General features: G+C 42.1%; 1 protein-coding gene across 1 annotated transcript; it reads right to left on the reverse strand.

Annotated features, from left to right (window-relative positions):
- Positions 1-12,241: 12,241 nt before the first annotated feature.
- ST8SIA4 (ST8 alpha-N-acetyl-neuraminide alpha-2,8-sialyltransferase 4) lies at positions 12,242-94,049 on the reverse strand. The gene is made up of 5 exons (XM_053408102.1): positions 93,641-94,049; positions 82,708-82,839; positions 71,592-71,849; positions 60,412-60,705; positions 12,242-13,551 (listed from the first exon to the last, which is right to left on the reverse strand). Exons 1-5 carry the CDS (start codon positions 93,751-93,753, stop codon positions 13,272-13,274), a joined length of 1,077 nt encoding a protein of 358 aa, XP_053264077.1. The 5' UTR covers positions 93,754-94,049; the 3' UTR covers positions 12,242-13,271.
- Between the last annotated feature and the right edge of the window lie 50,130 nt (positions 94,050-144,179).

Below are 144,179 nucleotides of genomic sequence, written 5' to 3' on the forward strand. Positions count from 1 at the left end.
GAAGCTCAAGTATGACTATGTTGGAAAGACAGAGTAACTTCCCTCACCTTCGTTTATGAACAACAGACAAGGAAAAAGAGACTGAGATTTGTGTGTGCTACTGATGGAATGTAATCTAAGATAAATTTTAATTGGGCCATCAATTTATTGCTGGAAAGAAAAAAAATGGGGGCTGTCATGAGAGTGCTGCAGAAATTCTGGGGGTTGGAAAGAAGTATTAAATCTTCAGTGCGTTCGAAAACTGCCCACCTTTTCCTAGGCTGAGGGGAAAATTGTAAAGATCTGCCATTCTGTCTACTAGCGAGACAGAATGGTTTCTAGCAGACTGTTGCCTGTTCTGAGACATTGAAGCAAGGGATGGAGAGATAAGACGATAAGACCTCTGAGAAACTTCGAGATTCAGCTCCATCCCAAACCACAATGGAAGAAAACAGCTAGGAAGTGAACACCATATATGGACAGAAGGAATCTCCATGGACATAACAGTTTTCACACACAGGGCAGAATAAAGATAATAGTTTGAGTTCCTCATTTAAAGCTTTAAAAATATATATACTGTAACATCATGAATAGAAATCATTAATTATGTAGCTGTTGACTAAGGGATTATTATTATAACTGAAATGTAACTGACATTAATTAAGATTATGGAACGCAGTAATATAAGATCGGAAATGCACCCAAATTACCATGTGGGGGGTGACTTTAACTAAAATGTGCTAATTGGAAGTTGACTGGCACTTTGATAATTGTATAATTTGTGAATTAATTGTTATTGTTATAATTTGGCTATTATTGGGGCTATATCGGAAAACTAATAATATACATATAAAATAAAAAAACCCACAAAACTTTCCACATGAATCCAGTTATTTTCATTCTTCTTCTCTTTCATTGTTGGCATTGCTCCTGATTCTCAGGCTACAAGATGATATGGAAATGTGGAGAACTTAGCTTAAAAGCTGGAAAAATGGAAAACTGAGAGAAACCAAGATTGACATATTTGATCATCCTTAGTTAGGACCAATAAAGCTAACAGGAATGTGCTTCTCTCAGCCAGTAGCAGTAAGGACATTTCTTGTATTTTTGCCCTGACTGAAAGGTTGGCTCAAGACATTTTGCTGCTGAAGAGATTTGCTGCAGCAAATGAATTCATTGTTTCCAAGTCAAGGTATATAGCGCCCAAGCCAATCAAGATATTATGACAGCTGAGGCAGGAGAAGAAAATGTTACACAAGGGCTTATTCCTCTCCCTGCAAGACAATACATGAAAGAACTAATTAGCTAGCCTTTCTCATCAACCTGTTTGCCAATGATGTAGCATTGATTATTACTAAATATGAAATCTCACTTTTGGCAGTGATGCAGGAACTAAAACTGTATGGCTCTGTTTTGGGCTTTATCGTAAATGTATCTAACTCTGATCTGCTAGGTATTCAAACCTGACAGGAATTAAGAGCTAAATTACACAACATTACTGGACTTAGCTCTGAGAAAACATATACAAAATATCTGGGTGCATTGATTCCAAGAAACTTACTTTTACTTGAAAAGTTTAAGCCTATTATTAAAGACTTTAAATTTAAAATGTGCTTGTAGGGGGGTGGGAATCACACCCCAGGCAACCTAGTCATTAACTCCCCTGGAAATATAATATATACCACAGCTCATTGGCCAATTTTTCTTCCAAACCTTTAAATGCTCTGAAACTCCACTGGGAGAGACATTTGAATGATACTATAAATGAGGCTTCCTGGAATAGAATCTGGGAGAAGTTTTCTCTTAGATCTTCTTCAGATAAAGTGAGGTAAAACACACTAAAACTCACTCATAGAGTGTTTATGCACCCTGTACTACTCAATAAAATCGATGACGCTCTCCCAAAAACTTGCTGGAGAAACTCTAAAAATGTAGCTTTGTTTGCCTACATGTGGTGAATTTGTCTTCTCATTTTGGAAAAAATGTTTTTTGTGAAATAAGTACCTTAAGTAAACAACATGTAGCTCTCAGTCCCAATATTCCTTTATTATTTATGTTTGAAGGAGATGCTGAATAATTTTCATCTAAAAAGCTTATATTACAATTCACAATAGCTGCTCACTTGGCCATTGCCAGGAACTGAAGAACTCTAAATGTTGACTTATATAAAATGTGGCTGAATCAAATCGGGGACATGGCACTAATGGATAAATTGACTGGAAACTAGGTGAAAAAAGAATAGAGAAAAGAGACACGTTCCAGAACACATGATTTGATTTTTTTTTAAAAAAAAATCATATGCTTATACAAAGAGCATGACTGTCAACCACCTGCAACTCACAGCAAATTATGGACAGATACTTTTATTTAACATCTCTTAGTAGGATGACTTTCAAATGATATCTTTTCTGTATCTCTTGTATGAATCTGTTTTTCCAAGTGGGGCAGAGAGGAGTTTATTGAATCTTATTGTTCTGTATAATATCTATAAAAGATAGAGTTTTTTAATATAAAAAAATAGCTAGCCTTTCACGACACCCCAAATTAGCTCCTCACTGTGTCTGATGGTGGGCCCAGTCTTGCCTGAGATTTACAAAGCAGCCACAAAAATATGATTTGCATTATTTGATGGTGGTTTGTTGTAACTTTGTGACGTTGCAGTATAGTTTCTTGGCTGCATATTTTCTCTTGGGCATTATTTTATTACTTTTTGGCAGTATTCCTTTTGTCAAGCTCTGCTGTCACCAATAATGTGAACTTAAGATGGCGGTTTAGCATGCTGTGCACTCTGCGTAATAGCGCAGACCTACAGGGGCTCCTGAGAGAGAATATCACGGGCCTATTTTAATGAGGAAAAAAGATTTGCTATTAGCTATGCATTAGGAGCAAATTTGTGAACTGATAACCCTTGAGAGCAAAGAAAAATACAGAATGGTAAGAATTAATGTTAAAATAATTGTAATTTTATACCTGAATGGAGATAAACAGGTTCCACATTAATACTCTTATCTCATTCATGGACAGTGATGGATGGCTTTGTAATTTCCCCCCTCCAAACTAGCCAGCTACAATGAGATAATTTCTTTGAAAAAGCATTATGCACCGGAGAAGCTGTAGGTGGTGGGGGCCTCTGATTGAATCATGTATTTTAGAGGGGAAAGGCTACATTAATTCTCTAATTTTGTCAAATTAAGAGGTAGCTGAGGCAAGCTGTCTTTTTATGGTGTTCATGCATTTATCAGCCTAATGGATAGTTAAACATTTCCCTCTATTGCTATATAAAGCTTTGGTGTAAACAGATGTTTTGGAGTTATGAAAGGGACCTTGCACAGGCCAAATCAACTGTTGATTCTGGATTAAGATTTGGAATATCAGAGAAACATATATTTTTCAGGGTGATTCTTTAATCCTTGTTTTTGGCAGAATGAACTCACCCCTAAGCAGTGTCCGTCCATACAATGATGAACGCAGATAACACGTCTCTTCCCCTGCTTTATGATATAAATCAGGCTTCCTCAACCTCGGCCCTCCAGATGTTTTTGGCCTACAACTCCCACAATCCCTAGCTAGCAGGACCAGTGGTCAGGGATGATGGGAATTGTAGTCTCAAAACATCTGGAGGGCCGAGGTTGAGGAAGCCTAGTATAAATTAATAATAATAATAATAATAAATTTTATTTATATCCCACCCTCCCCAGCCGAAGCCGGGCTCAGGGCGGCTAACAACAATAAAACAATACAAAAGTACAACACAAACAACACTCTAAAATCATTCATTATAAAATTAATTAAATTCAAGCCACTTGCCACCATTGGGCCAGAGCTCCGCGAAGATTGCCGAGGGAGGGAGTCAGGCTGTGCCCTGGCCAAAGGCCTGGCGGAACAGCTCTGTCTTGCAGGCCCTGCGGAAAGATGCCATTAACATAATGGTGTGGTGCATTAACCAAGGAGAGCAGAATTACTGTTTTCTCTGTGTTGTGGATCCCTTGGTAGTCCCATAAAAATAAGAGTAATCTTCTAAAACAAAAAAAAATCTTTCCGATATACCATTGCTAGTAATTTAAGTGGTCCATCTGCTGTTTTCTTTCTGGCAAGCATTGAAAGCAAGATGATATCCAGAATAAGGTCAGGTGGTAAAGTGTTCCACAAAAAAACTTGGTAATGGACTCAACCAACACTTTTGCATGTGATGATTTCAGATTCTCAAGGGCTCACCTTGGACCAACCAGGCAAAAGTCTTCAAGCATACCTACCAGCCATGTGTTCTGGTCTCCTAAGTGCTTAACAGCAAGAAAGTGAAGGAGGCAATCAATCAATCAATCAATAAAATGCTGAGAATAGAAGCAAAAGGGAAAATTGAAGGCCAGGAAGATGATTCAGTATTCCAGTTGTTTTTCTGATCCCTCACATAAACGGAGGTATCAAACCAGAAAGGACAAAGAGGGTTTGTTCTAAGCATGTGGAAGGGTGCTTTCTAAGAAGCAATATGAAGGAGTTGTTTAGAAGACACTTTTGGTTTTACAATCTGAAGCCAGTATAGATACCCTGCTTGTTTATATTGGAAAGCATGGACGGATCATGATGGTAAGTGTGTGTGTGTGTGTGTGTAGTTACAGAAAGGTAGCCGTGTTGGTCTGCCATAGTCAAAACTAGTGTATCTGAAGAAGTGTGCATGCACACGAAAGCTCATACCAAGAACTAACTTAGTTGGTCTTTAAGGTGCTACTGGAAGGAAAAAAATTTTTTGTTTTGTGTGTGTGTATTCACAGTGTCACTTGTCTCCTTGCAAGTAATGCTTCTCACACTTTTGCCTTCAGTGTGAAGACTAGCACAATGAATGTGAAGCCATGTGTACTATTTGATTGCAATGATGGCAATTATTTGGTAAAGACTTACACAGCTGTGCTCAGTGTAGAAAACCCAAACTATGCAACTGCTTGCCCATATTTTCCTAATAGCAAATCACCATTATGCAATGGTGGCTGGTGTCCACTGAGATCAGTAGGGTCAAAGGCAGAGAAGTCAATAGTAGGTGGCACCAAAGCCAATGAATACTGGATAAATATGTTAATTTCATTGTATATTAGGCCTTAGAATTCTACAGAAGTGTTACAAAATCTAACAGGATTATTATTATCTATTAAATTTGTATATTGCCCTATAGCCGTAAATCTCAGGCCAGTTCACAACATTAAATCACAATATGAAAAACACAATATACATAATGGAAATAAAAGCAAAAATGAATCCATAATGCCCCCTCCCATAAAGCGTGTTCTCATTAAAAGAGAGCGCGTTTTGCGGATGGGGCCAAGCAAGGCACCCTGTAGTTGCCAGGCAGGTTAGGATTGAGGGGCCTGCCTGGCAAGGATTGGTTGTTTGTGTTGCTGGGGTAAAATTGATGTTGCCAATTTGGGGGTGGGAACAGAGGTTATTTAAACAGTGCTCACAGTGATCTGCTTTCTCTTTCACTGTGGGCACCGGATCACCCGCCCGCCCTCCCTTGTTTTGGGCTTGCGCTTTGACCTTGCTATGCCTGTCATGGGGTCGTCTGCTTTGGGGCAGGGACCCAGTAGGAATTTTGCCATCTGGCTGATTAGTGAGTGCCTTTTGGTTTTTTGCCTACTGCGTAGCAAATCGTCACAACTTGTAAGGTTGGCGGTTAGGCATTGGTTTAAATTGGTTGGTGGAGGGGTACGGATTGGCTTGGCCTGCCCCTCCAATGCTGCTGCTGCAAGAGAATTCTGTTAAAGGAATTCAGGGGCTTACCATCCTTTCGTCCAAACCCCTGGAATCGGGTTTGAGCCGTGTAAGCCCCTGGGAGCATGCGGGGAGAAGCTGAGGGTCTGTGCCGCAGCTCCAGTTATCCCCGATCTTGTTTCCCCTCACTGGCTTTCGCTGGAATCCGGGAGTCAGTTCTGTCCCCAGGCGGGGGGGGGGGGCAGATAGTCATAACCAATGCCTAAGCAACCACTCACAATTTGTATGTTTAATAAAGTTGTGGCCAAAATTATGCCAAAAACCTTAAACAAAAATTATGTGTGATGTGTGAGTTATTGGATAGGGGTGTTTTGGGGGACCTTAGCACGCAACACATTTAAAAGGCATCAAGTGTCAATCAGCCCAAAAGGCCTTGTTAAAAATGAATGTCTTTGCCTGGTGCCTAAAGGTGTATAATGAAGGTGCCAGACAAAACTTCCTGGGGAGAGCATTCCACAAATGGGGAGCCACTGCAGAAAAGGCCAGTTCTTGTGTTTCCACCCTCCGGACCTCTCATGGAGGAGGCACATGAAAAAGGGTCTCAGAGGATGGGAAGGTTCATACGGAGAGAGGTGATCCTGATATAGCCATGTTCAAATATATAAAAGGATGTCACATAGAGGAGGGAGAAAGGTTGTTTTCTGCTGCTCCAGAAGCGGACACGGAGCAATGGATCCAAACTACAAGAAAGAAGATTCCACCTAAACATTAGGAATAACTTCCTGACAGTAAGAGCTGTTCGACAGTGGAATTTGCTGCCAAGGAGTGTGGTGGAGTCTCCTTCTTTGGAGGTCTTTAAGCAGAGGCTTGACAACCATATGTCAAGAGTGCTCTGATGGTGTTTCCTGCTTGGCAGGGGGTTGGACTCGATGGCCCTTGTGGTCTCTTCCAACTCTATGATTCTATGATTCTATGATATGTGTTAATTTTCTATTTATGGCTTTTGGTGAAACGAAATTATTGTGTACAAAAACCTCAACAAAAGAAGTACTGGAAAAAAGTTTTAATTTATTTTACAGGTTGTACAAGTAACAAAGAATTAACAACAACTCCTGTACACAAAATAATAATAATAAAAGCATCAGACAAGATGATCCTGACAGAATACATCTCAACAGTGCACACAAATGGGAGCTGGGTATGCTCAATAGCAGTAGTACTGTCCAGGAAGGCTGGTTTTGGCAAACTTGCTTCCTTTAGTATATACAGTTAAAACAATTGTGCTTTTGCCTATCCAGGGTAACAGTGCTCTTAAAAAGAAAAAAGAAAGGGGAAAGGGGGGGGGAGTGAAATTGCACTAAGATCCAGAGATATGTGTCCACCATCTCAATCTAATAGGAGAAACAGATAATGAGTGTCTGTTTCATAGACCTCAATTTCTAATCCAGATACTGGAACCTTTTAGCCCAGGAAACACACATACAAATACTTGTTTGTAACTGTCCCCTCCCATTGGATCGGAGCACATATTTTTAAATTATAATGAAACTTTCCAGTCTTTTAAAAAGTCAATTGCCCCATTCTTCACCCTGCAACACGTCATTTACAAAAAAAGAAAAAGGACCAGAGCTTTAGCAGTTGAGATACTAGAATATATACGGAAAGGCTAATTGTGAAATATATTAGGGGTGTGCCTCAGAACCAGAACCCCAAGTTGAAGAAGGGTGCCTTGGAGAGATTTTGAGCTTTTCAGAAGCAAAGCAGGCTCTGTTCAAGGTGTCATGAATAAAAATAGGCACCCCTGAAGCATTTCACGGCGCCTCAGCAATCCAAATGTCAAAAAATGCTGTAGACAAGCATCTGAGAAAAGCAAAAGTAATATCTCTAAGTGATGGGGAAATGGGCAGCAGACACCATGGTGGGAAGGGGGCAGAGGAAGAGCTCTGCTATGAATGTCAAATCAAGATTATAATCAGAGGGAATGATTTTATCCCAAAAGTGAAAACCGTTTTGTTCATCTGCCCCCCCAAATAAATGTCACAGGTGCTTAACACAAAAGCCCCAGACCTATTCACCTGGAATTTGGTTGGTTTTTTTACCCAAAGGCAGCTTTCATATCTACAAATTTCAGAACTATTGCCCTCAAGACACTAGCCTGGGAGATTAAGGGATTCCTTTTTTACCTATCCTAAAACTTTAAGAGACATTCTTCTGAAATTTGGCAGGAGTAATACATTGAGAAGGGGCAATAGCGTCTGTAAATTTCTTCCAATTCTGCCCTCCAAATGAAATAATATAGATATCTCCTTTACAAAAGGAATTGTGCCCAGCACAAAAGCTCGAAAACCAATGTGCTGGTAATTTTGAAGGGTCTATCCACTCTGGAGGGACTTTCATCCACTATCAAAATGAGTTATAGCTGTTTTTAAATTTCCCAATAGTGAATTCAGATGGTGGGGTGGAGATGGTGGACTGGAGCACCAGGTATTTGGGTGGTCCTTGACCTGATGGTCCCTGAACTGTTTTCTGAAGGGCAAAACTGGGGTCTGAATGGAAACTTGTCGTCAGTGCACACACCACTATTGCTTGTCTGAATAGGTGTTATCTCATTGGATAACAACCTATCTAAGCATTGTAGGATCTAAGAAGCTGCATAACTTCCACACTTGCTGAAGGCAGTGGGTAACCAGTATTGAAAGTTGCCACAAAGCAGACTAATTTCAATCCTCGCTTTTATGATCTTTCAAGGTATCAAATGTGCACATACAAACAGAATACTAGCTGGCAATTGCATTCATTTTCGTTTAGCTCCATTACATTGTATTTCTTTTTCATGGGACGTTATTCTGGCATCGTTGAAGAGAGAGACTCCAAACTCAATTGAAACGTTGAGTAGTCTTCACATTTTAGAAAGGGAGTAAGAAGGAGAATCTCCTCAAAGGATAAACATGAATATATTATACATTTATCTTCATTAATCTGAGGAGCTCCAGAGCTCCAAACAAAAGGAAAAACACAAATTATAAAACACCGCTTTATGAATTACAAGTCTTCACAAGTAAAATTATCCGAATGAAAACAAATTCCCTTTCTTACTGTGCATTTCTAAAGAGACTGTTCCTACAGTTTTGCATTAAGGGATCAGATTTTAACTACTGGGTATGTGTTGGAGATAGTGCTGGTCAATTATGATTCTCTATCACAGTAGCTATTTGTGGTAGGAAACAAGCAACAAATATATGTTATGAAAAAATTATGAAAACAAAGAAGCCATTTATTCCTTACCTGTATTTGAACACTTTTAATTTTTTGCAATGTGATGAGCAAATGTAAATCCCACTAACTGTAACCTTGCCCAAGTTTCTGTAGGCTACCTTTTTGACTCTTTAAGTTCTGGGACAGCCTTTCCCATCCTGGTGCTCTCCAGGTTTTTTGGACTACAATTCCCATCAGACCCAAGCAACAAGGTCATGCTGGTTGAGGCTGATGGGGGTTGTCGTCCAAAACATTGGGAGGGTGTTGGGTTGTGGATGGCCACTCTAGGGCTTGATCTCATCTCATCGGGGAATGTAGATCTTAAATGGTGATAGTTTTTACTACTCAAGAGAAGAGATATATAGTAAAAGCTCAAGGCAAAGACACAGGGCAGGATGTGAGAAGTTTTTGCCAACATCCCATTGGTGAAATGCAGGGTTCCTGCCATTCAGGGAAAATTCCAGAATCTGTGCTCATGTAACTAAGAGCAGAGTTCTGACAAAGAAAAAAGAAGCTCATGGTCTCTGCATAATATGCAAACAATGAAGGGGCTGGAGGACCCAAAATGGCATCGCGTATAAAAAAAGACAGTTGTGACATCCGGATTTAAAATTACTGTCATTTTAGATTTTCAATGAAACAACACCTAAATGAAATGCTGAGCCAAACACTGCAACATTGTATTTTAAGCAGACCATTCCATCATTTACATCTTTCCTAGCATCTTTTAAATCATCCTTATTCTTCATCTAAGTGGCTTTTTTTCACACTCCCAAGTCTATGCACTTCTACTGAGAAGTCAGTCCAATTGTGCTCAGGGGTGTTTACTCTCAACTCAACTTGCATAGGATTGCAGCCTCACGGTGCAAATCCCATACATGTCCCCTTGAATTCTTCCAAGGTGCATAGGACTGCAGCCTCATTCCATTACATGAAAACCTTGCTTCTTCTTTTTTATGTAATATGATAGGCTTTCATCCACTTTCAATTCTATCTTTTCCTGTTGTGTTTATATTGAAAAACTGATATTTCCCTGAGATGCAAAACATAAAAGTGGTTTTGTTAACCAGTTTATTAGCCCTTTATAGACATGTGGAAATAGTCTAGATAAGGGGAGGAAAACATGACACAAAAGAATTAAGTAACAGGATTGAAGTTATGCCTGAGGATGAAAAAGGCACCAGTCTCAACTTCTTTAAGGTGATTGTGTGAAATCTAACACCTTTTATGGAAAATCAGTCTAGCTAGACTGCTCTAACATTACTATATTTCAAAAGGAAACATGCCAACATTACTATTATGGTCATTAAACAGCCTAAGGAACTTTTATTTTGGACTATTTTGTGTGTCATCCTAAACACCATACGTTTTCCAGTAATATCTTCGGAGTTTACAAAACCAATCCTTAAGCCTACACTTTCCTCAAAAAATGTTCTTTCTCTCTGCTATGGGCTTCCTTTTGTAAGGAAAAGAATAGTAAAAATTAATGATAACAATGGCGAAGCTCACTGCCTATGCTGCAAAAATCAACAAGCAGTATTTTACTATTCATAGTTTCCTGGTGGGCAGGGGAAATCACATTCCTTTATGGGTTTATCCGTTTCATCCAATGTATGAATATCCTGATGAGAAAAGAGGCAGAATGCCACTGAATATGCACTCTAGGAAAAGGAAAAGAGAAGGCTTTTGCCTTCATGTCTTGCTTGTGGACATCTGGTTGGCCACTGCAGCAAAAAGGATGCTGGACTAGGTACAGACTTGTTGGCCTGGTAGGTTCCTGCAGATTATTCCATGCATTTGGGAATAGCATAATCAGCCCACCCTTCCTTCTACACAGCATTGTACCACTCTCTTCAGGCACTGGTCTGAACACATAAGGGTTAAAAGTGAGTAGTGAGCTGCAGGCACGCACATAGGCTACACTCCCTTTGTCTTGAGGTCCCTCACAGACTATTATGCACTGGGCACTAAAACCTGTGCAGGTCCTGTCTGTTCCTTTAAACACACTAAATGTGTGAAGGTCATACGAGTGTGTGTGAAAAGGCCTTGAATATCTGAAAAGGGCTAAAATGAAGATTTATTCTGAATTTGTTTTTCTTCTGTTTTTTTCTTCTTCTGCTTCTATATGGCAGAAATCTGCAGGTGAAACCACATGAGAGAACCACTGGTTGTTTCCCCAGCATGCATTTCTGAAGTCACTCCATCAATTGTGCTTTGATACTCTAGATTTACAGCCATTCTGTTTACAACCCTTTCTGTTCATACAAAACCATTAATAATTCTCATTGTTTGCTGTCTCAGAACAAAAAACACAGCCCCATATAGAAAGTGGAGCTTCAAAGAAGTGAAAAGGCAAGGGAACTTGTCAGTGGTATTTTCACATATTGCTCATCAGGATGCTATAGAACAGGAATAATGCACATATTGTCCAGCACTATGAAGAATCTGCATTTTAAAAGTGGTTTTGTAAACTAAAAACAAAATCCACTATGCCAACTAAACTATACAGACTTTGACATTTCAATGATATTTATAACTTACATTAATTCTGATTAAATATCTTGATTCAAGAATATTATGGTCATAGTCTGATTATTATTTTTTTAAGGGAAAGCATCTGTTTCAGATTTTCAAGGCATATATAAAAAGCAAAGTCAAGTTAAGGAATTTGTCCTTCAACCAAAATCTAGACACCAAGTTAGCAGTAAACAAATAAACAAAAAAATGACTGAAAACAGTTTCTAAAGCAGCACAGCAACAAGTACTAAATTTTACACGTTTTCATCATTTGAAGGAAAACAAATCTACATCGATTACAAAATCAGCATAATCTTTGGTACCAAATGTAAGGGCACCTGCTTGTTAACAATATCATCTTCATAACAAAAATCTTGCCTTAAAGACAGCTCAAAACATCAGATTGTTTAAAAGTGCTAACTTGCAATTTAGCTTCTGTTAAGTTTGTACTTTAGGCCAGACTAAATGTTACGATAAACACACTTTCAGGAAAAAAAGTATGTTTAAACTACTTCTGTTTTGAAGAAAAAGCAACTTTGGGATCTGGAACACACACCTAGATCAGGATAGTATCCTGTGGAAAATTCCTTGCCCTTGCTGCAATTTGTCTCCTAAAGATAACAATGTACACTCTATACAAGTTTGTACACACCGTGTATTTCGTATGGTGTTTTCCTAAATACATTCAGGAGCCATCAGCAGCTAGAGAGAAGAGGTTAGCAGAAAAATTACCGTATTTTTGGCTCTATAAGACTCACTTTTTCCCTCCTAAAAAGTAAGGGGAAATGTGTCACCAGTCCAGATTGTGACTACACAGCTGCTTTTTGTTCAGAAGTTTGAGCACACTTTTGTTGTGTGTTTATTGTAACATGCAGTTCACCCTAAAAGAAGCACCTAAAAGCAGTTGGGAGATCCTAAGCTTTTTTCAACAAGTTATACCATCCAGAACAACCTAGTGAGATGACCCTCCCTGCTCCCATTTCCCATACACATCCCGACATCGCCTTCCCCAGCAGAACATGTTCCTAGCAGTGGCTGGTGCTGAGATATAGGGCTGCGGGGGCAAAACCTGATGACTGGCTCTATGTGTTACTGCAGCAGCAAGTTGTCACGTGGAGGCAACTTCAGCTGCAATGAGTAAGCTGAGCAATAAGATGCAAGGAAGATTTTGTTTAAAAAATAAGATCTTCTAAGACCACTTCTTGAAGATTACTTAAAATGTTCATAGTATTATCTTGTCAAAATCCCTTAAGGGGCTCCAATACTCAAACACCATAGAAAATGAATGACAATTTTAAAAACAGGGAGGAAAAAGAGAAAGGTTATAATACAAAGCCAGGGATGGCCCCGGCTGAAGGTATTTTGCTTGATGTTTGTGATGTTATCCACTGCTCTGCCAATTCCGCCTTGATTGTTGCTGCCAAATGCAAAGTATTTCCTTCAGGGCAGACCCCACCTCTTGGGTGTTTCGTTACACAGCTGCCAGACTTTGTGTTGGCAAATGAGCAGCAAATGGACTATTTGCTTCTTTAACAGGTGATGAATGCATCGTTGGATCTTGTAAACACTACTGATTTTATACATTCAAGCTTTGCTCTTAGAGAAAGTGGCACTTACTCGAACCATTGCACTCAAGATTTAGCACTTCAACAGGTAAAAATGTTCGCTGGTACGGGAGTTGCGGTGCACTTCCTTGTTCTCCAATGGCTTGGTACAGCGCACAGGGATAAATCCACTGTTTTGATCCCACTGCTCTTCCATAAAATCTGCATGGCGAAGCCCATATCCGGCACTTCTCCTAGTCCTCGACTTGTGCTTTATTACTGCGCACACCGCCCCGTCGTCAATTTAAGTGCTCCTCTGTTATGTAACATACTTAAAGTTTTAAACTCTAATGGCATCCTATGTGGGCTGGCATTAGAAAAAAATCGATACTTTAAGTCATCATAATAGTGATATTTGACTGGCTTTCCATTTATATCCTTCGGGAAGGGCCAGAATCCATAGAGATGAATTTCATCGCAGAACCTCGTAGCAAGTGTGTACATGAGGAGTCCTGTGCTAGGTCGCTTGATGAAAACCTTGTTGGTCAGCCAATAACTGTAAGGGAAGTGAAAAACAAGAGATGCACATTTGATTATTCAGATATCTTGTTTGCACTTCAGCATGCACAACTCTCTCACTCTCTCTCTCTCTCTTTTCAAAATAAAATAAAATTATAACAACATTGAATGCATTTTGATAATTACAAATGTTATAATCACCATGGAGATGAAAGTCCCATCCTATTTCTGTGGCCCATCCCATCCCTGCATTAATCTGATTTTTTATTTTTTAAAATAATTAAACCTATTAATGATGTATTGTTAAACATAGTTCCTTTTAGGAAACACGCTTGCAAATGTGTTTTCTATTAGAGTAAACTTTGTGTTTGTTTGTTTTTTAAAAAGGAGCATTTTGATACAGTTTTTGAGTTGAGAACTGCATTGGAACATTTGAGAAGTGAGAAAGCTGGTAGATAACAAAAGTTCAATCCAAATAGTAGCTGAGGAGGTGCAGAACAGGTCAATTCATATTGAAATCTAGAAAGACTGAATTACTCACACATCACTAGTGGAGAAGTCCAGGAGGAGTATACGCTTTGCAGGTACACAGTTCAAGGATAAAGGCCACTTACCTCCCAAGTATATTACTATTTTAGCTTCTTCAATGATTGGCATTCTATTTCTTTTCCTGGGGGTGAGGCATAACACCTCCATATTTTTCTCCCACACGCACAACCCAACAAACCATCAGAATCAATTATGACTATGCAGTGGTACCTCGGGTTACAGACGCTTCAGGTTACAGACTCCGCTAACCCAGAAATAGTACCTCGGGTTAAGAACTTTGCTTCAGGATGAGAACAAAAATCGTGCTCCGGCGGCGCAGCGGCAGCAGGAGGCCCCATTAGCTAAAGTGGTACCTCAGGTTAAGAACGGACCTCCAGAACTAATTAAGTTCTTAACCTGTGGTACCACTTTAGCTAATGGGGCCTCCATCTTGCTAAGTATGGATATGAGATCAACGGATCAACTGGGCTAACTTACAAGATCAGCAACAGTTCATACCCAACGGTTGCATGAGCTGAAGATACCTTGTCGTTTTGTCCCTTGCAGTCCTGTGTGGCCCTGAAAACATTCTTCCCAGGGCTGCAGGACCTTCTTGAACAAGCTATGTGGCAGAGGGCTGCAGTGTGAAGGGGGAATTGCCCATAATCAGGTGCAGAAATGTTGCACCAGTAAAGCGGGCACTTGTGATACAATATATGCCTTGTGCATTATTGCTATCACCATCATTATTTGGGTGAATGGTATTTTCAAAGCAGTGAGTAAACACAGAGATTGAATTTGAACCTTCTGTTGCTCAGCGGAGGAAAAGTGGAGGGGCAGAAAGAATCTGGAGTGAGCCTCCTTCCAGCTCAAGTGACCAGCTGACAGTGGCAACTGTGAATCAGGTGCTGTGTATGTATGCGATGAACCAGTTGCGACTTTTGAGATATGTGACTGGCTCTAGCATCTCTTTATAGCAACCATGCCTCCAGCCTCAAATTGAATCAGAACCACCTTGTGGGAATTCCTTGCAGATGACCACAGTACAACAACAGTCAGGTTGTCTATCCACAGCAGTGACCAGAGGAGGAATGATGGCTAGAAACACCAGGGTGCATCTGCAGCAGCACAACTGGATGTCTTCATCTGCCTCAACTGCAACAAAACATGTCTCTTCCACAGGGCCAGATTTAGGTTTGATGAGGCCCTAAGCTACTGAAGGTAATGGAGTCCTTTATATGTCCAGCTGTCCTTTGTCAACAACAAATTGTCATTTTTGTGTGTGTTGAACGTATGCTATATGGTAATTTACGGACCTAATAGGTTCATACACAACACAAAACACTGTAACCTCCAACAGTTTGACTTCACCCCAAAGGTGTACCCCTCCATTGTCTCCCAAGACAGACCAAAGCCAACTGGGTGACGAAGGGTGTTAACCCTTCCCCCACTGTTTTTATGTGCAAATAATTTCTCCTCCTACTCATTTTGGAGAAATGTACAGTCATACCTCATGTTATGTTTGCTTCATGATACGTTTTTTCAGGTTGCGTCCCGTGGTGACCCGGAAGTACTGGAAAGGGTTACTTCTGGGTTTCACCACTCGGGCATGAGCAGATGCGCAAAATGATGTCACGCGCATGTGCAGAAGCGGCGAATCACAACCCACGTGTGCGCAGATGCGCTGCTGTGATTTGCCTTCTGCTCATGTTGCGAATGGGCCTCCGGACCGAATCCCGTTCGCAACCAGAGGTACCACTGTATGTGGATGCAATATGGGTTCTCCTATAAGGCAAATAGCAGCTTGGGGGAAGAGGGGCATAAAGGTGGCAAGGAGATTGGATTTACCCACCCATCCTGTTGTGCTGCAATGCAGTCCATCATTACCCTCCACCATGCTACTTAGAAAAACAACAACTCTTAAGGGAAGGGTGATCAGTTCACAAATCTGTAATTCCTTGCTTGGTTTAGAATGATCAGTCCAGAACTCAGAACCAGCCTTTTGCTCTTGCCGTTCCCACTCTATGAAGGCTTAAGCACATGGAAATGTATTTGTGCAAAATAGAAATGATCAAACAGGATTATCTCTTTTGTTAATGCTGTGCCTCAGCCCTTCTCTGGTTTTCAGCAAAATCTCCTTCTGAATATAGCTGAATTTAGCAACAATTTTTTTATTTTTATTTTTTAAAATCTGTTTTGCCAGGCTTAGCTTTGGCTGTCATCAGTCACATGTTGGGCACGTTTTCCCCCCTCTTCCAAAGCCTACATTAGTTGTGATTTGAAACCTCTAAAAAGCAAATGTTGAAGCAACAGTAGCAGACCTGGGGAGGGGATGGAATATGTGAAGCATTTGCTAATTTTAGAGTTATTTTCTTGTCTGTTAAGAGGGGGAGGGGGGAGGGAGAATCCTGACTCGCAGCAAATCCTTCAGTAGATAATTAAGGGCCACTTTTCTGGTATGCTATGAATAAACCTAAAAGTAATGTAGTCTGAAAACAGACACTGAGCCAAAACACTTGTCTTACTGAAGTTTGATTTTTATTCAAGCTTCTTACCATTTCACAAGTTCAACCAGGAGCTCTTTTGTTGTTGCTAGAAGCAGAATATGAGACACATAAAGCTATACATATTTTGGTTCCAGACTAGGCTCTGGACGCTTCCAGCCAGGAATTTATTCTGCAATCTCAGCAGCTCATGTATACAGGTTTTGTGGCATCATCGTCATCAAAATGCCAGGCACAACTCTTTTTTTAATCCGGATTTTCCCTTACTGTGAAAAATCCAATTTGTAAAAAAAAGAAAAATCTATTATGTTGCCATAGTCACTGCTGGTGTGGGAACTCATTACTGGGGGGGAAAGCCCCCACCTCATTTTGGGGACAGGATATGTGTGTGGCGATGTTTTGAGGGGTGTTCTCTAGAACTGTCCCCTACTCCCATTTGTTCACCATCAAATCACAGCCTGTCCATTTGGTTTACTTAGCCCCCAATACTAAATGATGTGAGTGTGACTCCGAATTGTGTATTTGACACCTACTTCCACCGATTGCTGCAATGTAATGGCACCTCCGAATTTCAACAACCCAGTTCAAAGGAGGATTCCCACACAGTAAATGTGGGTAACTGATGATTGCCTCAAGCTCTGTAATCACAGTACATACACTGGCCTTAAAAAAGTTATTATATGGGGGTTTTCTGGAAGACTAATTTTGCCCCCCCCCCATTTTTGTGGGGAAAATGTGTGATTGTCTGTCAACTGTTACGGGGTCCTTCAAGATATTCTTGGGGACTTTTATACTGTTTCTCTGCTCCCCCAAATTTAAACAGCAGATAAATATAGCCAGATATCAAGCTTGTACAAGACCTCCATAGAAATGGGTCTTGAAGGGCCAGAACTTCAAGCCTCCGCTTTGTCCATTGTGAAAAATGATACCTACGAGGTGGTAATAGTTGCCTGCTTCTGGTGATTTTTTTTTTTTAAGTACACATGCACAGGTACAGAAATAACATGTGCATTGGTACCTTGGTTCCCAAACGGCTTAGCTGACGAACAAATAGTCTCCCGAATGCCGCAAACCCAGAAGTAAGTGTTCCGGTTTGTGAAAGTTTTTTGGAGGCCGAACGGCTGTCGGCATTATTTCTGGGGGCCAATCAGCCAATCAGAAGCTACACCTTGGTTTTCGAAGGTTTTGGAAATCAAATGGACTTTCAGAATGGATTGAGTTCGAGAACTGTATACATGTCCAGAATGGGAGAAGGTGGAGGAGCAACAAAGTAGCAGAGTAAAGACAAACAATCAAGCTCCCCCTACTGGTGCGGATGGCAAACAGCACAATAGCAGTGAACGCCAAGGAATGAGAAGAATGGACTGTGTGGAAGCAAGCACACCAGTTGTACACACGGGGGGTGCGGGGAATAGATCTGAACAACCCATTTGCTATATAAAGCTCATGTCAGGAAGCACTCCTCCAACACTGGGAGGAAACTCTGTTGGCAATTGTTCCTTGGTCCTACTAAAAGGGTTGAATAAAAGCACAGCAGCAGAAATAATGAATAAGGCACAGCTGCATATATTTGAGACATTGTCACTTCGCCACTGTGTGCAGAAACACTACAAGTGTTAGAGAAATAGATTGCAGGCTTCTATAAATGTCCTGCTTGGACATAAGTTCTGATCATCATGTGCCTACGGTACAGAGCTCCTTCTTTGGCTGTTGTGGATGGAACAATGGTCCTTCTTTCAACAGGCATTGTGTGGGGCAGGAGAACCTCATGCCAGCACTGGCTGCCCACTCTACTGAACCTGCATTCAACCTTGAGCAAGGAAATAAAGAGGAAATAAAGAGCAGCAAGAAAATGGAACTCTGGATCCCAAGCCAGGCATTCAATTCTCAAGCAGAAGTTGCTTTGGGAAAGATCAGCTTTAGCCAGCAGAAACTAGAATCTTGTGATGGCTGTAGTTTTTTTTTGTAACATGAACAATCTCAGCTTTCCAGGAATGCAGTAGAATATGTTTCTATGGCTCAAATAACCCTGGCATTCATATCACAGGGAAAGAAGAAATAACCCAACCTCATTTGGCATCGTAGTCAAGCAATTTACAAAAGTGGAGTTGGTCCCATGGAGCTGAAGCAACTTTAAAATGAAAGGTGAAGATGGCACACTCACACACACTGTCCCAAATACAGAAGTTGGGATTCATCAGCTGGAAGTTGGTATCAGCTTCCTTCTACATGAATCTCATGGGATTTGCCAGATGCACTGCCCTGCCTTGGGCTAGCTTCCTTGGTTAGGCTGGTGCCAATGCCCAGTTTTCTTTGCTTGGACCCATGCCTAGAGTGAACATCTGCTGAGTTTTTTATTCTGGACTAGATTTCTAGTGCCTACTGCAAATTCAGATTTGCTATGCTGGCATATGCTTAGCACAACCAGTTCCAGCTTTTATTGGGTGCTTGCGAAAGAAAATCCTTGTCACTAGGCCCTCCTAGTCAACATTTTGCCCACAGAGCTTCTAAAAACAAGACAATGCCTTTGAGAATGTACAAAATGTTTCCTCGCTTGCTTAAAAAAGTTATAGGACTGCCAAGTGCCAACCAACACCAACCCAATAACCTAGCAATAAATCCTGGCTCATGGTGTCCACATGGGGAGACACAAAGACCTAACTGGAGAAAGTATAGAGTGGAAGAAAGTGAGGCAGAGAAAGTCTCTATTTTTGGCTACCATCAGCCTTATGGCTCAGCTTCAGGATTTTCCAAGAGGCAGCTGCTTCTAGAAAGACCAGTCACCTTGTTCTTGCCAGGGAGTGGTGGTTGCGGATCAGGGCGGCCTGCCCCTGGGCCGAAGCAGCCTTCTGGGCCCTGCACAGCTGGCAGATGATGTCATTTCCTCCTTGGCTGCGGGGGCTGTCAGAGCCCACCCATGGCTTGAGCCAATTGTTGGTGGGCCAAGGGGGCGTGGCCTGGGAAGCAGACGAGAGGGGAGACTTCCCCCCTCTGTTTCACTTTTTCTACAACTCCTGATTGTGGGTGATTTTTAATAACTATGAAGAAATATCGGTTTTATTATTTTTTAAATAAAATTATGAATTGTTATTTGGGACATCACTGAAATGTCCAGATCAGAAATGTGTTGCCATTGAAATGTGCATTGTTCATGTTTATTTACTGGTGTAACTGACCATTTATCTTGTACATTGTGAGCTGCCATGAACACAATTTCCTTATAAAAAGGGGGTGAGACTTTTAGGGCTTGCGCAAGGGGACTTTCCTTTCTTCTCCTACTCTTTGTAGTCCTTCATGCCTCCTCGAAGGTGCTCTGGAAGGTGCCCCAACCCTCCAGGGCAGATTTGTGGCTGCATGGGAAGGAGAGAATGGAAATGTGTTCCACAAATGGAATGGTATTCAACTAAAACAGACTTAGAACAGACCCACTGAAATTGATGGGTCTAATGTAATCACATTCACTCATTAAAATATATGAGTGGGTGGCACACATGATGAACGAAATTTGCATTTTCTTGAAATGAATGCAGATGCATGCTGGCTCATCGCATCTGCTGCCTGCTTGGTTCACGCTACCCTTTTCTCCACTTAGCTATGTACCTGTATGCACAACTGCATGAAGAAATTCAGTAGTTTTAGTTGACCCTTAGAAAATAAGAGGGGAAATGAACAAACAAAAGACACATTTCCCACATTCTGCACAAGTCTTGATGTGGTGATATTAAGCCAAAATGCAGAACCAAAAATAACGGCTGGGTACTTTATAAATGAGAAAGGAGTTCAGGCTCAATCTCAATTTCTATAAATCTAGGACACCTTGAAATCCACAGTGAAATTTTGCAGCTTCTAACCATCTCAGAGAGAATCCAAGTGCATCCAAGTAACAAAAATGACTTGAGGCATTTAACCTGCAGTTTAGAACTTAAATCCCTTTCCAGAGGCTGAATTTGTAATTAATCAGTCAATAACACATCTCATCCCAGCAAATCCCTGGCTTCCAGTTTCTGCTTAAATGATTTTAAAACTGACCTGTGGGTTTATTTGAGTTCTATGATTTGTTCCTAGATCATGCAACTGAACTGGTTAGTGAACAGCATTGCTGCCTAAGAAATCAGTCAAATCTGATTATTGGAAAATTGCTTAACCAGAAAAGTAATTGTTTGATTAATAGTCTGCTTGCACTGTTTCTGTCCTATGGGTGAGTAAATTCAGGTAATTCTTGGTCATTAAGAAATCCTGACATGGCAGTGTTTCTTTGAAGACACAGATTCTACTTATAGAATTCCTTTCCCCCACAATTACCAAGACAATGACCCAACAGGAATTGGGGGTTGGGAGGGGGAAAGAAGCAGTTTGAGGCCTCAGTGGACATAAATTTTAACAGGCATGGAGCAAGCACTTTAGAATTATCTGATAAAATGTCCCATTTAAAATCTCCTGTGCATGTGATCCAGCAATTGTTTTATCTGCACATTAGCTACTGACATGCACACACACAAGAGGCTGTCCACCATGCAGTTCCCAATCCTTGCTGACCATCTGTTAACAAGATGCATGAGAGTATATCTGGATGAGAACAATCTGGATTGTGTTGGGGAGGGAAGTAAAGGGCGCACATTATGCATGCCTTTAAATGGCCCCACAGCTGTTCATTACACATGTGTTATTTTCTCATAATGAAAGCAGTATTTTTGGAGCAGATCCTTTGAGAAAAATGATGGAAATGGTGTCATCTGTGAAAACTATGATTAGTAACAAAACTAAGTTTTCCAAGTCTTAAACATGGACACCACATTGAATCCATCTGTGTAAATGCAGTGGTGTGAAGGAGGAAGTGGGGCCACCTCACTTGCAAGAACTTGCAGGTTCACCTCAAGCAGATCTACTCTAGGCCCGCCATTTTTTGCCAGTTGTTATTGCCCATATGGCTGATATGATGAAGGATCAGGTTGGTGTGGCTGAAGCCATTGTGACCTGTCTTCTGTCTGTGAAACTTAGGGGAAACATAGCCACTTGTACACAAAGAGCTTTCCTTGTTGGTTGGCAACCACCATAAACCTAGCCCACTTCGTACATCCTTGGATTACTGTACAAACTGGGGAATGTCGGGGCATTATTGGAAGGCACTGGGTCTGGTCCCTGCCTTAAACATAAGACTATCAAGGAACAAAAGGAAGAATATAAACATAATAAATAAAAAAGAAAACTATCAGGAAAAGATAAAACAATCCAGCCTATTCATACAAAATAAGTAACAGCATTTGCTCAGCAATGATTTCACACTGATCTCACACCATTTCTATTTTTCTGGGTCTGGCAGTCTGAAGACCCTGATAACACATCAATTCATCAATCACCACAGAATGTACTTGTCATTTTGTCACAATTTGTTAATCTATTCAATGGACCTCAAGTACTGCATTAAGTAATATAATTGACATCTGTCACTGCACAAGCCTCATTTTGTCTTAGATCTCATTTTCCCCAGGGGGAAAGACGTTTTTGGAAGTTTTCTTTATGTTATCCAAAGCTTGCTTATTCAAGATTAAGAGTGATATCCAACAAAGTTTTACTCAGAGCAGACCCACTGAAATTAATGGACCTAACTTAGTCATGTTCATTTATTTCAGTGGGTCTATTCTAGGTAAGCTACTAACATGGGTTTGAAACTGCGGGAGGCAGTGGAAGACAGGAGTTCCTGGCGTGCTCTGGTCCATGGGGTCACAAAGAGTCGGACACGACTAAACGACTAAACAACAACAATTCTAGGTAAAGTTTAGTTCAGTGTTTCTCAAACTCGGGTCATCAGCTGTTGGACTAAAACTCCCATTATCCCTATCTAGCAGTACCAGTGGTCATGGTTGGTAGGAGTTGTAGTCCAACAACAACTGGAGAGCCAAGTTGAAGAAGCACTGGCTTTAGTTGAATAGAACCCCATGTCCCCTTAACTTCAAGTAAGTGTGCTCAGGATTGCACTGAAGGAATTTGTAGTGTTGCAGGCATGTCAAAGCAGGCATTCCTTCCACTTCAGGACTATTCTGCTGGCTAACAATGGAGGACTGCCAACCACAGCTTACTGCCGCTCAGGCCTAGTGGAGATTTGTATCACCTTATCCCTTCACCAACAATAAACACTGGGAAAGTTAGGGTTCCTGCTGCTGATCCAAAGACATGGCAGAATTATCTCACCTTTGAAGAAGATGCCTGTTGCAGCACTATTTGAGTCACTACTCTGAGCCAGCCTCCTTTTAATAACACTGCCCCAAAGTAACCTTTTGAGGCCTTAAGGCTTCCTTATGTGCCTCCAATTTTAAAGCCTGTTTGAGCAATCAGAAGTTTATGAAAATAACTGACACAAACCAACAATACACAATGAAAATACGTACTTCTCTTCCAGGAGGAATTCACATTCCCATTGTCAACTTCACTTACATTCTGACATGAGTCTAAGGTGATTCTTTGAAAGGTGAGATAGTTTGCCAAACTGCTACACACCACCGCAGGGCCAAGGGTGGGCGGCCGGAAAGATTCTCTGCCCTGTGTTTAAGCACTGGGAAGCAAATCGCTCAGCACCATGCAGGTGCATAGATGCTCACTTGGTAGGTGTCCTTGCTGATGTCAAGGAAAGTAAAGGACTTCTTCCAGGGATGCTAAGTACCTGTCTCTACTCTGTCCTCTGAGCACTTATGGTAAGTGCAGAAATTCTCATCTGGCTTTAATTGTCTCAAAGTGCTGGCTTGAGATCCCAATTAAGGAAACTTCTCAATGTTGCACAAGCCTTCACTGAATGCAACTTGTGTATTTTTGCATATAAATAACACGTGAACAATACAGAGGAAGAAACAGACTCCGCTGTGCCATACAGAATATCCGGAACCAGAAGAAGGGAATGAATAAGCTGTGATCCACCATTAATGTGCCCGACACTATATGCAAGAATAAGGTAAAAACCTAACTTATAATGACTCTGGAGCAGCCCCACCAAACGGAGTGGGATCTATTTCCCAGAATAGGACTGTAAGGAAGGCAAGGTTAAATATGCAGCCTGGACTATTTATCATCTGAAGTCTTATTCTTAGGAACTGATAGCACCGATTTATCCTGAGCATAGAAGATTGAAAATATCAGGCTCTAATGCCACAGGGTGGCTGAATGCGCCACATGTTGATGTTATTTCTGAGAAACACAAATGTCTCAGCGTGTCAAACAACTGCCATATGATATTTAAAAGAAGATGAAAAAGATACCAACAGCCCTCTACTAGTTTTCAAAACTATCTAGTTTCAGCATCTCAAAAGGATGCCAAATTCATGTAAATTGAACTGATGCTGTGCCGTCAATATATACAAATCTGTGTATATAACCATATGATCCGTATATGATCAAGTAATCATTATGTACAACTTAGCAAAGGTAAAGGTACCCCTGACCATTAGGTCCAGTCACGGACTACTCTAGGGTTATAGCGCTCATCTCGCTCTATAGGTCAAGGGAGCCGGCATTTGTCTGCAGACAGATTCCAGGTCATGTGGCCAGCATGACTAAGCCACTTCTGGCAAACCAGAGCAACACACGGAAACGCCATTTACCTTCCTGCTGGAGCGGTACCTATTTATCTACTTGCACTTTGGCACGCTTTCGAACTGCTAGGTGGGCAGGAGCTGGGACCGAGCAATGGGAGCTCACCCCATCGCGGGGATTCAAACTGCTGACCTTCTGATCGGCAAGCCCTAGGCTGTGTGGTTTAGACCACATGCCAACCACCAACCACAACTTAGAACTGATGTATAATAGATGCCCATTTTATATGCAAACAGTTTGTTTTATGAAAAAAATTAGGTACTCCACCTCAGACTTGACTATGGTTGACTCTAGAATTTTGTATCAGTCTTTATCAAATCTTCAGAAATATAAGCAAGCCGATCATTCATTATCTAACGGGAGAACTGAACCTGGTTGATGCGGTGGCACTGTGGTCTAAACCACTGAGCCTAGGGTTTGCCGATCAGAAGGTCAGCAGTTTGAATCCCCGCGACGGGGTGAGCTCCCGTTGCTCGGTCCTAACTCCTGCCCACCTAGCAGTTCGAAAGCGTGTCAAAGTGCAAGTAGATAAATAGGTACTGTTCCAGCGGGAAGGAAAACGGCGTTTCCGTGTGCTGCTCTGGTTTGCCAGAAGCAGCTTAGTCATGCTGGCCACATGACCCAGAAGCTGTCTGTGGACAAACGCCGGCTCCCTCGGCCAATAAAGCTAGATAAGTGCCGCAACCCCAGAATCGTCCACAACTTGACCTAACAGTCAGGAGTACCTTTACCTTTTACCTCTCTCTGTAATGCATGCTGTGACATCACCACTTGTTCTAGATCACTGCCTGCTTTTGCCTGGGGGTATGGAAAAGCATGTAAAATCACACCACAGAGTGCCTAAATATTTTGAAGAGGAAGGCAGATAACTCAGTTTGAGCACTCATGTTTCAAGCGTAATGCCTAGTTCCTCCCTAAAATGACAAATGAACCCATAATATTCGTCTGGACAGAAAAGATTAATGGGAAAGAATGCATTATCAATACAGCCTGCAGCAGTTAACAGGGAAGCAAGGAAAATGCAAACAAATACCAAGGAGAAAGTTTAGACACTTTTCTTCCCCTTAAAGAAAAAATATCCTGAGTCCAAGCTCTGTTGGTGAGATTTCATATGCGAAACACCGAATGACTGATGTGAATTTGAATTATGTTAGATGGGTGCTGGTGAAGTAAAATAGATATAGCTCACACTGCCATTATTGACTAGATTTGTTCTGACTAATCTAGAGCAATGCTTTGCAATATGATTCACCTTAAGGACTATTAAGATACTGCAAAATCTGGCATGGCACATGAGACAAGAGAAAATTTTGAGCTGTGCTGAGGTTTTGACCGATTTTTTCCTCCTAGCAATTTGCATGGGGAAGTCCTAAACATACATCACCCTAAAAAGAGGGGAATATAAATTTGTTAGAAATTCTCCAAATTGTGTTTACCTGTTTTAATGTTTTAAGGTGGGCGAGGTGGGTGAATTTTTGTGTGTGTGTGTTATATCTGGCTCTGCAGATGCACCAGAAGCTCATACTTTCTGGAACGCATTCCTCACAAGAGGATCTGTGGAAAAGTGGAAAAGCTTCCCTTGGTAGCAATGCAAAGATATTTGTTTAAGTTTAAAACAGGAGGTAAGGAATCCTAAAATTTAAGAGTAAGCACAGTGCTTTGTGTAGCCAAAATAGCACCATCTACACATAACAGGCAGCTATGAGCAGGTTTGGGGAAGCAGCCAATTTTAGAGAAATGCTGGTTAAATATTGAATGCCCAGAATGTACATTTATGCAACATAATCCAGAGTGACAATGCATCATGCCACACCATTTCTGATTCAAGAAGTAGACATTCCTGAAACATAACTTTCCACCTTATTACACTGAAGTCCCATGCTTGCACTGTTACTTCCTATTTAACAACTGACATGTAAGAGTCAGATTAGATGTTATTGGCAGTTGTAGATGAGGAACATGTAGATTGGTCAGCTGTGTATTGGAAGGGTAAATAAATTTAAGGAACTGTGGGGGAGATGCTTGTAAAAGCAAATATTCACAGTCATAAGAAATCAGCTCAGCACAACAGTATTTAAGGAGTGTCAAAACGTAGAAGGTCTACCATGGACTTTCTAGCAATCCCCAACCCATGTCAACCTGGTCCTTTTCAGAGGATTATGTTTGATGAGAAATGTTGAACAATCAATCAATCAATCAAAATGGGGTCCAAATAACCGTGATACTAGTCCTGTGTGATTAATGGCACTATGGGCTTGCATTTCTCTTAACAGCAGCACTTATGTCACATGGCGAACCACTTTTGAACCAAAGGTGACTTTCAAAAGTTATTTGTGACGTGCCATGCAGATCTCTTCAATAGGAAAAAAAATCAATGCCTAAAGCAGCTTTTGGATCCCAGCCTAAGTATATTTCAAATATTGCAGAAGGTTTTATAAACCAGTGCATTCCTTAAAAGCTGATTCATCCTTTCCTCAAATCCCTCCCCAAATCCCACTTTTGTTGTGAATCCGTTGGCACAGCCCCTCCCTCCCCAGTTCCCATGCCCTACTATAACTAAGCCTAAGCACATGCAGTTGAAATAAACACATCTGCTTTCTGCTGTTTATCCATGCCTCCCTTTCTTGTTTATTCCTGCTTCTTTTGTTTTCTCTTTGTTAAATTATAGCAGGGGCGGGAAACCTTTTTCAGCACATGAGCCACATTCCCCCCCTGGGCAACTTTCTTTTTTTAAAAAAATAATTTTTATTAACTGGCCAATCACATCAAATTAAATCACATCGTATAAATTCCAAATTACAAAGCCAAATTTTTAAATTTTGTTGGGGGAACCCATACTTCAAGATCCAAAGGGGGATTCAGATCATCTTCTTATTACTGCGTTAATGTCCAAATCAGTCCCAATCAGTCCAAACAAAGTTCATAATTCTATCCAGTCTTATCTTGGTGTTTCCACATCATATCTTGTTCATATAATTTCTCTTTTTCCTTTACGATCTCTTCTGTTAGTCTCCTTAAGCCGATAGCAAGTATAATAATCCTGTGTGGATTTCCCGTTCCTCCACTAAGTCCAGATGGTTTCCATATATCTCCTTCGTAGATAGCATCTCTCTTTCCATCATAAATTTGGCATTTGTCACTCTTAAGTCCCACCGAGGAGTTGATCCACGATATGTAAACAGCTCTATTTCTCTCTTTCTCCTCCCAGACCCAAGAGCTCCAACAATGCCTCCCAAAATGGCGACGGCATTTTTAACTGCGTCATTCCAAAACTCTTAGCTTTCCAGCTTCATCTTGAAACATTGCTTTGGATCGAAAGTTTATCTCCACACAGCCTTAAATCCACAGCTTAAGTCCTTAATTTCTGACTCATTAGGGGAGGGGATTCTTGTTAAATCACATGGAAAAAGGGAAGGCAGGTTTTCCCCCCCCTCCCCCCTCAGTCATGTCATACCGTATCTTGACGTATCTTCTCATATTTTATTCTTGTCTTGTTATCAGAGATCTCTTCTGTCAGCAGTCTTTACTCCCCTTTTTCCTTGAAGCATGTGCAATTAATCTCGTCCAAATTGTTTCTTTTGAAGATGCTTGCAACTAGCGGTGCGAATCAGGGACGGCGTCAAGGAGTGCCGGAATCCCACAGGAGGGCTTTGTGCCTAGTGCCCCCACCCCCACAAATTTGGGGGTGGTATAGGGCACAGCAGGCAAGGGCCGTCCCCCCCACAATCCTGGGGGGGTTAAGGAGGCTAATTACCCCCATCATAGCCTCCAAATTACCTCGTGTGGGTCGGAGAGATGTTATTGTCAGCCATCTTCCGGTGCGCCACCTAGTGGCCCCCTCCCCCCCGGGCAACTTTCTGGGCACTTGTCAGTGGTGCCAGAGGCAACAGTGTGCAGAGCCATGAATATAACTTTTACCTTTGTACAGTAGAGGGGTTTCTGCACACAATCACAGACCCCTCCCCACCCTCTAGCTAAGCAAGCAAGGATAATTGTCAAAGTTCAAGGAAACATTCCAGCCAGCCAATGATACTCAAGGAGGACGTGAAGCAAAGTGAAAGGTGTGGCCAGGAGAAAGACAGTGTGTTCAGGGAGGGAGTGTGGCCAGACAGAGATGCCTGAAGGGTTGGATCTGGCCATGGGCCTGAGGTTCCCCTGGTTTCTAGATTGTTAGGCTCTGACTGCAGGTTCCATTCTTGCAAAACAACAATGCACAGTCATGGTACAATATAAAACAGTATTTCCTAAACTTGGGTCTCCAGCTGTTTTTGGACTACAACTCCCATCATCCCTAGCTAGCAAGACCAGTGATCAGGGATGATGGGAAGTGTAGTCCAGGAACAGCTGGAAACCCAAGTTTGGGAAACACAGATAACAAGGAAGGAAAATAATCAATATACCCATACTTGCTGTTTTCAAAATGACCCCAAAGTGATTTTTGTTGAAAGTAGCAATTTGTGAGTAGCAGAAGCAGTTTAGCTAGATATACAAATAACTATCCACACAATGAAACTGTCTATACATCTGCAATTTGATTGCGTTTAGACATGCGGAAGAGCTCTGTGTGCCTGGAATTTGCTTCCTTTTTTTTTTAACCAGCTTCTCAGTGGTACCTCAGGTTACAGACACTTCAGGTTACAGACGCTTCAGGCTACAGACTCAGAAATAGTACTCGGGTTAAGAACTTTGCTTCAGGATGAGAACAGAAATTGTGCGGCGCGGCGGTTGGGGGGGCATTAGCTAAAGTGGTACCTCAGGTTAAGAACGGTTTCAGGTTAAGAATGAACCTCCAGAACGAATTAAGTTCTTAACCCGAGGTACCACTGTATCGTATCTGGAGTTACTGGCTTGGTGGACCCAGTTCCAAAAAGTCCACCACCACACACTCCATATATGCAGCTCACTATCATGGTCTTTGGTTCAGGTCCAGATAATGTGTCACCCAAGTGACAGTTTCAGCAGCCATTGTGTGCCAAACTGCACCATATAAATGTGTCAGTATAATGTCAACATATGAGCATTAGCTAAAGAGCATTCTCAAGTAGGTAACATAAAATAAGACAAACAGCTGTTTTATCCAAGGTAAAAACACACTGTAATAAAGGGAGATAAGAGTCAAACATTCAATCTTCCTTTAATGACAAGTTCCACTCAGTGAATCAATACTACCTCCTCCTCCTCCTCCTCCTTCCCACTTTGACCTCAGTCAATGCTAAGTGTTTCTGCTAAATATTGCAGGAACAACAAGATTCCTGTTTGTAAAGCAGATATTGAATGAAAAGGCCATTAGTATGGCCTTTAATTTTATGTCCCCTGTTCTCCTATAGAACAAGAAGCTTCAGCTACCGCAGCTTTACAGCCAATTAGAACATGTAGCACTATCCTATGTCTGCTTCGCAGGAAGTCAGTCTGTCCACTGTTTTCATGAGGCTTACTGCCTATTAAGCAATGCTTACTAGAAAGTAAACCCCTCTGCAATCAATGGGTTTATTTTTGAATAAACGTGCTCATCAGAACTGTGGCCTAAGCAGAGCTGGGCCAAGGTATTTTGCTGCAAGTCAATATGACATCCCTCTCTGTTCCACATGACTAAGGCAACTGGACTGGCAGCTGAATCTTAACTGAACACTGGTGGTTAGGTATGGGCCAATCAATTTCAGTTTCTCAGTTTCCCACCATTAAATTCAGATTTCCACATTTCCATGTCAGTTTGCAATATTTTTTAGAGGGAACCCCACCCCCCAAAAAAGTCCTAATGAAAACGTGGCAGCATGTCTCCTAATTTCTCCTAATATACTCATTTTTGTATGCAAATTTCTCCAAATTTCTCCTAATATACTCATTTTTGTATGCAGTTTTGGCTAATATGCACATTTCTCTCAATTTCTCCTAATTTCTATACTAATTTCTCCTAAGATACTCATTTTTGTATGCAGTTTTGGCTAGTATGCACATATGCGCAAAACAATTTCCCCTTATATAATGCATTTTATATGCTATTTTCTTTTTTTAAAAAAACCCACAAATTTTATATAGGTCATTTCCACTAATATATGCATTCATATGCACACTTTAATATATGCATTTTTGTACACATTACATAGCTGAAGAATACTGCATTGCAATATTCAGAGAAGAGCACATTTCAAAAGAAGGCTGTGCTTCAGAAAAATGTAAATTAGGCAGATTTATCTATAAATGCACACTGATTTGAATTTCACCCTTATTCCTCCTTGTGGTTGTGTAATGTAAGCAAATCACATAAAGTCAGCTAGATACTTTCTGCTCTGTATTTACTTATATTGCTGTGCTGCAGAAACACTGGATTTTAGTTTAGGTTTACTGGGTTCTTTGTGAGGAAGAGCATGTTAGCAATAATTCAAAATAAATAAATGCCAAAATAAATAATCTATGTTGTAAGACAACCATATGTATGGACAATTCTACAAACGTTTGATTATATATATATATATATATATATATATATATATATATATAGTCTAAGTTCTCCACTAACATGTGAATGCTCCTTTTTATTCTAGTGTCATAGCACAATACTAACTCCACTTAATTCACTGATAGGACAATATTTCAATTTTCATGGTTCCTTCTGAAATTATTTTTAGATACATGTACCTTAAGGTTGCCTTCTAGTATGCATGAACATGTCATTTCACAATGGTTAGATGTGCCTCTATTTCTCTGCCAAGCACCAAGAGTCATCAGTTATGCCTTTTAGACAGCAATCTAATAGCAATTAAGAGATGAGTTGTGAAACAGTTCAGCAATGATCTACACCAATCATTTTCACACTTTCTAGCGTAATGGACAGGAGACAAAAATAGACTTATTCCTATCCCAGAAATTTCTTCTCCAGCATATTGTTTCACTTAGTTTAAAACTACTTTTGTAAACTCTTGCTGACTTAGGAGCTTGCCTGGTAATCTTTGCTTCAACAAACAAAGCAATGCTGTATTGTTTTTAACACTCAATTGGGAGCCGCCCAGAGTGGCTGGGGAAACTCAGCCAGATGGGCGGGGTATAAATATATTATTATTATTATTATTATTATTATTATTATTATTATTATTAATGACTGGAGTGTTGTCAATGATCTTGCAGAGATATTAAGAGGGGAAAGTGATACTAGGAGTTGAAATAATTTTGATTTGAGCAGACTCATTCACTCTGGTCGACTCACGCTGCAACCTCTGACCTAGAAAACTACTGTACTTTTTACTGCTGAACTCTCAGCCCAACAGTTTAAAATATGATTAGACTTCTATTCATCTGAATTTTGTCTGCTCTAGTCTTATTTCCAGAAAGAGTCAAGAAAGGCTTCAGGCAGAAGGAGCTTGGTTAAGCTGGTAATGTTGATATTGCTGGTTAAATGTTCTGTTTGTGGAAGCTCTTTGTTTCCAAAAGGCTGAAATGTAAGCAGAAGCTTACCAGAAGAAGAAGAAGAAGAGTTTGGATTTTTTATCCCATTTTATCACTGCCCTAAGGAGTCTCAAAGTGGCTAACAATCTCCTTTCCCTTCCTCTCCCACAACAAACACTCTGTGAGGTTAGTGAGGCTGAGAGACTTCAGAGAAGTCTGACTAGCCCAAGGTCACCCAGCAGCTGCATGTGGAGGAGCAGGGAAGCGAATACGCTTCACCAGATTACAAGTCAACTGCTCTTAACCACTACACCACACTGGCTCTCAGGTGGAGTAGAGCTGCAGTGCTACCTTCCTGGCAGGTGGATTGTTGTGGATCATCAGGAGGGTTCACATTGCTTAATAACATAATCAGGAAATATTAGCTTATAGGACTATAGGTCATATCCTTTAACTTAAATAATCTAGTGTTAAAGACTGCTTACAGGAGACCCTTTTAGGTCAGACATAAATCTAGCAAAGCTCATATTCGAGCCAGTTAATATAATATATGTCAGGATGGTTTTGACACCTTGTCCCCTCATATCACCTTGGCTTCTTCTCTTCCCTTCCTTTGGGGCCATCTCAGAGAGGTAATCTGGGAAAGATTTTTTAAAGAAAGGCTTACTCTTTAAAAACGGGACGCGGGTGGCACTGTGATCTAAACCACAGAGCCTAGGACTTGCTGATCAGAAGGTTGGCGGTTCAAATCCTTGCGATGGGGTGAGTTCCCGTTGTTTGGTCCCAGCTCCTGCCCACCTAGCAGTTTGAAAGCACGTCAAAGTGCAAGTAGATAAATAGGTACCACTCTGGTGGGAAGGTCAACGGCTTTTCCGTGCGCTGCTCTGGTTCACCAGAAGCAGCTTAGTCATGCTGGCCACATGACCTGGAAAAACTGTCTGCGGACAAACATTGGCTCCCTCGGCCTATAGAGCGAGATAAGCGCCACAACCCCAGAGTCGTCCATGACTGGACCTAATGGTCAGGGGTACCTTTACCTTTACCTTACTCTTTAAGAATGCTTAAAAAGCTGTTGAAATGTGTTTCCGCTATTACACCTACCACTAATGCATTTTTTAAAATATATGTTTCATATTTTGTTACCCTGTAAATATTGTCCAATGTTTTAAAGCAAACTACGCTTTTATAAAGTCCCTTCTCTCAAGTGATTTGATTCGTATTAGTACAGCTGTACTTTCTTTATTGGTAATTCCGCACTAAATACTTGAGAGTGTGAGAATTTGCTTGTAAAAAGAACATTGCAACAGTATGTTCAGGGATCCAGTTCTACATAGACTTGTCTGCTTAGCAGCCCATGGAAATCTAGATTGTCAGGTTGCATGAGCACATTCTAAGGTATACAGCGAGCTCATGGAATGCACAGAGAAGAGCTTCTTCCCCAGCTTGCAAAGAACAAAAATGTTCTCAAGAACTCAGCCAATGCTTATTCCAAGGATCCTCAGGGTTCCCCCAAACACAAGACAAAGCATTTATGTACACTCTGTACACTTCAGGATGTGTGAGACCAAAAGCATCAATAGCAATGGAGACACTGCTACAAGTTGTTTCATAGCTGATGACAGGGAAGTACCAGAGGCATCTGTGTTACTTGGCTGTTGGATTACAACCTTTATGTTACAATGTACTATTTTTTTTAAAAAAAATAATCTTACATTGTGATCACCCGAAAGGAACTAAATATCTGGACACATAAAATGGCAATGAAACAAACCGAGAGACAATAAATATGTTTGCGATCATCATGACAAAGTTATTAACTGGTGGGTTCCACATGTGTGTGAGAAAGATGCACATATGTCTACGTAAATGTTTGTTTCAGCATGGTAGCAGGCCAAAATTAAATACATTTTAATAGGTAAAATTTTAAATTCATATGACCACTTTTCTTATCTATATGGGGGGGGGAGGCAGACAAATGTTTTCCCCCACTCTCGTAGGTATTTCCCTCTCCTTAGTTGTGTCAGCAGCACTACTGAAGCATCTGACTGAGTGAGCAACATCTGACAGACCTTAAGGGCACGATAAATCACTCTGACTTGCATCCCCAGGACAAAAATAAAGTGTTCTTATTTTTCAAGAAAGAAAGAGGTTGAAATGTGAAATAAATGGGATATGCACAAGAGCACAACTGCATTTGTGCACATCTCTCATTATTTTAGCTGCTTTGCAGTGGACTGTTCCCTAAATAAATCCCTGGTACAAGGATGGTTTCATTTATTCGGTCGTTTTAAAAACAGCAACACTGGGTTGCATCCAACACTGTCCTGTCATCCTCATAAGGACTTTTCCACATTTCATCTTTCTCCTGCAGTCCTCTATGCCACCTCTCATGACATTCTAGAGGGCACCCCAAATCTCTAGACCAGGGTTTTTATGGGTGTGTGTGTAAGGGAATCAGCAAAAATTGTATCCCTCCCCCTTCCAATTTTGGGTATCCTCAACTGGATCAATGAGCTGTCCACAAATGGATGGACAGCAAGGGATATAATTCCCTAAAAGTAAATGGATGACTTCATTACACTGTATCTCAGTCTCATCACTCAAAATACTGGTCCATGTAAGCACGTCTCAGAAGAAGGTGGTGGAGAGACAGACTCACAGAGGAAACATCTGTCCACCCTTTTCCCCTGAACCCCTTTGACAGAATGGGCAGGAGAGATACCATTTGGAAGCTGAGAGGTAGAGAAAGATGAGACCACTGGGGAAACCTAATGTCTTTCATTTGGCAGAGAGCTACTCTCTTCATGGAAATTTCCTTGCTTTCACTTGCTTTGGGGAGTTATCAGTGCCTTTGCAACATCCGTCATTGCAAAGACATGTGCCCTCTTTAAAAAGATAACCTTCTGTCAAGATGGGGGCATAGAATTTGGCAGCCTTAAAAAAGTAGTATTTTTCCCAATTTTTTTTAAAAAACCTGGTTGTTACTAATTCCCCCAACACCTTTGCTTTCAGTATTTACCTGAAACCTGCCTATTCTTATTAAAAACTAAGTATTTCAAGCATTGTAAAGACCTATGAAATTAATTGACACAAGCTGGAAAAAAATAGCAAGGAGCAGCTCTAAAATTATTTCTCCACACACACACAAAACATTTTTCTTTGGAGAATATGGCAATTAGGATTAAGGACTCAGGAATAGCATTGTAAATAATAAGAGTGTGGAAACACTCCCCCCCCCAAACAAAAGTGGAACTCCTTACATTGGCTATTCATCTGTAACTATGGTGCCTTAGCAACAGAATTTGTTTCCCTCCCCTTTCCCTACAGAATGCATTAATTACAATGCTGCGACAGAATTATTTTTCATCATATATTTCAGAAAGAAGCACATTATCAAGCATTTTTATAGGGCATTCTCAGCAACAACACCATCCTCATTATTACATTTATATCCCACCTTTCCTGCAGGGAACTCCAGGTAGCTTACATGGTCCTACCTCTCTGAGATAGGTCAGCCTAAGATATTATGACTGGCCCAAGGTCACTCAGTGACCTTCAGGGCTGGGTAAGGATTTTCACCCTGGTCTGACAATAATAATAATAATAATAATAATAATAATAATAATAATAATAATTTTTATTTATACCCCTCCCTCCCCAGCCAAATACACAATACTGAGGGCATGTGGCCCTCAGCCCAATTTCAATAAATATTTTTCAGATTTCCCCTACACTTTTTTGTTTCCTACATTTTTTGGTTTTAAATTGAGATGACTGGAAGTGAAACAGGCTTGCTTTGGGCAAGTATGGTAGCCAAGTTACCCCAAAGGGGGGAGCCAATGGTAGAGAATATTATTACACATATACATATTTGTTTCCATCTTAAGGGAGATGGATCGGGGTGTGGTTACAATGGCACTGCTTTGCTGTTGTTTTTTAAAATGCTTTTTATTGATTTTCCAAAGCAAGAATAAATAACATATATACTCTTACATTCAACATTATTGCGTCTTCTTATTTACCATGTGCATTATCATGCCCAGACTTCCCTCCTTCCCTACATCGGTTTTCATAATTAACATCCACTCTTACAGATTCTGGGACGCGGGTGGCGCTGTGGGTAAAACCTCAGCGCCTAGGACTTGCCGATCACATGGTCGGCGGTTCGAATCCCCGCGGCGGGGTGAGCTCCCGTTGTTCGGTCCCAGCGCCTGCCAACCTAGCAGTTCGAAAGCACCCTTAAGTGCAAGTAGATAAATAGGGACCGCTTACCAGCGGGAAGGTAAACGGCATTCCGTGTGCTGCGCTGGCTCGCCAGATGCAGCTTGTCATGCTGGCCACGTGACCCGGAAGTGTCTGCGGACAGCGCTGGCTCCCGGCCTATAGAGTGAGATGAGCGCACAACCCTAGAGTCTGGCAAGACTGGCCCGTACGGGCAGGGGTACCTTTACCTTTACCTTACAGATTCTTATTTACACTCTGTCCAAGTCACAAGATTTATATTAGCCCTGCTACAGTCTTTAAGCTTCTACAATTATTCCTTATATATTCAACGAATTTACTCAATTCCTCGTCAAACTTTGTTACAATGGCACTGCTTTGAATGTGATTACCCATAATATTTCATTACCCACAAGCTTCATCACGTGCACTGCACATTCTTCTTACTAGAACTAATAAAGCATTTTAAGAATAGTCATACTTTTGATTTCAGACATTATTGCCTCACACACCAACATTGCAGATGATCAAATCCAAGCACATACAATGTGAGTACAGAAGTGCCCTCAGTTTGAGGGCTCAAGCAGCAGTGTTGGTTTAAAACAACAACATGGGTACAGTCATTTGCAAAATTCACTTGGACTTGTGTGAAGTCTCATGTTCACATGTAAAGCAATGTGCAAACACTATTACATCATGCAGAGAGCAAGACTGCCTTTTCCAAGCCATAACCACATCACTCTCCCAACTCACTTGAGTGGGGCTAGGCCTGAATAGGGGAGTGTGTTCTCTGTGTGTAGGTTCCCAACATGGTTTGAAAGCCCCAAAATGTAGATTCCTCCCACAACATGTGGAATGTGGTGGGCATATTGGTGAGGACTTTTACGACAAGGGAGGGGGCAGCAAGCGAAGCCCTGCTCTCTCCTTCACACAACGGTAACTGTGTGAAGTGCTAGTACTCAAATAGGCCTTTGAATGCCTTGAGAATGATGGATTCCTTTGAAGCTGTTCTGCCTATCTTTACAAGTGCTTCAACAAGTAAATTCCCCTGTGAAAACGCTGTGAAACTCATCTGGTTTCAGTGGCTTCAGACATTAATGACCAAGCCACACTTTGTGTATTTTCAAATATTAACATTTAAAGGGAGGCAAGTGCTTATAACATGCCTTTAATAGATAATATCATTAATGTCCAAGGCCACTCCGAGTTCTTGTTGCTCCCTCAGAGCAGTTATGTTTGTACATCACAGCTTTTCAGAAATGCCTTTGGAGCTTCAAGCATGGCTCAGTGCCTCAAGCCATACCAGAATGCTCTCTGTGCCTGGAATTTTGTCACTCCTCATTATCTGCACACCCGCCCAAGCCTTCAGTAGTCACTGCTTTTCTGAAGTTCTCCTGCTTTGATAAATGTATTGTGACGGTCCCTCTGAGAATACTAGGATTATTGTTAAGTTAGGGAAGAGACTTTGATGACAGTAGGCACGGGAATAAATTTTGAGAGTAGGCTAGAAACTGGTTCATGCCAATATTATATTGGACAATATAACACACACACACAACTGTATGTGTGTGCACACACAAAAATTAAGCTACCCATCAATTTACTATAACTTCATGCATAGCAACTCAGTACCATTGTTGTTAGGCTAAATGTATTGCGACTTCTGGGTGGCATGAGTGCCAAACCCACTTATCTTTGCTTTGCAGTTCTCCGTACAAAAATAATAAAAAATGAGAGCACAGTTCTTACCAGTACACTGTATGCATTTCTTTATGCACAATGGACTCACTCTCTATACCAAAATATACTCTGCTCTTGCCAAGAACTGATGCTTGTGTAACAAAACAAAGAAGGTAAAACTTTACTTTCATAAAGAACTTCCATTAGTTTGTGGGAACATCACAGTGGGTTTTAAGGAGGCCCTTTGAAGTATTTCAGAACAAAGTTGCCTTCTAAGAATATTTTTTTTTGGGGGGGGAGAATTTCATATTTCTTTAAAGCATATCGGCTCCTTTAAGAACATCTGCAGGCAAGAGATAGTTCAATCAGCCTCCTGCCATATGATTTGCCAATGTGTACCAATGCCAAACAGCATATATAGTATGCTCTCTAGATTCTTGTAGTACAGCTGGCAGGAGTGTTCAAATGAAATTTAAATTACTTAAGTAAAGCTTAAAGAAAGTGGTGCCATTCTATCGTCAATGCATTAGGAAAGGAGGTGGGTTGATCAACTATTCAGAAAGTTGTTTCTGCAAAGGTCAATGTCATAAATTAACCTTTCATCCTATTTCCAGGCAATTTTATATAGATAAATAAATCGTCATCGCATACTTGAATACAGAAACATCCTTTTTGCAACATACACTGGCAGATTTCTTATGAAACAGATGATAATTGCTCTATCAACAGCCTGGTTTTTCAAAATAGGGGGGGGGGCTGCTTGCCATTCTTGGTGGCAGCGGCAATTGTGGAATGATGCGGTTCTGGGAAAGCGGGGTGGGTGGGTGTCAAAACCCTCTTGCGCCATCTTAAGTAGATGACCATCACTGCCTCTTGTGGGAGGAAATTCCATAGGGACAACCCCCACTTGCCCTCCATGGACTGTCCAGAGGAGCTGGGGGCACCTGCAGCCCCTAGTATGAGACAAACCTCTCTGGGCATCCTCCAGTGTTGCTCTCCCCCGGGATGGCCATCAATCTTCATCCCGGTGCACCCAGCAACACAGATCGGCTGATCCTGTGCAAGCTATTAATCAGTAGAGATAGTAGTAATGACTGGAAGTGTGAATGTGAGCATCCTAAGGATTTATTTGATGATATTTCCAGGACAAATCATAATGGCGTCTGCTCTCTTCTTCAGCAACAGAGAGAGCAAGAGAAAGAAAGAGTGCAACAGCACAACATGATGGAAGAGATAAGACGTAACTTTTGTCCTCAGAACTTTCCCAGCTCAGGGAACACAGACGTGTGACACACCAGCCACAATGTTAGCAACGGAGGAGTGATTTGCTAAAGACTCTCCTCCCTCGAAGGGAGGGGAGTGGTTGTGGGCGGGAGCCCGAGCCCCGCCTACCTCCCTCACCTGGCTGGCGCCCGCCCCCGCCGGTGGGCAACCAACCAGGTGACACCGGGGGGGGGGCGTTTCTGCAGCATACTATATGCTGCGGCGCCAGCCCCCTCCTCGGCCTCATTCACCTTTGTCCCGTCGGTTAGGCATTGGAAATATGTGTTGTGGTGTAGAAGAGCTAGGTGTGGCCATCGCCTATGCCTTCAATTTTGTTGGGTATTCCGTTAAAGGAATCCGGCGGTCGTGTGTTCTGTCCGATGCCTGCTTGGCGGGAGGCCATGGCACGACCCTCGGTGACATCAGGGGAGAGCCTATAGTTGGATGAGCATCAACAGGCTCCACCTACTGGTGAATAAACCCATCCGTTTAGACATCCAATGCCTAAGCCAATACCTTTTCACTGCTGAAATCAATAAAGTTGTGGCCTTTTCTTGCCCATTAACCTTACATCTCGTGTCCCTGTGTATTCATTTCACATCGCGGGGGTTGGGTCCTCGAACCACAAAGACTCTCCTCCCTCGAAGGGAGGGGAGTGGTTGTGGGCGGGAGCCCGAGCCCCGCCTACCTCCCTCACCTGGCTGGCGCCCGCCCCCGCCGGTGGGCAACCAACCAGGTGACACCGGGGGGGGGGCGTTTCTGCAGCATACTATATGCTGCGGCGCCAGCCCCCTCCTCGGCCTCATTCACCTTTGTCCCGTCGCGAGTCACCCACCCTCCACTCCCTTTAGCTTAGGGTCTCATACTCTCTTTGGCCTTGCTATGGACCTTAGGTTGGTCGCCCTGGTTGCCCGGGGGGCCTGGTAGGAATTTTTCCATTTGGCATTAGGCTTTTTGGTTTTTTCGCCTACCTCGTAGCAATCGTCACAACTTTCGTGGTATTGGTGGGTAGGTTAGGCATTGGAAATATGTGTTGTGGTGTAGAAGAGCTAGGTGTGGCCATCGCCTATGCCTTCAATTTTGTTGGGTATTCCGTTAAAGGAATCCGGCGGTCGTGTGTTCTGTCCGATGCCTGCTTGGCGGGAGGCCATGGCACGACCCTCGGTGACATCAGGGGAGAGCCTATAGTTGGATGAGCATCAACAGGCTCCACCTACTGGTGAATAAACCCATCCGTTTAGACATCCAATGCCTAAGCCAATACCTTTTCACTGCTGAAATCAATAAAGTTGTGGCCTTTTCTTGCCCATTAACCTTACATCTCGTGTCCCTGTGTATTCATTTCACATCGCGGGGGTTGGGTCCTCGAACCACAACATGGACACCCTCTGTTGCTAAGAATACAACAATTGGGTACAATTGCTGGGTACAATTACCCAAAGGATTAAATGAATGCTGTAACTGCTGTGGACAAATTTGCCTTTTGAGGAAAGGAAAAGCTGCAAAGTGGCACCACGCCATATGTACGGTGGGAGTTTAAGATTCTTGCATATATATGTACCCTGCTGACGGAACACATTATTGCAAAATATTACAGAACAGAACCACACACCTTTGCTCGACTGCAACACCTCAATCAATCCATACTGCAAGGTTGCAGATCTGAGGTCAGAGCCTGTAAACGGCACAGACTTGTGATTTTGAAGTAGATAAACACACATCAGGGACCTCCAGGTTTGTTTGAACTACCAATCTAAATCACAATTGCCAGATGTTAAAAGACTAGTGCTCTGTCTAGATTTCAGGGTGTCAGTGCTGTAATTCAGTTGAGTTAAGAGTTGTGGAACTAACAAGCATGCGGTCAATCTCCTTGGAAGCATAAACGCTAAATGAAAGGCAAGTATTACACAAATATCTTTCAAGCCTATTTCAACCGATTATTTGCTCTGAAAACATGAGGCACTCACAAGTACAATGTGGGTATCCAATGTTCCTAAGAAACACAAAGCTTGTCTCATTCAGCTCTCCATCAAGGAATGTTTTACACACACACAGGCATGCACAAACACATTTCAGGGAAGTTCACATTGTGCACTGGAACGCTAACACAAAAGAGGAAATGATAGCCCCGACATATGTGGTGCCGGACAAATACAAATGGCATTTGAAAAGTTGGTACTTGAAAGATGAAGAAGTAAAGTCGGTCATGATACACTGGGCCAAAGATTTTGGTTATAATATACAGTTAAAAGACTGGGAGAAATTGTGAAAAGAAGGAAGAAAATTTACAGCATGCAATGCTTTGAAAGAAAATGTGATGAAAATGATGTACAGATGGTGTATTACACCAGTGAAATTAGCTAAAATGTACAAGACAAGTAATAAATGTTGGAAACGTAAGGAAAAAGAAGGTACTTTCTATCATTTGTGGTGGGAATGTAAGAAGGTGAAAAGCTTCTGGGAAATGATATATAATGAGATGAAAAAGATGTTGAAATCGACATTTATAAAAAATAATAATCCAGAAGCATTTCTACTTGCAGGCAAGGATATTAAAAGACAAGATAACAAACTGTTTTTATATGCGACAACGGCAGCAAGAGTATTATTGGCACAGAAATGGAAGCAGGAAGAACTACCGATGAAAGAGGAGTGGCAGATGAAATTAAAGGACTATGCAGAACTGGATAAGATGACAGGGAGAATTTGAAACCGGCGGGACCAGAAATTCTTGAAAAATTGGAGCAAATATGTGAACTATTTGAAAAACAATTGTAATCAATTGACTATGCTTGTAGGATTACAATATGTTTTGTAAGGAGAACTATATGAAATCTTGCAGGGGAAAAATTAGGAGAATGGATTTTAAGTTATGGACTATTAAAAGTAATAGTGAAAATAATGAAATGTAAGACTAAGTGATGAAGGCTGAAAATCATTAGACGTGGTTGATGGAAGTCCTAGGCTTATAGCCAAACTGTTGTTTGGAGTGGTGTCCTGGACCCAAGATGTTAAGGGCCTTAAAAATAATAAAGGAACTTATCCAAATTAAAAAATAATAATAATAATGGGTCCCACACACAACTACCAGTATATTAAGTGCAAAAGAACTTTCTTGGGGTTGCATTATTTGAGGGGGATATGCATATACGGGAATCGCATTTCTGAATACTTCCCCTCATGAAAAGTTCCCTGAATTGACTTGTTCATTGAAGTATTGATAATCTGCACTTTCATACCAGTAAAAGAAGGCAGTACGCAACATACAAGTAATAAAACCAGTAAAAGCAAGAGCAAAAACATAAATACAAGCATTGATAAAACATCAGTAAATAATGGTCAATTAAAAAGAAAAAGAAATCATATTCCAAATACCTGTCTATCTACACAATAGAGTTTTCAAAAGAAGGCAGGGACAGTTCCCGAAGAACTTTTACAGGTAGGGAGTTCAGACCCTCCAAGGGTCCCTATTTTTCAGAAATAGTCCCAGATTTACAGAAGCTGTTCCAGTTTCTTATTTGATCCTGGAATGTCGCGCTTTTCCTTATAACATCCCTATTTTGATGGGATAAATTTTGGAGGGTATGGAGTTATGTGAACCCTGAATTAAGGAGATAAGTAACTATACAACCTTTAGAAGACATCTGAAAGCAGCCCTGTATAGGAAAGTGTGTGGGGTTTTTTTAATTTTTAATGATTTATTATGTTTTTATATATGTTGAAAGCTGCCCAGAGTGGGTAAGTCAGATGGGTGGGGTATTATCATTATCATTATCATTATCATTGAATAGGACTGCTTTATTTTCATCAGGGTTTGGGAGTTTCGTAGGGCAGAGCCAGCAACCCTAATGGTATGGTCCCTAAAAGAGGCCAACCAAACCTCAGGTGTATGGGGAACCACCAGAAGTGCCCCATCAGAGGATCTTGGTGATCAAGGCGGAACATAAGGGATCAGGTGTTCCTTGTTCCTTAATGTATTTTGGACCTGAGTTGTTTAGGGCTTTGTGAATTCACACACGTGCCTTGATCCTGGTCCAGTGCTGCTCTCTCAGCAGTGGAATAACATGGTGCTGGCAATCTGCTCCTGTGAGCAACTTGGTTGCTGCACTTTGTACCAGTTGCAGCTTCCGGATCAGATACAAGGGCTGCTCCGCAGAAAATGTGTTAAAGTAATCAAGGCTTGAGGTTACCAATGAATGAACCACTGTTTAGAAAACTCGCATTTCAGAGGAAAAGTTAAGCTAATGCTCTTCTTCCAAATGTGCCAACGATTCAGCCCGGAAGGTTTTGACACGAAAGAAACACTAGTGTGCAATTTCCCACCTGCCTCCTGAAGTGAACAGGCACAAAAGCACTAAATCAAGGTTTTTTTTCCCTGAGGTTGGTCCCCATTCTATTTTCCACCAGCTTCATCAGTTAAAGCAAACATAGAATACAGGCACACCCAGTGCTTTTTTCTGGGGGGACGCAGGGGTACGCATACCACTAAACATTTTGTGAATCTAAGTTTGGCCTCATTGAGGGGCAGTATTTCAATATGAGTAGAAAAATGAGAGTACCCCTAAACACACACACACACACACACATATATATGTTGTCTAGGTTTGTCATTAAAAAGCAGAGACATCACCTTGCCAACAAAGGTCCGTATAGTTAAAGCTATGGTTTTCCCAGTAGTGATGTATGGAAGCGAGAGCTGGACCATAAAGAAGGCTGATCACTGAATAACTGATGCTTTTGAATTATGGTGTTGGAGGAGACTCTTGAGAGTCCCATGGACTACAAGAAGATCAAACCTATCCATTCTTAAGGAAATCAGCCCTGAGTGCTCACTGGAAGGACAGATCCTGAAGCTGAGGCTCCAATACTTTGGCCACCTCATGAGAAGAGAAGACTCCCTGGAAAAGCCCCTCATGTTGGGAAAGATTGAGGACACAAGGAGAAGGGGGCGACAGAGGGCCAGATGGTTGGACAGTGTTCTCGAAGCTACCAGCATGAATTTGACCAGACTGCGGGAGGCAGTGGAAGACAGGAGTGGCTGGCATGCTCTGGTCCTTGGGGTCACGAAGAGTCAGACACAACTAAATGACTCAACAACAACAACAACTCTCCCTCCCTCCCTCCCTCTCTCTCTCTCTCTCTCTCTCTCTCTATATATATATATATAGTGGTACCTCATGAAAGGAATGCAACCCGCAGCGGCACGTCTGCACACACACAGGTTACAATTCACCACTTCTGCACATGCGTGTGACATCATTTTGTGCGTCTGCGCATGTGGGAGTGGCAAAACCCAGAAGTAACCCTTTCCGGTACTTCTGGGCCGCCGCAGGACGCAACCTGAAAAAATGTAACATGAAGCAAATGTAACATGAGGTATGACTGTATGAAAAAAAACACTGGGCACACCAATGACAGAAATTGCAACCCACCAATTTAGTCCTGCATCTACAAGTCAGACTTTTCATTGCAGGAAAGGGTAGTCATAATCTCTGTCAGCAATGGGAGGCCTGTAAACATTTAGGGTTCTGAATTATAGACAACATGAGACCTGAGAAATGCTCACTGCTTCAATATAATTGCAAAGCAATGATGGAACTCTGGGGCTTAAATTCTACCCAGGATTCTCTTCTTCAGGCACACTGCTATGAATCAACTGTGGTTTGTATTCCTGATAAAATCACATATTTAATATTAATTTATCATGCCGCTAAACTCTGACCTCTTTCCCCTTCAATCAATGTAATGCAAAACATCCTTTTCAAAGCCCTATCGTATCAGATATCCATTTACAGATGCTTAGGTTTTTAAAAGGTTAGATTAATCAGATATAAAAGCTATTGATTTTACCGTTGTGTATCCCACTGGTGCCTGGGCACAATTGCCAGCCAGAAGAACCACAGTGCATTAATATAAAAGATAACCCTTTAAGCAAACAAAGGAAGTATCAATTATCATGAAAGCGTAGAACTTAAACCTGGGAATCTGTCACAGGCAAAGCTGCCAGGATAGTATGTGTATAGTCCAGTATCAACAGCAATTTATTTCTGGCAATTTATTTCTACATTTATTTATTTTAAAGGCTTACATACTACACAATAAACAATGTATCCACGCAGTGATGAAAAATTCTTTGGGTGATTCCAACTTTTACACGGTCACAAAAGTTCTGTTCCAGCTGAGGATAAAGGTGGGCAATTGTGGAAGCAGTGCTTGATCTCCTATCCAGCTTGGGATACAGGTGTGTAAACCACTGAGCCTCTTGGGCTGGTCAATCGGAAGATCGGTGGTTCAAATCTGCACGACGGGGTGAGCTCCCGTTGCTCTGTCCCAGCTCCTGCCAAACTAGCAGTTCAAAAGCAGTGCAAGTAGATAAATAGGTACCGCTTCAGGGAGAAGGTAAATGGCATTTCCATGCATTTTGGTTTCTGTCACAGTGTCCCGTTGCCCCATTGCCCTGTTGCGCAAGAAGCAGTTTAGTCATGCTGGCCACATGACCTGGAAAGCTGTCTGTGGACAAACGGCCTGAAGCGAGATGAGCGCCGCACCCCATAGTCACCTTTGACTGGACTTAACCGTTCAGGGGTCCTTTACCTTACAGGTGTGTACATTTATGTCCCCTAACTGAATCTGGATGGCACTGTATATGGTATTGTTATCCATTTTTCCATTATGCTTTTCAGCGTACTAAGCCCTGTACCATTTTTATTCTGTTTGGCTCATCATCCTCCCTGCAAATATAATTAATTTCCGTTTTCTGATAAAATCTGACAACTAGATTGCAGGCAGGCAGAGTACACATGTGTTTCCTCCTCTAGTCTCAGACCTTAAAACCTTTTCTCTCTCTCTCTCTCCCCTGCCCACCCCCCATTCTGAGCTAAGGCCTTGGTTACCTGGTTACTATCTCAGTCAGGAAGTCAAGCATGCTTGCAGGGCCAGGAGGAACTGGTGTTTTTCTGCATCAGGCACCAAGGTATCACTCAGAACCCTACAGTTCACTTAGGAGCACCAAAATGGCTTTCGGCTTGCACACTTTGTTTCTCTCTTAAACGGCTAAATACAGGGTGGGCCGTCACCTGGGGAATGTCACATGCTCCTCTTAGCAACTGCCTGGAAGAAGAGAGCTTTGTCACTGAACTTCTCTCAAGTATTTAGAAAGCAAACTTTGAAGTCATTTTTTTTTAAAAAAGAAAACTAATAGTAAGGTGCCAAATTCACTACAGGATGTCAAGCACTACCGTTCTACTTAATCAGACTCACAGCCTGATCTTCAACAAAATCAATGGAGAAACACTCCACAACAGGAGACAGAGAGGAAATATTGAAGGATATTTATTTAGTAACCAACACTACACTTTCGGAGCCCGATATGAAATTTTCAAAGGTGAAAGGAAAACGTAAGAAGCTGGATTATCAGTTTTCTGCAGCTGTCATCAAAAAGTATGTCCTGCCTCTGTCCTCCCCCCCCACCCCCAATTCTTGTCCCTCATAGCCACCGCAATTGATGCTGTATTCCAACTATTGCCAAGTTGGTTTCCTCTAGATGTTATGGGCTCCTGCTCCTAATCAGCCCCAGTTTATAAGGCCTGAGGTGGTAGCAGTTATGGTCCAGCAACATCTCTACCTTACATTCCATGCCATCTTCAATTTACAGATGAGCACAACAACTCTGCACAAGCAGAACAAAAATTATTTCACGGCTCGCTGAAAATTCAAGGAAGAGGAATGAAAGTATCTTAACCCGAAACTCAAAGCAGAAGGCAGTACTTGGTTATCCATTTCTATTTTGGTAAGTGAGCACATAATAGCTTAAGGTAGCTATTAATACATTTACCAGTATACACTAATTTGTCTTTCCCTTTGTAAATCTTAACTTGTTTTAATTAATGTATCTTTGTTCTAATGCAGATAGAAAGCTACAATGGAAAGAAGTTGTTTTCTTCTACATAAGAACATAACAATAAGTTTTGCATCTGCAATATCATAGGTTATAGTAGAAGGAACTCCTGAAGTAGTCAAACCATTCTATTTGCTGATAGCCCTTTAAACAGTTAGTCAGGTGCAGATGTGTTGCCATAGAAACAACTAGCTAGAGAGACCTCCAGAAGGAGCAGATAGACCTCCCCACAGCACTGACCTGGCTGGATGCCACATCTGTCTAGCAGGAGAATGACAGGAGTTGGGAATACACAATGTCTAACTTGCTATAGCTTTCAGGGGGAGGGGCCTTCCTAGAGACCCAATGAGCAAGATATGTTAAAGTGATAATGCTGTGAGCTCTTCCATTTTATGCTCTGGTTGTATATCAGTGTAAATAAAAATCACATATCGAAACGACACCACACTCTCCAGTGGCCTTCATTCCATGGAAACCGAAATCCCTCAAATGTCTCACTGCTTGGAGATGGGGGTGGTTTGTCATTGATAGTTTTGCTTTTGAAACCTGGTTTTTTAATCAATATATTCAAATGAAATATTTCAGTTAGAGAACCGACCGTGTGTCTAATCTTGTGCCTGGACTGGGTGAAAAAATGATGTTCTATGGAGCTCAGTGTGAAAGAGATGGCAGCCATGTTTTAAGTTCTATAAGGAGGAAGGACAGGATGTTGTTTCCACTTGTGCATTCGTGTGCAGTCTTCCTACTGCTGATGTCTGCAAGAAGAATGCCAGAAAGGAGACCTTATGCACACAAGCTAGGCTCTCGTGTCTGACATTCCACTGAATGTGCTGGAGGCAAATTCAGAGCCAAAGAGTGTGGTCCCGCTCCTCCCTTCATATGTATTCTACATGTGCGTAGGACTAACAAAGAAACAGCTCTTAAGTCATCTTTCATCTGCTCACTGACCTCATATTTCAGGAAATAGCAGAGTTGTCTCAAGGTCTCACCCCTATTCTACCTTCATCTCCTGTGCATTTTTTCCCCAAGTGATAAACAGCTTAAAAGCTCAATATGTATCAGCAATTCTGTAGCAGTCTCTATTGGGTGTCCTTTCCTGATCTCATTTGCCTGCAGCAATTAAAACACCCTCTCCAGAGCACAACTTCAAAAACCAGCTGGCCCAAATTTACATGATGCTCAGTCATCAACCTTATACCTGACTTGTTTTGTGGGATACATGGCCACCAGAGATTGTCTTTCGGAAAAAGAGAGGGGTTCACCTCTGGGGATGGTGTGAAAACATCTCGAGAAGGAGGTCCTTCATCAATATGTGTCTGCTTCTTAACTTTAAATTTAATATTAGGACCAGTTTCTCAAGGAGCTATCAGACAGATAGGCATGTCTGCGTATATGTATGTATCCCACTTTTCCACCAAGGCAATTAGATAAAAGAAAAGGAATTGTACCTCTTCCTTTCTGTATTGTCTATTTTGCTTGATGCCTCCAAACATGTACATTACTGAAGGGGGGGGGAGGAGAAGAAGGGTGGTTTAACTGCTCTAAGTCTGGTGTTAAATGCAGCACAAGAATAATCCTGTGTTCCCAGATGTCTGCAAAGTGACAGATCTGGCTAAGAGTGGGTACCAGGAGGCTGGAAAGCCCAGCACACAAAAAATAAGAGGGTGGATTAGAGACCAGTCTTTCAATATCTCCCCACAGCCATATTCCTAAAGACACCCTCTGCCTTGGAAGAAAGAAACAATGGAATGGAATGGAATGGAATGGAATGGAATGGAATGGAATGGAATGGAATGGGAGCCAGTGTGGTACAGTGGTTAGAGTGTTAGGGCAGGACCTGGGAGGCCACGGTTCAAATCCCTAGTCAACCATGAAGCTCACTGGGCCACTTTGGACCAGTCACTGCCTCTCAGCCTAGCCAACCTCACAGCGTCACTGTGGATTAAATGAGGGATTAAATGAGGAGGGGGAAGAACCATCTATACCACCTTGAGCTCCTTCTGGAAAAGATGGGACATAAATGAACCAACCAAATAAACAAATAAAGCAAAACAGAGAGTTGATGGCAATGACGTACCTCTTATACGCAGTCAAAGAACGGGATTCTTTTTTAGTTAGACCTTACAAAGACCTATGTAAAAACGGGGCAGCTAAACTTCCTCAGATGGGTGATTTGTAGCACAGCTGTTAACTTAAGTGTTGCCAAAAAAAGAAAAAAGGAAATTCCCTGGAAAAGTAATCATAAATAGCCATCGTCTTCCTGAGCACATACTCAATTAAATTATTCCCAGCATTTGGTAAAAAGTACGGAGGCATAGAAGTGCGGAAAGACTATTGTCTTTCACAAACTAGAGTTGGAAATGTAGTGGGGGGGGGGGGAGAGAACAGGATACTCTTTGTGCAGTTCCTTGTATAAAGGAATGAGTAGGAAAGTCCCAAAGGGTCCTCCTAGATTGCTGAAGGCGAAATTATAAAAACAAACAAACATCATGGGTTCCTCTGTTTAAAATAAGGCATGCAAGGAAGTCCCTCACCCCTGGCAAAGTATAGGTGGCAGACAAAAGGACACAGAATATTCTCATGTAACAAAAGGATACATGTTTGCCCTTACAGAATTATCTCGTGTCTTGCCAAATAGCAGGACTATACAGTGCACATTAGTGGTACTGAGACTCTGAAGCCTCAGTGACCTGTGGCTGTGTGAACAGAGGTGTGGCATGGGGAAGCCAAGGCCCTGGGCACACATTTTTGAGGGGGCAAAACTGAGTGCTCCCACGACAGGCACAGAGCCTTGTCAGCTGAAGTGCAGTGGCAGACAGGTTGGTCTAGTGGGTGGGTGGGTGGAGGCAGCGGGCGAGGAGCCTGTTGGAGGTGGGATCCATTCACCCTCTGCGTGGGCTCCATGCATCACCACACCTACCACAGCTGCCCCGTCCACCAAGGGGAGCAACACTTGCCCTGTCCCGGGTGCCAGCAATCCATACTACACCACTGTGTCTGAGATCCCTGGCTCAAGGCAAGCTGTCTCATTATGGAAAGCTGTGGAGTTTTAAGGGATACTACTATACATATATGTTATGTTCTTTCCACTGAATTCGGCTAGGAGATCTACAGTCAGTGGCGTAGCGTGGGTTGTCAGAACCCGGGGCAAGGAAAGTAATTTGCACCCCTAACCCGTGGATTTGCGCCCCCTAACCCATGGATTTGCGCCCCTAACCTTAACCCCCAGATGTTGCGCCCGGTGCGGCCGGCCCCCCCTGCACCCCCCACGCTACGCCACTGTCTACATTCAAGGAAGTCTGGCTGCAATGCATTTCATGTCCCTACAAACATCCATCAAATTCCTCTTACGTTTCAATGTTACATTTCTATCCTGGAAACTGGAATGACTTTGCAATTAACCTGACACTGAAGTCTAGATGCAGAAAGTAATAATTTTAATGTCACCTTTCAGCAACTGCTTTCAACTGTTAATGAACACTGCAGTGCACTGATTATCCCAATTATGTTTTCAACAATGTACCCACAATTATGTAACAAAATTTTGCAAAAACTATTTAGAAACAATGCAGAAATACGTTGCGCAGTTATCCAGAGCACAGCTCTGATCTCTAAAAAAAGAAAAAGAAAGGGAATGAACACACAGCATTTATTGCAATACAATAGTTACAAGAAACTGTGTTTATTTGTCTGCAAAATAGTTTACTGGGCATAAACTATTGATCTTTCTAATCAAGAGAGGTACATAACTTAAAGTTAAACAAAGATTGTTTCAGATAAACATTTACTATTAAAATATATCATGGTGCAGCAACATAAAACAGGTTCTTTTCAATGGTGGCCCCTTGGTTGCAGAATTCCCTCCTCACTGCAGAAAGGCTGGAGTCAGCCCGACTTGCCTTTTGGTGACAGCTTTTATGGAGGGCACCTGATGTTTAAGCTGTAAATTGGTGTTTCATTATGTATTTTTAAATTTTAAATGTTATATATCTATACCAATTTCACATGTTTTATCTGATTTGTTATTTGTTTGAACAGATTTTTCTGGTTGTTTTAATGATACTGTATGCTCCAGCATGTGCTGGTATCAAGAATTGATGAAATCAAATCAAATCAAATAAATTATTTTCCCAATTTATTTGTATATCACTTTTCAGCCAGAAAAGGCCTCCGAACTTCAAGCTACAGTAAGTCAACTCAAGGTCACACCAAAGAGCTCTAGATATAGAAGCGAATGCAAAATAATCTGAATATAAAAGGTTGCTGACATTGAAATTTTCATGCTTTGACTGCATGCCACTAATATCCTGAGCTGTATTTTCTACAAAAAGTAGAACAATGGGGCCATATGCTCAGCTGGAAACTTTGACATTACTGTGATATAAATAATAAACAATTCAATTGTGTGTGTTCAGGCAGTTTTTAGAAATAGAACTCATAATAAAATGTTATATAAAGAGAGGGTGAAAAAAGAATTCTATTCTTTTCCAGAGTATCTACTGAGCAGTTGTGTTTTTCAGAAGGTAAAACAGAGCCTGTTAGACAGGCACAAAGGGACATGTTACTATCGGAGATAAATATTCCTTTACTCCAAAACAGTTTAATGGACTCACTTAGGCTATTAAATATAATACTGTCCTGTTTATGTGTTCCCTACTCAGATTATATCGATTTGAGTTCAGGTTGCTACTTGAGGAGATGTTCCTAATGATGTGCCTCTGGTAGAGCTTAAAAAGAAAGATTCCTGCATTTATTTATTCTAAAAAAAATATGACACTGGATTCATTTCTATGTATTAAAAAGTGCCATAACAGCCTCTGTGACTTTGCTGACTAACAGCCTCATCATTAAAATCTAATTAAAAAACAACAACACTCTTTGTAAATGGATGTTATATGCAAATGTTCCTATTTTAAATAAAACACAAGGCAGTGCCTGGCTGCTAATATGGATCAGAATGAAATAAACTGTTTGCAAATGTTAAAAAGGGAAGCTTTCCTTTACCTTCCAGATAAAATATATTAATTTATGAGGGTATGTCTTACATGTTAGCACAACATTGCTACTAAAGTGGCAATTGCTGTATCATCAGGACGTCATTAGAAATGATATGATTACCCACCTGCTATTTTGGTAGTATTGGAGACAGGTTCCTTCAACATCTGAGGACTTTCCTGATCTTTGGGCCATAGGTGATAGCACCAGGAGTGGATGTATATATGTATGTATGCATTCAAAAGCATTTATATACTGCTTATTTTTTTAAAAATCTAAGTACTGTACAGTCTACTATATATTGTTACACGCCACCCACAATCTCCACTGCAGTGTGAGATTCCAGAGAGTTCCAGGCATTTGCCCAAGGGTTCATATTTCCTTTGGAAATGGCACACAAATGTGGTATCTTTGTGATATATGGTTTATTTACACATATACAGTGGTACCTCGGGTTACAGACGCTTCAGGTTACAGACTCCACTAACCCAGAAATAGTACTTGGGTTAAGAACTTTACCTCAGGATGAGAACAGAAATCGCATGGCAGCGGCACAAGGCCCCATTAGCTAAAGTGGTACCTCAGGTTAAGAACAGTTTCAGGTTAAGAATGGACCTCCAGAACAAATTAAGTTCTTAACCCGAGGTACCACTGTATACAGCCTGAACATAGGATGGAAGGGCTCCCAGCTTTATACTCCAAGAAGGTCTCGCTTTTCCCATAGGCACAGTCCTGTCTGTTGCCTTCCTGCTCACAGGTTAACTTCTAACCTTTCCTCTAGAGCACACCAGGGAAAACTGCAATGCTTTTTTTAATGCTATAACTTTAATTTATTGATTGGTAAATACAGAAAGAAAAAACAAACAAAGAAATAAGCAAAAAAGGAGGGGGAAAATACAATTAATTGACTTCCCATCCATCCTTCCATGGTTTCCTTCGATTATGGCTACATATTCTAGTTTAACCAAATCAATCTTACATATCTGCTCCCCTTCCTTGGGGGGCAGTGTTGTGGGAGGGCATCCAGGACCACCTAGTGACCCGGCTGGACGGCGGAGGGATGCCACCCGCATCACTGGGACGTGGCCACTTGCCGTTTAAACTGCAGCAACCTGACATCTTTATTTCCCTCCATAAAATTATAAACTGCTGAGCTTACTCCAAACTGACTGGTGTCTTACAAATTTTCCAAGGACAAACTGCAGTCCTGGAACTCTGCCACAGGCCTTTGTTCTTTTACCCAACTCTGAGATCAACGAGGGGCTTCACCCATTTTCTGGGGGCACAGACTCTCTGCTTTGTTAATCGCCCATCTTTTTGCTCCCTTTGTTTGCTTTACTACTCAGTCATATCCAGAGTAGCCCTGTGTTCCTTTTCCACTGTGCCACAAACACAGAGATCCAGCAGGCACTGCTACCACTACTGCAACTATTATCTAGCTCAGGGTTTTCTTAAGCTTGAACAGGCAAGTGACATTGCCAGTCATTCACTCGGGAACCCTCTTCCACAAAGCCTGGGCTGAAAGAGGTAGTGGCAGCTGTTCCAGGTGCCTGTGTCCATGCCCAGGGAAGGCATGACTTGAGGAGATTTGTTTTCCCAAAGGCTAAACTTCATCCCTTCAGCGATCGATGAGGTAAGACTAGAGTGCTTTTGATTTGTAGGAAGAACAGGCCCAAGGTGTACCAGCATCACCAACAACCTCTCCCCAATGCTGTCTATAAATATGCAATACTGTCTATAAATATGCTAGTACCTTTGCTATGGGACAGCTCCCATGGTTTATGGACTGAGCACCTCCAACCAGTGTTGGTAACTGCCATTGTTCTAGGCGCATTTTGCGACAGGAAATTTCATTAGTGTGAGCAGTTTCTGAGCTCTGGGCGCAGTACTGCACCTAAGATTTCAGATTATAACTGCAGAGTGGAAGGAAAGGAGGACCTTTTCCTGCCTCCCCACTTCCAGCTACTCTCTGAAGACTGGAGAAGAGACCCTCTTAAGAATATTAGGGGGTGGGCAGGGGAAGGACTAGACCATGTGAAAAAATGAACATAATATTTTGGCTGCAGTTCATTCATTTTCAGCTTTGTATTATTGTTATTAAAAAAGCGTGCCTGGACATTCTGTTGTTGCACCCATAATTTAGGTTTAAGGTGCCATTAGCTCCTAGCTTTCATATCTGGCAGGTGTGAGGTATTGGCGGTGAGCGAGTGTCTCATGTGGCAGTTATGCATTGGATTAGTGGGGGGGGGAGGGGAGGTGCAGCCATCACCTGCCCCTCCATGATCAAGGGTATTCCGTTAAAGGAATCCGGGGGTCTGGATTTCATCTGAAGCCCGCAGAGGGGTGAGGTCCATGCCACATCCCACCGGGAGCCCCAGGGTAGAGCTCAAGTTGATTGCCATCGACCGAGCTCCCTCTTTGGGTGGTTACCCTTACCAGTCTCCCTGCAAGGCGGGCAGGAGTTAATTATAGTTTGGATGCCAATGCCGAAGCCAACACAGCTCACATTCTGTAATCAATAAAGTTGTGGCCAAATTTTGCCCATTAACATTTAAACTTAAATCATGTGTCAGTGTGTCTTTTACAGGGGGGTGGGCTGGATTGTGGCCTTTACATGCAACCTAGGTTTAAGGTCCCATTTAGCTCCTAGCCTTTCATATCTCAGTTCCTAACACTGCCTCCAATGGTGAAGTGATGGCTTTGGAAAAGCGACAGTAATTCCTACTACTGGCCATGCTGTCTGGGAATGTTGTGAGTTGGGATACAGCAATATTAGCCACTCCTGCTTTAATGGAAGAAGCTGGGGGCTTTCTGAATGCAAAGTGTGCACTCTACCATGGAGCTATGGCTCTTCTAGTCTTATCTGCACCTCCTTCCTCCCATAGTACGCAGAGCCATCTACTAACTGGGCATGGTGATGGGTGGTCTAAGAGTATATACATTAGACTAACTTCAATAGGTTCGTATTTCCCACAAATCAAATTCATCTGTGTTTCAACAGTAAAGGTACCCCTGCTCGTACGGGCCAGTCTTGCCAAACTCTAGGGTTGTGCGCCCATCTCACTTAAAAGGCCGGGGGCCAGTGCTGTCCGAAGACACTTCCGGGTCACGTGGCCAGCGTGACAAGCTGCATCTGGCGAGCCAGTGCAGCACACGGAACGCCGTTAGTTTCAACAGTAGCACCCACATTATCTCCTCTTGGTGTTGTCGCGCAGCCAGTGATAACTGGTATTATCTAATGGGAACATCATAAGAAGCTTTTTCACAGCTTCCTCCCTTCTTCAATTAAAAGGCAAGGCCTCAGTGAGTATGTTGCTATTTCCTGACTCTTACACACACACACACCGCCTAGCAGCAATCTTCAGTTCCCCATTGTACTTTTTCTTATGCCTCTGCTAAATTTGCATTCCTTAATTTGCCATAATTTGCTTATTAGATAGTAACTTAATGGCTCATGTTTTCAAGATCTTGCTGTGCTCAATAGCAGCTGAAGCCGACAACAATATCACTCCCTTTTGTCGGAAGAGCAAGATTGCTTTGACGTGCACAGATCATATTAAGTGCATACGAGGCTTGATTCGTAATAGAATACAACACAACACTGTGTCTGTTCAGGCATTGCATCCCAGAGGAAATTCTCAACCCAGCATGAAGCGCGCGCACACACACACCCTCTGCTTCTCTCTCTCTCACACACACACACCTACTTTCTTCCAATGGGGAGAGGAAAGGCTTAACAAATGAATAGGGATGTGCAACATTTTCTGAAACAGTTTCCCCTAGGCCATAAATTTTTAAGTTCCATTATTTTTGTGGTCAGGGCAATATGTATGTAGTACTTTCCAGTTTGTTCTTACTGTTCTGCCCACAGAAAGGAAGTGCGGTACCCAAGAATCCAAGACTCATATAATATCATTTGGTTTAAATATTCTTTAAAGTCAGCATAGCTTAATATGTTTTGCACTTCTAAGCTCTTACGGATGAGTGCAGATCAATTATGAAGGTTGTTGTTGTTGTTAAAGGTTTCCATAACAAGAGATGAGGATACACACACACACAAAATGTACAATTTCATTTAAAATATTACATTTTCCTAAATTTTAACAACCACATAATACTCATATATTTTCTTCTTGGCAACATTATTTCTGAAAAGTCCTGTTAGCATACTCTGCTAAATATGACACTAAAAATACTAAATATGTCCAATTAGGAACAGGAAACTGCCTCAACCAAAGCCATGTTGACCCAGCATCATTTATACCCAACTCTAGTATCAACTCCATGAATTGTTCCCAATCAGAGCCAGCAGGTTTCCCAGTTTTTCTAGTCACTGTGTTCTTTTCCTATAGCACCATCTCAGAAAAGGCCTACTTTTCAATAGCAGCAGGTGTGTTGGGGCAAAAATGTGGGACTGCACTCCTCACACAGGCATTGCTACAACTTACATAGACAGAACTGGGGCAGGGAGATGCCAAAGACAGGGTTTAACAGATGCCCAAGCAGGCCTGCCAGATGAGCTCTGCCTTGTGGTCTCTTCCAACTCTATGATTCTATGATTCTATCACTGCTTTTAAGCAAGGCGTTAAAGAGACACTTTCCCTCTGCTTAGCTAGGAAAATATAGGTCTTTGTGGGTTCATCTGGTGGCATAAACACTTAATTAGTGAACTCAGTACATCAGAGAAGGTTGGGAAAAAGACGGGCAGGGACACAAGTCCAAAAATGGGAGAGAAACACCAAACTACGCAGGTCCTTCATGAAGGTTTGGCTTCCCTACTCTCTCTCTAATGCCCCTGTACTTCTTGATTCTGGTAATATTTAATGGGATGGAGCAACCTTGTTCCATCACATTAAACAGTAATGAAGTAAGTGGCTGGTAGAGGTTCTGGCAGCCGAATATTCAGCATGCCAAAACTATTTTCAACTGGATCTTTTGCTGCCATGATGCCTGGCTGATAAAGCTTTGCTCAGCCAGGAGACAATTCTCTTCTGGCCATGGAAAACATTCATCAGCCAGGGAAGCTGGACCATCTTTTCTGCCATGGATTTTCATCCAAACAGAATAATGTCAGTAAAGCTTGCCTTGCCTTTGGAGCATGCTTTTTATAAGTTCCTAAAAGACTTCCCTAAACCTGGCTCACGAAAACTTTGCAAGCATCTCTGAATTAAGACCATCCTCAAATGGCCCCCTATGGTCCCTTCACAACTGAAATTGAAGCAAGTACAGGACCTGTTCCAATGGAACACCATGACCCTCCCAAGAATTATAGAATCATAGAACTGCAGATTTCCTTTCCTTTCAGAAGGAGGCAAAGATCCTTGCTTTTTAGTTTTTAATCCTGATTTTTAATTCTGAAAGCCTGTCTGCTTTGTTGTTTGATGTATTCCCCCCCCCCAATAAATGGCTCTGATGGTCTTAAATTCTCCCCTAACAATCCAACAGCAAACAAAATAACTGCATGACATACAGAATTTCATGTATAGGTTTCTTCCATCACTACATCTTTGAACCAGACTTTTAAAAACCCAAAAACCCTGCAACTGTTTCATTTCTGGTTTTTTGTCTCAATTTTTGTGCAGCTCCACAGGAGTCCTACCAGGTATAATGGTGGCAACTCTCTACCTCTGTAACTAACAGGAGATATGAGCTTATTTAACAGAGTAATCAACAAAGCTATGGGGAGCAAGGGCCCCAGAAAAGTGCTGCTGAAAAATGTTCAGATGCTAGAGTGAAAAGATCATTCATGTTGCTGCGTGGAATGTCACAATTTTTCTTCTTAGGAAGATCTGAAGATGGGGAAAGTTGGATTTAAAAGACTGGCTTAAACATTACAGCTGAGTAAAAACCCCAGCCTTTTAAAACAGGGCCTGCATTTGAATCCTTTCAACTACTTGTGAGAAAAGTCACACAGAGAACAATTGGAAAAGGCATTCAGATGTTTGGCTCTACTCTCTGCTTCTGAGTGCAGTCTTTCCTTGGATGTAAGTATAATGCAAATATTGCCAGCATGTGTTATCAAGAACAGGGATGAGAGAATCTGTCAATTGTGGTTTCTCTAAGTTGCTCATTTTTCTAATCTTTTGTTCAGTTCTCCACATTTCCATGTCAGCTGCCGTGAAAATTAATTAGTGCAAATTTCTACAAATACACACATTTTTGCAAAGCTACTTCTCCAGATAGAATGCATTCCTGTATGTCATTTTCATGAATATATGCTTTTTTTGCACACTTTACCCTCACATAGGCATTTTTGTAGACACTGTACAGCCATTTCAAAGGATGTCTGTATTTCAGTTCATGCAATGTTTTGGAAATTAAGCAGGTTTACCTTTAAATGAGAACCAAATCAAATCCTTCTCCCACGCTCAATCCCGATCCGAGCGGAAAGAAGTTGAACTTCTATCGATACTCTCACAGGAAAAATATGAAGGGTTTTGTTTGTTTGCTTGGGGGTAACTATAGACTGGGGATGATGACGGAAAAGCTGAAAGGAGCGTTCTCTATGGAAGTTAATGTATGCTTGATTTGTTTCTAGATTATTTCTTTTTTTTTTAAAAGAAGCCATTTACTGCATTAGAGCTATTTTTTAAAAAAATATTGTTCATTTGATTGATAGCTATGCTTGTGTAATATACTTAAATTTTTGAAATGACTTGTGAACGTATGCGGATATAAGAAAAAGCCTCATCATAACAATATCAGGTACACTTGCAAAATGGACAAAACCTTCTGGAACATATTTAAAATGTTTTTCATGGGGTACATAGAAGGGCCCGTCAATGAAGAGCCCGCCAATGGCCATTCTAGTCCAGCATCCTGTTCTTATAGTGGCCACCCAGATTCCTATGGGAAACCTGCAAGCAGGACTCCAGCCCAAGAACACTCTCCTGCCCTGCCATTTCCAGCAATGGGCATGTGGAAGCTTCTAACTATGGTGGCAGAGCCAAGTCAATCTTCAAATCGATGTAATGTTTTGAATGAGATTTAAAAGCTGATCTATACAAACGGCGATGGGATGCGGGTGGCGCTGTGGGTTAAACCACAGAGCCTAGGACTTGCCGATCAGAAGGTCGGTGGTTCGAATCCCCACAACGGGGTGAGCTCCCGTTGCTCGGTCCCTGCTCCTGCCAACCTAGCAGTTCAAAAGCACGTCAAAGTGCAAGTAGATAAATAGGTACCACTCCGGCAGGAAGGTAAACGGTGTTTCCGTGCACTGTTCTGATTCGCCAGAAGCGGCTTAGTCATGCTGGCCACATGACCCAGAAGCTGTACGCCGGCTCCCTTGGCCAATAAAGCGAGATGAGCGCTGCAACCCCAGAGTCGGTCACGACTGGACCTAATGGTCAGGGGTCCCTTTACCTTTCTATACAAGCGGCGAACATTTCAGGTGCATCAAATTGACATGTGATTGCTGACACATGAGTTATTTTGGACTTGGAAGAGGGCAGAACGGGGGTGGAATGGGGCAGGCTTATGAACACACCCGACATGCACCGAGACTGGAAATGGAACTCCCTGCACAATATGGTCACCGCCTGTATTAGATCAATATCCTTCAAACGCTCTATCAATGAAGAAAACATTCTGTTGGATCCAGAGAAATGTGTGCTTAATAGGACCTTCTCCACCAGAAGCTCTTGGAGAAGGCTTCCCAGGGGATTGGGGGACATTGCTGGATGGGATAAAGCAGTGGGCTGAGAGGAAAAAGAGGGGTTATGAAAAAAAATGGCTGAGTGGAACCTCTGTTTTCAGATATTCTCTGCTCTCTCGGACCCCTGTGCCACAACTCATGGGGGAGGTTTTCTGCCAGGGAGGAGGGGTATTAAAGTCTGCTTCTTCCAGTTCCTTATGCATGCATTTCTCTGCATCCGACCCACTACATACTTGACAGTTAAATTTGCATAGGGCACAAATACTGACAGCAAGTTCAGTATGAAAATCCTATCATTTCATAAAGCATCTTCAATCCACAGGGTATCTCCATTTAATAAGCAAGCAATGCTTAATGGACTGAAAAACTGCTAATTCTAGTCACAAATATGCTATGATACAATTTTTTAAAAAAGAAAAGAGGAAAAAGCAAAACAGGAAAACACACAGCACAGCAATGCAGCACAATGAAGAAATAAATCCTAGAAAGAAGTGTCTCTAAGGAAGACTTAATACATCACAACAGACAAGAATTCGACTTTTGTGACAAAATGACTAATGCAATTCTTAATGCATAAACAGAGGAACTAGGGCAATAGGAGCTAGACATGATTTTTACACAACCAGGTAAGCTGAAATTAGAATAGCAACTTTGTCTATATTTTCTAAATTGACACAGAAACTTTTGGGGAGGATTTAAAAAGAGGTACAAGAAGGATTGAGAGAAAAATAAATCACGAAGAGGTACTCCATGTCTGGCCTGTTAAGCTTATCCATTTTCTTGATTGTACAGGAGAATTATGGCTACTAAAGGCCTGTTTCAGAAGAAGAAATTTAACACATACAGCTGGAGGACAGAAACACAACTTTCAAATAAGAGTGTTTAATATTGGGATTAGCTGGTTCTATTGTAAATTAGAAGGTTTCAAATAATTCCTCATAAAGTGGCTCTGTCCCATAAAAAGAGAAAAGGGAGGTCACCAAATCAAATCATTGCCAATGTTTGCCTCTGCCTGGACTAAATGAGTGGGAAACGTTTTCAGGCAAACAAGCATGACTTTATCGAAAGCATACTCCATTGTGGTAAGAACAGAATTATCATAAACCTTTCCAGTGCTATTCTTTCACTCTAGTGAAAATTTTAGTTATGAGTTCTATTGTGCCAAGGACAGGCCAGTCTTTTCCAGACACTTACCCTCTGACAGCATGAATAAGTCTCAGTGATGGATAGGCAGTTCGCACTTTCAATTTATTCTTAAGGATTAATGCATTAACCCACTCCACATGCTTCTCTCCGCCTTTGACCATGAAAGCAGGGATCCAAAGGACACTGTCATTCAGCATGGATAGCCTATGCACAAATTTCTCTCTGTCACTCTCATTCCGAAAGCCTCCAAATGCTCTTTGTACAACTGATGGGTTCATGGTAATAAAATCTGATTTAGTCCCCACATCGGCAGCATACTCCACCACGGGAGCTAGATTGCACCTGAAGAGGAAGAGATTAATGGAAAAAAATAAAATAATAAATATGAAACATTAACTCAGATAAAAAGGTGTGCGTGAAATAAAGGCTGAAAATGAATGTGCAAGGCTGTGGCGTCCCACATGCTTTCACAAAGCACTGTGTGGCATCTAGCTATCTAAAAAATATTGGGTGAAATCCAGAAGCATCTTAAATCCCACTGAAATCAACAAGGACCTCTTACTTTATTATGCACTTAAGCAAGACGAAGAACAGCGTACCTGCTGAATGAATGGGCCACTGATTTAAAGTACGTTCCCTAGAAGATAAGCACCATTTCAATGAATGCAACGAACTTCTGAAGAATGTTTTATAGCTAGATTGTAAGGAACTAACCAGTGCTCTTGAAATTAACACAGTGTTCATTTACTCTAAATGTACCACAAAGGGTTCTAGAGGAATTTGATTTCTCTAAATTCCAATGCGGACTAACCTGATCAACACCTCCCAGACTAATGTGTAAATCATCACACAATTATCCTAGGGGTTTTGCACTTCTCCGAGTTTTGCAACACAGTTCTCGGCTTCAAAAAGTGTCAAAACGCGTTTTAAACCCACATTCCCCTGCAGATTTCATATATTAATTCAGAAATGGACAGAATGGGTTTATGGATGAGCACAGGCAGATCTGACACAGATTGGAATAGAAGGATTCATCCTTAACACTCTCTCACACACACACTCACACACTCGCACTTACACCCTTTCGACAGTTGCCATCAGGATGCACTGATAAGAATGCTGTCATATGAACCATCAAATTAATCATTCTGCGGCTGGTATTTCAAACTGTAATGCAGCCCTGCTCACATATTTATCTGTAAAAACATGTATATTTTTATAAAATGGTTGCCATGCTACTTAGTTGACATAAACTGACTGCTTATTATTTGAACATTTGTAAAATGCTGTCAAATGTTCCATAAAACCTCAAATGCCATTGTATAAGTGGCAGCTTTCTATTTTAAAATCCCAAATGTGTTGCCATTTGTAAGCAAAGGCAGGCATGAGGGCATAGCAAACTTATTATACTGGTCACCTAGTATAACTTTAGGCATCACTACATAGGAACAGGGGTCGCAGGCTGACATCAATAGCAAAGACTACTGAGGGACTGACCTTATTGCTTCCTATAGGAAGTAGGGACAATAGCCTCTCCATATGATTTGGCTGTCTGTCCTGCAAGTCTCCTGCTAAGGATTGGATTCAGGTTTAGAAAAATAATTGCCATTTTAAAAAGTCATAGGTAACTGGGGTACATCTAGTCTTCTCAAGGCAAAGTGCCCTGTCCATATTCCCCAGGTCAGGCAGGATGGAGTTTGAATAAGAACTATTGCCTCCACAATGAATCATCTCAGACTGGGAGCTTCTACAGGATCTGGAAGCTCTGCCCCTTCCCAGCTCTCAGCCAGCCCTGATCTGAGCAGGTGCTTCCTCGGTTTCTCAAATAGCCTTGCATCCAGCTAGTCCATCCATGCTTGATGCAGCTCTGAAGTTCCTACCTGGTTCACCGTATCCTCTGCTCCTCTTCTGAGGAGACCTCAGGTTTAAGGGCTGGGAAGGGCTGAACCCTGACAGTTCCACAATGATGGTGGGAGCCACTAAAAGGGCTCTATCCCATGCCATCATCCTAGATGGGACACAGATAAGGGCCTCTCCATCTCATATTAGGGAAGTGGGTAGGCTGGTACAAGAGGAGGCAATCCCCCTGGCATCCTGGACCCACCATTGTTACTTTAGTACAACTAAAGTACACCCGCAAATCTCCACATACGTTTTCAGTAATTATAATAAAAAATACATGTCCACAAGTCTTAAATGACTACCAGGCCGCAGTTACCTAAATGCCAAGTATAAACTGAAGAATACTGGAAGTATTAGATCATCACACCCAATCACCTACTGTAAATAAGATTACACCCTAATCTTTACTTTTCCCATCTAAATTAATGTCTCTTTTACTCAGAAGGTAGAAGGAAGAAAAGCTTTCCTTTGCAACTGCTCAAAATAATCTCTGGGCAGCTTTGTTATTTAAAAATCTCAGTTGTTGTGATAATCTAGCCACCTCTCCTTCTATTTCAAAAAGCACTTCATCTTACAAAACACTCCTGTAAATATTTCACCCATTTGCAGCATGGTCCATTCCACCATGAGCACATATCTGAAATAAGTGCCATTCTTCAGACTGCATATTGACTCAAGGAAGCAGGTGCATGACTATAAATATGAACAGCAAGAGTATCAGTGATTCATCACTTCCTGCGAAAGACTGCAATGCTACTGATACCTTTGTTGGAGAACCTTCCATTAATATGTTTATGGAAGGATTTAAAATGCAATCTGTGAGCAATCAGGAAACAATGGCAGCAAAAGAACTTTAGAAAGATTTCACTATTTTAGCTAACATCAGTGCTGCACAATGGGAAAATTAGTGATGCTTTTAAAAAAAATTGCATTGCAACTAAATGAAACAGAAACAAAAATTGGGAGCTCCTGTAGCTACTATCAAACATAGTTAGAAAAAAGGATAAGGGTTCTATGTTGCCGCTTCTCTTCAGAGCAGAAAATTTCAGTATATTTTAGATATTGGAGGGTTAGGGGCAGATACATATCTTAAGTGCACTTCTGTAAGAACTCAGGAGGCAAAATAAACAATGCAAAGGGATGGAGAAGAAAAGCTGGATGATGTAAAGTCATCTTGAAAGAGTGTTAAGGTGGAATATGAAGAAGGCGGCAGACATTCAAACTACATAAACTGTGGGTGCTATGGAGATTTCAGGTTGCACCACAACCTTTAGGGGGGTGAGATGAAATACACAATGGCTGATTCCTCATCTCTGTATACTTACATATCATTCTCTTGACCTGTCTCCAATGTTAACACACGGGTTACTTTGTAGGTATCAGGTAAGTGGGTATTTATAAGTTACCCACAGTCAGAGAAGAAGAATTTTCCATTATGATAGAGCCCTCTCCCCTAAAAAAAGTATAAGTACTTGTACAACATTGTAACTTGTGTGTATATCTGTATCAGAGAACATTATACAGGGATGCGCTTTTTGGAAGCATCTGTCTGGCCAATGTAACATACCGTATTTTTTGCTCTATAAGACTCACTTTTTCCCTCCTAAAAAGTAAGGGGAAATGTGTGTGCATCTTATGGAGCGAATGCAGGCTGCGCAGCTATCCCAGAAACCAGAACAGCAAGAGGGATTGCTGCTTTCGCTGCGCAGCGATCCCTCTTGCTGTTCTGGCTTCTGAGATTCAGAATATTTTTTTCCTTGTTTTCCTCCTCCAAAAACTAGGTGCGTCTTATGGTCTGGTGTGTCTTATAGAGCGAAAAATACCGTACTTAAGCCACAGCTCATAGAACCACTCTCCACCCTCCAACACTTTCCCTGCATATATATATATATATATATATATATATATATATATATATATTTGCACAAATTTGCCTCTATACCATTCTTCAGAAGCAGAGAGCTCTTTTCAAGGTTTTCCTTGTCCTTGTCATGAGTTACACTTTTCCAGCATACACCCCTGGGTTTTGTTCTTCCATACAAAGCCTGTGGTACATATGCGTGTATTGCTGTGTTAAAAGTGATGAGGTTAACTAAAAACAGACACTAAACCCATTTGCTATTTTACTGGTCTTAGCCTTACCAAGGAATACTTATGGGCCAGACCAATACAGAACTTAAACTTCAAAGTTTCAAGTGTCCAGGCACTGACACTTAGGATACAAACGGACATTTTATTTAACAGTTGGTGCATGCAGCAAATCATAAAACATGTCATCTCTTAAGTTTTGAAGCAGGCCATGAAAAAAACAACAGTTATCATGAGAGATCAAGAAATGGCTGCAAAAAATATGTGTATGGGAACACCCTATTCAGCTGTGTCCAGGGCAGCTGTTTATCAGCTCCATCTGATATGCAGGCTGAGACCCTACCTGCCCACAGACTGTCTCACCAGAGTGGTGCATGCTCTGGTTATCTCCCACTTGCACTACTGCAATGCGCTCTATGTGGGGCTACCTTTGAAGGTGACCTGGAAACTACAACTAATCTAGAATGCGGCAGCTAGACTGGTGACTGGGAGCGGCCGCTGAGACCATATAACACTGGTCTTGAAAGACCTACATTGGCTCCCAGTACGTTTCCGAGCACAATTCAAAGTGTTGGTGCTGACCTTTAAAGCCCTAAACGGCCTCGGTCCAGTATACCTGAAGGAGCGTCTCCACCGCCATCATTCTGCCCGGACACTGAGGTCCAGAGCCGAGGGCCTTCTGGCAGTTCCCTCACTACGAGAAGCCACGTTACAGGGAACTAGGCAGAGGGCCTTCTCGGTAGTGGCAATCGCTCTGTGGAACACCCTCCCACCAGGTGTCAAAGAGAAAAATAACTACCAAACTTTTAAAAGACATCTGAAGGCAGCCCTGTTTAGGGACGCTTTTAATGTTTAATAGGTTATTGTATTTTAGTGTTCTGTTGGAAGCTGCCCAGAATGGCTGGGGAAACCCAGCCAGATGGGTGAGGTATAAATAATAATTTATTATTATTATTATTATTATTATTATTATTATTATTATTATTATTATTACCCTACAGATAAGGAACCCAGGACTCTCCATTTATTGTTGGACTACAACGCCCATGACTGCTGACTATTAAGCTATGCTGTATGAGGCTGATGGGCTCCAACAACATCTGGAGGGCCACAGGTTCTATATCTCTGAGCTAACCTTACTAGGACTTTAAGTGCATGCTGCTTGCCTAATGTACAGATCAGGCTTCCTCAACCTTGGGCCTCCAGATGTTTTGAGACTACAGTTCCCATAACCCCTGACCACTGGTCCTGCTAGCTAGGAATCATGGGAGTTGTAGGCCAAAAACATCTGGAGGGCCGAGGTTGAGGAAGCCTGGTCTAGATCTTGTTGTTAATCTGGATTTTGAAAAAGAGGAAATATATTTCTTTTCCATTGACACTCAATAGCCAGTTTGTGTGACTCTGGGGCCCTGATACCATGAGCCAACTGCAGTAGGTTCTTCTGCAATATAAAAAGTAAGCTACTAAAATCCATCCAAATTTTATTTTGCATTTATATTTTGAGGTTTCATTGATGTCACTTGAGAGTCCCCACTTTCGCAAGCATGCAGTATGTAAATCTACAGGCATGAGGCCACTCATTCTGTGCAGAAACAAATTTAGGAAAGTGAATTTTATCTTTTTACAGTACCTATTTATGGACAGTGTGTTGCTTTGCTAAAAACAGTGGCAGTGGTTTCAGCATGCTGCAATTGATTAGTTTGAGGAAGAAAGAACAAAGTGGGGGAAAGAACTCACATTCTCAGTTCTGAGTTGCATGAAGGATGCTAAACATAGTTCTCAGATTGTTTCATCTGTTGAAGCCAGTAGTTTGTAAGGGCATGAAAAAAATAAGCAAAAGGGATATATTTAAATTTCAGGGGGAAAGAGAATATAAGGTAGCCAGTTTCACCCATGTTTCACCCAAGTCTCTTGAGAGTGAAAGCCTCTCCAGTCCTGCCATCTGGTCTTCAGGCAAGATTAAAAACCTCCCTGGTAAAGCAATAAATTTTCAGACTATATGAAGAACAGGCTGAACCACTGTTTTCTTTTTCTTTTTTTAATGAAAATGAACATTTTAAAAATAGTTGTCACTCATTTCAGTCTCTCATTGTTGATCTGCAAAATCTCATCTCTTTTAGAGGGCCAACAACACGTTCACTCATTCTTTTTTTTTACAGTGACTTTTTCAGTTTTGGATATAAAAGGGTCTTTGGGGACCTGCATGGCCTTTCGTGAGCTTTAAAGGCTAGTTTTTCCATGTGAATAACAGGTAGCAAAAATAACACGGCATAAAATAATGATTGTCATCCTTGATCTATACATCTACCTTCTGAAATTACTCTAATGCTTTCTGTAGGAGAGACTGGAGTTTTTGCTTCAACAAGCAGATGTAGCCTAGACACTTTATTCCTGGGTTGTTGTTTTTTAAATCTACAATCCAGTTCTTCAAATCTACATACACATTATCTTTCTATCTGCTTTGCTATGTAAAGATTATACAGATAATACTTATATGCCCATGCGACTACCAGCTGGAGAGCTAAAGATCTGCTGCATGGAAAACATACATCCACAAAATATAAATGTATGATGTTGGGGTATAATCTGCAACAGGTATTGTGGAAATTGCAGAGGTACTGGGAATCAGAATAGTGCATGATTTAGTACAGCAGAGGGGAACTTAAGGCCTGCAGGCCAAATTCTGCCTGCCATGCCCCCCCATTCTTCTCCAATAGTAGATTCTCCTCCATTGCACAGCCATGAAACTTCAGAACCATGGGCAGCAGCTGCTATGACATTTCTGACCAGCCGCTTACAATCAGTACAGGGGATTGTCGCTTTGTCTCATTGGTGTTACATTGAATTCTCGGTATGTTTACTGATAATAAAAATGTAAGCATACTTATTAAATATGACCTAGTTCAACAGTGGCGGGACACGGGTGGCGCTGTGGTCTAAACCACTGAGCCTAGGGCTTGCCAATCGGAAGGTCGCGGTTCGAATCCCCGTGACAGGGTGAGCTCCCGTTGCTAGGTCCCTGCTCCTGCCAACCTAGCAGTTTGAAAGCACGTCAAAGTGCAAGTAGATAAATAGGTACCGCTCCAGCAGGAAGGTAAACGGCGTTTCCGTGCACTGCTCTGGTTCACCAGAAGCGGCTTAGTCATGCTGGCCACAAGACCCGGAAGCTGTCTGCAGACAAACGCCGGCTCCCTTGGCCTATAGAGCAGAATGATCACCACAACCCCAGAGTCATCCGTGACTGGACCTAATGGTCAGGGGTACCTTTACCTTTTACTAGTTCAATAGTATTTTGTGAAGCAGGGATAAACTACTTGCTTGGAATTACAGAACCAACAAGTTACCATCTTTTTGCATGCATGCTTGTTCTTGAGTGATATTTAGACACAGACATAATGGGCTATATTCAACACTGCGTGAGCACACAACAGAACTTTCCTCCTTCTCCTCCTCTCCTTTCATCCCCCTTAATCTTCTCCCTAACAGATATTGAGGGTTTGAGGTGTGGTGGTGTCTGCAATCAAGAGGAAAGGGAAGTCCCACTGTACAAGTGAAAATCTGTTGCGCCAGCAGAGCACCAGTGTTGGTTGCAACCAAATATGCTGAAGACCAATTTCCTTTATTCAGGAGGGATCTGTTACTTCCTGAGTCTTGGCTAAGTATTGCTATTTTATGGGCCTTCCTCCTGAGTCAAGAAAGCTTAAGCCCATCTAGACATTATACTTGGCCATGTGGCAGACACTAAGACTATCTCAAATAATACTAGCAGGTTTCTCCCACCATGTAGAATGCAATGGCATCATTACCTAGCACAACTATGCTACTCCATAAAAAATTAAAAATACTGACCACACATCACCCTAGAGAATGAAAAATATGGCCTCTTCTGAGGTACACAGGCCACTTAAGGAATCAAGTTTATTAAACTCTGCCTGTATAATAGTGGGCAGGAAATTTGATGGAGTGGAGAAAGAGAGGGAGAAGAAAAGTATATCCAAACGGAATCTACATCTCTGACTTCATCTCTGTGTTATTTCACATCCTTATTCTACATTCCTGTCTACTTACATACAGGTTTATTTGTCCTCCCTTACGGCTTTTCACATATGCCTGATTCAGTTCTTACATTGGAGCCAGAAGAACAACAGAAAGTCAGTAGCTGATTTGTGCTCACACTAGCAAGGATGCTCTAATCAACTGAACAAATGTTTGATTGCCGTTTCTGGTGGGGGAGTGCAATATTCCTATCATTTTATTCATATAATTCATCAATAAAGTCAGTTGTGACCTATCTGATCAATTTAATGGTAGGTATTTCAGCTTAACTATCTAGTCAGTTCTTGACTGAATCTCTTGCAAGAGAGCATGCAGCGAAAGGATGAAGTAGAACCATGCCATTTACAGATGCACAGAGACTTAGCAATAAATTTTCTTATCTTTTGTAATACAGACTGCTTCCAGAGAATTGCCCTAGGAACAGTACAGGAGTATTTTTGTGCTATCTTACAGAAGTGCAAGATCTATCAAGTCTAGCCCCTTTAAAAATAGAAATCCAGATTCATTTAATAGAATATAAAAAATGCATACATTGCTGATTTCAAATACCGTACTTTGCATACGGCATCCTTGAATATCCTATACTATGCATTCATCTTGCTTTAGCAGATTCACTGCTGGATAAATTGGAATTACTCTGCAGATATTAAAAGTTTATACATCCCTGGATTCCAACATGCCAACTATAGCAGTTAACTTGACTAACACATTGAGAGACTTGTATCCAGTGTATTGAATGTGATATTATTTTCAAAATTGAATCCCAAGACAGCTGCCTGCATTATACTTTTCAGACAAGCAATGACTCCTGTGAGTCTGTCCCCTTTCTGAACACATGCAAATAAGAAGAGCATTCCCAGATTCTGGCTAGCAGGAATGGGTCTGCATTGGTCACAGATTAAAGAAGAGTAAATCACAGGGCATTCCGTGTCCAAATAGAGCAATATGAGAACCTAAGTTAGGAGAACAGGTGGTGGCACTAATAAAAGACCCAGGCCTCAAATATGCTATTCCATGGATAGGCAAACTAAGGCCCAGGGGATTGGATCTGGCCCAATCATCTTCTCAATCCGGCCTGTGGACGATCCAGGAATCAGCGTGTTTTTACACGAGTAGAATGTGTCCTTTTATTTAAAATGCATCTCTGGGTTATTTGTGGGGCATACAAATTCATTCATCCACACCCCCCCCAAAAAAAAACATAGTCCGGCCCCCACAAGGTCTGAGGGACAGTGGACCGGCCCCCTACTGAAGAGGTTTGCTGACCCCTGGGCTATTCTAATATAAGCTCAAAAAATCTACTGTATATGCTTGTGAAACACCCTAGATGGAGTATATGGATGAATAGCGCATGTCTTGGAGTTATTTAATGTTTCTTTCACTGTATACATAGAAAAAGCAAGTACCTTTTAACTTCTTTTTATCTTACATGCTTTAAGGTCTAAAACTCTTTAAAGGTATCAGGTGCACCGATTTTAACAAATGATTGAGAAAACATCATGTTTAGCATGTAGACTAAGGAGTGTCTTGTAGGGTTCTGGGTGTGCATTCTTGATCTTTTTAAAGTCCCTTAATCAAGGACAGCATTCCGCAATTAAGAAAAGAAAGGTGCAGTAATATTTTGAGATATCATTCCATCTCTCACTGCACTTAGTCCTGGATGTACTTATCAGTGACGAGAGGGGGCAGAGGTTCAATCCATCAGCACTTTCCACAGCAAAATCCTATGCATGATTTCAGTAACGCCAAGCTAAAATAGCATGGGGCATATTTCAAGAAAATGTTTACTTCCCATGAAACATACAGCCTTTTGTGAAAGCACGGGTACTGTTCTGGGGGGCAGAGGGGACAGGACATCCAATATGAGGGCATGTGTCACCAGGACGAAGGCAATCTGGCTGTTCTCCCCTTGCCCCAGACAAGTCACATGTAGATGACTAACTGGGGCAGAATGTACAGGGTGATGAAGCAGCAGTATATTAGGGCAACAATAGCAGTAAATCGGTGCCATAAATGTGCAAAGAGCAAGTTTTGAATTTTTCACAGACATCTTCATTCTATAGTCTGAAACAACAACATTCACATCGAAAACCAAACCTCACAAAAATGAGGCACAGCAATAATTCACACTGATTTCAATACTGTTTGCTTACTTACATAGTAAGTACTTAGGTCATAGCTGTCAACTTTTCACTTTTCTTGTGAGAAATCCTATTTGGAATAAGGGAATTTCCCTTAAAAAAGGGAAATGTTGACAGCTATGACTTAGGTATACAAACTCGGAAGTAAGTCCCACTGAACTCGAGCCTTCACAATACTGAACTTGCTTAGGACTGCAGACTGCCCACTGATTTCAACACAAGAGTTGAGAAAATGCTATTCAGACAGATGGAAGTGGCAGGATCTTGTCCATTCTATTAGGCATGGAAAACTGTGACTTGCTAAAAGCATAGTGGGCATAAACCATATTCCACTCAAGCCAACAGCAAGACTCAGATTGATTTTTAATGGTTCTGGATGGCACCCAATGCCTCGTATTTTCAACTAAAACTTGTTTTACATTCGTACGTGACAGTCTATTAAACAGTGCCCACAACTCCTTTCAATTTCTCGCTGACCTTTGACAAAGTAGAACACTTTGTTTTGGACAAACAAACTAATTATTTAAACTAAAATATGTGAATACATTTGCAGATGCAGCCAGAATATATTTTCGGTGCAGCACACAAGGGTTTAGATGTGTGACTTCCAATTTCCTTAATGGGAGCTATCTGGCTAATCCTCAATGCATTTCACATAAATTGTACCCCATACAGTGCATATATAATAAGTAAAGGTGGTGATTTTCTGCTATGACTATTGGCAGGAAGGAGAAAATGAAAACATTTTCATTTTGCAGAGCCAGCTTGCTATTGGAATAGTGATTTTTGCCTGCATAAAGAGCAAAACCAGAACCTACAAAACAATATTACAAATCTCACTGCGGTCTCCAACAGTGCAAATTCTCATTTGCAATATAAAAGACGGACCTGTTCTTTTTATTGTGAAATATATTTAACTCTGGGCACCACACAGTGAAAGTTATCATTTAGCAATTCCAAATCATTGTTCCAAGTTAAAACATTTGTGTTCATTACTGCTGAAGTAAAAGACAACCTGTCAAGTGAGAGATGAATGCTCACCTTATAACAAACTCGTGGTTGTCAATCTCTTTTCCACAGCCACTATCAAGGAGAATACCAGAATTTCCTACAACAGCACATGACTTAAATCGGCGGTTCTTCATCGGTGAAACTTCAGGAAGAAGACTGTGTAAATCCTGAGAAATATTTAGTGTGCGGCGTCTGTCTAGCACGTAATGGATTACATCTCCTGGCTTGAAGCTGCTTTTGACTACTGAGACATCTCTTTCTGCATCCAAGAAACGAAGAATGTTCTTCCTGTATTGAAAACAAGAATGCTAATTAATGATACCTCTGCAAAATATACAGTGGTACCTCAGTTTCCGAGCATCTTGGAAGCCAAAGTTTCAGCTTTGAACGCCGAAAACCCGGAACTAATTGGTTCTGTTTTTGAACGCTTTTCAGAAGTCAAACAGCTTCTGCTGAGTTCCTCCCCCCCCCCAATTTTTTCCACTGAAATTGCAGACCACCCATTGTGCCTTGGTTTTCAAACGTTTTGGAAGTCGAACAGTCTTCCAGAATGGATTACATTCAAAAACCAAGGTACCACTGTATTCCAAAAGAGTAGCCTGTTGCTTGGAGCAAAATTGCAGCGTAATCCTGCATGAACTTTTAGAAAGGTTTACATGCAACATCGAACCATGGCTTGGTACTGATATCCAAGGTGAGTGCCACAATTGAAGATTTCCAATTTGAAAGAAATGAAATGTTTTGCTAAAACCAGGAAGGAATCACCATAGGGAAATCAGGAGGTAGAGGCAGCAATGAGAATCCTTGATTGTTGATTCATATGAAATGAAACCAATCCATGATTTGGCATTCCAACCTCCCTTTCATAGGTACACTTCATCCATCTGATCACACTAATTCTGGCCTCCTCAAAGTTAGCCTTCAATGTGCAACAGCACTTTCCCTTTTCTAGTAACACCTGACACATCTTAAAAACAAAACAAAGCATGAAAACTGTTACTTTGTGGGTTTCATTAAACTGTGATGAGACTGCATTTGTAAACCTATGATTTAAAAGCCACCACTTGATTTTAAAATGTCAAAGCTCAGTTTCCATTGATCCATCTTTACTGATTTTTTTATACAAAAAATATTGATTATTATTTTTAAAATCAAAACAGCAATCAACAGTTCTAGAGCAAGAATCAGGTTCAATAATATTGTTGAGAAAATAAATGTAACTAGTGGAGCCCAGGCTCAAAACCAGCATGTTTATGGTTTCTAATCACATAAGGCACAATAAAAAAAACTCATAGAAGTCAGCAGCAACATGGTCATTGATTTTAGCAGGGTTATAATATTCTAAATTATAGGCTCGTATGAAATTCTCATCTTTTTAAGTAATTGTGTGAAGAAAGAGACAGGTGAATTTAATTCTGGTTTGGCCACTTCCACATTTCTACCCATTTCCTAATCAATCTGCAATTTGATTACATATAAAAATGTTCATGCTCTCTCAAGTTCTCTCTCAAAATGTTTCTGTGAATGCATATTATGATACATTTAAACACCAGAGAACTATACTGCAACATTCAGAGAAACAGAAAATCCCAGGGATAACAAAATTTCAATATGCACATTAGTTCCAGAGGTGCAGATTAGTGCACTGTTTATGAACACAAGGCATGGATACATGCTGGTCGCATTTAAGCTAATCCTGCACATTAGCACTGAGGCCTAAACCAGGAGTTCCCAAACTGTGGGCCCTGGACCACCAGAGGTCCTTGAGTACCACTGAGGTGACCCGTGACATTTCTGTGGATTTGGGGTTGAAGACAGGAGATGGCACAGCCATTGTATTAAATATTCAGCCGCTCTGGGAAGATGAGAAAGACTCTTCCCTTCTGCCCTGAGCTAACTGCACAATTTCTTCTGCTACAATACACAAAAGCTATCCACAACAGTGGTGCAGCATTGGTGGGGGCAGAGGGAAGGTTACCCCCGGTGCAAAATTGTCAGGCGCAGCCAGTGATGCCTCAGTAATACAGCTGTGTGCTTCCATTGCTGGGCTCCGTTGAGAAACGGTTTCTCCATGTGAACCAGGAAGTGACCTCTCCAGACAATGGAATTGCTCTTATCTATGCAGCTGAGATCTCCTGGGTGACGCAGACACCATTAGGCAGTTGAATGCGCGGGTGTGCTCCATCCATTTCCCTCCCTCCCCCATTTCTGTGCGGTCCCGGAAAGTGGCAACCCACAGTATGCCACTGCTTAGAGCAACTAGGGTCTCTGAAAGAGAAATGCCTTTTTGAATACCTTTTGATATTCCATACATCTATAAATTAAAGACCAGTCTGAGATTTCTGTGAGAAGGGGCTGGTGAGTCACTTTTTAGGAAACAGACAGAGTGCCCCAGGAGACTGTCTCTCACACACATTATCTCTTCAAACACAGTGCACATCCTGCCCACCTGATAAATGTCCCATCAAGTAGAGATACTTAAGGAACTTCTATGTCTTAGCACAATTATTCCTTTCTTCTCCCTTGGCACCTTAGCAATTAACATCCTACTTAGCAGACAGCTTCACAGCTAACTTCAGCAGTAGCTTATCCTCTACCTTTAAGGTTGTCCCCACCGCCGCCGCATCCCCTTCCAAACTTGAGCAGCCGTTGGGGGCCACTGCTGCTGTGGAAGGCTCATGCAGGACCAGAGAAGCCGCAAAGCAATGCGCCTCCCTCCCTGGGCTGGATCCTGGATATGACCTTGCCAGTGACCACTAGGAGGCTTGAAAGGGAGAGGCAGCTCCACAGCGGAGCCACTCAGCGGCCCAGAGTCACCCCCTGGCACCAGCAAACTGTAGCCTCACGCAAGCAGGGTCCTGGCAAACAGCGCAGCCAGGAGTGGGCACTGGAAAGGAGTGGTGGCAGTGGTGGAGCTCCAGATCCTGCTGCAGCACTTCTGCTTCTGGGGTACAGCCACCGTGCAGAAAGGTGGTGGAGAGTGGCTGACTCTGAAGTGCCTGCCTTCTCCCACCCTTCGGTGGCATGTGTCTGCCCCCACTCCCAAAGAGCCCGGACGATTCATTTAAAAAATAAAAATCTGCCCAGGTGGGCATGCTGGCCCCCCCAAACCAGGACATGTCTGGGGGAACCCAGATGTATGGCAACCCTAATAAAGAGCTCCTGGTTCTCAGACAACAAGTTTGTTCCCTTGAAGTCAGGGTAGCTGAATATGAGAAGCTGAGAGAGGCAGATAGGTTGGTGAATGTCTTTAGAAACATGACAGTAGTGTTCACCTTCCATAGTAATAATTCCTTTGCTGTCATGAAGAGTCAGGCCACATTCACACCGTGATGCCACTTTAAACAGATCCCCTCCCCAAGAATTCTAGGAGCTGTTGCTTGTTAAGAGTGCTGAGATTTGTTAGGAGGCCTCCATTCCCCTCAGAAAGTTACACTTTCCACAGTTCCCTGGGAAGAGGGATTGACTGTTAAACCACTCTGGGAACTGTGGATCTGTGAGGGCAATTGGTGTCTCCTAACAACTCTTCTAACTATTCCAGTGGCTCTACAAACTTCCTAAGTGTGTTTGTTAATTCTGTGAAAGAGGGAAATGGCATCGTAATATCATACAAGCCATAGTCAAAGCTTCAAGTCACAAAGAGATTTCTGATACTTGGTTTTACAACAATGAGGATGCTACACTTACTTTTTAAGCCTAAGGGAACTGAGACATGATTTTTGGAACTCACATTTCAGTAAAATAGAAGAGGAAAAACACATTCTTTAGGATATTGGTGTAGATTTGAAGCTGTGCCGGAGAAGAGAATATCTGACGACTGAGCTTGTGTGACAACATAGTAATGAAGCAGAATGGGATATATTAAAATGCAAAGTGCCTAGAGCATCAGATAAACGATAAGTCAAGGCAAAGGTTCCCTTTCCCTGATTTTTGCTTTTCTGAAACCTAAAGACTATATTTTTTTATCATATTTTTAATCTTGTACACAGATGGGTTTAAAATCTGCTCAGGCCTAATATGCCAAGACCATCAAATATTGGAGAAAACACATTAAGAAGGAAATGAACTGACCTGACTGCACTAAAGACCTGAAATAGGACAATACATGAGATAGCAAGAGAACTGTGTAGGATTGCCAACTCCTGACATAAACTTCCTTATAAAGCAAGGCTGGGAAACCTATGGCTCTCCAGATACTGTTCAACTCCAAATCCTATCAGCCCCAGTCAGCATGAGAGTTGGAGTCCAGCAACATCTGAAGGACCACAGGTTCCCTTTCCCCGCTATAAAGGGTCAGGCATACTAAACTGAGTTGCTCCAAACTGAGTCAGGCCAAGCACAGTATTGCCCTAAGCAATCCTTGTGGGAATGATGGGCCAACAGTCTGCCTTGTCAGTTGGCAGGGCTGGGCGATATATTGATACATTGTCCCAAAGCGGTTTGAAGTCCATATTGTGACATTGGTTCCATAATTTTTGACCTGGCAATATATAGTGAATCATGGTGTGTGTGTGTGTGTATGTGCGTGTGATGCAAAAAACCATGAAGCCAGTCAATGCTTCTTTCAATTTCTGCAGCTCCTGTTAACTCTGCCGGTTGAATTCTCACCTGCTTCATGCAAGGGGCAAAAAATCACAAGAGCAGGCACTGCCAAAAATCACCAATGCCTCTACATAGCTCCATCCTTATTTCAGACATTGTGATATATGTATTGGTATATCCTGATGCTTAGCTGGTGAAGCATCATGGTGTCGGAAATCAGATACCAGTCCTATCAGTAAGATGGACCATTGATCTCATCTAACAAGATAACCCATATTTTCTTAGAGAAGAAGAGCATAGGAAGCTGCTTTAAACTGAGTAAAGACCACCAATCTCACAACCCTATCTGGAGATGCCTAGGACTGAACCCAGGATCACAACAAACAAGTTTTAAGAAGAAGAAGAAGAGGAGTTTGGATTTGATATCCCGCTTTATCACTACCCGAAGGAGTCTCAAAGCGGCTAACATTCTCCTTTCCCTTCCTCCCCCACAACAAACACTCTGTGAGGTGAGTGAGGCTGAGAGACTTCAGAGAGAAGTGTGACTAGCCCAAGTCACCCAGCAGCTGCATGTGGAGGAGCGGAGACACGAACCCGGTTCCCCAGATTACGAATCTACCGCTCTTAACCACTACACCACACTGGCTTTAAGACCAATCCGTGGCTTCTCCTCAACTCTAAGGGAGCTCTCGTGCTTCTTCTGACACTGAAACACTGTTGAACACCCCCCTGATTCATAGTTACACAGAAGCCTTAGATCTGTGGCTTTTTGAAGGAGGAAATGAGGCCTATTGATATAGCAGAACACCTGTGCAGCATCAAAGATAAGTTTCAGAGAAAACCTTATCTCTAGATCAAGTTATGAACAGAGCACAGGCCTTTTTGCTCTGCAAGCTGAAGCACACAGCACAGCTTCTCAAAAGGCTCACAGAAGGCAATGACTTTTTGATCTTTTAATCTTGAGAGCTGCTGCAGCATGGTGGGTATGAGTGGGAGCTAGGAAATCCCCACAGTTCACCTCAGATTCAAGCTTGCTTGTGGTTTTGGGCAAGGCACAGTTCCTTCAGCCTACCGTCGGCAAGATAGTGATGGTGATAAGCATGCTGTCCTGTTTTATGGGGATGCTTTAAAGATTTTCAAGGTCATGCATTTGAAATGTTCAACAGAAGTACCAAGTCGTTGCAGCTAATCAGCCGGATCCACAGTGCAGGCAGCCTTACACCCTGATTGACTTGCAACCCAGACCTCTCATGGGATGTAAAGTTTAATTCCCTTGTCTGGTTAGCATTTGGGCCTTGACACCCATATAGAAGTTACACTGGTATGACCAGAAGGTGCTGAGTATCCCCACACTGCTAAGTACATTTGTACCTTGGTTTTCAAACAGCTTAGTTCTTGAACGTTTTGGTTCCCAAACCCTGAAGTGACTGTTACGGTTTGCAAACTATTTTTGGAAGCCGAACGTCTGATGGGGCTTCCGCGGCTTCTGATTGGCTGCAGGAGCTTCCTGCAGCCAATCAGAAGCTGCTCTTTGGTTTCCGAATGTTTTGGAAGTTGAGCGGACCTCCGGAACAGATTCCTTTCGACTTCCAAGGTACGACTGTAGTGCCTTCCCCTGGCATTTGCAAATGCAATGCAAACAACTGTGGGGAAAGGAGGAATTGCATGTGCATCTGCACTCACTCACATGTGTCCCAGATCACATGGAAGCCTTTATGGATTCAGCTATGCAGAGACATGCAAAAGCCCCCTCTCTGTAGATGCCTGCACTGTAAAAGGGAACAACATGCAGCGGGTCTACTGAGGACTATTCACAGAGTAAAATACAGGATAAAAACATGAAAATAAGTAAAGCAAAACGGCAAAACAATAACCAACCCTTCCTACAGACACGTTTAAAAGGCTGTAGAATATTAATCAGCCAAAGGCCTGGTTGAAGAGGAATGTTTTCACCTACCGCCTAAAGAAATCTCAACTGGGCTGACAAAGTTTCTAAATGGACTGTATGCAGATATTTTAGAAGTTGTCTGTCTTGCCTCTATCTGGTTTTCTTAAAAGTAGCTTCTGTAGTCAAAAGAAACTCACTAAGTTTCTGCCTGGGGGGAAAGCTCCAAGCTGGTTCTAAAGCCTCTAAAAGAAGTATTTCAACAAGAACAACCATGCTGTTGTTCAACTTCAGATACAACAAACATGCATACATAAGACCTTCATTCTCTACTGAAATGCTGCAGATTAACCGGCTTGTGTGCAGCCAGTCTTGGGTAAAACAGCAAAGTACTCCATTAAACGTTAGTTTCTCAAAACTGCAGAGATCTTAGCAATGCAATACGATGTGTAACTACTCAGAAGCAAGCCCCATTAAGTTCAAGAAAAAGTGTGCACAAGATTGCAGCCTAAATTACCTTTGTTTCTAATTGCACATTGCTATGCAAACATGAATGAGGGATAACATTATGTTCTGAAACACAGAGAGATACAGCTCCTGCATACTATAATGAAAAAGGAAGTTGTGCAGAAAGCGACTTTTTGTTGTTGCTCTTGATCTTACAATTTCAATTTGACTGTTTATATGAAGAGGCTACACTAAGAAAATAATTAAGGGGTAATGTATTCCAACTGTCCTATCTTCAGCATCCAAATGAAAGAAATTTGTGACTTTTAACAATTTAAGGTAATGCTTTTCATTAAATGAAAAATGCACCATTTAACTTGATCAGCTTTTTGTTTCAAGATATTATTTCCTTCTTTAAAGGCGTATGCTATGCAGATCAGAAGTTTAGTACGTACCCCTATAACACTGCCAAGAAGACAAACGGCCCAACAACTGCTTTACGGATGATGCATTTAGGAAAGCTCCCGTATTTTGGAGTTGCAGTTAATTTATTGTGAGGATTGAAAATGGAAGATTTAGGTTTAGATTCCCCTAGGAGTTATTGATTACCAAAAGACAAATGGCCACTATTATAACTAACTCCACATTATTTTATTTATCCTATGAGGCACCTTTGTAAACAAAGCCTTCACTTCATTGATCATTTTTCTAACAATTGAAATCACTTCCTCTGAACCGAATAGGTCCCAAATAATAAATGTGTGAATTATTTTCTTTCTTTCTTTTTTTACTTGAACCCAACCTTTGCAGCCTGGGCAGTTAGCTGGTCTTAATGCTTTAATTTTTATTTATTTTATTTTATTGTCTGAATGATGTCACTGCACAGAACTGCTTACAATATACATACGGGTTGTATGAAGACTTTCGTCCCAGTGATAGATAATGCTTCTGATTCCCTCATCTCCATGAAACTTTTAATGGGGACAGGGGGATAAAGATCAACAAAAGTCACCCATTCCCAGCCAGTAAGATCCCTCCACTGGATGAAAAACCTTCTATAGATGGAAGGCAAAACTTCACTCCAGCCCAACACATGACAGAGACTCATAGTGGCTTAATCCTATAACCCCAATCAATGGAAATCAGCACCCATTGTAATAGCACCCATTAGGGGAAAGTGCATCAAGCCATAGTCTCAACCGAGAGACTGTCTGCACATACACCAAGCCATCACACGGTGCTGCAGAGCCATGCAGTTCACACATCACAGTAAAGCATACTTAATGGTAATTAAGTAATTTGCTCCTCCCCAACACCACACTGAGGAAACAAAGCACAATGCATGGCTTATCATTACTTTCGAACTATGGGGCATGTTTTGCTCCCAACAAACCATAATGAAAAGCTGGGAGTTGATTTTGGCTCATCTACCATGTTGATCACAACCTGGGTTGATTACCCAGGGATGTGGGTGGTGCTGTGGGTTAAACCACAGAGCCTAGGACTTGCCAATCTGAAGGTTGGCGGTTTGAATCCCCGCGATGGGGTGAGCTCCCGTTGCTCGGTCCCTGCTCCTGCCAACCTGCAAGTAGATAAATACCTTCCAGCGGGAAGGTAAACGGCGTTTCCATGCGCTGCTCTGGTTCGCCAGAAGCGGCTTAGTCATGCTGGCCACATGACCCGGAAGCTGTATGCCGGCTCCCTTGGCCAATAAAGCGAGATGAGCACCGCAACCCCAGAGTTGGCCACGACTGGACCTAATGGTCAAGGGTCCTTTACCATGTTGATCACAACCCCTTGTTCAGACAAAATGCTAAACCAGCGCTAGCAGTGAGGAATGGAGCGGGCACAATCAGGCCATGCATAGTAAACCATTAAGTTTGGTTTACCGTGATGTGCTCACACCATCACTGTTTAGTGTGGCAGGAGTAGTGACTATGCTGTAACATCCAGGTGAGCTGTCACTTGTCAGGTCCAAGATGCTGTGATAGGTGCCGTGCAACAACGTGAGGCAATGTTTCTTCTGCCACTACTGATCTGGACTGCCTGGTTACTGATACGCCATCTGTTCACAATGTCTACAAAGGAGAACGCCTGACACGCAGCTTTAGTCAAGATATTTCACACCTATCAATACCCAGCAATGATCGAATCTCAATTCTACACTTAAGTTAAATTATGCCAAATGAACAGATTGCTATAACGGATTTTCATTTTCAGCCCAGCCCGGTTTCTTTTCCAGAACTTTGACTTTTGCAAACTGCTTCTTGTGTGAAGGAGCAGGAAGAAGACAGAAAGGAGGTAAATGAATCCATAATGGCAGGTGTCATTCTGTGTCTTCTGCTCCTGAGCCTCTGACAGCAGGGATTAAAAAGACGGTCTGGCTTGTGTCCTTTGAATTGCCAGCCCCCTACTGCCTTTAAATGGGCAACTCCTCCTGGGATACAGCCATCCTGTGACTGACTCAAACTGGCTTTGAAACTAAAAGGATAAGTGGGACCTACAAACAAAAGGTTGCTGTGTATGGGGTTCCATACACACAGCTATGTCCTCTTGTAGGACACTCCATCCCACCCTGTTTTTCCTCACCCTGCTGCCCCCACATTCCATGACCAATAAGCATGCTCAGTTCTGCTTATTCATCTGTTTGGTGGGTGCTATAAGGAAATGTAAGGGGAGAGTAAAGTATTTTTGGTCTTTTGCAAACTTTGAGGTTTCTCCAAGTCAGCCAGTACTTCCCTCTTGGGTGGGGATGGCCCAGTCTTGCCTACACAAAGATCCACATCCAGAAAACTGAACTTTCTTCTTCTTCTTCTTCTTCTTCTTCTTCTTCTTCTTCTTCTTCTTCTTCTTCTTCCTATATTTGTACCCCCTCAACTGACTGACTTCCCCAGAACTCTAGGTGGCTTCCAACAAATACAAAAGCATAATAAAACAACAGTCTTAGTCTTTAGCATTGCATGAACTATCAATCCCAGATGAAGATATGACCCAAACACGCTTGAAATCTGACCCTGAACCACCTTTAAAAGATGCACGCACTAGCCTTCCCAGAGCAAAGGGTTTGAAGGCTCCCAGCACAGCAGAAAACAGTCCTTAACTGCCCTTAAAAATAACCAGTAATGGGAAAGATCATAGTAAAACATCAGGCTGCACAATGCCTGGTGGCCTGAGTCCTGTCCAGGGTATAATCTGCACCACTAAGAACTGATTGTGTTTACTGTAGGAGTAACCAAGGTCACCTTCACACCATTCATTTAAAGTGCTATGATACCGCTTTAAGCAGGAAAGAACCATATGCCAATATACGACCCCAAATTTTGTCACTTTATTCCTGCAAATAATGGGGTTGCAAGGGGATTGTTTTCTGGAAGAAATTAACATGGAAATGAGAACTAAACTCCCACTATATTTCATTAGATTTCCAGAAATGGTTTCCATGTGAAAGCTCACATATAGCATGGAAATTGAATGAGGAGAAAGGAATAAACCGATGTGTGGATGTATCCAGGGAGAGACTTGCAGCCAGATGTGAGACCCAACACTTCTCACTTTAAAAGGTGTCCCTTTTCCTTCTCACAGAAGAAAATGGAAACCCCCCTCCCCAGCCCCGTTCTGCCATTGTGGTTTTAGACTGATGCAACAGAAAACGAAAGATATGACTCAGAGACACAAACTCTTCAAAAGCTACACTTTATTTTAACAGAAGTGATTTGCGGATACTTTTTTCTTAACCAAGTGTGTACAATGATATTAGTAAGATCAGAAAAGAAAAGATCAGCCAGTCAAGTATACTGAAATACAAGTTGTCAGAATCACTGTTGGCCATTTGCTTTTACAGTGATGAAACAGTGGGATCATTCACAGGCGAAGCCTTCCAAGAGCTATCAAGCTAGAGGCCTCCTGCAGATTTCTTTTAATGCAACTCTGCACATATTAATTAGCTGTATGCCATTAATATCTTTTTTTGTGCTTTATTATACAGCACATTGAAATGCTGCGACCAATCCTGTCAAACTTACTGGATGCCGCTATACAGACCCTATTCTGCATGGAGAATTTAGTTTAATAAAGGATTCAGTTTTGACTGAAGGAATGTTCAAAATTAAAAGAGACACCTTTTACACTGGAATCCCCAAACTTTTGTCTTCCACATTGGTAAAGACCAACAGCTGTAAAGAAAGACAGATTTGCCAGTCCTCACTCGCATATACCCAGTTACAAGCTACCACAATGTATAAATGAGTTCTGTGCATTATTTAAGGTACTCACCTTATTTCCAGTACCAAGGAAGAATTGATTTTCCATCTTTCTACGGAATGCTGGAACAATGAAGAGCCACTCTTTTGGTTTATTTTATCAGAGCTATTGACCATTGATCTACTTAAACTTAGCTCACCGTCTCTGAAAACACAATACAAAAAGAGAGCGTTAAAAATTAGCTTGGCACTAGCCACCCAGAAACTGTTTTTTCCTGCCCTATCTACATCACAAACAGCAGTGGTGTTTTATTTATATCCATGTAGGATCATGGCTCTGCACCAAGCACCCACTGGATCACTTCCTACTCCAAGGGTGACTGAGAGCCACCCTTTCAATTTCTCACAATGCCCTGGGACACCTTACCTGGTGTCATTTCAAGGTATTGAGGAGAGAACATGGGAAGAACAGGGCAGGTGTCAACATCATCACTACAGTGGTACCTCAGGTTGAGAACTTAATTTGTTCTGGAGGTCCGTTCTTAAGCTGAAACTGTTCTTAACCTGAAGCACCACTTTAGCTAATGGGGCCTCCCACTGTCTCCGCGCCGCTGGAGCACGATTTCTGTTCTCATCCTGAAGCAAAGTTCTTAACCCGAGGTACTATTTCTGGGTTACCAGAGCCTGCGACCTGAAGCATCTGTAACCCGAGGTACCACTGTAGTCCCAACCAGAGTACCAGGTCTGGAACGCTAACTATTGATACCAGACCTATTTATATGTTGAAGGCCAACGGTAACTACCTGCCCTGTGATGAGGAAGAAGCATGTCAGGGAGGCAGGCACAGACAACATCAAGGCGTGCTCCGGCCAAACTGTCTCCTTCTTTCCCCACCCCCTCCCAAGTTTGCATGTTATCTTAGGACTTTAAAGATTCGTAAGCCACCTTGGGTGCCTTGGCAGAAAGTCAGTATATAAACACAATGAATAAATATGTTTGCGGTGGATATAGTCAATGAATAAATCCTTCTGTACTCATTGTTGGGCCTGGGCAATGTATTGATACATTGCCCAGGACTAGTTTGAGGGCCAGAGTGCGATGGCACCTTCACTCCACAGTATATCACAGGTGGGGCTTGCCTGCACCTGACTCCCTCTGTCGCCAGCACCCAGAGAGAGGAACAAGATGCATTGGCCCCATGAGGGGAGCTGAGGCAGTTTCACCCCTTGGGGCCGGGGATGATGCAGCTTGTTCCTCCATCCGCTTTTCAACATTGTAATGTATCACTATATTGTGATGTTTGGCTGGTGTTACACTGCGATGTAGAAAAGCTGATATCGCCCAGCCCTACTCATTGTGAAATTTACTCAGGCGAAGGGCTGTAGGTTAGTGGTAGAGCTTCTGCCAGACTCAATCCCCAGAATCATCAGGTATGGCTGGGAATGTACCCTGTGTGAAACTTTGAAAGGCCACCAACAGTCAGTGTGGCCAATACTGAACTAGATGGACCAATGGTCTGGCTCAGAATAAGGCAGCTTCCTATGCTCCTTGTCCTACAGAGACAGAATTTACCAAAAATCCTCTCTATTCCTTCAAAGAAACAAACTGTTTTCTATTTGGCTGAAACAACCCTCAGAAACATTTGCCCCCACCTTCCCAAGAGACATAAGCTTCCTGCTAGGTTGTTGCCCCTCAAGCCCTCTAGCATCACTGCATCCTAAAAAAATATTAGTTTTTTGCCCACAAAAAGCTATTGCTACAATAAACTGTTTTTTGTTTTTTTCCAAGTACTATAGGAAAGTTGGCTGTTTCCCTGCTGCGGTAGAAGAACAAGGCTGTGTATTTTTTTAAACTCTGAACATCCACTAGATTCTGATAGATTTCTGTAGGTAGCTTCTACATTGTGTGAAAGATTACATAACACACAAAGTGAGGAAATATCAGGAAAAGCAGAATGATGTGAAGTCTGAATGCAGCCAATGTTGCTCTGGGATTGCAGAGCAGAAAGGAAGCACACTCTGACTTCAGACATTGGCCAAGGGGACCAAAGACCACTGGATGATTGAACTCCCAGGAAGAATATCATGGAATGGAACAGGGGAAACCAACATGGTTCCATCCATCAGCCAGAAAGAAGCAGCTACAAGAGACTTGCTTTCTTTCTCCCTGCCAGGAAGAATCCTTGGCTCCAACAGTCAATTTTCTTGGGAATGCAGAAGCAAAGGAAAAGGATACTCCAGCCCATTCATCTGCCACAAAAACAAAGAGCCACCAACCACTATTCTAGCAACAATACCATTATTAAGGGATGGGAGAGAAATTCAGTTCTGCTTGCATTTTATTGTGAATCTTGCCCAGCAGCATAACTCCATTGTCTGTTTTCTGCCAACCAAATGTGTTCTGAAGCCAGCATGTTGCTGGCTGACAAACTTTGATTTGTTGTATCTATGGCTTGGTGTTACGTGTAAACCCAGCGCTCGTCCCAAACCATGGTTTGTTTCACCATCACACCGCAGGTGCTTGCCAAATTATAATGACATGAGACAACGGCAGCTGGGAAACAATAAAATTCTGAGGGGAAAACGAGCCATGATTTGTTTTATCACCCAAGAAACAACTTGTAGCTAGTGTTATGTGTGAACCAAGACACTGCATATGTGAAGTTGGTTGAGAAACTGACACAACTTCCACAGTGAAAACAGATGCAAAGAATTCATACAGCTATTCTGCAATCTTGTTATCTATTTCTAAATCAATGGCCCCAAACTTGAACTTACGTTTTGACAACACAAACAGCAACTTCCCAGTTCCCACCTTGATGCCAAACAGTTTTTGAAATCTCGCTGACATCTTCCCCTGGAATTTCACGTCACAATAAGCTAGCTAAGTCTCCACTCTATATTCATGCCCTCACCAGCCAAACTGGCAATAGTAGAACTCACTCCCAAGCCTGCATAGCATTGCAGCAGAAGCCTATAGCATGCTAACAGGCTGTCTTTTGCCACAAGAGACTAACATGGCCTCGCTTTCTGAAATTATTCTGTATGAAATCATTGGGCTGGGCTGTATGAGTAGGAGTCCTGTTTGGCTTGCTTCCTAACAACGTACAAACTTCTTATTTTCTTATTTTCCTTTATTAACCACAGGAGGCAAGAGTCTCATGCATTAGGCAACACAGCTCTCTCTCTCTCTCTTTCTCTGCATTCTAACCTGAGCAGTTTTTAAATTCAGAATGTTTAAAACTAGTAGAATGAGCAAGAACAGGTAAGACTGACCTTCCTACCTATAGAAAGCTCTTCCTACCAAAAAGACCTCCTCTTTCTTATCAAATATGTACGCGGAATATTTCTTTGCCAATTGAGAAAGTCCAGCCACTTCTAGGGAGGCACATGCTAGGTCTAACTACATGGTCCATCCAGTTACTATTGTTCACTGTGACTGCCAGCAGCATCCAAGAGAGTCTTCTCTGTTATCTGCAACCTGATCTTTTTAACTAGAGACACTGATTATTCAACCTGGAACATGAACTGTGGTGCCTTCTCCAAACATTCACGACATACACACGCACACACACACTTAGGGAGGGAAGAAGAAGGAGTTTGGATTTGATATCCTGTTTTATCACTACCCTAAGGAGTCTCAAAGCGGCTAACAATCTCCTTTCCCTTCCTCCCCCCACAACAAACACTCTGTGAGGTGAGGGGGGCTGAGAGACTTCAGAGAAGTGTGTCTAGCCCAAGGTCACCCAGCAGCTGCATGTGGAGGAGCGGGGACGTGAACCCAGTTCACCAGATTACGAGTCCACTGCTCTTAACCACTACACCACACTGGGATTCGAGTTAATGTCCTTTAGCAGTATAGCAGCTGTGCTTGTGGAATGACTTCTGCAAAAGAAAGTGCAGGAAGCCATCACAGTACATGTGGCTGGTTGCTCAACAGATTGCTTTAGCCCTAATACTTCCTGTTGCACAACCAGCTAGTTCAGCTGTGGCACTGGAGTTCAAACTGCTCAACCACGTTTATTGCCTTTCCACTAGCCCAGCAGCTCCTGTGCTGGCAAGAGAACACCAAACCCGGGTCTGAACATCCGCAAGCAGCCTCTCATCAGCAGATCGCAAGTCACTTTAAAAGTCAGTGGAATTCTGTGCGCTACAGGTAGAAATCTTTCCCAATACATTGGTATGCATAGAGGCTTTAGTTTGCTCAAAAGCATCCAGGAACCTGACTATGTGAAGAAATTATAGGATCAATGATCATACATTAATATATACTGGATTTGCACCTCATCCGATATGCAGTATTGATTTACAGCTAAGAGTGCCACCTACTGAAAAACCAAACGCGCTTTACTCCTCACTTCAGACACAATTATTTTTGTGGGATGGGGAAGGTTTTCAAATTAAAAACCATGGTCTTTAAAGTGTCATGCCGTGAAGAATAATTATATGATCTTCACTGAACACTACTTATATGAATCCAGAGGGAAAGAGCAACATCGAGATTCATTACAAGATGTTTTTCCGTCTTCTAATTCAATGTGCAATATATTCCAAAAAGCCCTCGCAAAACAACCATCACTGATTTTCCCTCTTTATCCTCTGCCGCATTGCAATATACACTGAGAGAGAGAGAGAGAGAGAGAGAGAGAGAGAAAGAAAGAAAGAAAGAAAGAAAGAAAGAAAGAAAGAAAGAAAGAAAGAAAATGCATTAAATTGCAACGGAAAGGATTCTTGCTTGTGCTGGACTAAGTGTAGCCCATTAGAACTTTCAGGAAGTGAATGGCATGGGGAGCAGAGGTTGGCTTTTCGCAACGTTTTTGTCCCTAAAAGTGCTAATGCTTGAAATACAGCAGACCCAGGAGCTCACAATTTACTTGGAGAGCCCACCAACAGATTTAAAGTACATTAAAGCAACCTTAAATCTGTTGTGGGCACTCCATGTCCCAACTGTTTATCATTAAGACATTTCTCCAAATCCCCACTCCAGGAGATGTTCTTGATGCATTTGGCTCATGTTTACTTTCACTTTGTCATTTAAAAGACATTATTTCAACCAGCAAAACTGTGACACTGTCCTTGGGATCTCAGCGAAATCTAAGGTAAAGGTAAAGGGACCCCTGACCATTAGGTCCAGTCGTGACCAACTCTGGGGTTGCGGCGCTCATCTCGCTTTATTGGCCAAGGGAGCAGGCGTACAGCTTCCGGGTTATTTATGCTTATGTCACTTTTCTGTGGGCAGAGGAAAACAACAATCCACCTGCCTCTTGTTTACCAACCAGAATAGTGGATCTTGTTACTAGCTCTCCAGTCTGAAGCCCTTGGCTTGAAAGTTCCATGAACACCAGGAAACTTCCTTCCAAGTCCTTTAAATATTTGTTTAAAAGATTGGCTTATTAGAGAGCTGCAGCTAAATAATATTGCAAATAGGAGCATTTCGCTTTATTGGCCAAGGGAGCCGGCGTACAGCTTCCTGGTCATGTGGCCAGCATGACTATGCCGCTTCTGGCGAACCAGAGCAGCGCATGAAAACGCCGTTTACCTTCCTGCCGGAGCGGTACCTATTTATCTACTTGTACTTTGATGTGCTTTCGAACTGCTAGGTTGGCAGGAGCAGGGACCAAGCAATGGGAGCTCACCCCGTCGCCGGGATTCGAACTGCCGACCTTCTGATTGGCAAGTCCTAGGCTCTGTGGTTTAACCCACAGCACCACCCGCGTCCCTCAGCAACATCTGATTGCTTTTAAATCCCACTGGGACTTCAGTGTGCTTAATGTTAGCTGGATCATGTCTCTCTGGTCCTTACTTGAGCTACTGAGCATAATTTTTATCACCCCACCCATGTTTTTAAGCAGAATCTCTCTTTTGCTTATTGCTTATTTTACTCACCACAGCAAAGCCTTACCCTAGTTTAAAAGCAAGCTTCTCTTATCCTACGAAAGGGCAAGCCAGGCTTAGCTTTAAACCCAAAGGCAAATCTAGTAAGACAATTCATCTAAAGATGCATCATCCATATTATCAGCAGTCAGCATAACACTCTTAACACAAGAAAGCATGCTTTGCTGTTTGTGGCAAGTAGGCAGAGCATACACAGAACAAGAATGTCTTTCCAGATTTGTAAGAAAGTTGTCCAAAAAGTAACTCAAGTGCTACTTTGATGGTCCATAGGGCTATATATAACAACTGCATAGAAGAATGGATTTTAACCCATGTAGATTCTCATGCAATTTACACTTGCTGAAATTCTCTCTCCTACACAACTATTAAAGGGGCAGGTGTCCTTGCTTCATCTGCATCTAGCTACCCTATGGTCCACTCATCCCTGAACTTGAGTTTTACACCCTGATTCTAAGTGAGTTTACTCAGAAATAAGTGTCACTGAGGTCAACAACTAAATGTACAGAACACAACCCTGGAATGCAAGCTGACAAACTATGGCTGCAGGATTAGGACCAATGCCCTGACCATTGCTTCTATAACATCATATGTACATTCTACAACATAAAGGATATTAACTTTAAAAAGACAAATCATAGAAGCACACCGTTAAAACTAATTGCTGTGGATGTTTGTTTCAAAAGGCTCTTGCACATTACTTAACCAGAAGTCTAGAGTGAGTGATACTGTACCATGTAACATTACTTCCCAAATAGCAGGTCCAACAGTTTGACTTGACCTCCAAAGTCATATCCTCCATTGTCTCCTGAGATAGGCAGATGTCATCATGTCAAAAACAGTACCAGGTTCAACATCTGCACCACATGCAAAAAACCCACAATGTAGGTTTTATATCTAGCAGACAGCCTTTACTGAGATTAGGTATCTTAGTAAAAAGGGAAGTCTTAGTTTCTTACACCAAGTTGCACTACAAAATATCTCAAAGGCAAACAGAAGTTTGGAGGCAAGCTATGACTAAAACTATGCAAGAGTAGATAGTGGTTATTTCATTCAGAAGATGCTAAAGCTGTCTACAGACGAAATACATTTATTTTACTTCAATGCGTTTTTATTTCATGTTATAAAAATAGGCTTATTTTCCATGAATTCCATAAAATCTTTCAAGCAGATACTAAATAAGCATTTAAAGAATTACTGCAGCAGATATAAAATGAGAAAATGTAAACGAAGGATGAATATATGCCGGATGCTCCTATTTGCGATATTATTTAGCTGTAGCTCTCTAATAAGCCAATCTTTTAAACAAATATTTAAAGGACTTGGAAGGAAGTTTCCTGGTGTTCATGGAACTTTCAAGCCAAGGGCTTCAGACTGGAGAGCTAGTAACAAGATCCACTATTCTGGTTAGTAAACAAGAGGCAGGTGGATTGTTGTTTTCCTCTGCCCACAGAAAAGTGACATCAGCATACATGATCCAGGAGGAAGCTAGCAGGGGAGCAAAAGGCTTTCCAAAAAAAACAAGAGTATTGATTGCTCCATTTACAAGCAACAAGGAGACAGGGAATACAGACTCCGGTTTTGCTGTGATTTAGGGCACATGTGTTTCACAATGTGGTTGTGGTTTTTTTGTCACAGATGGAAACAAGATTAGCTGCAGCTCCACTGAAAGGTCCCATCACCTTATGCAAGTCCTTGCCCTGCCAATTACGTCTTGTAAAGTTAAGTAGCATCGCAAGTACTCAGCAAAGAGCAACCAACTCTTGATTCTACATCTCTGCCCCTATTTTCCCTTCTCTTGAAACCTTGCAGTCAAAGGATGGGGAAAGCACATGGCCTTTACGAGTCTAATAGTAAAAGGGTGTTAAAGAGATCTTGTGCACAGAAGGTCGTTTTAAAAGCTTTGGAGGACCTCCCCCCCCCCAAAAAAAACCCCTGATATGCACTCAACCTATGCTTTTAATACATCAAGGGCACTTTCAAACTGCCACTATTATCAGGTGGGATTCAATCACATAGTGGAAAATTCAGGTGTTACAACTAAAGCCAATTTGGCACTCCATCAAGTCGGAAACAGCAGGGGGGAAATGTACTGCAGTGTGGGATAATGTTTTTGTTTTTTTGCACAGTCATATAACCTCCCTGCAAACAAAATTGGAAGGAATCAATAGATCACATAGGTCATCTAAACCGCCTGCAAATGTTGGACAGAAACATCAGGTTGAATGCCAAATAAACAGATCACCTGGAAGCAAGCAAAGTTTGGACAGGAAAGCCAACAGGGATGAGAACTTGTGATACTCATGAACCCCAACTCTCATCAGTCCCAGCCAGCATTATCAATGGCCACAAATAATGGGAACTAATTCAAGTAATTGAACCACAAGTTCCTCATTTCTGGGCTGGAATGAGTAAATAGCCTCCAGAAGTCTTATCTGGGAGTTTTTGATTTTGCAAACGAACTCAAAACAGGAAGGATGGGTGAAAAATGAAAGAAGGGCTCTCTGCACAATGTGTTACCCTCTCCAGAGTTGTAATGAGTGGACTAATAGAGGAAGAGGCCTCGTGCTCTATGGGTTGCGCAAACTCTTCGCGGGAGACGAGGAGCAGGAGGTTTCTTACCTAGCTGTCAGTGGAACAAAGAGTATCGTCTTTTGTCTTTCGTACACGGGAAGCCAGCGCCGATCTAAAGCCAAGCGGAGAGCCTTTTCCTGTTTGTGCAAACCTCGCAAAACCGCCGCGCGGATTTTTAGGCAGAGGAAGTGCAAAGGCCCCCTCCCCCGCCTATTTTTCTTCTTTTTGCTCGCGGAAAAGCACTGCCGAGGGCTGGCTTCTGCTGCTTGCGTGCTCTCCGCTGGGAACCAGTTGTGCGCATCTGGCCTGGCGTAGCCCCGGGATGCAAGCGGCAGGCAGGAGAGATGGAGGCAGCGGAGGAACCCCAGCGGTGGGCAGTCAAACGTACGCGCCTTCCCTTTTTGGCACGGCTGCCTAGAAAGCCGTGAAGCCGAGAGAGAGAGAGAGAGAGAGAGAGAGAGAGAGAGAGAGAGAGAGAGAGAGCGCCAGCACAGACTACACGATCCGTAGCTCGCCGGCAAATTTTGGAACTGGGCTCAGGTGCGCAATGATGCCGCGTGGGAGGGGCAGCGCCGCGCGCGATCCTAAACGCACTGCGCATAAACTTCAAGGCGCCTATACAGGCGCAAATCCATCTGAATCTCACGGGGCTTACTTACTCCCGGGTAAGTGAGGGGTGTTGCAGCCTTCTTGGAAGCATGTCCCATTAGACTCGAGGAAAGATGCTGCGGGGATGAGGCTGCCCAAACAGAGAAGGCGATGCCCTCTTGCACACGCTTGCCTCAGGCAGCCTCCAATCCCTCCCTTCTCGGAACGAGGCGCTACCACTTCGCCTAGCCACGCATGGAAAGGCGAGGGAGAGGGAGGGAGAGACAGGCAGAGTGACCGGCTGCATGGACAACGCGCAGGAAGGATAAAAAAATCGCACATTGGATGGGCAGAGGGTTGCAGTTGCTCCTAAAGGCTTGCTTTTCTTTTCCTGCACAATGATCCATGCTGGATTTCCTAGGCGCCTCATATACCCTCTCCACAGCATCTGTGCAAGGCAAGCACACAAACACACACATCCCAACTCGCCCCACGCCAAACCAGCCTGCTTGAGCATTAGCTATTATTGCCACGCTTGGAAATGCTTGCAGGCGTCAATGAAATAATGCAGCAACAAATACCCTCCGCGGAGCTATCAAAGCTCTCCGGTTTGTTGCTGCCGCCGCCGACATAAATAGAACAACCTCCAGATTCCACCATCCCCACCACTCCCTCTCTCTCCTTGGTGTAGCTAGTTCGGCAAGCCTGCGAAAATCAAATAATAAATTTAAAAAGTGGGGTTTTTGTTCCAAGACTCAGACAACTCTGCAATGATACGATTCTATCATTCCAAAGCAACTTTCCACAGGAGGTTTTAAAGCTTTTAAAAACGAAACAAAAAACAACAACAAAACAACTCACCACGCTTGACAGACGAGAAAGGACAACAAAGCCCTAAGTGGGAACCCGCACGAAACTTTGGGTTTTTTGTTTTGTTTTTTGGCAAAAAAAACAGCGACAAGAAAAACAGACGGGCATCTTTGTCAGAGATGAGGCGCTGACAAACACGGAGAGAGAACAGTATTTAGAGTCCCAGGGAACTTACCCTACGTGCCATTGAACTTGCTAAGAATAAAACTTCAAGGGGATCAAGAGAAGCCGAAATCTCAAACACGCTTGCTAAGTCCCGTCAGTGGGACCTGGAGATAAATCGCCTTTCCGGCCTTATTATCCTCCTAGTCGACCCATTCATTTCATTCTGAGGGTAACTAGCGAAGGGTAACTACTTCGAAGTTAGCACGCTTAGGATCGTGCTGCGCAACAGCTCTTGGAAGGCTCACTCCCCTACTGTGGGCGGGGTACAAGGGGGACTTATGAGGAACGCTGCTCTGGGACAGCAGAGAGAGATGGCAAAGCCCACCATCCTGTGCACACTTACTTGGGAGTAACTCCCAGTGCACAGCAGGCAAGGATCCGGCTAGGAGTTCCGGGAAAAAGATCGGTGCCAGCCAAACTTCGGAGAAATGCCACTCCCCCTTTATCAACACAGAAACATAACAAAGCCGGCGTGACACCGCTTTCTGCATTGCAAACCTCCCGCTACTTTCGTACCAAAAGCTAGAAATTTATTTATTTTCTAAAAAGCAAAAAACCGCACCCCATCCCTTCGCTTTGTTCAGCTCATCAATTGCAAATTAACCCAACCGGCATTAATCATTTGAGACCACGTTTTTTTTTACCCCCGCGGTTTATTTCTGCCTTTTGCAAGGCATCTCCTCCTGGATCCTATCGGAACGCTTAATTAGGCGGGGGGGGGGGGTTGTTCTCAGGCTACAGATCAAAGCACGCGAACATCATCAAAAGGAGGCAGGTCTGATGAATGGGAAGCGGCGAGGTCCAGGGGGGCAAGCCGAACGCGGCGCTTGCATCTTACCCGCTCTTTCACCCTTGGTCAAGAAAAATAAAATAAAAGGTGTGCACAGACAGACAGACATCCAGACCCTTTGCATTTACCCGTTGGCTTGTGTCTCCTGGTGCTCCTCCGTTCTCGCAATCTCTTTTGTCTTGTAAAAAATCAGGAGGATACTTATCGTGCAGATAGTCCACCTCTTCCGAATCGAACGCATGTCTCCTTCCTCCGGCAAATAGGCGTGCGCGCGTTTGTGTGTATGTTCCTTCTGTTTCCTTTGTTTGGCAGGATGGGTTTTGAAAAAGGAGAGGAGAAAAAGAGCAAGGGATCAAATTAAGGACCAGCAGCAAAAAATCAAAAGCCGGCGGGATGCTGGAGGGATCAAAGGCGACGGCGGCGGCTGTTTCCCCTGGGCAAAGTCCTCTTGCCCACGCGCTCCCGCGACCTCCTCGCTCCAGCCTCTCCGCGCTCCTCTCACGCTGCCTTCCAGTTTAGGTAACAGCAGAGGCGGCAGCCGCCAGTCTCCGGGGCGTCACTTAGCGCCGCCCTCCTCCTGGCGGTGAAATGATGAGCCGAGCCCGGCCAATAGGGGGCCAGAGGAGGCGGAGACGGCGCCTGCCCGAACTTTAAAACAGCTCCCGGCTCGGAGCTGCTCGGCAAAGCGGAGAGGAAAAAGGATCTCTAGAACGCAGCAGCATCTCTTCCATCTAAGGGGTTGCAATTCAGTCCCGGGGCGCAGTTTTGCTCGGAAATAAGTTCTAAATGAACGCAGCGGGGCTTAGGGAGCTTGCGCAGGATTGCTGCCTTGCACTCGGGAGGAATGATCCTTAGTTGCAGCTGGCTGCCCGGTTTTGTTCGTAGAGACCCGAAAGATGTGAACGACAACTGATGGTTGGAGAGGACGCATCTGAAGTCCGACCCCTGTAATGCAGGAATCTTTCGCCCCAAGTAGGATTCGAACCCACGACCCTAGGGTTAAGGGTCTCGTGCCGAAAGCTTGTGTTGTCAACGCAGCCTGGAGCAGACTCAGGGCTGGGTCTGTGTTATATTGAGGTGCAGCTAGTAATGGTGCACTGTAGGTACAGAACAGCCTCCATTCTCTCTCTCTCCCATCCCACTGGGAAAAAAGCCTTTCTTGGAGTTTTATATAACCGTGTTCAACTGTATTTGAATGTCAAGCTTCAACAGACAACCCAGGACGGGTTTCAAGGGCGTTTTAGGTTGGATTAAGCTGCATTCCAAACTTCCAGGCTGTTTATAGCTGGGACTCAGTGGTATAGAAAAACATTCAAAGAAAAGCGAGCAAATAGTTCAGGCTCAAAGGCAGGGCCATTCTAGAAATACCTACCCCAATTCTTGCATGAGAGGTCTGGGGATGTTACTGGGACAACCGTGAGGCAGGGGTGCCAACTTGAATAAAATATTGTGGGGGCCCAGGTAAGCCCCGCCCCGTATAATTGATCACATGCAGTCCTTTTTTTCTGAAAAAAATGTTTAGGGGTACTCTCATTTTCCTACTCATATTGAAATACTGCCCCTCAATGAGGCCAAACCTAGTTTCACAAAATGTTTAGGGGTACCCCTGTGTACCCCCAGAAGAAAAGCACTTATCACATGACACAGTGCACACCACATTTCAATGGGAATGCCCATCAACTTTGTGAGGTCCCACCCTGCTCAAATATTTTATTTCTAGGGGCCCCCACAGCCCCTGTAAATTGGCTCCTATGCTGTGGGGACTATTAGTTGAGTCTGTGATGGGTGCATCTGTGTCTTAGATTCAACATAAAACCCAACCAGAGTTTAGCATTGCACACACTAGCCTTGGACTGACACACACTCCTCTTCCCTTCTCTACTGCAGCTGCAAGACGGAGGAGATGGGAAGCTTTGATTCTATTTTCAACTAACCACAGTTTCTTGTTCCGTCCAAATCTGGACAAACTGAGATAATTAATAGTTATTGATTGAAATAAGCCAATGTTGAACCATGAATGATAATTGCGGCTTCTTTCAATAAACTTTAGTTGGCACCGACCATAGTTCCCAATTCAAACAATAAGAAACCAGTCAACTGAAAACAGAAACAAAAGTGTCCTGTCTCCTCCTCATGGCCATGCTCTTGCAGGTAACACAAAACTATGGTTTAGCACAGGGATGGTCAATGTGGTACCCTCCAGACCTTTTTGATTCCAGCTCTCACATCTTCAGTCAGCATATTCATTGGTCGGGTATGATGGGAGTTGTAGCCCAATACATCTTCAGAACACCATGTTGGCTATCCCTGATTTAGCATTACTTCTGTTTTTTATATATATAAAATACAAAAAACAGAGGTTTACAGAATAAAAGGAAAGCATAAAAAAAGAAAAAATAAGAAAAAATACAAAAAATACAAAAATACATAAAAAAGAAAAAAAATACAAGATACAAAAAGCGAATAGGTAAGAAAAAATTAAAAAACAAATCCATTTTTTGATATCTTTAAGCTCATTTGCTTGTTTCCTTGACCTCCTCACACCTCCCCTTTTTGTATTCCCATTTACATAATCAATTCAGCAAATCCTTACCCTCTTTCATTTATCTTAACTCTATATCTTAACATATTATAGCTATATATTTTCATCCATTATCTATCCATTTTTGCATATTCTTATTAACTTTGTTGCTAATGCCACTTATTTTCAATCCAGCATCATTTTAACATTCATTAATTTTACAATATTTCTGCAAATAGTCTTTAAATTTCTTCCAATCTTCTTCCACCAACTCTTCTCCCTGGTCTAGGATTCTGCCAGTCATTTCCGCCAATTCCATATAGTCCATCACCTTCATCTGCCACTCTTCCAGGGTGGGTAAATCTTGTGTCTTCCAATACTTTGCAATGAGTATTCTTGCTGCTGTTGTTGCATACATAAAGAAAGTTCTATCCTTCTTTGGCACCAATTGGCCGACCAATGCCCAGGAGAAAGGCCTCTGGTTTCTTCAGGAAGGTATATTTAAATACCTTTTTCATTTCATTATAGATCATCTCCCAGAAAGCCTTAATCTTTGGGCATGTCCACCAAAGGTGAAAGAATGTACCTTCATTTTCTTTACATTTCCAACATTTATTATCGGGCAGATGATAAATTTTTGTGAGCTTGACTGGTGTCATGTACCACCTATATATCATTTTCATAATATTCTCTCTTAAGGCATTACATGCCGTAAATTTCATCCCAGTGGCCCACAACTGTTCCCAGTCAGCAAACATAATGTTATGTCCAACATCCTGTGCCCATTTAATCATAGCAGATTTAACCGTTTCATCCTGCGTATTCCAATTTAACAGCAAATTATACATTCTTGAAAGTATCTTAGTTTTGGGATCTAACAGTTTTGTTTCCAATTTTGATTTTTCCACCTGGAAGCCAATTTTTTTGTCCAAATTATAGGCCTCTCTTATTTGATAATAATGAAGCCAGTCTCGCACTTTATCTTTTAATTTCTCAAAACTCTGCAATTTCAATTTGTCTCCTTCTTGCTCCAAAATTTCCCAATATTTCGGCCACTTGGCCTCCATATTGAACTTTTTCTGAGCCTTTGCTTCCATCGGTGATAGCCACCTTGGGGTTTTATTTTCAAGTAAGTCTTTATATCTTATCCAGACATTAAACAATGCTTTGCTGACAATATGGTTTTTAAATGCTTTATGTGCTTTAACCTTGTCGTACCACAAATATGCATGCCACCCAAAAACGTTATTAAAACCTTCTAAATCCAAAATGTCTGTGTTCTCAAGAAGCAGCCATTCTTTTAACCAGCAGAATGCTGCTGATTCATAGTAAAGTTTAAGGTCTGGCAGGGCAAATCCACCTCTTTCCTTTGCATCAGTTAATATTTTAAATTTTATTCTGGGCTTCTTGCCCTGCCAGACAAATCTAGAAATGTCTCTCTGCCCCTTCTTGAAACAATCCATTTTGTCCAAAATTTGCAATGATTGAAACAAAAATAACATTCTTGGCAATACATTCATCTTTATAGCAGCAATTCGACCCAACAAGGAAAGCTTCAAATTTGACCAAATTTCTAAGTCCTTTTTCACTTCTGACCAACATTTCTCATAGTTATCTTTAAATAAGTTTAAGTTCTTAGCAGTCATATTAACCCCCAGGTATTTTACTTTCTTAACCAATGCTAAACCTGTCTCCTTCTGAAACCTCTCTTTCTCAATCGGTGTTAAATTTTTCTCAAGAACTTTAGTTTTTAACTTGTTCAACTTAAATCCTGCCACATGACCAAATTCTTGAATTATACTCTTTTAGTACTAGATTCTGGCTCCTGTAACGTCAATACTAAGTCATCTGCGAAAGCTTTCAGTTTGTATTGTTTGGCTCAGACCTGTATACCTTTAATCAGACGGTCCCTTCTAATCATATTTAGCAGAACCTCCAGGACCGAAATAAAAAGCAATGGGGAAATTGGGCAGCCTTGTCGTGTCCCTTTCTCTATCTTAAATTCCTCTGTCACCACATTGTTAACTATTAGTTTAGCCTTTTGTTCTGAGTAAATTGCACTTATACCATTTTCAAACCCTTGACCAACCCCCATCCCCTGGAGATTTTTCTTCATAAAATTCCAAGAAATATTGTCAAAGGCTTTCTCCACATCTACAAAAATTAAAACAGCTTTAGTATTGATGTTCACTTGCAACTTCTCCAAAATGTTAATTATATTCCTCGTGTTGTCAGACAAGTGTCTACCTGGGAGAAAGCCGGCTTGGTCCTTATGTATCTCTTCCACTAATACTTTTTTTAATCTATTGGCCAAGACTGATTTAGCATTACTTCTGAACCAGGGCATAGTTGAGTAGTAAACACATGTATTTTGAGTATTTGTTGTCTGTATTTTCAACTTTAATTCAAAATAAAATTCCACGTCAAATTATATAGCTAATCTAACCAGTGACATGTTTCTAGAGCAATTTTGTATATGCACTTATAAGAGTCCCATTGCATTCATACACAAGATATATGGTTAATTTTCAAAGATAATGTTTATTTCAATTCAAAACACATCTACTGAAGGAAAAAATAATCCAGGCAGAATAATCTACTGCACAAGCCATCTCCAAACTCAGCCTATAATAAAATCAATAATAGTTCTCCAAAAGCTGTGAGATATGTTTGCTTGCGTGGGTGGGTGGGTGGGTGTTACTTGTGAAGTGGAGTATCCCAATAGATGTGTGACTCTGATTTTTAAGTTGTGTTCCAGTGGTGGGAAGGTACAAAAGTGACAAGAAATGGAAGCCCTATTTCCAAACAACACCAGTTATTTGATAGCAAAGCTGACTATTGAAATATAAATTATGTGGCTTGTGTCAAATGAATCATTTCTATGTATGAATGCTAAATAGTTCAATTAAAGGAATGAAGACACCAGCTGAGAAAAATCCAGTTTCATGGCCGTTAAAGATGACACAGTTTGCTTCATGAAGTGGTCCTGAAAGAGCAAATGTGAATAATAGAAATAATTGTACATTTAAGCTATTCAAATTACAATGTGCTAATTAGCACAGCCAGTGTGCGTTTTAGGGAATGCACTCGTAAAAAAAAAGAAAAAGCATTATCATGCAAAAGCCTTAACTGCACTTCTATTACCACATTTTAGTGAACACAAATAGAGGCAGTTATTGCATAACGGTTAGAGTGTTAGACTAAGAGCAGAGAGAGCCAGGTTCAAATCCTCATTTGGTCATAAATCTCACTGAGTGACCTTTGTTACAGGTAGGTAGCTGTGTTGGTCTGCCATAGTTGAAACAAAATAAATAAAATCCTTCCAATAGCACCTTAGAGACCAACTAAGTTTGTTATTGGTATGAGCTTTCGTGTGCATGCCCACTTCTTCAGATACACTGAAACAGAAGTCAGCAGGCCCTTATATATAGTGAGAGGGTGGAGAGGGGTACAGCACTAGTAATCGCATACAGCTCCCAAGTTAAAACAGTTCAACGCATCGTCAGAGATCTGCAACCTCTCCTAGACAATGACAGTTCTCTTTCTCAAGCTCTGGAAGGAAGTCCTTTCATTGCCTACAGAGAGTCATCCAATCTTAAACAACTCCTCACCCAAAATAATACAACAACCAGACTTAACATGGACACTGAAACCAGAGCCTGCAATAAACCCAGATGCCAACTTTGCTGCCATATACACCCAGACAACACCATTACTGGCCCCAACAACATCAAACATACCATCTCGGGACTATTTAATTGCTCATCTTCTAACATTGTGTATGCTATCAAATGCCAACAGTGCCCTTCAGCTTTCTATATTGGACAAACAGGCCAAACCCTATGCCAAAGGATGAATGGAAATAAATCTGACACCAGGAATCACAAGACAGAGAAACCAGTAGGAGAACACTTCATTCTCCCAGGACATTATGTCCTAGATCTCAAAGTAGTTGTCATATTACAAAAGAATTTCAGAAATAGACTGGAAAGAGAAGTTGCTGAATTGCAACTTATTACCAAATTTAAAACCATGGAGAGACCTGGTCTGAATAGAGACATTGGATTCTTATCTCATTATACTTGATAAAGCTATTTTTTGCCATCTCACCCCTTGCTTTTTCCTGTAAGACCAATTGCAGTTGTTAACAGTCGTCAACAGGTTTACCACACCTATCAGCCAATCACCCATTCCCACCACTCTTCTGAATAATACCCCTCACCACTTTCTCACTATATATAAGGGTCTGGTGACTTCTGTTTCAGTTTATCTGAAGAAGTGTGCATGCACATGAAAGCTCATACCAATAACAAACATAGCTGGTCTGATGGTGTTTCCTGCTTGGCAGGGGGTTGGACTCGATGGCCCTTGTGGTCTCTTCCAACTCTATGATTCTATGATTCTATGGTCTCTAAGGTGCTACTGGGAGGATTTTTATTTTGAGTGATCTTTGGGCAGTCATTGGACTGGTTTGCACATAACACTAAGCCATGATTTACTAACATTTTAAGTAGTAAATACACATGGTTTGTTTGATCATCCAAGCCTAGCTCTGCAGCTTAACATAAGCCACAGTTTGTTTAGCTTACAAAGCTTGTTGTGTCTTAACTATAGCTCAGCATAATGTGCAAATGTGACCCCAGTATCTTTATTTTATTTAACAGGATTTAAACACCGCTTAATAATCAAAACCCCTCAGCAGTTTACATAGAATATACATTAAAAATACATATAAAAGAAGATTTTAAACACAAGTTGATCTAAAAAAATGACAAAATATTAATGAAATCAGCTGTTTTAAAAATGCATACACTATAAAATAAAATTAGCTATTAAAATGTCAGATGTACACATCTGAGTAGGCTTGCCAGAGCAAAAAAGAAGAATTTTAGCCTCCCCTACTTTACTGGATGATTGTGAAGATAACATGTCTCATTGCTCTGAGCTTCTTAGAGACAAGCTGGAATAAGAACGTAATAAATCTGGGAGCCATGCCCACCCCAGTAGAAGGGGTGATCTTCCAAAAACCTGGTGTGGCTCCTTCTGGCTTCTCACAACTTTAAGCCAAGTGTCACACACTCAAGTGGGTTAAAACACCCCAAGGTTGAGAGTGCTTGAACTTTTGAATAAAGAGAGGGACACCACAATAAGAGGGCATGTTGGAAATGGAACACCTTTCTAGATTTTTTAGCTGTACCGTATTTGCTAAGAATTAGAGAGAGCTTTCGTCTGGTGAATCATAAGATGTACGGCTTAGCAAGGTTGTTCTGCGTTTTTAATAAGCATGGATTCTCTCTTGTCATTTTGCTAGCAATCCTCTGTGGGAAGCCCAACTTGATACCGTGGATTAGGATTCAGAGAAGGAAGCTTTGCATTCGAATTTGTGACAACCATAGTCAATTTTCAATTGTTGACAGATAAGAGAGCCCCCAACATCACCCTCTTTTTTCGGTTTGGAATAGTGGCTTTTTGTTTCATAAAGAAGCATTATTATGCTTTTTAAGAAAGCCTGTGTGCTTTCTTACGCAGATTCCTCCTTTTAAAGGAAAAAGGAAAAAAACAGAGCCACATTCCAAACATCCTCCAATTTCCCAAAACATCAGCTAACTCTTAAGACAGGCAGCTTACAGCACCAACTCAACTCCCATGATGCTTTTGTAAACCCTCCCAATTTGCAAATGAAGCTCTCCTGAGTATGCATGCAATAACACTGCTTTCTCCAGGTGGCTACTGTTCAAGTCCGTTTCTCCCCCTCTGTGGCTTACAATGCAGTTTCTGACTCTTGAATAAATAATTCAGCCACCCTTGGAACCAGCCTTTGCTGATGCAACAGACAAATGATTATAGGTTGCACAATAAACACCTCCTCTGTGTTACAGCAGTCCAGGTTCGGGCTTTTGTCTGTTATATATATCTGTATTTTAAAGAGGGCTTTACTGAAGAGCAACTGAGCCATTTATTACTAATACTCCAACTAAACTACTCCAACTAAATTATTATTACTACTACTAATAATAATTAATAGATTAATTTAGGAATCTCCTTTTCCATTAAGCCCAAGGCAATTTATACTGAACTTCATCATCTGACCAACTTATTGTGGACATCAAGCTCTAACCCTTTAAAAGCCCCCTATGTTTCACTACGAAAGAGCTCTTCAGATTTCTCCTGGCACTCATTTCACTGCAGCGTTTGGTAAGATGTCTGCCCTCTGGTTGGTCTGAGCAACCAGCCAGTGTTTTTTCAGACTGATCGAGTAAATTTATATTATCGGCTGCTAGATTATTAGTATTAAGATTTGTGTGCCAGGGGAACCTATACTTATGTGTGTAATAATAAAGCATTGGAAAGGGACTGAGTCTGTCTTTTGTGGGTCAGCCAGGCAGTCTCCTTTGGTCTCTGGGGCAGTGGAAACATCCATAATCCTGACAGGATAATACTCTCTCCAGGCTTCAAGAGCTTGCTGGCTGCACACAAGATGCTCAAGTAAGTGCTGCAGTGAGCAAGCTTGGCTTTCCTTTTGTATGTTTTCTCAGGAGAGCGCAAAACGCCCCATACGTCTGACAGAGGACTTACAGTAATTTTTGTAAAGGTATCAGGAATGTCCCATACCTTCCAACATTTCTCCAATGAAAATAGGGACGTCCTATTCCAAAACAAACAAACAATATATTGATAAATAATAACATTATTTATACTGTTAAGTTGTGGGCGAACATATCAGACGACACAGCGATTCTTCCAAAGCAGCTCTTTATTTGTAAGCTGGAACAGAACTGAACTGAGGAGCTCAGTCAGCCTGCTTATATAGAGCTCCAGAACAATCGTAACTGTTGCAACTTTCTAAAACTATCCAATCACTGAACGTCACTTTCGATCCTTCATTTGCATAACTATCTACAGTATCCCCCTGCTGGCCCAGGGTGAGAACTTCAGTACATAACATATACCCTGCCCATCTGATTGAGTTGCCTCAGGCACTTTGGTGGCTTCCAACACATAGAAAACATTAAACATAAAAAGCTTCCCTACACAGGGCTGTCTTCAGATTTCTTCTAAAGGTGGTATCTTATCTCCTTGGCTCGGGAGTTGCATAACTCCATACCCTCCAACATTTCTCTGATTAAAAATAGGGACGTCCTAAAGAAAAGCGGGACATTCTGGGATCAAATCAGAAACCAGGATGGCTTCTGTAAATCCAGGACTGTCCCTGGCAAATAAGGACACTTGGAGGGTCTGAGGTTCCATGATTGGCAACACAACACGATCATCAGCACAACTGTGAGGAGCCTTATTCAATCTGAGGGACATACTCCCTCATGAACAGCCTTCCAATGGCCATGTGCCAGTCATGGACATGGCCAGAGGCAAATACTGAGAAGAGCAGCAGATACATAATTTGCCCATGTACAATAGGGCACATACCAGCCATAGAAAGGTTAGAAGTTTCTGCATCCTTCTTCCTGCTCCGTACAAAAAATAATAATCCACAATCCATCTTTGCAAGCAGAAGGTATCACCACAGCTCAAGGACATATTCCAACCAGTATTATAGGAGGACATGGAACAGGAGAAGTAGGGTGGTGATGACCATGGATATCCACATGGGGTAAATTCCCAGATTCCTACCTTTCATTGAAAAGAGACAGGTTTCTAGCACTTGCGGAACCTGAGATATAGGGCAATGTTCTTATTTCTCTCTCTCACTATTGTCTCCTTTCAGTGTTTTGCTGTGGACATGGATGGGTATAGTCTGAGGAGGGTTAAAAAGGTAAAGGACCCCTGACAATTAAGTCCAGTCGCGGACGACTCTGGAGTTGTGGTGCTCATCTCGCTTTACTGGCCAAGGGAGCCAACAATTGTCGGCAGACAGTTTTTCCGGGTCATGTGGATAGCATGACTAAGCCGCTTCTGGCAAAACCAGAGCAGCGCATGGAAATGCTGTTTACCTTCCCACCGGAGTGGTACCTATTTATCTACTCACACTTTGATGTGCTTTTGAACTGCTAGGTTGGCAGGAGCAGGGACCGAGTAACGGGAGCTCACCCCGTCGTGGGGATTTGAACCGCCAACCTTCCGATCGGCAAGCCCAGAGGCTCAGTGGTTTACACCACAGTGCCAACCGTGTCCCTCTGGGGAAGGTTATTGTCTGAGAAATGTCCCCAGGGCAGATAGAAAGACATGGAGGGTTGCATTTGGAGCCGGAGCCAGAGTTTCCCCACCCTATGTCAGTACACCCTATGTCAGTGGGAGAAAGGGGTGATAGGAAGATGAAGCAACCGAGGTGCTGTAGGAGGTTATGAATTGCCACATTTAAAACACACAATCCCGATTAAAGAAAGAAAAGAAGAAGAAACGATTTAGTGGTTTCTAAAGATGAGAAGGAATGGCAGGAATTGTGTTGGCTTAACTTTAGCAAAATAATAACAACAAAGAGATACGGCTATATTTTTCTGTTGGTTATACTAGAACTAGGCCTTGAAGATGTGCAGTTAATGAGCCAGATCCCTAAAGAGTGAAAAACCCAGTTCTAGGTCTCAAACACATAGAGTTACATTCAGAGTTTTAATGCACACAACCAGGGTTAGTTGTACTGAATATTATCTTTTGGCTGCCAGAAGCTTCCAACAAAAGTGAATTAATCACCAACGTATCCCATGACTGGAAAAGTTTCAATCAGAATCTTAATCCTATTATTTTCAATCTCCCCCAGTGAAATGGAGACTGTATTTTAAAATATCCTGTTAACTTAAAGCATGGAAATGTTTAAACTGGCCACAGTGATAAAAGAGGTATCAAAGTCTTTTAGAAGCTATTCAGTACTGAAATATTTTTTTCCCGTCAGAGAAAAACAAATACTGTATCGTCTTCAGAGCACTTTTATAACTTTTCAAATACCCTTTTATTAAGTACAACTAGGGAAGGTTGTACTTTCTTCCTTTATAAAGAACATTTATCTTTTTTTAAAAATAAAAAAATCTTTTTGCTTATTTCTTAGCATAATTATGCCTGTCACATATAAATACTTTGATGGAGGAAGGCATAATATTAGAAGCAGTTATAGTTGAATGCAGTAGTCCTTTTTGAAGCTAACACGACTTAACAAATTGGCAGCATAATTTGAACTTTGACTTTTGAAATATCAGTCCTTAAAATCCATGTTTGACTCTTTCTTCTTGCAAACACAGTTGATGAAATGACCAATGAGGAATATGCTAATATTCTTGTAGCCCAGTAGTGTCCTGAATTTAATTGTTAAGCCAAGCAATCCTATAGTTACCTAATACCAGGTCCTGAGATATCCCACCAAATCCTTTGTGTGCTTAGCTGGGGTAGAAGAAGAAGAAGAAGAAGAAGAGTTTGGACTTGATATCCCGCCTTTCACTCCCCTTCAGGAGTCTCAAAGCGGCTAACAATCTCCTTTCCCTTCCTCCCCCACAACAAACACTCTGTGAGGTGAGTGGGGCTGAGAGACTTCAAAGAAGTGTGACTGGCCCAAGGTCACCCAGCAGCTGCATGTGGAGGAGCGGAGACGCGAACCCGGTTACCCAGATTACGTGACTACCGCTCTTAACCACTACACCACACTGGCTCTCAAAGGTTGGGGAGGAACACAAGCAGAAAATATGAACATAGCAAAAAGATAAGACCATCATCTACAGAGACACCGTGAAAGTCCACAAATTAGGGACTGCTGAGAACATTGGTCACATGCCACCAGAATCAGATCTTTGGGTGGGACATTGTCACTATGCTAATTTCCTAGCAAGTGAGTCCTACCAGGAGGAATGATGCAGTTTACCTGCCTACTAGATATGGATGAATCTGTCATTTTGGGGTTTTTCCTCAGTTTCTCATTTTTCCAATCTCAAGGTTGGTTCCCCCCATTTCCTCTTCAGTTTGAAAAGTCCTGATGAAAGTTCATAAGCAGAATATACACATTTCTGCATGCAATTTTGCACAAACCCGTATAAACATTTTGTATTCCTAAGACATTTGGTATTATTTTTTCACTAATATGTGCATTTTACACACACTTTACTCAAGTAGATGCCCTTCTTTTGCACACATTACTTGGCTAGAGGACTATATGGAAAAATTCATAGTAGTGGCCATTTGTTTCGGTTCTGCATTCATTCCTTTAAAACACCACCGGGAAGTGACAGTGGTGGTACTATGGTGTCCTGTGCAAAGCCAAAATTTGGTTGTCCCCTCCTCCCGGGTCCTCGCACTGCCTTCCCAAAGGTGGGTAAGGAGGTGTCCGGCTTTGGGAAGAAGGTACGAGGGCTCCGGCAGGGTCCTAGAAACCTCCCACCTCCTTCCCAAAGCTGGGAAAGCAATATATAGGGCTTTAGGAAAGTAGGGGACTGTGTAAGAGCCTCATGCCTCCTTCTCAAAGCTCAGTGCCTCACTCACTGGGTTTTGAAACAGCGTCCCCTCAGCTCAGCACCTAGTGCATGCAAACTGCTCACACAGCCATAAATCTGCCCCTAGAATATATTCATATAAGCAGTATATAATTTTTGCTAAATAATCAGACGACTTATAAACCCACCGGGCACCCAATGAGGAAGGCCAGCTATAATTAGGCCAGGGTGGAAGGTGTTGCTACAACAGGAAATGATAATAAACTAAGTCATGAGCAGTATTAACAGACTTTTCAGGGCTTATTGTGCATACAGTGGTACCTCGGGTTAAGAACTTAATTCGTTCTGGAGGTCTGTTCTTAACCTGAAACTGTTCTTAACCTGAAGCACCACTTTAGCTAATGGGGCCTCCCGCTGTCGCCATGCCACCGGAGCATGATTTCTGTTCTCAACCTGAAGCAAAGTTCTTAACCTGAGGTACTATTTCTGGGTTAGCGGAGTCTTTAACCTAAAGTGTCTGTAACCTGAAGCATATGTAACCTGAGGTACCACTGTACAAGGTATCCAACCTTTCCAATCTTTACCCAGCTTTGCACAAACTGATACGAATCATGGGGTGAAACACTGCTTGCCGGACAGATGGGGCCTTTCAGGGATCTTTGTTGAGTGTGGAACCATGCTAATCAATACTGGAAGGGTGTGCAATGAAGGGGGGGGGTTATTACCAATTCCTGCCTAGTGTTTGGTGTAACATGAAAGAAAGAAAAATGAGCCACATGATATGTTATTTTAGTGGAAGGTTATAAGGTTATCAAAATCCCATTTAAGTTGGGAATTGCTCACCCTGCCACTGTGACTTCCAACATTACCCTCTACTCCACCTAGAAGAAATAAAATGGTGGCAGTTCTCACAGCCTTGAAGCACTTTGCTTTGCAGTTAGTAGCTGTGTTAGAGATTAAACTGTTGCTATTTTACTCAATAGATACAAGTCAGATTTGGACGAACCTTAAGAATGCTAAGGATAGTGGTGCAGGGCCTCAGATGTCTGAATAAAAATACCATAATCTACCTCCACATTTTTTAAATGGAATTTTTTTTGGGGGGGAGGGGGGGGACTCTCCATTACATATAACTTTTAATTATTTAAGCCTGAACCGTTTCCCTTAGATTTGCTACCATTAATTCTCTAGTCCAACTTTGCTGGAGGAAGAGTCTCACATCTAGGGTAATGTTTCTATGCTATTCCTTCCAAGGGTTGCCAGGTCTCCAGGTTCAGTCTGAAGTTTCAGAGGTTTAGCCTCCTACTCATGGTCTCCAGCAGAAGTGCTAAGATGTAACAGATGAGAAAAGGAGTTTGCATTTTCCCCTCAGGGCCTTGCCCCATTCAAAAGTTTAAAATGCTGCTGTGTCTTTAGGAATGTAAGAGCCCTTTTGGATCAGACCAAAGGTTCATCTAGTCCAGTATCCTTTCCTCCATGACCAGCTTGATTCTTATGGAAAGTCCATGGGCAGGAAATGATGTTAATGCCCCTCTACTCTTGTTCCTCAGTAGTGCTATTTTTCTAGAAAAAGAGGTGCTGGAACTCACCATGAACGCCTCCCTTGCAGGGCTGTCTTACCCATAGACGCTAGTGGTGTGGGGCGCCAAGGTGCCAAGTTCTGGAGGGTGCCAGGCGAGAGTCCAGGGAACACTGAATGAGCACGCTGAGTGAGCGAGAGTGCATGCGCTGCTCCCGCTGAGCATTGGCTCGGTTTTTTCACTTTTAGCCTGCAGGCACCGAATTCTGCGGGGTGCCAGAAGGCTAAAAGGGGAAAAAATGAGCTGACGCTTGGCAGGAGCGGCACACGTGCCCTCACTTGCTTGGTGCAGGCCCGCTCGCTCAGTGTGCTCGCTTGCCCAATGGTTTGAGGCGCAGGCACGCGTGGTGCCCCTCCTGCTAGCCATCTTTGTCTTTGAGACGGGCATCAGGTACCACAGATCTCTGCAGGGCCGGCTCCCCCGGCCCGCTTGCCGCCCTCACCTGCCTCTGCCATGCCGTGCCGAAGCAGCACTGCACCTGGAGCCACCACCTGCCATAGCCACCGCAGCACGAAGCAGCCAGCTGAGCTGGTAGGTGCCGCGCCCAGCCTCCACCTCTTCCCTGCCGGAGGAGCCGCCCTACAGCCACTGCCCGCCTCCTCCAGCCCCGCAAAACTGGATGTGTCACCAGCAGCACCGGCCCCTCCCAAGGGGCTTCCTCCGCCACTGCTGGTGTTCCCTCCCTTAAAAAAGGTCTGGGAAACGGGGGGGGGGGCGCTGAAGGGATCTTTGCACCACGGAGCCGGATATGCTTAAGACATATCGGGCGGCGTACAGCCTACTTCTCCCTCACCAACTTATAACACAGGAAATATTTATTTATTTATTCAACAATCTGTTTTATAGACTGTCCTTCATCACTTCAGTAATCCCAGGGCAGTTTCCAACATGAAAAAGCAACTAAATTTAAAATACATTTCAATAAAACAACCAATAGGAATCAGTGCAGTATGGCAGAAGTCTAGAAATCAAGAACAACAGTGACTCTCATGGACTGACTCCTATTGTCTAGGAGAACAGAAATGTGTTTATATTAAAGTCTCTGCCTTCAATGCCTCCAGGAAAAGGGAATTCTAAAGCCAGGAAACCACAACAGAGAAGTCCCTATCCTATGTTGCAACGTAATGGGCTAACTCCGTTATATAATCATAATGTACCCTTGCCATTAGGAATTGGATTTGGACCAAGAAATTACAACTATACCATTTATAGACCAACCATTTCAATGGGCACTCATATTTAAGCTAAATCAAGTTAATGTCAACAAACTCCGGAGGAAGAATTCAACCTAAATCTAGATGGTCAAGCTTAAATACTTAGCATATCAGGGCTAATAATTGGGCAGTTAAGTTACACTACATGTAAGATTGCAAACATGACAAACCTTGATTCATCTTTATCCTTTGCCCCCCAAAGAAAATGTTTGGAAACTTGACTGTTCTTTTTCTTGAAGTTAGTCATATTGGAAAGATATTTGAAGGGTATATTTTCTGCAGCATTATGTGTGCGAGGACCAGAAATTCTAGAGATATGTAATACATTAATTTGAGAGTGTGAAAGAAATTATAAATGGATCAAGGCACTTTGAATTTCAAAAAATACTATGATCTGTGACAGACATGGCAAAGCTAAGTCATATGAGCAGTCCATCAAACTAATTACAGACCTGATGATGTGCAGCTTAGGAGTTGAAAGCAAGATTATTGTGAAAAATGAACTTGACTTTTCAAAGAACAGTGAATATTTTTAGCCTAATGAAAACTGTACTTTCCAAGTAAAAGTGTGAGTAACAAAATGGAGACTGATGCTCACCTAATTAAAAAAATGAAGACGATCCTGCAGAGATGATAATGTACAGGGCAAATCTTCAACTGGACATGATACTAGAACAAGTAAAGACGTAAGATCTTCCTCTTGAGACATTTTCAATGACAGAACTGTTGGTCATTCATATGGCTTGGCCTTGCCTTCGGCTACCATATTTCAAGTCTTCTCATCTTCCTAATCTTTTCTATATCTGAATCTGGCCCATATGAAATTTGTTCACTGCTCTGAACTTTAACTTCAATCTCACCTGGACCACATACTTGCCCCTGTTCCTCCCTAGCTCTCTCCTTCCAAACATGCACTCCCTCTATGTCGTCATCTCCACAAAGTTTTTTAATGAGGATTTTAAATGCCTTAACTAGGCTATTTTCCTATCCAGGAACAAATTAAGACACACTATAAATAAAACAATAAGAAGGGGGGAAAGCCCACAGCGTCCTCCTCCGTGTTTCGAGCCTGCTGTGAGACCTATTGTGAAGTTAAAGCTCCATTTGTCAGGCGTTATGCTAGAGCTCTTATGGTGGCGGTGAGAAGCATTTCTACCGAATGTTCTAATTATTCAAGAACTCGCTGATAGATAGTTTTTGACTCATCTGTATCTGTGTATCTGTATCTCCGAGGCTAAAAAAGAGTAGTTGTATTGTATAAAAAGATACTATAAAATACAGGAACAAACTGTGGGAAAGTGAGCATGAAGGCTGTTAAGAGGGTCAAAGCTACAGAATGTTTGTGGGTTCTTCCAAACCGCAATAACAGAAGTTCAGTGAGGATGTGTGCCACATGTCACAAGAGGTTCCAAGAGGATGCTCGTGTGGTCAGTGAGCAGATTCAAAGGTGCTATTAGAGTTGCTGATAGGAAAATAGTCTCTTAAGGGTGATGGGAGTTGTTGTAAGAGTTCTATTTGACAGAGTTTCAGTACACAGAGTGGTTGAACAACCAACCCCTCTCCAGGGAATTCTGGGAATGGATACTCTGTGAGAAGAATAGGGGTCTCCTAATAACTGTCTTCACCTGTAACAAACTACAGTTCAAATGGTTATTTGAGGGGAGCCAAGGCTTTTTAAAGTGGAATGATATTGCTTTAAATGTACAGTGCAGATGGGGCCAGTGTTTGGACTATACCAATTTATACAGCTCAGTGACATGAATGCTCTTCCATTCATAAAAAACTCTGTGGGTTCTTCTTTAGCCTTTTATAGTCAATGATTATTTTTTAAATATGTGGGCCTCCCCACTGTGGTTTGAAGGGACACAGATATACGCCTAATTGGGCAATAAACTGTTAAACAGCAACTGAAATATTATATTTGCGCATAAGAAATCTATTCAGGTCAAATGCTATTTGCAGTTTGAATTGTGATAAACAGCTATAACTTTTTTTTAGTCTAACTTCTTCAAACAAGCCTGTAAACTTCAGTTTATATATACTCTAAGTCTTCTTTGAAAACCTCAAAAACTGTTGAGCATCTCTACGAGGCAAAGAGAACGCATTTCATTTTTCACTTCAATGAAAGTTGAGTTGCCTAAGCACTTTGGATGAAGCAGTGAGTTTATCTGTGTCACACACAATCCAGCCTTATACGCATACAGAGTTTGAAGTGTTAAACTTACATCATATTTGAGTTATCTGTGCAGAAAAACACCTGGAAAAACCTTTCTAGTTAAATTGCTTATTTCTGGTTTTTTTGTATATATATAAAAGTAGTATTATTAGCCTTGATGTGTAAAGTAGGTGTCCCCGTCCACCCCCCCCCAATTCTTATCTCCAAAACAACTCAACAGATTTTTTAATGAAACTTTTTGGAATAATTCACTTCTCTGCTGAGAATTTGTAGGACAAATATTCCTTTGCAACAGTTATGCTTGCATTTTAACCAGCTGGGGCTAGCATTTGCCACCCATTTATTGAAACTTTGTATATTAAGGATATAGGATATTGTGACAGATTGGTGTAAAAGCTGATATATATTTAAGGTAGATATTGTAAATGAATTTTAAACTGTTGTCTTTTATTAGTACATTGTTAATTCTTTTTGTTGTTGTTATTTTGATAGAATGTTAATGTTAGCATATAAAAAGGAAGCTACTTCCCTTGGATTCATCCCATTGTGTTTCTGTAACATTTAAATACAGTGGTACCTCTGGATGTGAACGGGATCCGTTCTGGAGCCCCATTCGCATCCTGAAGTGAATGCAACCCGTGTCTGCGCATCTGCATGTGTGCGCGTCACAATTCGCTGCTTCTGTGCATGCGCGCGATGTCATTTTTAGCACCTGCGCATGCATGAGTGGCGAAACCTGGAAGTAACGCACTCCGTTACTTCCGGGTCGCCGCGGAGCACAACCCAAAAATATTCATCCCGATGTATGACTGTAGTGTGATTGCCAGTTCAGGAACTAAGTCTGATGGCAGTGGTTTCATCTAATTTTATCCTCACCAGAACCCTGTCAGGCAGGGTAGGCTGAGAGAGGGTGTTTGGTTCAAAGTCACCCAAACTACATTTACAGTATTCATTTAAAACAAGATGATACCAGTTTAAACAGTCATGGCATCCCCAAAGAATTCTGGAGTTTGTTAAAGGAGATGCTAGGACATCCAGAATTACAACTCCAGAGTTGTTTAACAATCAGCCCCTCTTCACAGAGAACTCTGGGAATTATAGCTATTTGAAGGGAACAGGTGTCTCTTAACAATTCTCAGCACCCTTAAACTACAGCTCCCATAATTCTTTGGGGGCAGCCATGACTTTTTAAAATGGTGTCATAGTGCTTTAAATGTATGGTGTGAATGTGGTGCCACTTGGTTTCATGGCTGAATGGGAATTTGAACTTGGGTCATCCTGGCACAACTGTACGCTACCTCTGCAGCGTCCTATTTTTCATGCAGCTCCAAATTAAGCAAGGATTCCTTGTGTATATTGCCCTACCTGGATTGATACAATGATGTTTTTCTCTGTGTTTACTGTACCAAGAGGTAACTGTGATGTTTACATCCCAAATGGCTGCAAACTACACTACACAGTGGCGAGAAATAATTTACCAGAAAGAAATGAAACTAGCATGGGCAAGAACTGCAACCCACCTCTGGAATAACATGAAGACTAACAGGAAAATATAATTTACCCTGCAGGGATATGCTGCAGAAAAACACTTGCGTGCACAAACTCTCAGTAAATGTTACTTGCCACTTTTATTAAAGGTAGTATTATATTACGATTGTATGATCTTATGGCTCTGGTATAAAAAGAAATATTAATATGAAAGCTATATTAAATCTTGGTAGATATGAATGAACTATTTAAACAATTAGACAATTTGCATGTTCAGACCCAGAGACCTCCCCCCTAAATAAAGACACATTTGACTCAAGTTTTAGTTTTGGTTTTTGGCAGAATTTAGGCCACAACTTTATTGATTACAGAAAAGTGAGTGGTTGCATAGGCTCTGGTTCGACTAGCTCTGTACACGCTTGCAGGTAGCGCTGACCCAGAGCTCTATCATAGGTCAGCCAAGGGTGAACACCTGAGGCAGATGAAAAGCCTGGGAACAGACTCTGTTCACTCCCCAGATGCTCCTCTGGACTCAGGCATGGGCACAACCCCCTCTTGGGGGTTGACCAAGCCAAGTGGAGTCCCTGGATTCCTTTAATGGAATACCCTTCACATAGGGATGGCGAGACTGTTCTCCCATCCCTATCACATAAACCAGTGCCTATCCGCAACCTTACAAGTTGTGATGAATTGCTACGCAGCAGGTGAAACTCAAATGGCACCAGCCAATCAGCCAAGTGGGGAAAATTCCTGTCATGCCTCTGTCCCAAGGACAGACGACACACGACGGCATAGCAAGGTCAATCGCAAAATGCCCTAAAATTAGGGAGAGGTGGATGGGTGTTCCGATGCACGAGCCGAAAGAGGAAGCTCTGGGACACGTGCATGGGTTTATATAGGTCCCTCGATCCGTTTAGACTGCACCCCATTGGTCAGATTAAACCCAGCAACGAGGGATCTACCAATCAGGTGTTGTGGCTATCCAATAGAGCCACCCACAACCAGGAGGTCAGTCTCCAGGTCTCACCGCAACACGTGCCCTCTTTTAGGGAGGACACGATTAAACAATTTTAACTATTTTCAATGTAGTATGTGTTTGTGTGTGTGTGTGTGTGTGTGTGTATGTATATGTATATAAACACTATATAGTCTACGGTATAGCCCTGCATATTTTGTCTGAAATCTTAAGAATGGCCTTCAGAACTTGGTAGTTTTCCTTTGCTTCCTTTTAAATTCCTTTTCTAACTGAATTCTGTGCAACTTTGCTTTAATCTGTTGCTCCTCCCTATTCTGTTTTTACAGTCATTAATTAATTAACTAAAATATTAATATTGCACCTTCCTATATAAAAATATCCAAAGCTGCTGCCATGGCAGCAGGAGCAAAAAAACAAATAATTAAGACAAATGAAGCAAAAAGTTGCTAAAAGTAGCAGATAAAAACAGTGAAATCAGTTTTAAAAGCTTTGAGATCGATCCATTAAAAGCCCCAGAGAATAGAAAGGTATTGACTTAACGTCTGAAGAATACCAGTATCAAGTTCATTTGGGGAAGATGTTTCACATCTGGAGTTCCACCACCGAAAAGACCCTGTGTCACTAGACAGCTAACCTTGGGTTGCTGGGGGCATCCAGAGGAAGGAGATCTTAATTAGGATATGGGATGCAAAGGTGCTTATTGCGAATTTGTGTATTTGACAAAGAAGACAAACAACATATAGGCACAAGGAGCTGCCTCATATCAAATCAGGCTATTGGTTCATGTAGTTTAGCACTATCCACACGAGGTGTAGGGTAAACCCTCCAGATGTGAGTGGACTCAAACTCCCATCAGCTTCAGACAGCATGATGGGAACTGTAGTGTGGCAACATCCAATAGCAGTCTTAATCAATGCTGTACAAAATATTTGGACGAGACTGCACTTTTAAAGAAATAGGACTTCATCTATGTGAACTTTACAAGGCTGTCATGAAATAAAAAAGTACCCAAGATGGTCATTTTGATTTTGATTTTTGTTGAAGAAGAAAAAATCAATGACAGCTAAGTTGTAGATCCAAGGGAAAGGATATATCAGAGCAAAAGATCCAAGAGTAATTTTCCCTTACCATTTGGAAGAGAAGGACAGTAATGATTTATGACATTTTATGACATTTTACATGACATTTTACAAAAAAACAAAAGTGCCATTTTATGCATGACATAGTTTCATATATGTAAATGTAAGTTCCTCAGTTATGCATCAGATTTCCCCAAATCTCTTGTGAAATAAGAGTCAGCTGCTAGAGCTTTCTGCCTCTGAAAGTTCAAAATGTGTGACTGATTAATTCCAATTGAAACAGTAAACCTTTGTCTGGACTGTCCCACTTCAAGCTCCAGTTGAGGTTGACATAATTACACCCCACTAAATATAAATGGTGTTCCACATATGTTATGGAGGTCTACCTTAGGCCTCTTCTCCCTGCCATCTAGTTTTCTCCCTAGAGGGATGAGTTATTGTAAGAATATAAGAGTGAAATGGGAGCCTTGGACAGGCTAGATGAGGACTGTAGCAGCTGGCTCCTGAAAACTCAGCAAAACTGTGTACAGAAAGGGAGTAGCAATCTGTTGTTCGATCTTACTTGCAGAAAGCCCATATGTGAAGATGGATGTGTCTGAGCAAACTGAGTGATACAAAGCCCCAAGTCTGCACTCATGACAACTCAAAGGTTAATAGGAATTAATATAGTCTGTGAGAGGGGGAGGAGCATGTTAAAAAAAGAGATCCAGGATCTCACCTGCTAGCTCCACCACTGATCTCCACAAGTTGATTTAAACTCCTTCTTCATGTTGCATCCAACGTCCTTCACTTAATCTCGTGGCAACCTTTAACCTATGGTAAGATCTCTGTGTGTCTTTGTCTCTCAAAGGTAAAGGCGGGTGGCGCTGTGGTCTAAACCACTGAGCCTCTAGGGCTTGCTTATCAGAAGGTTGGTGGTTCGAATCCACATGACAGGGTGAGCTCCCATTGCTCTGTCCCAGCTCCTGCCAACCTAGCAGTTTGAAAGCACGCCAGTGCAAGTAGATAAATAGGTACCACTGTGGTGTGAAGGTAAACAGCGTTTCTGTGTGCTCTAGTTTCCATCACGGTCTTCCGTTGCGCCAGAAGTGTTTTAGTCATGCTGGCCACATGACCCAGAAAGCTGTCCTCAGCCTGAAAGCGAGATGAGCACTGCAACACCACAGTCGCCTTTGATTGGACTTAACCATCCAGGGGTCCTTTACCTTTTACCTTATCTTTGTCTCTCTCTCTCTCTCTTCACTGCTTTCCCAAGCACCAGGTGAATGTGGATTCAGGATTGTGCTGGAGGAGCAAGAGGAACAGGGTGTGCTTTTGTTCAACCTGGTGCTACAGATCTGGGGTAACAGAGTTTGGAGGTGCAAGGGCACCCATAACTGCTAGAGTTAGTGAATGTTAGGAATGAATAAATGGTAGAATTTAGATAGTACTTGGAGTATTGAAGAGAAGATACTTTGCCAATGAAAAATAAGACAAAGTTTCTTTTCCAAGCCAGGGCCTCACCTGGGGTAGAAGTCAATAAGAAAGACAAAAGGTGCTGAAAGCAAGACATTAACCCATCAATAGAAGCCACAATCAGGGCAAGAGATTCTCTGCTGTTGGACAGAGGGAGGAGTTCCCATGGTTACCATGTGTGGAGAAAGGTATAGGATTTCAGCTTCCATGATGTAGGAAAATGAGAGGGAATAGACAGAGGGGGAAAGTGTCATTTTACACAAGGCTTGGTGTTATTTCTCTGGCAAGGGGTCTTTGGGAAAGAGAAGGGGGGAGCCAGAACTCCAAGCAGAGGCCATGTGGGGCAGAACCATCTTGGCAGGCTGAATTGGAGGCACAGAGATGGCGTCCAGGGTTCTTTGGACTCCAAACTCAACCCAGGTTTAAATAAACCATAATTCTTAAAGCTGCTAGGCTCCTCTCTGCCTTGATTTCCCAATGGAAATACAACCCTGGATAAATGCCTGGAACCCCTGGAATCTCATGCAGTCATTCAGCAGAGATTGGGGTTGCACATAACACTGGACTTTCTTTGTTCAGATTTTCTCAGATATGGAACCTTTTAGTAAAGAATACTGTAGCCAAGGTCTGAATGATCTTATGCTAAACATTACAGCAGTTTATTCTGCACAATAACATAGGTGAGATATCAAACAAAGTGCAAAAGTATTAATATAGAACATGGTTTTAGCATAACAGTTTCTCACAGTTTTATCATATAGTACCAGTCTTGAAGCTGACAGCGAATAAGACTTGAAAATCCTTTTACTATAGTGATGCTATTAAGATACAAATATTTATTGGTTTTGCCTTAAGTATTGTGCCTTGCTTGGGATGCAGAGAGACAGATATACAGCAGTTTCTTACCCAGCAGGGATTCATTTTGCATAGAAAATCCAGAAGGGCTTCTCTGCGTGCTTGCCGTTCAGAGTCAGGAACAGAATAGGAGAAAATGAGAGAAGAAATATGACACAGTCTTTAATTCAGCAATATGGTTCTTTCCTAAAGCATTGTGTAATTCAGCAATACAATTCCTTGGAGTCGTGCCTTTTTATTGGGGCTATGAATGCACATTGTCAGGTAAAATCAGTACAAATTGGCCTCAAGTCTTCTGATACTACTCACAAAACAACTTGCATCTTCAGCTACTTCAGGTACTCCTACACCTGCTTCTGCCAGTGCTATTTTAATATACAGTCAGCACATACAAAGGCAACTGAAGGATCAGTTTATGTCTGGCAACCATTTACTCATGTGCAGTGGCTGATCTACTATGAAACTAATGAAGCTTCAGCTTCAGGGCCCCTGATGCTGGAGGGGGCCCAAAGCGACTTTATATAGAAATATAGAAATACTTTATTGTCACTGTACCACTTGTTTACAGTGAGATTAAACGAGCCCCACCCCAATCTCTCAGTCCTTGTTACACTCTGTGTGCTGTCGTATGACCACCAACCCCGAACGTCAGCTGCAATGTTGCTGTCTTCCATTCAGCAGTCTCATGGCCCACGGGTAGAAACTGTTCTTTAACCTGTTGGTGCGGCTTATCATGCTTCTATATCTCCTGCCCAAGGGCAGGAGATTAAAAAGGTGCTGGCCAGGGTGTGAGTCATCCCCGAGAATGTTCCTCCCTCTTCTGAGACAACGGTCTCCTGCGATGACATCTAGCGGACTCAGGGGACAGCCCATGATATCGTGTGCTGTCTTTACCACCCTCTGTAGGGACTTTCTGTCCATGGCTGTCAAACCAGGGTACCACACCATAATACAGTATGAGAGAACACTTTCTATTGTGGGCCTATAGAAGGAAATCATCACTTGCTGTCTAACATTGTTCTTCCACAAGACCCTAAGGAAATGAAGTCTCTGTTGGGCCTTCCTAACTACCTGGGCTGTATTGACCTTCCAAGTAAGGTCTTCACTAAGATGGACTCCCAGGAATTTAAAGGAAGAGACCAAAGTGACTTTAGTTCACATCGCTTTAAAAAACGGATCTAGTAGTTTGAGTTGCACAACACAAATGAATTAATATTTTGTTGTATTTATTTCAACAATCCAAAAGTTTGAGAGTCAGTAGTTGTCAGATGTTGTAGAGGTGGTTGTGAGCAATCCAACTGAAGAAAATTACATTGGTTACCCAGACCACGTTGCTGGTTGCAAAGATGGTTGCCCCCATAACAGTTCAGGGCCCTAAAAATGTAGGTCCACCACTGCTCATATGATTGGCAATGGTGGTAGCAGAAAGAGAAACAGCAGGAGCAGATATAGTAGGTGTTCCCCCGAAAGGAGTATATGAGCACCTAAATGCAAAATATTAGAGGCAACATTTAAATGGTGCTGTTAGACTCAGGGCTAATAATTTCTCAGATTTCAGAGCAGTCTTTAAGCTGTTGAAGATGACTGTTGTAAAGAAGAAAGTGGATCAGCTCTAGACATTGGAAGCACATAAAGCCAAGCTTCTTGAGGAATGGTTGAAGAAGCGGAGGAAAGAGGAGACTGAGAGGAGACATGATAGCCATCTTCAAATACCTCAAGAGCTGTCACATGGAAGAAGGAACACACTTGTTTTCTCCTATTGTGGAGGGTAGGACTCAAACCAAATGCTTCAAGTTACAAGATAGGAGATTCTGACTAAACACCAGGAAGAACTTTCTGGCAGTAAGAGCTGTTCAACAATGGAGCGGTCTGCCTTGGGAGACTGTGGACTCTTCTTCCTTGGAGGCTTTTAAGCAGAGGTTGGATGGCCATCTGTCATGGATGCTTTAGCTGAGATTCCTGCATTGCAGGGGCTTAGACTAGATGACCCTTGGGGTCTCTTCCAACTCTGCAATTCTATGATTCTATGAAAAAGGCATCTTAATCACCTTCAAGATGTCTTACAGTGATACTGCCCACCTATCCACCAGCCGACATCACAATGGTGGCAGATAGCCCATTTTCACATGCACTGTGCTTGGATTATCAGTTGATTATCAGGGCTTCAAAATACCAGATAGGGCTCTAAGCAAGCACAAACTATCAGCAGCTTCTAAGGGCCTGCAAAGAGCAGCATGGCACATTTAAGTCCTAATGAACAGTTTATTGTCGGGGTTTCAAAGCACCCTGCAATGCTTTGTGCAAGCATTGGCAACAGCTGATCATCTGTACTTGCAGACAGCCTTGTGCAGTGCTTTGAAGACCCAACCATCAGCTGATTGTTGGGGCTTCAAATTGTCCTGGACAGTTCTAGGAAAAGCCCACACAGCTATGTGGAAGCTTTGCAAGTGCTGCAGATCTGTAGTGTCCACCCATCTGCATTTGCATCTGTACTTTTTTTTTGCTGTGGAGGAGCACTCAATTATATGAATTCCCATCTTCAGTACGAATTTCATTTACCACTACATCTGTTGTTTGGGAAAAGTAACTCATGGTTATGCAGAAGTGCCTTGGTTTTATTTTTCTGTGAGCCCATATGCTGCTGTAATTGAAACCTGCAGAGGATGAACCTGCTCAGATAAAATCTGCTTAAATAAAAACGTATTTAGTTTTGCAAATAATCAGCTGATGGGTTTCATCAAATGTACCTAGTGGTATAAGCATAAATGAGCGTGGCTGCTTTGATCTCAATTAAAGTCCATTAAGATTTGGGGCGGGGACCAAAAACAAATTTATAGGCAAATTTATTGAGGCTGATATCCAACGTTAGCCATGTTCAGGCAGATGCAGTGAAATCAATGAACTTGGGTTTGTTCTGAGTATGAGTAGCAGGAGTGTCTTTCATAAGGCTATTTCAAAGAACAGCATACAAAAGTGGATAAAAGTTTGCCTAGTAAACTGAAGTACTCACTTCAGAAGATGAAGCCGAAGCAAATAAAATGTTAGCTCGCCCTGTTCCATAGCATTTCTGTCTCTGGAAGTCAAGGGGGGAACTTCGTTCAGAAAATGATTTGATTGCACACTACAAAGATGTTGCCTTAGCTGCTGCTGATACGTATGTCACTGAAAATGCAACTCTATATGGTTAGTCCATCTGTGGAAGTCAAGAAAACTACGGGGCATTTCTTCATTCTAGGCTGCCATTATAGGCCATTAAATAGTGTTGTTGCCCCTCATTGGCTTTCAACCTAGACTTCCATATGTGGCTGAAAAATGTATATAAATATATGTCATCCTATTCCAGCTGGATAGAAAACCTGATGCTAATTTTCAAACATCAGAAATCATTGGAGATTTGAGGAGTACCACCAATGCACAGAGTTGAAAATCAAGCAGGAATCACAATAAATACTTTATGTAAATGATGATGATGATGATAATTTATTATTTATACCCCGTCCATCTGGCTGGGTTTCCCCAGCCACTCTGGGCAGCTCCCAAAATAATATTAAAAACACGATAAAACATTACAAACTTCCCTAAACAGGTCTGCCTTCAGATGTCTTCTAAAAGTCAGAGAGTTGTTTATTTCCTTGACATCTGATAGGAGGGTGTTCCACAGGGCAGGTGCCGCCACTGAGAAGGCCCTCTGCCTGATTTGCTGACTTCATTAAATTGATAGGCAACCTAGGAGGGTGTTCCACAGGCCAGGCGCCGCCACTGAGAAGGCCCTCTACCTTTGCTGACTTCATTAAATTGATAGGCAACCTGTCTTGTAGGGGGCATTTTAGGTCTTAAATCAGGATCTGTATTTATTTAATCGATAGTTCTTATTGAGAAAAGAAAGCAGTGACCCAAGGATGAATTCCAATATAAACAGCCCACTAACTAACTAACTAAATAAATAAATAAATAAATCCCTCCCTGAACTCCCTGTTCTCACATAAGAAGAGCCTGCAGGATCAAGCCAATGGTCCATCTAGTCCAGCATCTTCAGCTCTGTAACCCTAATCACCAGTGAAGACCTATTCCTCCAGTCCTTATCCTGCAATGCGTATTTATGTGGATGCTGTTGGTGGTGGGTCTGAGGTTATAGACCATAAGACAGAGAAGCAGAGGCATTATGCCAGCTACTGCAGGTACTTGAGGAATGAGCAGTAAGTAGTTGATGGCACTTGGCATGTCTTTCCCATCATTCCACCTCAGGTCCCTTTGGTTGATCTAGCTTTCTGCAAAATAGTGTTCTGTGCACCCCACTCTCTGAGTGGAGAGAGACTTCCAGGGTTAGTGCATTTACCCAGGATTCAGTTTCATTGAAATAAAGGCTAATAATAATAATAATAATAATAATAATAATATTCATATGCCACCCATCTGACTAGGTTGCCCCACCCACTCGGGCAGCTCTCGACAAAATATTAAAAACACAATAAAACATCAGCCATTAAAAACTTCCCTGAACAGCGAAGACTGTGGTGTCTTCAGGACCTATCATTTTATTTACAACATACATACAACCTGCACTCAAAACATTAACACCTCAACACATTATGCTTCCCCATTATTTTTCCAGGAATGTCCCAAGCCACAACTTTGGGTCCAGCACACAGCAGGCATGTTTCTATCTCTCCAGCTTCCAGCATCGGCTAGAGTCACCTACTGTTCTATACCCTAGGCTGATGTGGTGGGAAAAGCCAGGTGTGGTGGGAAAAGGCTCACTCATTTGTCTCTATGGCAACTTTTTGAACTTGGAAATGGCAGCACTTCACATGTCTGGAAAGGGACCCATGAGTGTCACCCAGATTGACCCATCAAACCCATAACACTCATCTTCTTCCCAACAGCACTAGCAATCTGCAGGACTGAGGAGTCTGTTATAGAGACAAAGGAAAAATTGCTCAGTCTTCCTTCCTCTTATTTCAGTTATTGTAAAAGCTGCCTTTGTGCAATCAGAAATTTCATCTCTTGGAGTCAAACCAGGTGACCACAGGTTGCATCAGAGTCTTAGGTTGCAGTCCTCAGATTGGTTTCTCAGGCATAGCGCTGAAAGAGTCAATGGGCTACTCAAGATCAACAGGTAATGAGTCAGAGCTGTTATTGGTTTGACTCGGGGCAGAAAGGTTACTCTTGTCAAGGAAGGCATCATGAGGGGGAAATGTTAAAATTCCTGTCAGAGCAGGAGACAGAATGCAAACAGTAATCGTAACCTGTCACTGTGAACAGAACAATCTGTCCAAGTGAAATTCCATAGTTGAATTTGTCATTGCAAGATTATAGCCAGTGTAGTATCAAGAACAAAAAGCCCCAGTTTCAAGATGTCTTAAATGTATGACTTTTCAGATGTCAGGCTGAAAATGAGAATGCTGGCTATCTCTCAATGCATGAATGTCTTAACAGAGAGAGCACAAAACCAGGGAATATAATGAAGGAGAAAGAACTGTAAATCCAGTTCATATGCCTGAAGTTCTACAAGGAACACAAGAAGCTGTCTTCAGACATGTCAGACTAGTGCTCCATCTAGTTAAGTATCATGTATTCTGACTAGCAGCAGGACTGCAGTCAAGAGTCATTCTCAGCCCTGCCTGAAGACACCAAGGCTTCATCCTGAGATCTTGGGCACACAAATGATGTGCTTTTGCACTGGGCTACACCCCTTCCTTGTAGAAATTCAGAAAGGGTTAAATTGATTATCAGTTCCATCACCTATCTGGTGGGCGTCATTGCCATTATAAGAGAACAAGGTAAACGTTCCTGCACCTCTTTTTCTAGAAAAATAGCTCCTCCTCTTCTTCTTCTTCTTCTTCTTCTTCTTCTTCTTCTTCTTCTTCTGGAACAGTACAGCCCTATTTTCATCGGAGAAATGTTGGAGGGTATGCACTTTAAGCCTTTTGTCTCTTAGGAGCTTCTTCCATATGTTTGTCTATGAATCTGGCATATTGAATTTGCCCTTTCTTTCTGTAATTATAGGATGTTTTTATGAGATGTAAAAGAACCCCCCCCCCCGCCAATAATTTTACAGTGCTAGTCTCCATGGTACACTGAAAGCTTTCACACTGTGTGTATGTGTGTGAGAGAGTGTGAACCAGTGCTGCAACTTTCTTGAGGTAATTCTTTAGACTGAAGCAAAGGATGATTAGTGAAATTGGTTCATTTTAAGGCTGGAGTGACTGCCCATCAGCTTTTATGAAAGGCAGCCATACCAGGGACATATGCTTCAGAAGCAATTACGGTGTCTAGAGATCCATAATGTACAAGCTGTTGTCGTCATTTCTGTCCCCCCCCCCCAATTATCCTAACAGTTGCATTCCTTCCCACAATTTCTTGCCAGAACACTTTCAGACTCAAATGTACCTGGGCTAAGACAGGTATTTTCTAAATATCTGGGTCAGTTTCTAGATTTCCTTCACTTGTATTGTGCATCCTTTCTGAAAGTCTGGGTACTGTCTGTTGGTAAACTGTAGAGCAGCGGTCTACCATTTTAGGTCTGGGGGCACATTTGGAAATCTAAAAAAACTCACCAAATGCCAATTTCATAGAAGAAAAAAACAGTGACAACATCAAGTTCTTAGAACAGATTCATAGAGTCAATAGGTAGAGCCTGTCTGTCAGAGGTGCCGAATTGCACCCAACATTTGGAGCCATCACATGAATAGCATGCATATGTGACGCCATGTGCTTTGTACGATGTGTGTTGGGAGGAGGCCTATAGCAAAAGGAGACCACTACTGTGGGACCTGGAGAGGCCTGCCAACAAGAGGCCTGTTGGGGCCCACCACCGTGAGGCCCTGCAAGGTCCAGCACTGCTTCAAGGCCAGACAAAGCCCACCACTACTGCGGCAAGGCACACCAAGACCTGCCACTGCAAGCCTTGTCACCGTGGTGAGGTCCACCACTGTCTGCCTCCACGAGGCCTGCTGAGGCTTGCGGCCACAAGGCCCAGCAAGACCCACCACCACAAGACCCAGTGAGGCCCGACCCCTCAAGATTGGTGGTGTAGCAGGGCCAGTGGCACAATGGATAATGCTTCTGACTACAGATCAGAAGGGGGGGGGCTCAGCCCCGTCCCAACTGTGGGGGCTGAAGACACGTCAACCCTATAGAGTTGGCACCTTTGATATCTGCTGCCATTTGAAGGAACTGCTCTCCTCTGTGAAAACCCAGCCTCATTACAAGGACAGATTCTTCTGCCATCCAACACCAATAACCTGATGGTTTCAGTGACCTATTGGCTGATGCCAATTCCGACCAGAAGATGATTCACTCATTCACTTTGACTTTTGTGGGGGCAAACTGAACTGTCATTTCCCCCCGTAGCCAGTTGTTTTCTGTCCTATTGCTATTGTTTTATCTTGTATTTCATTCTGTATTGTGAATTGGAATGTTAATATGAACTACTTTGGGATTGCCTGGGCATGGATGAGCCAAAATATTAATAATAAATAAGATTATTAAAGCACAAGGCAGTCCTGAATACTGCTGTCTTCAGTACCAAAATATTGGCGGAATGATTCCCAAGCATTTTGAAAATTCCAACAAGTATGTTGGCTGTATTTTATTTTTTTGCAAAAAATGTTGGTTTTAAGAACTTACTGTGATTTCTTCTTTTTAAAATAAATAAATAAATCCATGTATGTATGACTTACATTTAGCAATGCAGGTGTCTGATAATGCTAATGCACTTGGTGTTTCAAAGAGCACTTAATAAAAAAAAAACTTCAAATGGAGCTAAATTTTTCACTCATATGTCCCCTGGGTATGAATAGAAATTGAAGTGTCATTTTTCATCTAGGTGAAAATGACAAAGTATCAGAAAACAAGATCGCAGTATTTTTCTTGTTTTATTTTATTTATTTATTTTAGAGAGCTAAGTATTTCTGAGAAGTGGCAGGCGGCCTCAGAAATAAAATATTCCACCCCTCACAAATAAAAACTTCATCTGTGGCAGAAAAAGAAATAAGCAGCATGCTGCCCCTCAAATTCACATTGAGGGGGCTCTTCCATTTGAACTAAAAACTATGCTTACGGTCCTGATGCCTAGGGACAGGCGGACAAGAAGTAGTGAGTGAACCAAAAGGAAAGAATTGCAGAAGGGAAAGCACCCCCCCCCTCAAAAAAATTTGCTCTCCCTTTGCATTTAAAACTCTGAACACACACACTTCCAGACTGTTGCTATTTTGGGGGTAGGAGTCAGTCTCATACCGGCAACCTCAGGTTGTGCAAATTTTGGTGATTTGGAGGTCTTCTGTAACAAACCCACTTTTTTGCTGTAAAGAAAGTGATTGGGAAATATACTGGAAATTGTTGGGTAGCACTTTCTTTGATGCCACATCCTCTAATGTCTCTGCAAACAAATCTGCATAAATGTTTACCAAATAGCCAACTTTGTCTAAATGCCCTGTAAACAATTCAGGATGAATTTTCAGCCACAGTTGAGCAAGCCCAGATTCTCATGGCCAAACCAGCATCATATCTCAACAGCTCTGTCTATGAATAAGGTTGAAATACTCTACTTAATATCTGGTGGTTCAACTGAATTGCCTTGGTTCAGCATGGGGAGGGGAGGTGGTGCTAGGTACAGAAGCAGGCTTATGCATGCACCTTGGATCTTGAATGCCTTGCGAATCAAACGTTTTGGCTCCCAAACGCTGCAAACCCAGACAAGAGTGTTCCATTTTGTGAACGTTTTTTGGAAGCTGAACGTCCGACGTAACGTTTGCGGCTTCCAATTGAGTGCAGGAAGCTCCTGCAGCCAATCAGAAGCAGCGTCAAACAGACTTCTGGAACAGATTCCTTTCAAGAAGCAAGGTATGATCGTATATGCCTAGCCACTGGTCCCATCACCTCCTGGCAAACAGAAGGGGAAGAAATGGAGACAGTGAGAGATTTTACTGTCTTGGGTTCCATGATCACTGCTGATGGTGACAGCAGCCACGAAATTAAAAGACGCCTGCTTCTTGGGAGAAAAGCAATGACAAACCTAGACAGCATCTTAAAAAGCAGAGACATCACCTTGCCAACAAGTCCATATAATTAAAGCTATGGTTTTCCCAGTAGTGATGTATGGAAGTGAGAGCTGGACCATAAAGAAGGCTGATCGCCGAAGAATTGATGCTTTTGAATTATGATGCTGAAGGAGACTCTTGAGAGGCCCATGGACTGCAAGAAGATCAAACCTCTCCATTCTTAAGGAAATCAGCCCTGAGTGCTCACTGGAAGGACAGATCCTGAAGCTGAGGCTCCAATACTTTGGCCACCTCATGAGAAGAGAAGACTCCCTGGAAAAGACCCTGATGCTGGGAAAGATTGAGGGCACAAGGAGTAGGGGACGACAGAGGACAAGATGGTTGGACAGTGTTCTTGAAGGTACCAGATTGCGTTTGACCAAACTGTGGGAGGCAGTGGAAGACAGGAGTGTCTGGCGTTCTCTGGTCCATGGGGTCACGAAGAGTTGGACACGACTAAACGACTAAACAACAACAAAGCTTGGTGGGAAATCATGTTTTTGTGTTGAGACCTTTACACCATCCCCTTAAATAAATTCAGACAAGACTCAAATTTTGGATTGGTTTTTGGCAGAATTTAGGCCACAACTTTATTGATTACAGCAAGTGAGTGGTTGCATAGGCTCTGGTTCGACTAGCTCCCTGCACCCTTGCAGGCAGCGCTGACCCAGGGCACCAGCATAGGTCAGCCTAGGGTGAACACCCAGATAGGCAGAAAGCTGGTAACAGGCTATGTCTACCACCCAGATGTTCTCCTGGACTCATGCAGGGGCCCAACTCCCTCACAGGGTTGACCAAACCATCAAGTTCTTGGATTTCTTTAACGGAATACCCTTCACATAGGGATGGCGAGTGCGCTCCCCCATCCCTATCACCTGAACCAGAGCCTATCTGCAAACTTACAAGTTGTGACGATTTGCTATGCGGCAGGCGAAACACAAATGGCACCAGCCAATCAGCCAAGTGGGAGAAATTCCTGCCGGGCTCCTGTCCCAACAACAGACGACACATGAAGATATAGCAAGGTCAAGCGCACAAGCCTTAAAAGTAGGGAGAGGTGGACAGGTGTTCTGGTGCATACACCAAATGAGGAAGCTCTGGGCCACGTGCATAGGTATATATAGGTCCCTTGATCCGTTTAGCCAGTGTCCAATTGGCCTGATTGAAGCCTGCATCAAGGGACCTACCAATTGGGTGTTGAGGCTATCCAATCATACCCACCCACAACACAGGGTTTGGTTGCCAGGTCCCACTGCAACATACGCCCTCTTTAAGGGAGGACCCAATTTGTGAACACAGAGGCTGCTGCACAGAGATGGTCCCTCTCTCCCATCCAAGAATTGTGACTTTGTGCATGGAATCCTGTCCAAAATTCACCAGATTTCTGGATGGAGAGTATAGTGGTTGGCTACATTCAGAACTGGTCAGTAAACCTATATTTGTTAAAAGGTTCTGGTACACTCCTTTGGATTGAATCACATATAACTAATGACAAGCTTTCACTCTGATTTTACAGTTTAAAGCCAAACAGAAACATTCTGACTGCCAATTCTTGTATAACAAAAGCAGTTTTCTTTTGTATCAGCTGACAGTACGATTTGTACCTGAATAATTAAAATGTTTCCTAGATAGTAAAAAGCCCAATCCAGACATAAAGATGAACTGCAAAAAATATTCAAATCAAGAAGAGTTCCCTGTTGCTACGAAAGCAGTGAGAATAGTTCCCTTGAGGGAAAAACACACATTACTTACACAGGGTTAATCTGAAAGAATAATCAATTTGGTTGAGGTTAATGAGCATGTCACTAATATCAGAAATCACATTATAAAAGAAAGAGCAAGAAGAAAATGTAGCATCAGAAATTTACGTGTTTCTGTGCTTTGCTTCTCTCCTTTATAAAAACATAGTTTCCACCTCAAGCCTGTCACTAAATATACATGTTGACTCAACAAGACGAAGGCACCTTTCTATTATTATTATTATTATTATTATTATTATTATTATTATTATTAAAGTGTTGCCAAATGTTGGCAACCTCTCTTCTGACTCAGTCAAACAAAAAGATGTATTTTTCAGTGTTGTTTGTTTCATGAAACCATTAGAGGCTGCAGGGGAGGAAGGAAATGGATATAAAGATATAGCGAAAATAAGAGTGCATGATCACCCACACCCACACACCCCACAGAGGAGCAGTATAGATAAGACTTAAAGGTTCACCTCCCTTATTTTCGATTTTGTCTAACGTTTCCCTGTATGTTATCTTGCAGGGTTTATCATTTGCCTCTGCTGCTGCAAGACAGAAAGCTATGCAAGGTATAGATGTCTTTGGAGAAAATAAATAGTCCTGCACAGAACTCATTTGGCATCTCTTTCTGTTTAAATGCACTGGTCCAGCATCATAAAGCAGTTTGGGCTTGATTTATTCACCTCTCATATGTTAATTCAGAAGATGGGTGAAAGAAGTGATTTATTTTGATAAGGAGTTGCTCCAGACATCCAAGCAGTTAGATGTTTCAGTATCAACAGTTCTAATCTTTCAGAGCACCAGGATTTTTTCCCTCAAGGCAAGGCAGCAAAAGGAAGGAAGGAAGGAAGGAAGGAAGGAAGGAAGGAAGGAGGGAAGGAGCAGTGTTGAATCTCAACCCACACCTAAAATGAGAAATAGGATGGACTATACCTGTAATCCTGCAGTTCTACAAATGAGGTATATAAGACATCCGGCAACTGCTTGAGGAATCTGATTCCATTTACCACTTCATTGCACAAACAACACCATAAAAAATAGAACAACCAAGGGTGTTTCCAGTTGGAGGGTGAATTTCTGCATGGGCCACTGAACTATCATGGACAGTTCATTTGCAGCAGTGTTTTGTTTATTTCTTACTTATTTGATTGTCCCTGGAAAGGGTAAATCTGGATTAAATGGACAAAAATACACATGGGTTCTGCAAAAGACTTGCATGCACGAGGAGCACCAATCCCACAATTAACACCTTTCTGGAAGCTCTTCAATGCTGTTTACTGGGCAGCGTGAACCATACTTCTATCTGAATTCCATTAAGTTAAACAATTGCCATGAAGGCCTAAGTAAAAAGTCTCCACTGTTTGCCCAGCATCTAGATTTACATGGAGAAATTAGTGCAGTGATGTAATACTACAAGGACTTTTTTTTTTTGCTTTCATGTAGCAGGGCACTGTCTGGGTTTCAGAACACTGGCAGCCTACTATACTTCAGACAATCTTTTGGCTCTCAGTCAAAACTGCTCTGTCCACTGGGCAAACGAGCTATTTCTCCCCTTCATTTGCCAAGCAGCAACACTGCCAAGGGCTTGTGGGAAGCAGGTAAATGGAGTGGGGAAGGAGGTGATGATTATCTTGATGCCGTCATGGAGAGAGGCAGGAACAGCAGAATTCAAGAAATGAGACAGAGCCAACTTGTATGAACATATGTAGTTGACTTGCATTACTGGCTTCTCTAACCCAGTATTCTCAATGTTTACCCTGCAAGATCTCAGTCAATGAAAGCTCCTTCTCAGCGTTGCTGCCATTTTAACTGGAGATACTAGATAATGAACCTCGGCCAAACATGTGCACTGCCTCTCCTTAGTTCCTCGGTCCAGAATACCTGAAAGAGCGTCTCCAACGCCATTGTTCAGCTGAGGTCCAGCTCCGAGGACCTTCTAGCGGTTCCCTCACTGTGAGAAGTGAGGTTACAGGGAACCAGGCAGAGGGCCTTCTCGGTAGTGGTGCCTGCCCTGTGGAACGACCTCCCATCTGATGTCAAGGAAATAAACAACTACCTGACTTTTAGAAGACATCTGAAGGCAGCCCTATTTAGGGAAGTTTTTAATGTTTGATGTTTTGTCGTGTTTTTAATATTCTGTTGGGAGCCGCCAAGAGTGGCTGGGGAGACCCATCCAGATGGATGATGTATTATATTATTATTATTATTATTATTATTATTATTATTATTATTATTATCCCTAGATTTTCCCATCTTCATGCTATATTTAGAGGACGGGGTGAGAGAGAGGGTGCCGGCTGGCCACGCCACAGTTAAATCGCCCATGCCCACACCCACCCTGAAAGGTGATTGGCTGGGGCTGTCCCACAGGGGGAAGAATCCCAGCAATGATGATGCAGCCTGAGTGACGAAGCGGAGAGGTGGCGTCCCTCTGCCTATTAGGGAAAAGATGAGCGAACTTCTTAAATCTGTATTGTCCTTTTGTAATATGAAACACAGGGACCCTGCCTGCTGGACCAAAGAGGAAATGCACCAAAACTGAGGTAGGCTAGAGAGGACCTGGCACTGTTCTGTGCTTCCCCAGAGAGGCCAAGCTCACATCTTGAGAAAAATTGAGAATGCTTACTAATACTTCATTACTACCCTCTAACATAACACAGGGGTTCCCTCCCTATTGCCAGTCCCTGAGCACTTAGAATTTGTCAGAAATGCATTAGTATAGAATGGTGTGCATATTCAACAACTCCTTTCAGAATCTAATTTCCTCTTCTTGTCTGTTGCAGAGAGACAAGCAGCATTGTGAAAGGGGATGACTGGTGCTGTTTGCTGTGCGCTATAAATGACATATTGGTTTGAATTCCATTTTCTTCTAAGAACTCAGAGCACGGGGTGGGAAGTACCCATTTGGATCCCATTTTCTCTCAAGAGCTCTAAACTGTGGTCCTAAGAGGAGAATAGCTATCCTGAAAGAGGTGTAATTTGGCCTCTTTCCTTGAGCACATTAGGGCCTTTCAGACATTCAGTATGGGTAAAATGTATACGCATGAGGGTGGAGTGGAAGCAGTGGTGGCCTCAATCCCCAGCCTGCATGTGCTATAGGTATAACACAAGTGTGCACCTTTAGGGATCTCTCTCTTTTAGCATTTTTCATTGTATGGAGAGCTCTCTGCACGTCAACACTTGGCAGTAGCAGAAGGCATTTGGGAATTCATCTGAGTTGCTGTTGCTTATTGGGAAGAAGAGGCAGAGGGGCAAAGCAGTGGCCAGATCAGCTCAATGCCAATTCACTGGCAGAGCCAAGCTGTCCCTCACGGTGGTGTGTTTGCACCACACCAACCTTCTCATCGTTTCACCACTCCCACACTGCTGCTTGGTAGGCAGCAGCATCTCAGCTGTTGGGAGGTCACTTGCGTGCTGCTGCCCCACTATGCCATCCACACAATGTCATAGCTGGAGCATTTTGCTTCCAGAAGGCGCACACACATATATATCCAAACATACAAACTAGGGACAGTACTTTAGAAAGCAGGCCAATTCACACTGTTGTACACTATGTACAAAGGTTTTCTTCAGAACTACTTCTTCAGAACAAGTCTGCAAATGTTGGGTTTAGAGCCTTGTTTCTACTGTAGGCTAGTTGTGTATTCTACTTTACAGAGGCCAACCCTCTATTTGAAGGGATGTCAGAAGACACTCCTCTCTGTGACCAAGTCCTATTTGAAGGGCGGTCCAGCTGAGAGACCCATTAGAACAGGCATAGGCAAACTCAGCCCTCCAGATGTTTTGGGACTACAACTCCCACCATCCCTAGCTAACAGGACCAGTGGTCAGGGATGATGGGAGTTGTAGTCCCAAAGCATCTGGTGGGCAGAGTTTGCCTATGCCTGCATTAGAAGGTCAAGCAGAAGCACTGAAATAGACCATCAACAATTAGCACCTTGGCTAGCATTCAAGTCACCTTGTCAGATATGATGACATGTGTTATTAAGTTATAATAACTATTTCTAAATGTGCATCCACACCTATCAGCATCTGTAAATTTTATGCGGATCTGTACCTTCCTTTTTGTTAATACGTTTTCTCTTTTTTGGTGATGTATAAATACCTGCCCTATGTTTCTATCTAGCTTCTCCTCTGTAACCATTCATTTCAACCTAGCTGAATGCCTGAAAAGCCTTTTTTGATCAAATCAAATCAAGTCTAATGCACAGTGAAAATTGTTCTGGCCTTTGTTAGCTATCATTATTATTTTTAAAAACACGTAGGTAATGTCTCTTGTTTTGTATTGAAGATCTACGATGATGGAAATCAGTCTATTGTCTCTGGTGCTAGTAGCGCAGGGGGTGGTGTGATGTGAACAAACAGGCTTGTCAAATGGGTCCTAATAGCTGAAATAAATAAATTAAAATGTGAGATTCAAGAAAACTGGTAAGCGATGAAAAACCTAATATCTTTTTTCATGGGTTAGCTGGAACTCATGGATGTACTGAAGCAGAGTACACCATCACTGCCCATCTTGTAGGCTGTTTGCTTTCTGTGCTTGTATTGGACGACTACTGTGGGAAAGATTTCCATGATGGCATTTAATAGCAAAGGCCTGATGCACTCGGGGAATCCGATTCTTTCTCTGATGGGAATAGGCAGGGGGTCTAACACAATCATTTCAGCTGCACAATAATTTAGAAGCTTTGGAAGAAATTTGTTTTCCCTCTTTCGGCAACACTTCACGCAGAGAGAATTCTCCTGCACTAGATAATGTTAATTCTGTAGTTCATAATCTTGAGTAATAAGGGTTGGAAGGCACAATGCTAATAGGTTCAGTAGCATTTTTTCTCCACTGAATTTCACGTCGTAACCACAGGGAGGGGAGCTTTCAAATTAATTGCAAATAAGGTACGGCACAAGGTTGCTTTCACTTAGATCTTTGTTGTTCAATTAGTATATATTTGATCGTTGCTTGAGTCCAGCTGCAATAAAAGCTTAAAATTGGCTCCATCCTTCCATATGCATTCCTTTCACTGTAAAGGGTAGAACTCAACAGGGCAACATTTTTAGATTTCATATGCTTTGACAGCAGCAGTCCTGACTCATAGCATTGGTCAAACATTCAACCTCCAGGGAAACAGCTTGTCTTCTGTGTCACCCCAGTGCAGAACAGAGGATTCTGAGACATGTTTTAGATGCACTCTCAATTAGGCTCGTAGGCTGTGGTTTTACCTGGGGTGTGTGGGGTCTTAGAGGAGGGCTAGTACCTCTGGTGGTGGACACATTGTGCTCCTTCTGGGGTACTTTGTCCATCTCTCACTTGTGGCTCCCAGAAGCTGTCAGCATGCGACAGCAACCACACCCCAGGAATGGCTTCGACTGGTCGGCTAAACCAGGTGAGGATTGCTGATGAGTCTCAAACCCTCAGTGGTTATCAGTGGCAGTTGCTACGCAGGCAGAAGCAAAACCCGATTAACAACAACAAAAAGGAAGTACATCTTTGTTTAATTTTTATTTAATGGATTTTATGTACTGCTTAATTTAAAACAAAAACCAAAGAAACCCCACCCAAAATAGAAGAAGAAGAAGAAGAAGAAGAAGAAGAAGAAGAAGAAGAAGAAGAAGTTGAACCCCGCCCATCTGGGTGGCTCCCAACAGAGTATTAAAAACACGATGAAACAACAAACATTACAAACTTCCCTAAACAGATGTCTTCTAAAAGTCAGATAGTTGTTTATTTCCTTGACATCTGATGGGAGGGCGTTACACAGGGCGGGCGCCACTACCAAGAAGGCCCTCTGCCTAGTTCTCTGTTACCTCACTTCTTGCAGTGAGGGAACCACCAGAAGGCCATCAGAGCTGGGCTGAATGATGTGGGTGGAGACACTCCTTCAGGTATATTAAATATTAAATACAGTGGTACCTCGGGTTAAGTACTTAATTTGTTCCAGAGGTCCGTTCTTAACCTGAAACTGTTATTAACCTGAAGCACCACTTTAGCTAATGAGGCCTCCTGCTGCTGCCACACCGCTGGAGCACGATTTCTGTTCTCATCCTGAAGCAAAGTTCTTAACCTGAGGTACTATTTCTGGGTTAGCGGAGTCTGTAACCTGAAGCGTATGTAACCTGAGGTACCACTGTATATATCTTCATGTAATGTGAAACCATTCCTCTGTTGTGTCAGTCGAGCCCTGAGCACAAGACACCAGCATTCATGAGCAGTGAGGTGGAGGGGAGGAATAGCAGGTCGGTGTAAAAATTTCAGATGAATCGAATGATGGTGACTGTGGTTTGGCATTTTTCTGATCAACCAGCCCCTAAATCCATTTGCAGAGTCTTTTGTACTCCTCAAGGGTGAAGAATATGGGATCTGGACTGCATTGCTAACTACAGGGGATCAGAAGAAATTGCTTCCTACCCCACTGTAACATATCTCTAATTAATTTTGCATTTTTTGTGGGTTTTAGTTATAAGCCATTTTATATATAGCCTGCTTGCCAACCAACAGCATTCCATTTGCGGACACACTTTATATATGAAATAAGACCACAATCCATATTTCTTTTGCAGAACATGTAAATTGTTAAAAGCCACACTAGATTTAAGTCCAGTCGTACCTTTTTTCTCAAACTTAATCCGTTCTGGAAGTCCGTTCCAAAACCAAAGTGTTCCAAAACCAAGGCTTGTTTTCTCATAGAAAGTAATACAAAATGGATTAATCAGTTCCAGACTTTTAAAAACAACCCCTAAAACAGCAATTTAACGTGAATTTTACTATCTAAGGAGACCATTGATCCATAAAATGAAACCAATAAACAATGTACTTCAGTCACACAATCAATCAGTAGCTGAACTGGGTTCCACACTGTCAAAAAAACAAAAAAGAGCCACAAAAATCCAAAATAAATAGCAAAAACAGACAGATACACTCAAATTGGATGTGTGACACTCAAATCGGAAGCGTGGCACTCAAATCAGAAGTGTAACACTCAAAACGAAGCATGTTCGGCTTCCAAAAAAAGTTCAGAAACCGGAACACTTACTTCCAGGTTTGCAGTGTTTGGATTCCAAGTTGTTTGAGTACCAAAGCGTTTGCGAACCAAGGTACCACTGTATCTCTACTCTTGATCCTGATGCAAAACTAAATCCTAATGAGTCTTACACCAGGTAAGAATGTATAATTTATTAACAGTTTTGGCAAGAATAAATAATTTATTTTTTTTAAATAACTATTTTTCAACTTACAGAGATGCTTAGTTAACTGCCCTATGTACACCTTTTTTGAACCATATCAGAATTGATCATAGGTGCACTGTGTCCTTCACAGCTCTTTAACGATAACACTGGAGGTCATTTGCTGGGACTTTTACATTCATTTTCTATGCAGGAAAATCCATCTCTGTGTATCCAAGGAAGGCATTTTCTGCTTTACTTCCTATCAGGAAATTAGGTTCAGAACTCTTCAGCCATGATCAATGGCAAAAATCAGCCATGGAAGAGAATGAGATGACACCACCAATTCTATGTACTATAGTGACACAAGAAAGTAAAGCTTCTGTCAGCAATTCAATTTCCAACCCTCCTTTCTACGAAGTATTTTAAACTGGCAATGAACAATTCATTCCCAACTAAGCGTATCTACGATGCCTAAAGCTCGAAGCAAATCTTTTTTTTAGTTTAATTTCCAGAGAAGCCCATTAGGCTGTCTCTGTGTAACGGGATTTTCCCCCCTAAATGACTCCTTGAGGTGCTTCCTCCTTCTTCATTTTACTACAAAAAAAGGTTTATTTATTTACAGTGAAATATTACAGGCTGACTCCTCCACTTTTAATAGAAAATGCACAGTTGTGTCAAGGAAACAATAGATTATCTATGCCTTTTAGGCATCAAATTGTCAGGAGGAGGAAAGTGCACTGCGATAATGTGCGGAGGACCCATAATCCATGGGTAGGCTTGTCACTGGGATTCGTGAGTTATTAAATCCCTGGGAAATCAGTCCTGTTACAATGTGGAGGCAAAGCAAATTTGTGTGGAGATAAAATGTGTGAAGGGGGAGGGCCATAGCTCAGTGGAAGACCATCTGCTTTGTGCACAGAAGGTCCCAGGCTCAATCCTGGCATCTCCAGGTATGGCTGGGAGACAGTGCTGCCTGGGCCCTTGGAGAGTTGGTGCCAAGGAAAATGCTAAGGTGGATGGACCGACATTCTTACTCATGTTAAGGCAGCTTCTTGTCTTCCTGATCAGGGGCAGATCTACTATGAAATTATTGACGCTTCTGGGCTCTAATCCTGGAGGGACCCCAGAAGCGACTTTAGTCCATATTGCTTTTTTAGGTCTAGTAGACTCAATTTGAGTTGCATGACTCAAATTGATCTTTTTTTTTGTCGTATATATTTCAACAATCCAGAAGTCTGAGAGTCAGTAGCACATCTGTTGTCAAGGTTGTTGCAAACAACGCATTGAAGAAGATGACAGCGGTTACCTAGACCTCATTGCTGGTTGTGATGGGCCCCCATAACAGCTCAAGCTTCAGGCCACCAAAATATGTAGGCCCACCACTGTTTCTGAGACTGGATTCCTAAGCCATCTGGATTCCTCTACCCCACACCCCCTTTTAGAGTAAATTTTTATTAGGGCCTTTAGAGAATAATAGAAAACTGAATAGCAAATGTCTTTTCCTCTTTTTTGTTCAGACTAAGACTTGATCTAAATACAACAAAAACATAAAGAGAAGAGGGGAGAAAGGAATAGAGAAAAGGAGAAAGAGAGGAATAAAGAAAAAGAAGTAGAAAGAGGTAAAAAGAGAGAGAGAAATAAAATTCAGCAGGTAAGTGACTTCTGGTTCTTTGTCTGTCCAGTATATATAAACAATATTCACTTCATCCACTCCAATATAACACCCAACAAAGCCACTTTCTTTAACCAAACATAATCTTCAATCCTGAAATCCAAATGTCATTAATTCTTTTTCTTTTTCACAAAAAAAGTCTATGAGAGGTTTCCAGTCTTTAACAAATGTTAACAATGACTTTTCTCTGATTAAACATGTCTATGTTGCCATCTCAGCTAGGTCTGCTAGTTTAAAAAGCCATTCTATGGGTCCTTCCATCTTTGCGCATATAAAACTCTTGCATCCGTAATCATATATTATAAGAAAGTTCCATAGCCCCTTTCTAACCTTTGGTTGTTATTTTCGAGACTTATGAGCCAGTAAGGAGAAATTCCGTTCTGGGTGATGTACAAGAAACCACCTTGTCACGTTTTCCCACTCCAGCCTTACACCTTTTGGAATCTGGAGACAATAACTGTGGAGAAGATGTCACAGCATGAATTCATGCTGCTCTGGAAAGAGAAACAGCTCTCTGTGGCTCCCACTCTTCAAAGATTATGTAAAAGGAAACAACAGAGGGAAATGGAAAGGTTTTGGTTCAAGGGTTCTTTGCTACTGGTGCATGCCAGCCATTGTAGTAATAAATAAATGTATTATTGTTATTGAATGGGCAAGGCTCCCAGTCACACTAAACCTGATCATACTGGGGTTCAATGACAACACTGAGAAGATATCAAAAGGGAGAAAAACCCTGTGAAAATGGTCAACAGATTGAAGATGCTATACCTTCTGAATCCATACTAGAGATAAGTATTTGAATATAGGTCATAATTGCTCCCCTGCCATAGATTCCCCTCCAACACACACACTCAACTGGGTCACAACAGCACTGTGATAATGGGTTGTTGTTTTTTATAAAGTCCTTGGTGCTATAAACTGCACAGTTTAATCAATCATCTCCCATTTCTACAATTGCAAATCCATTGCCGTTTACAGTGCAGTAAGTCTCTAGAAAAAGAGAGGGAGGGAGGGAGACTGTGGCTACAGTCCAGCCCAGATTTAAACCCATTGAAATCAATGAAATTAAAGCACACCTAACTATTTCCTGGACTGTGGCCATTGTGAAGGACTAATCTGATCTCCTAAAGGGCAACACAGCATTGGGGAGATAATCAGAATGTGAGCAGAACAGAGAAAGAGAAAGAAAGAAATTGCCTGGCCATTAATACTAAATAATGTACTTAGGAGGTTTTAATTCAAAAGATAAGAAAATATGCTAGAGGTTAGGAATTGAAAAGTGTCTGTCAGTCAAAAATGCTGAAACAAAAAATGTAAATCAGGAAGACAAAGCTAGGGATTAACACACACACACACACACACACACACACACACTAACCAATATAAAACCTGCAAGGTTTAGAAAACAATGTGACAAAAGCAGAAAATAATCATTTCATTGATGAATAGCTTCTCATAAAACATCTCAAAGCAAGTTCACAATAAAACATCAGCAGTATAAACATTCAAACAATTTTGTATATAAAACAATTATAACAATTAAAAATATTTTAAAAACCATTTCCAAATTTAAAAACAATTTAAAACACTTTCATATGTAAACACAATTTCAGATCCGAGCGGGGGGAGAGAAAGAAAGACTGGCATAAAAAACACACACACTCTACTTCAAAGGTTTGTTGAAAAAAGGAAGGAGTATCTTGAATAGACACTCCCACCCCTGAGTCAAGGTTTGTTGATAGGTACCACGAGGGAGTTCCAAGGATCCAGTCCTTATACTTTATTGAATGAAACTTTTAAAGAGATAGTATCTGCACGAGGTACAAAATAATATAGGAAAGTAACACATACTGAAAACTCAGTGAGCAACAATGTGATTGACAACGTGATTAGAATATCATTGCACAAATACTGCCTTGCTGGATCTTCTCAAGGTCCCCCTTATTGAGCATTCTGCTGTCAAAAGTGGCCAGTCAATTATGTTACGAAAAAGGAGCAATGCAGCAGCGAGCTCCAGATGGCTGGAAAGCCAAACAGGATGTTGATGTTTGGGACTGTTCCGTGGGAACAAAGGAACAGTCTATTCAATGTACTGAGCACCGGATGTTAGCTCAGAGTGTCATCTGACCTGTACTGGAAGTGCATGGGAGGAGTTTTTCTCTCTCTGCTGTTGGTGTTAAGAGAGTGCAGACACGTTTCTCTGTACTGCTGAAAGACAGAAATAAAGGCATGTAAATACATTTCTGTCTGTCTCTTTCCCCTCCCTGGGGATGGCAGGGGAGGAGTGGTGTGTTCTTCTCACGTTAGAGGAGGATCGCCGATTGAGATCTCGCCTGATCTTGCCGGGAGTTGCAGACGGGGAGGTCAACAAGGAACTCAAGCCGGGTGCCTGGAGAGTGGCCAATTCCTCTGACAAGGCTTGATTCCTACAAATTAAGCCCTCTTCAAATGTTACAATTAGGGTCAGGGGTGCCAAGCTGAGTAAAATATTGTGGTGGCCTAGGTAAGCCCTGCCCCACATAATCAACTATGTGATGTGATGTGCACACACAGCATTTGAATGGCAATGCCTTTTAACTTTTTTAGGGGGGAGTCTGGCCCACTCAAATATTTTGTTGTGGGAGCTGAAGCCCTCACGGCCCCTAGGCGTTAGCTCCTATAATTGGGGTAAACATGAGGGGTTGGGCAACAAGGGGAAAATGCACTAGTTCCATCTCCTATCATTATCTCCATTGGCTTCCAACTCACAGAGGACAAAGGTCGGAAGTGGGTAGCCATCCACACTTGTGGAGGCTCCCCATGCATTTTAGAACCCTGGAAATGCCCCACCCCCAGTTCAGAACTTAGCCCAAAGGTGACAAGAAATATCAAGGCTAACTGGAAGAATCCGACAGCAGGACGATGAGAAATTCCCAAAAGAAGGGTCCAAATTTATGGTATACTTAGAGAAAACTGTACATAAAATAAAGACACTCACAGGACTGAAATAAAACTCATAACATTTATTGTAAACATTTGGTCAGACCACAAGATGTAATGCTGTGATATAATAAGGAATGTATGTCTAAAGTATAATACAAAAATTTATTAAGGAATTATAGACACGTATAGAATGTATAGTAATCACGCTTAAGTAAGAGCAATGTAGAGAAGCCAGAAGAGGGGTGGAGGGAAGTTAATTCCGATAAAATATAGATTTAAAGGAGAATAATATTGTTAATCTGTACAGTGGTACCTTGGGTTAAGTACTTAATTTGTTCCGGAGGTCCGTTCTTAACCTGAAACTGTTCTTATCCTGAAGCACCACTTTAGCTAATGGGGCTTCTGGTGCTGCCGCGCCGCCGGAGCACGATTTCTGTTCTTATCCTGAAGCAAAGTTCTTAACCTGAAGCACTATTTCTGGGTTAGCGGAGTCTGTAACCTGAAGCGTATGTAACCTGAAGCGTATGTAACCCGAGGTACCACTGTATTGTGTTTAAGATATTTGGAAAAAATTAATAAAAATTATTGGGGGGAAAGAAAAAACAAACAAACAAACAAACAAACAAACAAAGGTGACAAGAATGGCAATGGAGGGAACACAGCCATCCCATGTCCTCTGGTGGAGGAAGAGGAGTGGGGGGGAGTGCAGCGTGATCACCAGGGTGCCATAATGGCTGCCCCTCCACCCATGCTGGGCACCACGCCCCCACAGGTGGCATGCCCCGCCCCCAGGACACGTGCCAGCCCTGCCCCGCCTGCTCTCCACCCCCTGGTGCCAGAGCATGAAGCTCCGCCACTGCCCATGTCTTTGCCCTCTTTATAATGTCTAAAGAAGGCTTTAGTTAGTATGCCTAGACACTTAAGGGTTGGCTCAGTTTGTTGCCTGGGCAAATGGACCTCTTTCCCCGCAGCACTTCAAGTCAAGGTGCATAACATCCCATGATGGCCAAGTTCTGTGACCCCATTTGGGAAGAAAATCCAACATGTGCCTCCATATGCATGCGGGATTGTCAATATTGCTTTGTGGTGGCTCACAATTTTAGCAATTTGGGCAATCGCTATAACATAACATATTTAAACTAAATACAAAAGATAAATACACTAGTAAAAGAGCACACTTGCGAGTATGTGGGAGAAAGCTACATTATTGTCAAGGAAATAAGTGATGTGTTAAGTTCAGGTGTCATTACATAAACTGCATGAATACGCTATAGAACAGAGTTATTGTAAGTGCTTCCAATAACACCTTGAAAGTGCACCAAGATATATTTATTTTATAGATGGTGCACCACTTATTTTTAACATGGTTTGGTTTGTTGATCAAAGGAGAGAGAGAGAGAGAGAGAGAGAGAGAGAGAGAGAGAGAGAGAGAGAGAGTTAGGCACTTCAATTTTATTTTGATCCTTCTACTTTGACTTTCATAACTCTTCATTTTAAATGAAGGTCTTACAGAAAAGCAAGAAGAAAAATAACCCAGCAGGTTCTCCCCTACCTTGTAATGACACATTCACTACAGTGGTTGATAGGACTCTTCATATCGCTGTCACCCTGTGCCTTTGCCCCATGGACAATGAAACAAAATGCATACCTGAATCAGAAAAAGAGGAACACTAGAAAGCAAATTACAGGCACAATTCCATTACCAATCAAATATTATGCTGTAATTCCAGCATGTATTATGCTGAGATTCCTTTAGAAGGCAATCTCATGACCTGGCACTGGGATGTAGTAATAGAAACAGTTTTACAGAGTCACTGCTACCAGATATAGAAAATAAGGATATGAGCTCTCCTTCAAGTAGCTCTACAGCAAAACTCTCCTCTTTCTCAGGGTTTGATGGTTGCTGGGGGTCTAGCTCTGAAATACTGGTAAAAAAGGTAAAGGTAAAGGACCCCTGACAGTTAAGTCCAGGCACAAACGACTCTGGGGTTGCAGCGCTCATCTCTCTTTACTGGCCGAGGGAGCTGGCTTTTGTCCGCAGACAGTTTTTCCGGGTCATGTGGCCAGCATGACTAAGCCGCTTCTGGCGAAACCAGAGCAGCGCACGGAAATGCCGTTTGCCTTCCTGCCAAAGTGGTACCTATTTATCTACTTGCACTTTGACGTGCTTTCGAACTGCTAGGTTGGCAGGAGCAGGGACTGAACAACGGGAACTCACCCCATTGCGGGGATTCGAACTGCCGACCTTCTGATCGGCAAGCCCTAGGCGTTGTGGTTTAGACCACAGCGCCACCCTGGTACATGTAACAAAATCCAGGCTACTCCCCACCACCCCACCTCCAGGGCCAATTTTGTGAAATGGGCAAACTCTTCTTGCTTGATAAATATTGGGACTACTAGGACATGAAATAGAGCTCTGGTGAGTTATGAGGGGTGAGCAAATTGTTCTGTTTCCCAACCTCCCTCCCTCTGCTCCTATTCAAAAGCAATGGAGCACTGAAACAGTTCTGGGGACCCAGTGGAGAGGGTGCCGAGTACCAGCATTGCTGGACATGTTCAGTGGAGGCCCTTTTGAGCCCCTTGGTTTCTCTGCTGCTGCCAAACTGGCTGATCACTGGTGCTGGACCTGATAGGAGAAGTTTTGATGGTCATGCTTTGATGGTCATGTGCAAGGCATGTGTTCTAAGCTAAGAGTAGAAGTCAGGTGTGCCAAGTTAAGGAAAGGGTTAGCATTTGATAGATCTTGGAGGGCAAACTGACTTCCTTTTCCACAAGCGCTCCCCTGGAAAAACAATCATGGAAGGATTTCACATAATAATATTATTTCACCACTGGTGGGAAAGTTCATATCCTATACGTAACTCCCATCACTTTGCAAGACAAATCTAAGGATTTTTTTAAAAAAACCCTATCAGTCTTTATAATCATATTAGCTATAATTCCAGCCTCACTCAGACCAAATATGATAAATGCTTTTGTAACAGGGGGGAAATGAGAAAGATATTTGAGTGCCAAGTATTAATTTCTTTCTTTTGCTCTTCCTTGGAGTCAATGTCTCTCTGGATTTTTTGCTGGGTTCATCACTGTGATATGGAACCATTTCATTTAATGAGAAACGCTGGAGAATATTTTATCCTAATTGCTCGGTGACACCTAGGAGTGGAGCTCAGTTCATGCTCCTAAGCAACAGACTGTACAGCCCTATCTATCTTCTGTCAGCTCTACCTTCAAGCCTGTAAGAGTGAAATCACTGACGAACAAAGGCTGCAATCCTAAGCAGACTTACTGGGGAGTAAAGATGTCAAGAGTCATGTTAAAAAGACACTTTTAATGGTGAGCACTGTGCTAATTTCTCACAATTAGGTGTGGGCTACACAAGGACCCCCTCATCACTTTTACTGCCATCTAATGCTCCTTTCCCTGAACCCCAGGGTTCCTCAAACTTACCTGAAACAGGAGATTGGTGGTGGGTATAGCAGAGGCAGGAGCAGGGAGTCCCTGTCTTGACAGAGTATCATGTCCCTGTCAACTAATAATGAAATTTGGTGCACATCTTACACTCCAACTTTATGCATACAAAACGTTGGTACTATAGACACACAAGTCCTGCTTTACAAACATTAACTATGCAAAAATTCACTTATTCGAACTCAAGGAATTAGTACCCAAACCTTGATATACACACTGCAGATTCAGCATTTTAAACATTCTTGTTTGCCTTTTGCTGGTTGGCTGAGGAGTGGAAGGACAGAAGGGGAGTGATAAGACAAATCAGAGCATTTGTTTTCCTGGGCTTTTTTGAGCTTCCTGGGGTCAACATTCTGTGGTTGGAAACACATTAGAATTTCCCCCATAGGAACCAGTATAAATCATTGACTTGTTATACAAACACTAGCCTAACAAATGATTTGCAGGGAACGCACTGCATTCTGGTAGTGGGACGTGTGTAATGCTTTATATTCATTACTGACATTTATCTGCCAAGGCTGCCTACTTGGACTGTTGCAGTGATGTTTTGTTCCTTTGGGAAATTAATCTCATATCTTCACATCTTTGGAGGCTTGTACTTTAGTTGCTTACATTAAAGTTTTAAATTCGATATACCTGTAGAACAATGTGGTAGGCAAGTGTATAATTTGGAGTTAACATTTCAGAAATATTATTTGCCAAGGCATGCTACAAAACTCAATGGAAATTGCATGCGCTTTGGGCTTGCTTAACCATCACAATTTAACCATGACTCAAAAGGCAAAGCTGCACACAAACATTTTCCCCTACCAATTGCAGAGCTCTAATCAGACTGCAGTTCCTCCCATGCCAGAATTACTTGGCATATTGCTGGGAATCAATGACTGGAGTAGCCTCAAGTCTTGGATCAAATCCTTCAGTTTGTAGAGGTGGGGTACGCAGAGTTT

The sequence above is a fragment of the Podarcis raffonei genome, chromosome 11 (genome assembly GCF_027172205.1).
Source record: "Podarcis raffonei isolate rPodRaf1 chromosome 11, rPodRaf1.pri, whole genome shotgun sequence".
Classification (NCBI taxonomy): Eukaryota; Metazoa; Chordata; class Lepidosauria; order Squamata; family Lacertidae; genus Podarcis; species Podarcis raffonei.

Coding starts and splice junctions, on each gene's coding strand:
- ST8SIA4 (XM_053408102.1), bottom strand. CDS start 93,753: ATGCGTTCGATTCGGAAGAGGTGGACTATCTGCACGATAAGTATCCTC. Junction 71,850..82,707: donor TCCTTGGTACTGGAAATAAG/GTGAGTACCTTA, acceptor TTTTCAATACAG/GAAGAACATTCTTCGTTTCT. Junction 60,706..71,591: donor AACCACGAGTTTGTTATAAG/GTGAGCATTCAT, acceptor CTTCCTCTTCAG/GTGCAATCTAGCTCCCGTGG.